The sequence below is a fragment of the Polyodon spathula genome, chromosome 12, assembly GCF_017654505.1.
Source record: "Polyodon spathula isolate WHYD16114869_AA chromosome 12, ASM1765450v1, whole genome shotgun sequence".
Classification (NCBI taxonomy): Eukaryota; Metazoa; Chordata; class Actinopteri; order Acipenseriformes; family Polyodontidae; genus Polyodon; species Polyodon spathula.
This window is the reverse complement of record NC_054545.1, coordinates 3,265,910-3,408,184: the sequence shown is the minus strand read 5'-3', so window position 1 is coordinate 3,408,184 and position 142,275 is coordinate 3,265,910. Positions and strand designations below refer to the sequence as shown.

The 142,275-nt window shown below is 40.5% G+C and overlaps 8 protein-coding genes across 16 annotated transcripts; 5 read left to right on the top strand and 3 right to left on the bottom strand.

Moving 5' to 3' along the window:
• The first annotated feature begins 27,661 nt into the window (after positions 1-27,661).
• On the top strand, positions 27,662-50,219 carry LOC121323875 (placenta growth factor-like). The gene is made up of 7 exons (XM_041265182.1): positions 27,662-28,410; positions 45,298-45,328; positions 46,929-47,125; positions 48,378-48,454; positions 48,589-48,618; positions 48,991-49,050; positions 49,145-50,219. Exons 1-7 carry the CDS (start codon positions 28,345-28,347, stop codon positions 49,164-49,166), a joined length of 483 nt encoding a protein of 160 aa, XP_041121116.1. The 5' UTR covers positions 27,662-28,344; the 3' UTR covers positions 49,167-50,219.
• A 2,500-nt stretch (positions 50,220-52,719) lies between these two features.
• LOC121324604 (CLOCK-interacting pacemaker-like) lies at positions 52,720-56,542 on the top strand. 3 transcript variants are annotated; one of them, XM_041266673.1, is made up of 4 exons: positions 52,720-52,894; positions 53,653-53,838; positions 54,268-54,440; positions 54,627-56,542. In XM_041266673.1, the coding sequence occupies exons 2-4, from the start codon at positions 53,706-53,708 to the stop codon at positions 55,467-55,469; spliced, it is 1,149 nt and encodes a 382-aa protein (XP_041122607.1). In that variant the 5' UTR covers positions 52,720-52,894; positions 53,653-53,705; the 3' UTR covers positions 55,470-56,542. The 3 variants fall into 3 exon arrangements, with proteins under 3 accessions (XP_041122607.1, XP_041122606.1, XP_041122605.1); XM_041266672.1 differs by lacking the exon at positions 52,720-52,894 and adding an exon at positions 52,918-53,450 and having other exon boundaries at positions 54,669-56,542; XM_041266671.1 differs by lacking the exon at positions 52,720-52,894 and adding an exon at positions 52,919-53,450.
• Positions 56,543-60,627: 4,085 nt separating this feature from the next.
• Positions 60,628-63,024, bottom strand: LOC121324045 (palmitoyltransferase ZDHHC22-like). Of its 2 annotated transcripts, none has more exons than XM_041265457.1 (3): positions 62,873-63,024; positions 61,278-61,838; positions 60,628-61,192 (listed from the first exon to the last, which is right to left on the bottom strand). In XM_041265457.1, the coding sequence occupies exons 2-3, from the start codon at positions 61,831-61,833 to the stop codon at positions 60,915-60,917; spliced, it is 834 nt and encodes a 277-aa protein (XP_041121391.1). In that variant the 5' UTR covers positions 61,834-61,838; positions 62,873-63,024; the 3' UTR covers positions 60,628-60,914. The 2 variants fall into 2 exon arrangements, with proteins under 2 accessions (XP_041121391.1, XP_041121392.1); XM_041265458.1 differs by having other exon boundaries at positions 61,278-61,835; positions 62,873-63,023.
• A 2,336-nt stretch (positions 63,025-65,360) lies between these two features.
• LOC121324526 (calcium permeable stress-gated cation channel 1-like) lies at positions 65,361-103,212 on the top strand. Of its 2 annotated transcripts, XM_041266525.1 has the most exons (23): positions 65,361-65,502; positions 82,030-82,279; positions 83,214-83,293; positions 85,182-85,214; positions 86,575-86,668; positions 87,013-87,050; positions 87,623-87,765; positions 88,006-88,057; positions 88,878-89,060; positions 91,909-91,989; positions 92,089-92,209; positions 92,477-92,610; positions 93,503-93,625; positions 94,204-94,357; positions 94,789-94,895; positions 95,842-95,928; positions 96,260-96,325; positions 96,480-96,642; positions 97,036-97,141; positions 98,788-98,955; positions 99,389-99,504; positions 99,728-99,802; positions 100,198-103,212. In XM_041266525.1, the coding sequence occupies exons 2-23, from the start codon at positions 82,073-82,075 to the stop codon at positions 100,405-100,407; spliced, it is 2,541 nt and encodes an 846-aa protein (XP_041122459.1). In that variant the 5' UTR covers positions 65,361-65,502; positions 82,030-82,072; the 3' UTR covers positions 100,408-103,212. The 2 variants fall into 2 exon arrangements, with proteins under 2 accessions (XP_041122459.1, XP_041122460.1); XM_041266526.1 differs by lacking the exon at positions 85,182-85,214 and having other exon boundaries at positions 65,363-65,502.
• Positions 103,213-110,886: 7,674 nt separating this feature from the next.
• Positions 110,887-114,647, bottom strand: LOC121324783 (neuroglobin-like). Its single transcript, XM_041266959.1, has 4 exons — positions 113,890-114,647; positions 112,704-112,812; positions 111,812-111,931; positions 110,887-111,075 (listed from the first exon to the last, which is right to left on the bottom strand). The coding sequence occupies exons 1-4, from the start codon at positions 113,997-113,999 to the stop codon at positions 110,923-110,925; spliced, it is 492 nt and encodes a 163-aa protein (XP_041122893.1). The 5' UTR covers positions 114,000-114,647; the 3' UTR covers positions 110,887-110,922.
• Positions 114,648-116,053: 1,406 nt separating this feature from the next.
• Positions 116,054-121,899, top strand: LOC121324823 (zinc finger protein 410-like). Of its 5 annotated transcripts, none has more exons than XM_041267030.1 (13): positions 116,054-116,160; positions 117,232-117,319; positions 117,434-117,484; positions 117,927-118,059; positions 118,411-118,596; positions 118,916-119,107; positions 119,320-119,479; positions 119,706-119,887; positions 120,231-120,320; positions 120,494-120,613; positions 120,832-120,966; positions 121,412-121,573; positions 121,685-121,899. In XM_041267030.1, exons 3-12 carry the CDS (start codon positions 117,452-117,454, stop codon positions 121,534-121,536), a joined length of 1,356 nt encoding a protein of 451 aa, XP_041122964.1. In that variant the 5' UTR covers positions 116,054-116,160; positions 117,232-117,319; positions 117,434-117,451; the 3' UTR covers positions 121,537-121,573; positions 121,685-121,899. The 5 variants fall into 5 exon arrangements, with proteins under 5 accessions (XP_041122964.1, XP_041122965.1, XP_041122966.1 ...); XM_041267031.1 differs by having other exon boundaries at positions 116,054-116,174; positions 118,934-119,107; XM_041267032.1 differs by having other exon boundaries at positions 116,054-116,174; positions 119,769-119,887.
• LOC121324822 (protein FAM161B-like) lies at positions 121,681-128,693 on the bottom strand. The gene is made up of 9 exons (XM_041267027.1): positions 128,482-128,693; positions 127,366-127,724; positions 126,563-127,119; positions 125,836-126,173; positions 125,200-125,327; positions 124,783-124,950; positions 124,425-124,524; positions 124,103-124,254; positions 121,681-123,902 (listed from the first exon to the last, which is right to left on the bottom strand). Exons 1-9 carry the CDS (start codon positions 128,602-128,604, stop codon positions 123,800-123,802), a joined length of 2,028 nt encoding a protein of 675 aa, XP_041122961.1. The 5' UTR covers positions 128,605-128,693; the 3' UTR covers positions 121,681-123,799.
• A 456-nt stretch (positions 128,694-129,149) lies between these two features.
• On the top strand, positions 129,150-140,943 carry LOC121324831 (ubiquinone biosynthesis monooxygenase COQ6, mitochondrial-like). Its single transcript, XM_041267042.1, has 12 exons — positions 129,150-129,573; positions 130,290-130,424; positions 130,840-130,898; positions 132,455-132,581; positions 133,341-133,471; positions 133,908-134,015; positions 134,859-134,921; positions 136,090-136,197; positions 138,195-138,397; positions 139,512-139,627; positions 139,770-139,936; positions 140,554-140,943. The coding sequence occupies exons 1-12, from the start codon at positions 129,345-129,347 to the stop codon at positions 140,581-140,583; spliced, it is 1,476 nt and encodes a 491-aa protein (XP_041122976.1). The 5' UTR covers positions 129,150-129,344; the 3' UTR covers positions 140,584-140,943.
• The last annotated feature ends 1,332 nt before the right edge of the window (positions 140,944-142,275 follow it).

The following is a 142,275-nucleotide window of genomic DNA, read 5'->3' as shown; positions in this document are numbered from 1 at the left end:
AACCATGGCTACTCTCTGATATGCAGTAACTCAAACACGAGTTGATGAAATGTGATGCCCTTTTACACATGGGTAGAGGGTCTGGAGGTCCAGGAATGATCAGAGTGGAGTTTTATTCTTAACTGATTTGTTATAATGCCCTGGTGCTGCAGCATGAACTCACCCATTGCTCCACTGGATCACACGTGCATTGCAAGGACAAACAGTTTTGATTACTGCTTTGATATCTATGGGTGACAGAACACAGGGGAAGAATGAGCAGAGCGCACTGAATCTGTAACATCAAGAACTTGTTGCTCCAATAACTCACTTTAGCAGGGGAAAGAGAAAATTCCATTATTTTCAGAACATTGCTATGACTTACTCTTCTGCATGCACCAAGTAGGCATGTTTGCAGTGGGAGGAAAGATTTAGCTCAAGTGTTTGCAATTTTAGCTCTGCTACATTGCTACATTTCAGGGTTACAGGATGTAGAAGAGTGCTTAATGTAAGAAGACCCTGAACCTTGGAGAACAAGTCAGTGAGTAAGTGCAGCGCTCCCCTGAAGAATGGCATGGCCACAGTGGAATTCATGAATTCATGCCCGATGGGCAAGCTGCTTTTTCAGTTACCATGCTTTTCTTTCAACCTGCTGAAAAGTCCCGCTGCTTTAAAGAGCTTGAATTTCTTTTTTATATTCAAGGAAATCCCAGACGTGTGCTACTCTCTCTCTCTCTCTCTCTCTCTCTCTCTCTCTCTCTCTCTCTCTCTCTCTCTCTCTCTCTCTCTCTCTCTCTCTCTCCATCTCTCTCTCTCTCTCTCTCTCTCTCTCTCTCTCTCTCTCTCTCTCTCTCTCTCTCCTTCCTGTCTTGTACAAATTAGTTACACAGGAAATTAAAAAAAAATAATATTTAAGGGTAACACTTTAAAAATAATGGCTGCAAATTCACAATGAATTCCTGTTGAATACCACAGGAAGAACACTTGAATATCTTCTGCACTTCCTCTGAGTTCTGAAGGAATTCACTTTGAATTCAGCCCTGTTAATTCATGTGGATTTCATTACCTGTGTTCATTCCATCTTCATTTGTAACATATGATCTTGATCACAAGGCATGCATTCATGCAGTATTGAATGCACCAGCCTTTCACCTCTGGTACCTTGGTGAAGAGTTTGACTTTTTTTAGTCTAATTCCTTGCAGATGGATTTCCACTCCATCCACTTTCCATTAAAAAAAAACACCTACAATAATAATTTATGACAAAAAACAAACAAGCAAAGAAAAATATTATCTGTTGTGTGGGTGCCCGTTGTGTTTGTGATCTTTTGTGGGTGAACAACGACAGAGTAATGCAATTTCATTTAACAAACAAACGTCTATGAAAACCTCCTACTGCACCCAAAATATATCTTTATAAAAAATAAAGCCAGAGGCACATTTTTCATTTTGAGCCACATGAATCATCTGAACCCCACTCCTTAAAGCTGAATGAGGGCTGATTTTGTATGAGAACTGTTATAAGCAGAAACCACAGCTGGATGTGTATTGGTTTAACCTCTGGGAAACAGGTTGCGGTCTCTTCCGAAGGCAAAACTAATCTTAATGTTCCATTCTTTGGCAGCACTGGCTATGCAAGGTTCTCGGAGAGCCTGCCAGGATAAACGAGCAGTTGCATATCATTTTTCAAAGGTTTTCAGTCTGTGTCACTTTGTTAATTTCATTTAAGCTTCAAAGATGATGCACTGAGAATCTGCCCTTTGGCTTGTGATGTTGTCATAAATACATCACGATAGCAAAGGATTATAGCTTTGGCTTCGAGTTTTGACCTCGTTAGAATGGATTTTACACACACAAGAAAGAGAAAGGATGTCACATAGTGTATAGCAAAGACAAATCTGCTTTGCTTCATTATGGATGAAGAAAGGACACACAGACTCTGTTTGCATACTTGTGTGGAGGAATACAGAAGCTGAGCCATTTTTGCTCTGCTTCTGTAATTTGAGTAGATTTCTATTCAAGTTTGGGATCTTAAATATGCATCTTAATGAGATTTGATTATTGAGAAGTGTTTTTTTTTTTCTAGTTTCCAAATAAAATGCTCAGTGCAAATTTGCCTGACTACTTGACAAAAAGTAAGAAATAAAAGTTTTGCTCCAATGGCAGACTGGATGCAAAGCCAGTTTAGTTAAAACTGTCTCAAGAAATTGTGGTTTGGGAGGCAGCCTTTGTCTCTGTTGGGTCAGTAAATATATATATATATATAATATATATATAATATATAATATATATATATAGAATTATACAACATACCATGTGGTATATGTATGCATATATATCTATGGATATATATATATATATATATATATATATATATATATATATATATAACCATATCTAAGTATTACAGTGATGCTTTCACAGGCAAATTGGAATCCAGACATTTTACAAAACATACATCCATGAATGTAACCACATGAATGCACAAAAACTCTGAATCTACTCTGCCTTATAATTAAATAAACCAGAAGAGCCACATTTAACTTGTTGTGTCTGCTAAGAAGAAGGCCCTATAACAGAAAGTTATCTGCAGCCGCACTGCCCTCAGTTGAATCTGTGACGGGGGCTGGAGTCTGGGAGGGTGGGCATGACAGTCCCATTATACAGGCAGCACAACCTGGCTGAAGTACATGCAGTGCAAGCACACTGTGATCACCAATCAGCAATTCTTAGTTCATATTGAAGACCAACAAACTGTAAAGAAGAAACAGCCAAAACCATTTGATCAGATCAGTACTTTTACTGTCACACCGCTCCCCTGTTACAGATAGTGTCTCTCCCACTATCATTGCACAATCAATATTATTGATATATGACTTCCTGTGGATAATGACGTAGCTGATCTCAACTCTTTTGGTTCAACAGTTCATTCTCCTTCCTTCAGCAACACTGGTGCTCTGATTGAAATGAGTGGTGCATTGCGGGAACAGAAAACCCGTCAGCATTGTTGCAGGAGGGAGTGTGATCTGGATACGCTCTCTTGGTGAACGCTCTGGAGTAAGTGTTGAGAAATGTATTCCTCAGTTGATTATGACACATGATGTATGATGGAAAATGTTAAAAAAAAAAAAAAATTGTCAATGTGTTTAAAAATGTGATATGGACAGCACAGGACACAACAATGTTAACACAATTCTTATCATCGCTGCATTAGCACTTAATCTTAATGATTGCAGTCCACCACCTATTGGATATATTAGGGTTACTTTTGCATTCCAGGGATTAAACTAGAGAGCACCATATACTGTACGATACTAAACCATGATGTTTCTACAAGTAATGTGTTTGTAACCTTCTGACCACACACTGATTCAGCATGTTTACAATAACTTCGGTTCATATGTTAGAGGTTTTAATAATACTCTGTGAACGTTTAGTTAAAAACGTATTATGTGCTATCACCAGCTAAATAAACTCAGAATAACTGGCTTCAGGCAATGGATTCATACAGCCGTGTACAGTTCCTTCAATCTTCAGCCAATACAAATATGTTTGTTCTCAGCACTTACTATGGGACATGAGTAAAACCCTCTGACAACAGATTGAAACAGAACAACATGCCTAACTGAAAGAAACCTTTCAGGAAAAGCAATCCTTTAAACAATGTGTTAGCCTTTTGAAAGGTTTGTTTGGATCACAGCAGGTGCAAATAATTATGCCAATATGTTAATTAAACCCGTGTGTAACAAGCATGTGTACATTTAGTAAAAAAAACAAATATATAGTTTTGCTTAGGTACTCTTTTTTTCTGAAACTATGCTTTAGGTAGTATTGTCTCAAACTGGCAACTGAGGAGCAAATTAAACTAGAACACATGAAATATAAATCAAATGTAACTTAATTGATTCTGTGTTGTTTGAGCTTTTTCTGTGAATCCTGATTCCAGAGAAAAAATACATTTGATGCTGTGATCCTTCAGCTGGTGGGGCCATAAAAGTTCAAAAGGTCAACATATAATTCCATTGCATATAGGGGGAATTTGTGGTACTCAAAATGTAGATGGTATATTCCTTCAATCATTATAACGTGCCATCAGTTTAAAACACATTACTGTGTAACTAACGTGAATAACTCAAGTTCTATGAGATTCGGCAATAATACATTTAATTTGAAACCTGTTAACTATTAAAAGTACAAAACCATACAAAGACAGACTATTGTTCCCGATGCAGTTGTTTTAATAGTTGTGTTGCTTTAGAAAACTATTGCAGGGGCTTGCAAGGGCTTACTAGAGTTGAACAAACAGACATGTACAGGAACTTCATTCAGATGCTAGGCAACAAACCGTATGTGATACTGGCTGGGTGAGAAATGAAGTTGTTATTATCATTGAAACCGCTGGAGTCAGGTTGATTTTTCAGGCTTCTGTTTATGTTCATGATGTTTTGTTTTGCTTATTGCTAAACTTGAGCCAAAACAAGTAAAAAATAGTTAAAAAAATTACATAACATCTGTGACGGTTTCCAGCAGCTTGAGTATGGGAATGTCTTTAAATCGTTCGTGGATTTTTATCCTGATCTGCTTCCCTTTTAGCTTAAGGCATTTTCTGTTTGATACAATCAGGGCTTGTTGAAGATACTGCTGAAATCTCCTGGTAATATTCTTTATATACAGTACAATACCGTCATCGTTTGTACATGCAATTGGATTAATTCACCAAAAAAAAACAATATTTCTTTCACCTGGGGCGCTGACATTTTTGCTGTCATAACGAGGCTGTAACCTGAGACTTGAAAACGTGATGCAAAACTAGCATATGCCAATCATTCGTCACCTTAAGAGATAGATGTGTTGAACTGTATGCTGGGGTATGTATTTCCTTGTCAAATTAAATCTGAAGTAAAATCTTTCCCAGGACTGCAATCCCGCAATCCACTGCACAGATAACACATTTCTAAGGAAACAAACAAAAAGTTAAATGATGGGATTCCATAATTATGTAGACAAGCACTAAATGGGGAACATTTTCTGTTGTGTTATGTAATTGACAAGTTGTGTATTCCATGTAACTAATACTTAACAACTTGAAACATGGTAAAGAGGATGATTGGTTTTCTGAGTGTCCACACTGCCCTATTTAAAACTCTTCTGTGCTTCTTCTCACTGCTCTTCACAAGTCTAAACTGTGGACCTGGCTCAGTGGGGTCCCAAGTGCTCATAGACCTAATGGAGTGACTTTAGGAGATGGTATAAGATGTAATTAGTCCTTTCCTGTCACTTTGGAAAGCCCATAAGTACCACTCTCTGGTCTCCTTGGGTTAAGGAGGAATCTAAATGATTTCCTCTGGTGCTTTCTCACCACTGTTATCTGTCAGGTCCTGATAGATAAGAGACGTCTCTGAGGAACCCAGCCAGCATAATTAAGAGTTCTAAAAATCTCACATGCATCCTTATACATGGCAAGCAGTCATTTGTTGCTATTATCTATTAAATCAAAGTGGGGATAAAGCGGGGAGGGACTAAAGTTAGTCAAGAGGAACCAAATACCTGATTATCTCTGAATTAAAGTGGCAGCTTTCACGAGAGGTGGTTGGCCAGGAAGGATTCCAGACTAGTGCAGTTGTTGGAAGGAAAAAATAACAGGAAACAAGCAACAGTTCCTGAAACAATCACGTCAAACCCTACGATCGTGTGACCCCAAAAGCAGAGTGTGGCCAAGACTGGGAAAGCTAATTGCAGCCTGGGACCGAAATGGATGCCTTATGTGGACTACATGCCCCTCACCCTTGAGTTGCATTAGCAGAAGCAGTAGCAAGTCAAATTGAAAGGCAGGGGAAGTAGAACAGAAATGGGAAAATGAAATGCACGGATGAGTTAAGAATAAACTATTGGCTAAAGTGGTATGATGAAAAGGCGTTGTTTGTCTTCTAGAACGCATTCGTGAGCTTAAATTCAATTTACACATATTACATTAATATCAGCAGAGAAGCTTTTTTCAATTGTGAAAGACCAACATCGTGTGTCCAATATAGTTTCTTGAAAGCCACTATTGCCATTTTAGCCATTATTGCCATTTTAGGAAGGACAGCAGCTTGGCAATATTGCCTGGCATTCTTCATAATGCAGGCTATTAAAGAACTTTACAGTATATCTTATTACAACAGTAGGCTATTACATCAATGGAAACCTCAGAGGAGTGAAATAAAATTGCTGTCTTTGACATTTAAGGAACAGCATTGCACACCAGAATTGACTGAGTGAATGGAAATTTCACTGTGATGTAATCTCAATTATATTCAAGGTCAACGCGTCAAGAAACAAGAAACGGTTTGCAGAGATTGTGTATGTATAAGAACATTACCTTAAAAGACTGCTAACACAGTAACCAAAGTGACCACTTTTGTGAGGACTGACTAGACTTCAGTGGCTTATTCAGTACCAGTAATTGTGGTCAGGATGAAATAACTGGTGAAACCTCTAAATTGGGTAGAATAGTGATCAATTATGAGGAAAACAATTGACATTGATGGATGAGCTGGGTATAGGGTTGTCTGTTTAAATAAAAGCAAAGTCTGATTTAGGTTAATAACTCTGGTTTCCTCTTAATGCTCCTCAACCTCTTGTGAACCCAACTTATTACTCTGTTGCAGTACGTATTACTGAAAACACTGTTCAGATTGAACTTTGGACACACAGCCTAGCATATATCACCTCTTCACCTAGTTAGTATGTCCCGGTAGTGTAGAAAAGTTTTAGTTATTGTTGGCTACACTTTCAAAGTTTTTTTTTACTTTAAATCACTGTAACAAAATAAAGATACCAAACCAAAAATAAACCGTTCTTATCTTTAATATAGTGGTTTGTACTGTAAGAAGGCTTCATTTGTTTCTTATTCTGTTTAAAATTGTAATTGTTATTTTTTTTTTTCCAGAAAGTATATGACGTGCATGTGTGATAAACAATAATGCATTGTTTTCTGTGGTATAAATAAGTACTGTATTTAATTCAATGCAGTTTAGTGATGCATGTGCACAGAGATGCATGTGTGAGTATCCACTGTTAAGCTACCTTGGAATTGTGTGCTCATATATGACATATGTATGCTCATTACTTTATTAAGATGTTATTAATATCTTGTCATTTACATATTTTTGAATATTACAGTTTATTAACATGTAACTTTGCCACACAGAATAACATATTAATAAACAGTAAGTAAAAGTACAATGCTCAGTTGCATAGCTCAGGTTTCGTGAGGTCTGCTTCCAGGCACAGCATGTTTTTGTTTGTAATAGTAATCTGCAGAGGCAATGCGAGTACAAGTGCGTACACATGTTAATGGTTTATCTGACAATCAGCTGCAATCTTACTGCCACACATACTGAAAAAGTTATCATTTAACTTCAACCTGTAAATTACCTGCAGAACAATTATAGTCATTACAGTACAATAACTGTTGTATCCCTTATGTGAGGCTGGAAAGTAAGAATTGTACTAACATTGGAAATCACTTCAATAACCTTCCACCACAGTGGGGTATCTTCAGTACTATAACAAAACAAAATACTCCTGGCTTTGGACTGCAAAGCATATTGGAAGACTTGCTGGCCAATTTTTCAGGCTTCACCAAGACCAGTAGGCCAAAGGTGCGTGATGATGTGTTTGTCATCTATCATCTTGATGGTAGCAGTGGATAACAGCACAGCTACTAACCATCTTCCAGATATTAGTAATCTTACAAGATCCTGTCCCACTGGACAGATTACTCCGAGTGCTTAAAATGCACATGCTAATCAGAGCGAACAGATGTTTGTGTACTGCTTCTGGAGCAGTTGAAAACATGATTATTTATTGCATACATGCAAAGAATGTCTTGCAAATACCTACATTGAGGTAAATAGTTTCTGCATCGCTTACAGGACACATTAGGTTTTGTAAGATGAGTTATGTAGGAATGTTAAGACCTACATTGAGGTATGGTGTCTGTGGTTGACCAGAGGTCAGCTCAAGTTGGATGATGGTGGGACAACAACCTCTCAGAGGGGAGATACATCTTCAAAGGAGGTGGTGGTGAACAGTATTCCTGCATCTTTTTGATATTTTTCAGATTGCATCTGGTAATCTACAATGGCATCAGTGCTGTACACAAGTGACAAGGGTGGTGATGGTGCAGGCTTCTTGAACACTGGAGATCACCAGCTACAATCTGAATATAGGAGAAGCTGTTGTCCAGTGTTATGGAACAGTGTTATGTAGAATAGGTCATTTTCTATAAGAATACACCATTAATTCAAGCAATATCTATCCACCACTTTTTTGATCTATGCTCATCATTACTCTTGACCCATGAGTTGGTTTTGAAATGGTCAACTATAATGCATCCTTTTTAATGCCAGCTCTAGGGGTGGTTACCAACGCTGACTTTTTTGCACTCGCACGTGGCATGAGACCACCAGAAGTGAAGGCAGCATCATGAATTTTGTGCCTCATGCAACATTTAGCCCCATTCAACTGGAACTTACTGGGAGTCTCCTTGTATTCCTCAGAAGTCCATTCATCTCTCCTGAAAGATCTCTTCTGGATGGTGCTTCTTTCAATGGGGGAGTTGAACTCTTTTCATGGAAGACCCTCTGTGTTCTGGAACTCTCTGTCTGTAAAGGTAATTAAGACACCATTAGCACATTCCTAAGGGGAATTGCCTGATCCTGAAATTCACCAGCTGTTACTCTGTGTAATCTCTTTACAGTCAGGGTGAAGAACAGAATATTCAGTGTGAATTCCACAGCGAAGACTGTGCCTGGTGTTTACCATGCTCGATTTAAGATTCAAATTTGTTATATTTGAAATGTGTTTTTTTTTTGTTGTTTTTTTGTGATGGGGGGGGGGGGGGGGGGGGATTAAGTCTTAAGGGGGGGGGGGTGGAAATGTGCTAATTTATTGTTTCACAGAACATGTTTGACATTTTTCATGGAAATTGCCAGTTTTCATAACCTGCCAGTGGGATTTATTTCAAATCTTTTTGCCACGCCATAGCCTGTGCTTGTCCGAATGTGAACTTCAGTAAATCATTATCATGAATTGACAAAATGAATCTGTCAAGAGCATTCAAGGAAATAAACATCTGCCTTGTGTGAGAGAATTCCAGTGACTGAAGGGATGGTCAGTGCATGTTTTATTCATGGCAGGTTTTCATTGTAATTATTGTGCCACATGTTAGTTGCTATTTTAAAAACGTTAAAGTGCAGGATTCTGTATGCTGTTAACAATGTCGACGGGTCTGGTGGTGCTCAGTGTCTGTTGTGTGAGTAAACTGTATATTAAGTAATACCAAAATAAATCATGTTTATTTAAAGAAAATAAACCAGTATTTTTTGCAAAACTGTAGTTCTGCCCTTTTAGAATTTGGGTAACACTTTACATTAAGTGTCTCTAATTACTGTGTATGTATACATATTTACAATGTTATTATGCATAGTTACAATGTACTTAGTGTGTAAATCTGTTTGCAAGTAAGTACACAATTATATCAAAAAGGGGTTATGGCTATATCATAAAATACCTCCTTCCAGACTCACAGGGCCTGCTGTACTGTGTAAAACATATTTTTGCACTGCTTAAAAATCCTAACCATCATAATAACATACCAATAACTGCTTTTAAAAAGTACAGCTAAGCTTTCAAGTTAACCTCCTAGATTCCACTCTACGTTTAGCACGGACTAAAATCTAGTGATGAATGTCTGTGTGAGGGATTTAAAGGGAGCTACTGGAAACAGCCAGTAAAATATTTTTACCATTACTCTCAGAAGGACATCTGGAAACAGCCAGTAAAATATTTTTACCATTACTCTCAGAAGGACATCTATGTTGTGCATAACAATGGTTTTACTGAGGATTATATATAGGTAATGTCTTTAGAGATATTCTACAGTTAGCATCTTTATCAGCATAGTATGCAATCCCAGAGTCACGTCTTGTTTAAATTATACAATTTGTCTATATAGCTGTTCATTATCTAACAGACTTACGTGTTGTTAAGCTCTGTATGATTTATTTAAGTATTCAGTGACAAACCACAACCCCCAATTCAGGAAATTGAGCGTTTCTTTTTCTTCTTTTTAAATAAACCATTACTCTGTTAAATTGAAAAAAACACCTCAAACAACAGCACGAAGTGTAGATTGACTGGTCGCTGCTCAGCTAAGGGGAGTTTTTACCATTTTAAATGTTAAATGAATTTGTGTTCATGCTGTGACTATGAATGCTTACAATTACTGTACATATTAATATAGCTTAGTGAATTGTCCTGTGGGTGATCTAAAACAAAATAACATCCATGTGCAAGTACCAGTAACTCAAAATTGTTTATCTTACTAATCTGTCAGACTACACACTGTAAACAATATCACTCAAGCATAAACATTTACATACATGGGAACCCAAAACCAGACTATCCTTACACTGTCGAGCCCCATCTGCTTTCAGCCTTGGTTTGGGATTTGCTCAGTTGTAACTGCACAGGGCATATTAAGAAGTTAGCTCTGTAAAGTAGCTCAGGCTAGATGGCTGAATGGTAAAAAGGAACAAATGGTAAAGTGTACTTCCTTGTAACCCACCAGAACACAGATATTGTAAGTGCCTGGTTTTTACGGGTCTGTGACAATTTATTACCAACAATTCTTCATGAGCAGTTCATCACCAGCGACAATTCATCACGGAGTGTACATTATCATATCACAGCTGTTCAAAACGCTACAGGTGAAAATGACCGGTGCGGCGCTTGTAGGTAGTTCGACATTTCAACGCTTCTAGTGTTAAAATAAAGGTTTGAAAAGCAAATTTGTTATTTTAGTTTTGTTTTTTTTGCTTGTTTGTTTGTTAGTTGGGTGGTCACGAATTAATAAAAGTTAGAACATTATGGGTTTTGTTTATGTAATTTGTAAGTGAATACATACTGTATCTGTTATTTATGATTTGTTATAGCTCTGTTTATTTTTAGCACAGTTTTTATGATATATTGTGGCCTTAATTGGTGAGTTATTGTCCGTGATGAATTGTCACTGGTGAATAATTACTGGTGATGAAAAATTTGTCATGAGAAGTTTGTGATGAAATGTTGGTGATAAAAAGTGTGTGACAAAGGATACCGGTTTTTACAGGACAGAATACAGATACTGTACATGCCTGGTTTTTACAGAACTAAGTGATACGTTGGCATAGACATCCCCATCTTAAACCTACAGCTCTCCCACCCCCTATAAAAGAGAAGAGTCTGGATAGAAAGGCTGTGACCGAAAAGGAGGCTATGAACCTCCACTTAGAAACACTAAAGGGTTTAAGCACCAGAGCTAAAAATTGCTGTAATGTCTTTACTGTCCTGTTACAACCATGAATAATGATAAGTTATCGCCAGGTGCACCTGCTAGTTTAGGAAAATGCATGGGATTACTGCATGGTGTTGCTGCTTGGATAGAGATAGATTGCTGATAGGAACCAGCTGTTCCACAGCAGAGATAACAGTGCACTGCATGATCATGTGTTCCTAGACTGGAGTAGTCTAGATGTGTGGAGTACTCGTGGAATTCTGCAGAGGTTCAATACGAAAGAACAAAAGTAGTAGATCCTCACCATGTGCATATTTTGCAATCTACCTGTAAGGCTGTTGAGGTAGAAGCAGTAGCCTCAGATTAAAACTTAATCAAATGGCTCCCGAGTGGCACATCCAGTAAAAGCACTCATTGTGGAGTGAAGGATATGCCCTACAGCCTGGACATCACCGCTTCAAGTCCAGGATATTCCACTGCCAATTGTGGAAGGGAGCTCCTTGAGGGTGGCGCACAAAGCCACACGGGGGGGGGGGGGCTTAGGTCAGCCAGGATGTCCTCGGCGCACCAGCAACCATGTGGTCTGGTCTGGCACCTGCAGGCTGGCCCAGAGCTGCATTGTCCTTCAACGTTGTAGCTCTGAGGTGGCTGCATGGTGGGCCTGCAGTGTGTAAAAGGTGAGCTAAGCCTAAAAATAACTGGCTATTCCAAATTGGGGAGAAAAATTATAAAAGCAATTGGCGTCTAAATTATGAAAAAAAAAAAAAAACTTAAATGAAATGATCTTTTGGGTTACTAAACAGTTAGAACAAGGAGATGCTTTTTGTTTAAAAGTAATTGCTGAAGTGGTACCTACAATAAATGTTCCTGGTAGTCTCTAATGATAAATATATACCTCCTAGTTTTGCAGAAGTAATTCAGTTTTATGTTAAGATGTTAAATCCCAGAATCACTTCATAAAAGGCGACTCTTGTTAAATAAATATGTTTATATTATTAGCCAAAGTATGAGCGTCAGTAGAGCTGAGTAACCACTTCTATTTCGCTGCGAACAATTTATTATACAAAATAATCGTCGGTTCAGACTCGCAGTCACTCTCGACTCATGGTCAGGTTCGAAGTCCAGATAAGGAGTGGGACAGGATGAGGCACAGTTTGGCTGAGGGTTTGGGCTGCAGGTGCAGTAGAAGAGGAGCAGTGGTTCAGGGGAGCGCTGTCAACAGGGTCAGCTGCTGCAGACCCTCTGCCTGCAGCCAAATAAAAAAGAAAAGCTTAAGGTTCCTTCAGTAGATCAACATCGATGCAAAGCAATAAACTGCACAGAGGGTTTTTGGGAGCCCTTTCTACCTTTAAGTGACCAAAGTTCATTCATCTTAAGTGGGAATCTTTGAAACATGGCGTCTAAGATAACAAACACGTTTGATTTTTCCATGAGAAAGTGGAGATCTTGGCTCTGTTCCGTGTGTGCACAGCTACCTTGCACACCCCTCCCACTTATGGCTCTTGGGTCACATGACTGGGTCCAGGGACAACCACCCTTCCCATGGTGCTCATGTTCCCCTTGTGTGTCCCCTGGGACATGGAGTTCAGCTGCGCAGGAAGAGACATCTGCTTCTCATCTTGCTGGGAAAATGTCCCTGATCCTACAGATTACAGGGCTCCTTCATTTCCAGCAGCCTGGCTCCTTCTGGACTTGACATTCACAGCCATCTCCCTGGAATCTAATTCACTAGTGTGTTTCGTAGTAATCCCAGACTTAAGGGAATAAAACTTTTACTGTGTTGTAACATGCTTCATAAAACAGTTTTAGGAGTGGTTTGGGGTATAATCATCATAAAGCAGCAATCGAATAAATAGAGCTATTCCACAGCGATGAATCTAACACCATGGTGTGGTTTTGTGTGAATTAGAAACACCCTATCAGGATATGTACACAGAATATAAACACATATAGATCAAGAAATAAAACAATACCCCAAAGAGATCATTACCAGTCAGTTTTGGTGTCTGGGTCATATTTATGTCAGGCTTGTTAACAAAGACCCTTTACAATATTTCAAATACACCTTTACAGCAGCTCTGATTATGATGTCATTGAAACTCAAGCCCTATAGCCATGGTTGGGAAATAAACAGCTGAGAAAGCGTTTCAGGGTGGCGGGCTCCTGTGGACCCTACTTAGCAGAAACTCTGTCCTCAGCTAATTCCTGAGTCCCTCTAACCTGGAAACCCCCTGACAAGCATTGCATTGAATGACGCTGCTCTTGTCAAAACCTTCAACCCAAAAACTCACTGGCTATACCTCTACACAGTTGTATATGAAGATGGGCCACCCAGCGGCCAACTTATTCCAACCTGTCCCTTGTGATTCGGTTTCTGTTTGCATTGAATCTCAGTGTATAATTATATGTACATAAGGGGCCTTAAGCATTACGTTTAAGTCTAACACTTAAGGATACAATTATTCCAGTAACTAGACCTAACGTAATTGTTATCTTTTTTTTTTTTCATGTGCTCAATGAGCCAATTAACAGAGAAAGCAAATTCTGCTCTGCCTCACCTGCTTGAAAAATGAAACAGTTAGTCTCAACAAGTTTCTCAGGCTAATAAAAGAATTCAGTGAACGCTCCTGTTGCCATATCTGCAGTCTATCTCACATACCAGGGTCATAACCCCTTTCATTTAAATGATGTCTAATCAGTAGTGGATACAGCTTGTAATTGTGTTGCACTACTGCGGTATAAAATGGAAAGTAAAGTTGTGCACACCCAGTATAAAATTTAACAAGAGCTCCAGAAGTCTTGCTCTGAGCTTTGAACCCAGCAGTGATTTGGCCCAGGCCTCTGTGTTTGGCGCTGATGCAGTATGTGTGGCAGCAAGCTGCTGCTTCTGCTGCTGCCAGCTCATAGACAGCGCTATCCTGTTGCTCACACCTCAGCCAGGACACACTGCTTATCGATAAGTGGGCAGGGCAGGTACCACAGCTGCTTTTCTCACAGTCTGTTCCAGCAGCCATTAAGATAATCAGGGAGTATCCATTACTAAACACAAGAGTCCCCACTAAGGGGCTGCAGGGCGGCTCTCTGCAGGAGGAAAAACAAGCAGCCAAAAACGAAGCAAATCCACGATGACTAATCTGGAATACTCCAAACGGGGCCGGGCACGCCGTTTGGGAATTAACTTTAGAACTAGAAAAACAGATTTAACATTTACCCTGCTGTTAAAGGGTAATAACTTGCAGATGATTCTAATTTGCACCTTGCCCAGTTGGTTCAGGAGGTAAGGATGTCCTACTGCCACAGTAGAGGAATAGAAGTAAATCTCTGGACGGGCTGGTACTGATGGAGGTAGTGCAGCATCTTCAGCTGCGTGGAGTGTAGTACAGTGCTGCCATGCTTTAGTTCTTGCAAGGGCTTCTTTACCAGCAAGAGGAACAGATGCAATACCATTGACATCTGCAGCAGGAGAGTTTTGTTTTTTTTTAACTACCATTGCACTGCATTCTGGTACCTGTAGTCCTGTATCTCATAAGGAATGGAGACAGGGGAAGGGCACCTGAATACATTGGGATGTGAGTTAAAAACACTGCATACCTGCAAGAAACAGAGAAACAACAAACATTAACAATTATGCATATGATGCCTCACTTATGGAACACCCTCCCTCTGTATTAAAATGTCTTTTGAAGGCACTTATCTACTGTATGTAGTTATTCAAATGCTTAAGGAATCACTTATTTAGTGTTACCTAAACATAAGGCAGTACTCATTATATAAAAATACTAAATATACCAATGATATATTAAATATACTGATGGTGCATGATTATTATCATGTAAAATGGTACCAAGATTTATTTATTTTGCTTCTTTATTTTTGTTAGTCAATGTAAAATGGAATATCAGTGGATTCTCAAGCATTAAACTGTTGTTCTGAAATCTCAGTTGTTTGTAGGGATGCTTTTCACATTCCAGATATCAGTGCCTGCATCCAGCTGTCTGCGTACACAGTCTCTCCAGACCCGAGCTGGTTAATTTCTAGCATGTGTTTATCACACTCACTAGCCTGAGTTTTATCTACACTGGTGGTCCTGCACAGCCCTCTTCCCATCTGGGAAGAGTTGTCACTGCCATCTTCTAGAAAGCGAGGGTTAGAGCCCATTTAATACCAGGAAAAACAACAAACAGACAACGGCAGGAGTAATCGAACCCGTCGTCAAGCAAGCGCGCGGTGGCCTGAAGGAGAGTCTGTTAATTTATCTGTTGAAAAATTGGACGTCAGTCATTATGTATTTCATTATTAACCCCTTAACTATTAGACGATCCCCATCCCCGCCCCCCGATGTAATCGGATATCAAGTTAAATTGAGTTAATTGCTGCGATTTTTTTAAACAATTTTGAATTCTGAAAATTTGCCATGATAATTTCCACACTCTTTACCATGCTTTCCCCTTGGCCCTTTATTTCTATGCTCAAGCATACTTATCTCATGCTTGGCTGTGCGTTATTATGCTTTTACTGTACTTTACTACACGTTGCCATGATTTTATTGTATCAATAAACTTTTACCAGGGACTTTCCAGGATTAATTACAGCTCACATCCTGGAGAGAAACCTAACTGTGTCAAGGGCACTTACTCTTGCAGTTGTATTGCATTTTGTGGGCATGCATGGGTCTTGAATGTGTTTAAACAAGCACATTAACCTCTCTTAAATTGTGAGATCCTGAGTTTGACTCCAGCCTAACCCACATGGAACATGAATTTCCCTTTTAATAAAACTCAACGCATAGTTTAAAGATTCTTTATTTAATCTTTACCTGAGTAGTACTCCAAATGCTGTTCATTTTGCACTGCCCAGACAGGAGACCTGTCCTGGATGAAAATCTCCATGCACTGGGTTAACGGTACAGGAATTCAACACACACAGACAGGGTACAGCATGGCCTGATTTATCACCAGTTCTTTACACAGCATGGTTTAACGAAGAGTATTACTTTTGTTTTCCAGGCCCTTTTCCCACAGCCAGGTGCCATAATTAATGATAGGTGATCTATGCCCCTGTGTAATCCTGTAGACTCTGCAAGCAGGCTACTCCGTGTCTGTCTGCTTTTATCGTAGCACATGCTGTAAAAACAGCAGAGCACAAATGACAGGGGAAAGAAAAACAACATGTGCAGCATACAGGCAGACAGGAAGGACAGGGACTGGGGTTTGAGAGCACAGCTGAGTTTACCTAACATGTCCTGCCTGTTGCATTCCTGCTCTAGGGGAATGGGAACATCCCAAACATGTCACTATGTAAGCAAACATTAACATTGGACACATTAACATCCAATGAGCTTTTATTTTAAAACAAGTACAACTTTGAAAGGTTTGACTTTTGTAAGAGAGGAGGATTATAAAGCCGGCGCTGTATTTTTTATTGAAAATTTGCATTGTGATGGCTTCCAAACTGCGTGCCAGCTTCACACATAAACCGATTGCAGCTGGTCCAAAATGCCGCTGCTAGGATCTTTATCCGATGCAAAAAACATGATCACATTACCCCTGTCGTGCCCAGCTGCACTGGCTAAATGTAAAGTTCAGTATTACTTTCAAAATTCTCCTGCTTGCCTACAAGGCCCTTCATCACACAGGTCCAGAGTATCTCTCCAACCTGCTGACCCGCTATGTCCCTGCCCTCAAGCTGAGGTCATCTGACTCTGGCTTGCTTGTTATACCCAAGCAAAAGTGTGCCACACTGGGAGAGCGCTCTTTTAGCTCCATCGCCCCGACTCTCTGGAACTCTCTTCCAGCTCTAATGCATGTAGCTCCCACAGTCGCTCGCTTCAAATCAACTCTCAAGACCCACTTGTTCTCTTTTGCTTTCAATGCTCTTCAAGCCTGATATCTGTTATTAGCTGTTGTCTAAATTGCTATTTCAGGTTTTTCACTCCATCTTATTTGTATGATTCTACATGACACACGCATCCACAGTGTTTAAAATTCACATCCTAGCCTTGTATTTAATGTATTATGTTTGTATTTAATGTACTATGCCCTGTATTTCACTGTATTTAATGTATTATGCGTTGTTTTTTTACTGTATCTTGTAAAGCACTTTGTGTTGGTGGTCCACTATGAAAGGCGCTATATAAAATAAATGTTGATTGATTAATTGATTGATCCGTCTTGACAATGTTAAAAGAACTTCAACACAATTACATTTAAGGTAACTCAATTAGACTAGGTTTTCTTTATTATTTTCAATTCTTTTTTTTAGATGTTGCCAAGCTACTAAACCCTGGATGCATAGGTGTAATTTACAAGGGGGGCACGGGAGACATGCCCCCCTCACTTTTTCAGTGATGGGGAATGTCCCCCTCACATTGCAGGAGTGCTTAAACTTTTATTTCATGATAATGCATTGGTATAATCACTAGTCAGTATAGAAGTAAATGGAAAGAAAAATGGGATCGGATCCAGGATCACTGGAGCCTGATCATGAGATGGTGTTTTACTATGAGGATCTGGATCAAGCTCCACTGATTCGTAATGTTGGTCCAATCCTGGATCTGCACAGATCTTAACTAGGGAAACTCACCAATGGGAAGTGAAGATACGTGGCACGTAGTTTAAAGACCACAGCTGACAAACTGACAGCACAGTAATGCGGTTTGAGGTTTTAGCTACATCAGCATTTTTTAAGCAGATGGAAGCTGAAAATACTTTTAAAAAACACCCTTTTCTTATACCAATACAGTACTAGCATCATTTTGATAGCACGTTTGTAACATATTTTATTATTTCATACAGAATAATCTTCATGCAAGCCCCAGCTACAGACATGGCTCGTCTCCTTCTGGCCTTGTTGGGTGGCTGGCCACTAGGGGTCGCTGTAGCACAATGAGGTGAACTCTATAATCCAGCTGACTTTTCTCACTAACCCTTGTACATAAGCTCATGAACACCCCCCACACCTTCAAACTAAATTGATTTTATTGACAAGTTTTTACTTATTTTAATAAACAAACATCTTAGACTTAAAACCAACTTAATTGTGGGACAACTGTTTGGCCGAGTGAAGGGGTAGCTTCAAGGATGAATGGAGAGGGGGTGTGTGAAAGGATGCAAAATGAAACACAAAGGATGGGACTCACCGGGTTGTATATCTGGTATGTAAGGTGTGTTGGGATTTTCCTGAACTTTACTTTCCAAACTTCATAGAGTGCACTGAAAAGACCAAAGGAGTGCCCCCGCCCCCAGACAAGAGCATCAACTCGACGCAGACTGGATTCAAACCACATCGCATGAATTGCTCTGCACTCCACACAGTACAACCCCCATGTCGGATTCATAACAGCTTTCAAATGGCCAAACTGAACCTCTGTAGTATCAAAACAGTTTCAAATCTGAAACATATTATTACAAATGGAAAGGAAGTCCTTCATAAAATAAGCACAGCATTTAGTGCTGGTAGGCATCAACAGATTCGTGTCTGTTTATTTTGGATGTCACTGATGTGTACTTGTTTTATAAACATTTTAAACCCCTTAACATTAAATCCTTTGGGACTTTTAAACTGATTAGAGTAATACAAGGCTACTTTCAGGATTAGAAAAAATAAACTGCTTTTATGAACTGCCTAGAGGTTTAATAAATCAAAAATGCCAGTGCTGGTTTTCTGAGTGGACAATCTCCTTGTGTTCGACTATGAGTAGAAACTCTCTTCACAGTATAATTTTTTTTTTTTTTTAAAGGAACATTAAACATGCTGAAACATCGGGATGTTGGCTCTGTACGTACTTACATTTTTGTTTGCTTTCTTGGGGGGTTTGTAATTTGAGAGAAAGTTCTCTCTGAGTCTGACACTGTCGCTATTCAAGACAGCCATGTTATTAAATCATTGAAGGCTTGGGCAAAGGCTTTTGTGGGTCATTGATTTGGATTTTGTTTGCTGTTTATTTTTATAGGGAAGCTCAATTGAAAATTAGGCCAGACGTAGTGAATCACTGGTTTGAGTGTGCATGGCCATGTGCAATAGACCTGCCTCTTCAGTAGGTCCGGTGGTTTTAAAAAACACAATTTACTCAGCACTTCGCTCTGGCTGTCCTCAGAAAGAAATTAATAGCTCTGTAGGTCTAGCTTTAAGCCAGACCAAATAGTGAACAATTCTAACACTTGAACAATACTGGCCATGCACGTATTCCTCTTATCATCCTTCTTTCACAGCCCTAGCCGGAGCAACCACAGCTACAAAACGTATTTCTATGTTTTACTCGAACCCTAACCCTAACCCTAAAACCCAACCCCAACCCTAACCCTAACCCTAACCCTAACCCCAAGTGGCAAACCTCTTGTTGTACACAGTTGTGTTTCATTTACAGGGACTAAAACTCAGTGGCTGTGTTTTGTGTGTAGGTTGAGAATTAACAGGAAATAGCTGTTAACTATATATATATATATATATATATATATATATATATATATATATATATATATATATATATATATATATATATATACACACACACTATATCGTACAGCAAGTCAATGTCGAGCAAGTCCCACAATACCTCAAGATTTTCAGTAACTGTGGTTTGATTTCATAGTCACAGCAAATCAAAACAACAGAAGCAACGGGGTGTTCTCATAACTTTGCACCACGACTGTGCTCATAAAACCATTTCTGGCAGCTTGAATGTTTCATAATCTGAAAAAAAACGAATTAATTGCTTCTCCTGTGAGAGTTTTGTGTGTGTAAGCAATCTGTCAGCACGTGCATTTCCTGGTTTGTTGCCCTCAGTGTATAACACGTGTTAGGCTGTCAGGACCCTTCTCAGGTAACTGAAACAACAAGTAGAAAGAGTAAACATTCGAGAACTTTAAACCTGTCAGTGCTGCTGTGGAGGCCCACCAACTTCAGACCACAGGCCACCTCAAACTGACAGGAAGTAAAATCAATCAGTGCTCACTTATTTGTGTAACTGTGGTTGAAAAATTACCAAAAAGAAAAGCACTTCACTACTTCGGGGGCCTTGTTTTCAAAGTGTTTCCTCCATTCTTTAATTAACTCCCGTTTCTTTGACAGGATAACAAAAAAAAAAAAAAAAAAAAACATGTTAATGTCACAAAATTAGATACAAAACGCAACTTAAGAGAACTTGAAATGTATTATTACTTAGTTGTTTGTTTTTAGTTTTGTAAAATTAAGAGTTAATTTAAGACCGGAGTAAACTCTTTGAAAATATGGCCCTTGCTTACTAATTGCTAATTAATAAAAGGGCACTTACAGTATACACCAGTGAAAACATTATGCCAATTCCCATAGAAAGTGAAATGTACCCCAGACACCTTAAACATCCATCTCTTATTGTTCCTCTTGCTTGACAAGCCTGAAAACACAGCTGACTCATTCTGATCTGGCCACAACCAGAAACGCAGGGATTATTGTTATAAACAGCCATTTAACTTCATTTATCTTCGTATATCACTGTAACAGATCCAGATGAATCATTAATTAAACAAAAAAGCATTCCAATCTGATGTATTCTTTTTTTTTGTAAAAATGAAAAGCTGACCACGGTTTCCCTTTACTCACAAACTTACCAGAATCTCAGATAATCTTCACGGGACAAATTCTAAAGAAACAAGGACTTTATTCATGTGCCCTAACATCAGTTAAAGCACGCAGAGCTAACAATAAGTCTAAGAGGCATGCAAAGAAGAAGATGAACGTCAAGGCAAGAAAATGGGGGGGGGGGGGGGGGGGGCAGTGATAAGGCAAGGAAGCAATGCTATTTAAAGGCTATCACTCCTTTAACGGTCTTCTGTAATTACTATGTACAGTAATTACAAAATGTGTTAGCAACTTCCTAAAATGTGAATTTTGTGATTAAGCAGCTGCAAACTTACTATGCAGCAATCTGTTTAAATGGAGTGCAGTTAGATGCAATTTGAGACGCTTAACGGTAAAGTGTAACTCAAAAATGAGATCACATTTTTTTTTTTTTTTGGAATGAACTAATTGAGAAAACTAAATATACATGCAGAAAAATAAAACACACAACAGACATCGCTTGGCTATACTTCCAAAACCACTGGCAGTTTTGAGAATCCATGCTCAGAAAGGACACAGGTGTGAGATATTCAGACACACATCCCCACACCTGCCAGTTCCTGTTGACTGACTCCTGCGTTCCACAGTAGTATAAATACTCAGAAAGAAATTGTATGAACATGTGTGTGGGGGGGAGCAAGACAAAAGGATTTGACGCCATCAGATTAAAAAAAACAAGATTCAACCATCGTCACCAACCTTTTTTAAATAGTCAAAGGGCATCTAGTCAGACCAGGAGAATTTCCCCCTTTTCATTTTGTTTCGGATTCCATCAGGAAAGCAAGTCAAAACAATAACAGGAACTGGAGCCTCAGGGATAAAGAATGTCGGACCCCACATAAGAAAGTGTCCAGGTGGGCAGCCAGAAGCAAGAGCCCAAGAGAGTGAGACAGAGAACGGATAGTCAAAACACACATCACCCATAGGTTTGAGGTGAGGAGTCATGTCGCCTGTCTTCATACAACTACAAGGAGGACTGCCGAAATGGACAGGGAAGTCAGATACAACATCGAAAAAGACCACAGCTCCATGCTGTAGTTAAGGTCACTGGCACAGCGGAGAAAACAACACTGTCAAAAGCGTCTTAATGTTCTGCTTTGCCAGTCCCAGTGCTTGAAATATTAATATGCACAGAATTATGCTTAGATAGGGTCAGGGTGGATAAAATGGGTGAAACCTTCAATATCCACAATTCTATTTTACCAACACTTCTGTTATCCAAACAATAACTATCTATGATGTGTTTTTTTAATCAATATTAACATTCACTACATGAAAACAAGCATTTTAGAAAATATGTAGGGACCCAGTAATTAAGACAGCTTTAATGGGAGAAGCTGTGACAACATTTAACGTTTTTTTTTTTCTCAGTGACGTTCCTGAGAAGAAAAGGTTTTGGCATCACACTGTGAAGTCATCTGACAGGCCCAAAAATACACCTCTATGATCATCGACCACCATTCTGAAAACCTTGACAGAACTCGCCACAAAGCAAGCATTAGTGCCTGGCAACTAGCAGAATGAATGCTGGAAGATGACATCATGGTTTCTTCTCACTGACTGGTTGAAGTCTTTTTCATCTCCTTTTCTGATGGGAAGTGTGTCATTATGGCTGGCAAAGTTGTATACCATCATTAGGCTGCACTATTTCAGAACGCACCATGCCTTTGCTCACACATATCACGCTGATGCAAGCAAAACCTAGCTAAATGTGTCAATTATATGGAACTCTCCCATTAGAATCACAAATGAGAGAGAACCTATTAGTGGGCAGGCACTTCCCAGAGCTATTGTGATTATCTTGATGTGCTGAAGCAGTGGCTGGGCTTGCATGGGCCATGTCAGATCTGGCTGCTCCTGCTGCCTAACACTGATGAATGGGTGCCATTAATGCTATTCAGCTGTTTACCTTATTCCCAGTAATCTTGGAAAATAAGGAAAGTCACTGGGTGGAAAATGTGATTGTTTTTGGCAGCTTGGTGCTGATAGCTACCCATTAGCCACACTTATATGGTTGATATACAAATACGCACAGGAATCAGTTCTTCATTTTTAGCCCTCTGAACTTTTCCACTACATGTTTTTTTTGACCATGCTACCTATCTGGAAGCAACAATGGTCTTCTGAAGACCTTATTAACACCCGCATTCCTCGGAAAACTACTCTTATGAGACAGCTTTGTCATTGACTTTCTTTTTCATGTATCTGAAGAGCCGGGGCAGTAGGGTGATGCATCATTTCAATTGTAGAGTTGAACAGAACTTTGCCATGGTAAATATTAGTTTACATGGTCAGTTTTCAGTTTTCCCATTATGTGTCTGTGGTTATGCTATGCTTTTACACAGTCTACCACGGTCCGCCATGGATATGAATCTGCATTACCATGTTTTAATTTTGTTTTACACAAACACTAAGCTATGCTTTTAGCCTGGCATAAACCAACAAATGTCAACTTATCAAAGGCCATTAACCAGTTACTATGCATTCATATTTCTGAGAATATCACATGATAAGTTTGGAACACCTTCTCTTGCAGAATCTTGGATCTAGGATTCGGAGGAGCTGGGTGTATGTTGCAAGTAATAGAATCTGATTCAAAGAGGGTAAACTTTCCAGATGAGCAGTGATACTTACCTGAAAAACAACTGATGCATTTACCTCAGCACTAGAAAAAAAAAACACATTGAAATCAGTCACCATGGCGATCTAAAACAACAGCCTAAGTGATTTAGACATAGCTTTGCCTCTGTTACCCAGCATAATACAATGGCACCATTCCACTCAATTTATTGCACTGAAAGAACATCTAGTACTCAGACAGAATGAACTGCATGCATACAGTGCTCTGATGCTGTGCCAAGTCATTTGCACTAATTCCGATTTTATTATTCTGTGGACACTATCTGCATAAATGAAAGTTTTGATTGACGTAAAATATATTCTGCAATGTTTTTGCAAGGATTGTGTTAATGTCACTGCAGTCATATCATATAATTGCCTAGCATTGGGTATGCGGTATGTTTTTAAATATGACATAGACGTAGGGTATGTAAGTAGGGAGAAGAAGTCCCATTGCACCCTCAGTCTGAACATCGGGGCTGTTGATGCCAGTGGCAGCTGATGACTGCTTTGTGTTCCTCCAGGTTCACTTACCTTGTCAGTAGGTGTTTGCACTGAAAACAAACGAATGACCTAATTGCTTCATATCAGACATATATGCACCTTTAAAAACAGGCACATATCACTCAGCCACTGGGAAAGGAACCCTAACAGAGCCCTGTGCAGGGTGTGTGGGTTTCTGAATAAGCAATCCCTGTGCTTGTGTTGTCATTGGGATTAACTGCTGTTGGTTTAGCTCTTTCTGACATTTGGTTTTATTTTACTGTAGTTTTGCTAGCATTTGCAAAAAAAAAAAAAATTGCTACTGATTTTATATAGTTTGAAAATGCATTAGAACACTTCAAGATATGTCATGTATATCCCTGGGTGTGAGAATTGCCATTTACTGTCAGTAATCGGTGTTATAGAAACAATAAGCACCAGCGTGTAAACATCTTAGACTCCTAATTTGATTTTTTTAAAATTGTAGTTTGATTTCATAGGCACAACCACTCAAAACAACAGAAGCAATGGGATGTTCTAATTGCGCACTACTGTAGTTCCCCTCACTTAGATGATAAAACACACCCTTAACAAAAGCAGATTTGCTCTTCAGCATTTGATTTGAGTGTCAGACATATTAAGCTGCACTCAATTTTAATTTTGGTTCCCTTTCTTTTTTATTATTTTTCAGTCGACTACATTCACAGGCAATAGGGATCTTGTTTTGTAAAGAATCTTAATGCTCACTTCATTTGTATTTACCTCAGGAAATATAACACACACACACTGAAATCACTGAGCCTCAGTATTCACTGCAAGGTAAACATTTCCGTATTGCATAAGTAAATATCTGTGGTGTTAAAAAGCTGGTGCCTCTTCATTAGCCAGCATGTGCAAGTGCAGCCAGTGTCTGGGTCTGTAAAGTGAGGAATGATAAATAAACTTTCCCACCGAGTTCGTTGATAGAGTTGAGTTTATGTGTTGCACACAGCATGTGCAGCCCTTCATTTCCTCAGCACGTTTTCAGACTCATTAAGTAGTTTCTTTTTCTTGTTGTTCTATGGGGTGAAAGAGGGGGGTGGGGTAACACTGAGAGAAACCTTGATCCTTGTATTATCGCACCAGAGTGTGAGTTTGTGAGGCCAACTTCCAGCAGCACAGAATTTAAAAAAATAGGAGCGTACGTTCCAATTGGTGTTCTTGTTCTACTGGTTCCAGAACTCTACCTGAATTATACATTCTAATTTGAAACCATGTGTGTTACAGAGGGATTCAAACAGTATTTCGGCTGACACTTTAATTTGCATCAGCTGGCGGGTGGGTTTGAAATCTTTCGAAACAAGAGTTCCACAGAGCAGGATTTGAAATGCAGTACTCAGGGTTTTCAGCACTTGGCATTTTCCTTGTCACACGTGTAGGAGGTGAAACAGTTCAGCATAAATTCAAGGCTAGGGGTTCATTTTGACAGTCGGCTCAAGCTTATCCCTGCAAAGAGCAGCCGAGAAAATCAAAGCAAAGCTCAGCATAACACCTACTTCCAATTACTCGTGACCCAGAGTGAATCCTCGGGCAGGGGGTGGGGTGGGGAGGTGCCTGTTGGCAGAGATGTTTATAAACACCCCCATCCTAAGTGCAGTCTCTGCAGAATGGATGACTTCAGTATCATTTGACACCAAAGAAAGAATGTGGAAGATGTTAGGGAGGAATGCTCTACTCGCATTCCTGTTCTACTGCAAACTGAAAGTGGCCTGCGTCAGATAAACTCAGCGGTGGCTTTGCTTAACTGACGCTGGGACCTCTGCAACACAAGCTGCTTTATGCAACTCGATTGTGAAAGGCTTCCATCACTTTGATTCCTCAACGGGTATTTCACTCCAAATGTAGGGTTAAACAGGGTATTCATACTGTGTCTTGCTTGTCCACGAATGAGAGCCATATTACTGTAAGTGAGTAAGGCAAGAGCAGTTCTAAGCGTTGGGGTCTTTATTCTCTATGACTAGTGGTAGAGGTCTTGTGTGGGGCCTGTTTCACTGTGGCAATGACGTTCCACAACAGCTGCGCAAAGTGGCCAGCTGACCTAGATAATTGATAAGGAGTTGGTTTTGCTTATTTATTCTTACCCTGATCCTCTTCAGGCACCTCCTCAAGACACACCTGTTCAGACAGCATCTGTAAACCTCACAACTCTCCACTATACTGGACTATATGGCATCCAATTGTACCAGAGCTTGCATCAGCTTGTACCTCGACTGAACTGCTCCATACCTTGCTGTATTCTACTACTGCTCTCAATTATAACTACTTCTTATATCTTGTACTTGACTTTACTCTTATAGGTATCCGTGTTCACGTGTTTTGTAATTGCTCTTATTGAAATCATTCTCATCATTTCATCATGCTTATTACATGCTCATACTGGACTCGGATAAGCAAATAGTTTTAACATAATTTATAACTGCTCTTAGTGGAACCCACTCTTACATGCAGTATTTTACTGTATTCTCTGTTTGAATTTGATTTTATTGTGCTTTACAACTGCTCTTATCTGTAATGTGATACTCTGTAATGTGATATTCTGAAATGCAATACTTCACAATGTGTTATTTTATAATGTGATACTTTGTACTGTGATATTTTGTAGCATTTGTAAGTTGCCCTGGATAAGGGCATCTACCAAGAAAGAAAGAAATTAACAATAATAATAATAATAATAATAATAATAATAATAATAATAATAATAATAATCGAACAAGCCACCAACACCCTTGACTGCAGCAGAATCGAGAGGTGTCATGAGAATGCTGCATGTTGGAAGAGGACAGGTGTGCCGCTCATCAGCCCGCTTTCCACAGCGTTACCAACAGCGTGACAGACATTCCTGTGACCAGATAGATTACCGGGTTTTGGCAGCAGCGCTAGCGCATGTGCGACTGCCAGTGATCCCGGCTGCCAGCGAGGGCCTTTTCAAAAGCCCTGGCTGATGCCTGAACGTGCTGTTTAAAGTGACAGGGCGATATTGTATGAGGCTTGCACTCTCTGAGCTGAACTGACGTAATTCATTCAGCTCAAAGTATGCATTGCACCGGAAAACCTCAACGTGCATGAGCGGAGGGATTGAAAACAAAAAGATTTACATATAGCTACAAACGCCTTTTAATATGACATGTGTCTGTATTCCCTTGTGGTTGAAGTGAATATAAATACTGCAGTACTGTATATCACATCACGCGTAATTAACTGCCCTGCTAACATTATTTCCCCACTATATTATTAATCGTATCTGGGTAGCAAGATTTTTGTAACAATTTATAACCTTGTGTTACCTTAGACCCGATTCTGATCAACTGCTTTTTTGACAACAGTTGCAAACTAATGTAAAACAAGTGACAATCACGCGTAACGTTTAGCAGATTAAGCTAATGTAGTATAATGCACAGCATATCGTTGTATGCGCTCAGGTGTACACTATGTACACTGTACACTATTGCCCTCTAGAAGCAAGGACCAGACTAGAATACTTACTATACCTGACTCGAGACTTGGGTGGCAGAAGATCTTCGGGTATCTTGGGGGGGTGGGGGGGGGGGGGGGGGGGGGGGGGGGGGTTTACTCAAATTTAAGAAATAGTGAAATTAGTGGCATGCAACAGCGCCGAGAAATTACAGAGCCGTGAACGCAGGGAAGGATAAGCAGGAGGGAATATCCAAATGAATTAGACAGTGGACCCCGCCAAACACCACGGAGCTTTTGCTGTTATATTGCATTTGCTCTTTTATTTTCTCCAAGGACATGCTTTTTTTTTAAAGAAAAAATTGCAATATCAATCAATTTTTAAGAAGCCGTACAGTAAGAAGTAACAGATTACAATAAATCGGTTACTTTTTTTTTTTGTTGTTTTTTTTTTTTGCAGTGTGTCATCGAAGGATCGACATTAAACGTTGAAATATTCAGTTTTTTTTTTTTTTTTTTAGAAAGGATATTTCACAAAAAAAACTATTGAGAGATGTAAAGGATTTAAAAGGAGAGGTTAAAGCAAGTCGTTTTTTAAAGGGGAATAAAAACAGATTTGTGGGTGCGGTGTGTTTGTATTATTATTTAAATTTGACTGGACGTGATCTGAATCATTTTTTTACAGCAGACTGGGAGCTTCATGTTGGACGTGACGATGTGCTCATTGCTTTCCTACCACAAGTTTACTGAATGGAGATATAGGAAAAACTGACTTGCACAGCAAACTCGCTCTGTTGTATTTAAATGTGTCGAGTCTGCAGCGGCTAACCTCACAACTACAGTTGGTAGATTTCAAGCGATTCGATCACCTTTCCTCGGATGAGAAACTCGCAATGAGAATTTTTACGAACATCATCCAGTTGATAGCTGCTCTCCTTATTCAATTCTCACCTGCTCAGGTAAAGAAACTCTGTTCTTTCTTTGTTTATTGACATTCACTGTTAAAATGATGGCTCTGTCAGGTTATGTGTTTTATGCAATGTTGTTAAATTGACAGTATTTCTTTGTGTGAGTCTGATTGATGTTCGCATTTGGTTATATACTCTACTTCTGTATAAACCAAACTGACAGGCGCTCGTTTCACTGACAAGCTGCTTCTCTTGCAGACAGTGTCGTGTCTCGTCACCAGTTTTTTGAAGCACTAACGTGGCCGACCTCGCGTTTGAAATTCGGCAACCCCAAACAATGCTTTTTTTTTTTTTTTAATGAATGGCTTACTCAGTACAACGTAAAGGCAAAGATTATATTTCACATTTTGTGGTATACATGGTCTTATTTTATTTGAATAAACTGTGTAAATAATAATATTTGGTCTGTTTTTATAATATTTTGTCTACAAGCCGACCATTTATATTGAGCAATTGGTAATAGTCGTTGTCTGATATGACTCTTTTCGTGAATATAAAAAGATACATGTTGACTGGTTATGGAAAATACATAGTGTACGTCTTTTAACACATACTGTACATAACGAATGATCTCCTAGGTAATATATAGTCTTATTATTTAGACGTACGTACTGTTAAAACACCACGTCTGTTCAGATATTACGGTAACGCACAGTATTGTATTCTATTAGTGTCACATTTAGAATTACGAACGGCGCTAATCTGTAAAAGCGCCCTTGAGTTGCACAGTTGCACCTCTCCACAGACTGTTACACTGCAGCCAGCAGTGGAACGGCTTCTGTCCTGATTCATCAGGTGGAACGTACAGTTTTGCATTACTTTGCATTTTAATCGAAACCAGTTATATAGCGCGCAGTGCTCATGCCATGCAAAGGCACGTCGCTCTTCCTCTTTACTGTAGTTATCTCACTATACATGCTGTAAAACCAAGGCACACTTGATCTGGTTTCATAATACATTTATAGAGTGCTGATATGTCTGTAAAATGGGAGATTGTCGCCCCGTTGTTCGGAAACCTGGCTAATAATTTCAGATCGTTCGGTTTATGTGATAATAAGTCCCTGCAATATTCGATGCTTCATATCCTACCTGCTCAGTATCAGCTGTCTTTTTATATGCTATTTGCCAGTCATTGTGAGTGACCTCATTTTGGTTTTCCAAAATTCTGGAATGTCGTCATTTTTAATCTGCCAGATATCTTTCACCCACAACTGTCAAGAGCGCATTTTCCACTTTTTATGCAGCCAACCACTGTGATCAGTAATATTGGTTTTGGATCAGATGCATAGTACAGACGTTGATGAGCTTATTGTGTATAGTATTTAGTTTGAGGGGAGTACGTTGTTGCACTAGCTTCTGAGCCTGGCAAAGAATACAAAGAAATCCACTGTTCTGTTTGCTGGTATTGTTAACTTTAAGCCCTTGCTTATTTATATGAAAGGAGTTGGCAATGCAGGAGAGACTCTTAATATTATTCTCATGTTCCAGCCAGTGCAGCACTAACACTAGTAAGGAAGTACCATCAGAGCAGGTCTAGGCAGTTCACGCCCTGCCATTAACACTAAACGAGATGTACACACAGGCAAAGTTAGTATCTTACGCAGATACATAGAGAATAGCTTTCCCCAGCCCTTATTCATGTGAGCTAACAAATCCTGGGAAGCTACCTCATGCACAATGCAGGATTCATGCATAATGCAAGGATGCAGGGATACAGTATTCTGGAAGTTCTAAAGGATGGTCAAAGTTTTGTTGCCTTAATAATATAGAACAAAGGGTGGATCTTTGGGCACAATTCCCAGTCAGTTCATGATTTTCAGAATAAGCACAATGTGGTTCGCTTGTCCCTGTAATCGGTGCTTTTGATCCCAATCTTATGTACACATAATCCCAACTGCAACAAGTTTGCATTAGCTGATAGGACAATCCTGTTTGAATGTGTATCCCTTTGCATCCGTGGTTATTCAGAGAGATAAGTACAGTAACGGATGTGTTACTGCAGTGTTTGACACTGCAGACCACCCACTCAGGCCAGCACACTGGGGGCCAATTGAGATGGCTTTGGCATTAAAAGGTTCACTTTAAAGACCCACCTCTGCCCCCCTCAGTGACCGCCGCAGTTAAGGAAAGCTCCCCATAGGAATAACAGCTGTTGGGAGTTGAATAACACAGGACTGGCCATGTTTGGATACGCTATGCATGGCCACAAGAAGCTATAGTGGTGGGTTGATGCAGCTTGTCAAAGGTCGTCATGAAGGGTTGCTACCTGGTGGGATTTCAATCCTGTTAAATAGGTTCAAGGACCAGGCTGAAGAATGGATGCATGTTTGCAGCTGCTTTCATTATGAAAGGAAACAAGCATTACATATGTGCAACCAGCTGGCTCTTTGATAACTTATCCAACCAACAGATGTGGCTTCATAAGTTTGCAAATGCTGTATGAGTCATTTTCCAACTTCCAGGACTGCTGTTGTGTCTGGAATCCTGGTAGGATGCTATTGGCGTAGTGTCAGTAATAAAATGACATATTGGAACAGCTTGAGAATAGCATTGTTTTGTGATCCAGTAAAAACTGTAGAGGATTGGCTTTTTTAACACACTGTTATTGTACGCTGTTTCCACCGCCACTTCCCGTTGTTCCAGTGTAAATCAAAATTTGACAGTGGATGTAAATCCACTGTCAAAACCACACTGTTGCAAGAATAGTAAAGGGGGGACATCGTTAGATTATCATTGTTAGATTTCTTTCCAGCTGTTCAGTATCACTCTAGTTTGTTTTGTTTTTTTCCCAAGGATTTTGTTGACCTGAGTTTATGACAAGCTCTTTCATTTGAGAGTCCCCAATAACAATCTTTCCCCACAGGTATACTGTCTAGCAGGCCTGTCATGGTACATCTGTTTGGCCTTGATCTGATAAAAACAGCGTGACCAGTTCAGGGTTCCAGGGAGCCGCTGTCTGTCATTTCTCTGGTTATTAGTCAAATGATAGGAAGCACCTGTTTGTCTGCTCTGGAACAACACCAGTATCAATGCTGGCCGACTTCCATTTGAAAACAATGGCGTCTTTCCGAGTCACACGTAAATCTAAGAAGCCCAGGACTCGCCGAGTGACAGGTGCGTCTTCTCTTTAAAAGGCATTGCAAAAGCAAGCTGTGTCTCCTTCATTCATTTACTCATTCCTTCAGCTGGCATTCTTTGTTTCCTCCCTTTCTTTTCTTTTACTGTCCTTGATGCCTTAGTTACTTATAAAAGTACAGTAAACTGGAGAAGCCCTGTGGAAAGCTATGTGGTGGGTGATAATGCTTTTCCAGCGTTGGCTGACTCTATATTCTCAGTTATACTTGACTGCCTATGCTCATCTGTTTAGGTGTAACAATTTATTTGAGACAGATACAGAATGCTGACACAATTTCAATTTTGCAGGTTCTTTATAACACCTAAACATGAATACTGAGGTAAAGCAGAAAAGCAATTCTGCAAAATATATATTTTTTGGCTTTGCAATGCTGTTGGTGGTTCATCTTTAACTTGCATTGCTACTAGAATACGCAATCCTGAATATTAAGACAGGTAGACAGATGTCTTGCAGACATGCCTCAATCCTGTCCTGGATGGATTCACTGTCTTACAGGGTGCGGGAGCAGTTCATTCTCCATGCTCATCCAATCATTTGCCTCAAAGCTGCAATGTTCCAGTTTTGCCACAGGGTTGGGATCCCTTCAGCTGATGGCAGTGTGTGTACTTCCATACAGACACGTATGTGGAGTGCAAATAGAGTACTGGTCGTGGTGCTAATGTGGTGAAGCTGTGATTCAAGTACAGGTGCTTCCTTTAGGTTCAGCCATTCAGAAAACAAAACTTTAAAGTAACCTTCTGCAACTTCCACATGCTATTATCCCTTACTACTAGGAGTGACCTATTTATAATTAATGGCATTACTGTGCCTTGGACCAAAGCAGCCAGTTCCTGCAGGTGAACGCCACTGATGCCAAAGTGTTTTTCAATTGAGGATATCTAGGAAACTGGAGGACTGGTTTGAGTCAAGAACAATTGAATTAATACCCTGTACTAAAACACACACACACAAACACACACACACACAGACACACACACACACACACACACACACACACACACACACACACACACACACACACACACACACACACACACACACACACACATACAAAGGTGAATTTGATTTTCTTTTTTCCTTCATCTCTAACCATTATTAATTTCAAATAAACTCTGTTTACATCCTCACTGATAAGCCTGTATTTAGAAGATGTTTTACTGTAAATAATAATAATAATAATAATAATAATAATAATAATAATAATAATAATAATCAGATTAAAGGTTATTGATATGGTTACTGTAATTGCCTAGGGCTGCATTACCTAACTGCTGTGTGTATCTGTCTCCATTAGAGACTGATCCAGATATAGCTCTTCTCAGAGCTCATGCAAGTGAGTGCGTGTGACTACCCAGAGTAACAGGTGTTAATCTTGTGCAATTCTCCCCTATAAATATTGGGAAAGAAGATAACCATCATGACATGCCTACCAATCCCATGTCATGCAATTAACACATTACCGACTAACTCGCAAAGCTTCTGTTTATACTGACTTTCATTTACATTTCCCTTACTGACGAGATTCCAGTAACTGCAATGCAACACAGAGAAAATTGCTCGCGAACAACATTTTTCTTTTCCTTATTGAAAAGAAGAAGTAGCATTACATTGTGTATGGATGTTGTTGTGTAGTTTTAATCGTGTACAGTAGTGGTATATTTTAAAAAGACACCCTAGAGTTACCCCTGATATTTTCTTGTTATAATAAGTTATTGTGTATATTCTGTGGATATTGGTCATGAATGATGACCTACTCTTCTATGATACAGACCCTGCTATTGGAATATTTATTCCTTGGGGAGTGTTACACTGACACTGTTTAATATTATGACTGTGGCGGCAGATAAGATATTAAAAAGCACAGAAACCTCAGTTGCAAATCTGAGACTGTCTCGCTCTAACACTGATTAAATAGACAGCAATGCCATTGCTTTTATATTGCACATTTAACATTGAAGGTTTCTTTACTTTGCCTGAATCCAATATCTTTGTGTGTGTCTGCGTGTGTGCGCAAGTGTGTGTGTGTGTGTGTGTGTGTGTGTGTGTGTGTGCGATTTTTAGGAATGGCAAATTAACAAGTGAGGCAAAGGCCTAAAAACAGAATGCAGATGCCAAGCTCAGAATGTAAATGACGCGGCACATCCTAAGCTCCAGCCTGTGCAGCTCTGAAGGAAGGCTGTAATGCTCCTCTGGGAGAGCAGCCTGTGTAGCTCTGAAGGAAGGCTGTAATACTCACTCCTCTGGGAGAGCAGCCTGTGCAGCTATGAAGGAAGGCTGTAATACTCGCTCCTCTGGGAGAGCAGCCTGTGCACCTCTGAAGGAAGGCTGTAATACTCACTCCTCTGGGAGAGCAGCCTGTGCAGCTCTGAAGGAAGGCTGTAATACTCGCTCTTCTGGGAGAGCAGCCTGTGCAGCTCTGAAGGAAGGCTGTAATACTCGCTCCTCTGGGAGAGGGTGCAATTGCAATCAGGAAATAGGAATTTTTCTTTCCCGCACGGAGGTGCGGTGTTCAGGGCTGCAGTCTGAAAACCTTTAATCTCCCATCTGTTGGTAATTTACTGTGGTTTACACAGGGAGTATAGCATTTACTGTAATAGGGCCGACAATTACTCAGACCTTATCGCAGGATTTCTTTGAGCATGGAGGGAAATGAGCTGGAAGAACGCAAATGGCACTTAATGAATTGGGTTAAAGACTGATACCTTTCAGTACTCTTTTTTTTTTTTTGTATTTTTCAGGATATTCATTAAGAAAAGCAATTATTAAACATTTAATTCCCCAATTCCGGAAATCGTTTAGTTCCACAAACTCATTAGTGGCCACAGACCTTTTATGAGGATAAACAGATTTGCATGTTCTTCTAGGGAGAAGCATTGCTGCTGACAAAAAAAAAATTGTGCTAAACTTGTTTTGTAGAACCATACCAAACAACACAGGAATAAAATCCACCATCAAGCTCTCTGCTTGCAATGCAAAGGAACTGATCACAAGCTGCAATAATAGGGGGTACTCAAAGGCAATTAATTACTTTTGACTGGGGGGGGGGTTGGGTGGATGATTAAAACATTGAAAAGACTTTTATTATTTATTAAAGTTAGCATGTATTTCTTGTTTCTTTGCAACATATTAAATAAAAAAAAATATTCATAAATTCATTTTAGCTATATATTTTTTTTTAAAGCTTGCAACAACTTGGGTTAGAACCATCCAAATATACGAAAGAAGGAACCCCAGACTGACACTAGCACTGCTGCAGGTGACCCCCTCCAACCCTGTCACCCTCTCCCCATGTGGAGCTGTCAGGCTGGGCTGTGCTCCAGCACACCACAAAAGGGGTGCTGTCAGTTTCTGGCAGTGGAGTGAGGAGATGCTTCACTCCAGAGGCCCATGAGAATCTAGGCTGTCCTGCCGGCCAGGCTGAGTGATGTCATCATCTGGCAACGATCACACTTCGTCCAGCCGTTCTCATGCTAATGCTGTCGTTTTCTCAAGTTTTAATTAGGACCCCCAGTTTAATAATGGATGGACAGCCTCTGTCTGATTTCCTAAAGTGGAACAATGCGGTACGTAGACAGTCACTGTTGTTGTGTCACACTGCGGTACGCAGACAGTCACTGTTGTTGTGTCACACTGCGGTACGCAGACAGTCACTGTTGTTGTGTCACACTGCGGTACGCAGACAGTCACTGTTGTTGTGTCACACTGCGGTACACAGACAGTCACTGTTGTTGTGTCACACTGCGGTACGCAGACAGTCACTGTTGTTGTGTCACACTGCGGTACGCAGACAGTCACTGTTGTTGTTGTGTCACACTGCGGTACACAGACAGTCACTGTTGTTGTGTCACACTGCGGTACACAGACAGTCACTGTTGTTGTGTCACACTGCGGTACGCAGACAGTCACTGTTGTTGTGTCACACTGCGGTACGCAGACAGTCACTGTTGTTGTGTCACACTGCGGTACACAGACAGTCACTGTTGTTGTGTCACACTGCGGTACGCAGACAGTCACTGTTGTTGTGTCACACTGCGGTACGCAGACAGTCACTGTTGTTGTGTCACACTGCGGTACGCAGACAGTCACTGTTGTTGTGTCACACTGCGGTACACAGACAGTCACTGTTGTTGTGTCACACTGCGGTACACAGACAGTCACTGTTGTTGTGTCACACTGCGGTACGCAGACAGTCACTGTTGTTGTGTCACACTGCGGTACGCAGACAGTCACTGTTGTTGTGTCACACTGCGGTACGCAGACAGTCACTGTTGTTGTGTCACACTGCGGTACGCAGACAGTCACTGTTGTTGTGTCACTGTTGTTGTGTCACACTGCGGTACACAGACAGTCACTGTTGTTGTGTCACACTGCGGTACACAGACAGTCACTGTTGTTGTGTCACACTGCGGTACGCAGACAGTCACTGTTGTTGTGTCACACTGCGGTACGCAGACAGTCACTGTTGTTGTGTCACACTGCGGTACACAGACAGTCACTGTTGTTGTGTCACACTGCGGTACACAGACAGTCACTGTTGTTGTGTCACACTGCGGTACACAGACAGTCACTGTTGTTGTGTCACACTGCGGTACGCAGACAGTCACTGTTGTTGTGTCACACTGCGGTACACAGACAGTCACTGTTGTTGTGTCACACTGCGGTACACAGACAGTCACTGTTGTTGTGTCACACTGCGGTACGCAGACAGTCACTGTTGTTGTGTCACACTGCGGTACACAGACAGTCACTGTTGTTGTGTCACACTGCGGTACGCAGACAGTCACTGTTGTTGTGTCACACTGCGGTACGCAGACAGTCACTGTTGTTGTGTCACACTGCGGTACGCAGACAGTCACTGTTGTTGTGTCACACTGCGGTACGCAGACAGTCACTGTTGTTGTGTCACACTGCGGTACGCAGACAGTCACTGTTGTTGTGTCACACTGCGGTACACAGACAGTCACTGTTGTTGTGTCACACTGCGGTACGCAGACAGTCACTGTTGTTGTGTCACACTGCGGTACGCAGACAGTCACTGTTGTTGTGTCACACTGCGGTACGCAGACAGTCACTGTTGTTGTGTCACACTGCGGTACACAGACAGTCACTGTTGTTGTGTCACACTGCGGTACACAGACAGTCACTGTTGTTGTGTCACACTGCGGTACGCAGACAGTCACTGTTGTTGTGTCACACTGCGGTACGCAGACAGTCACTGTTGTTGTGTCACACTGCGGTACACAGACAGTCACTGTTGTTGTGTCACACTGCGGTACGCAGACAGTCACTGTTGTTGTGTCACACTGGAGTGTGTAGTGGAGGCTGATTAATATTCATCACATACTTTCACATGACACCCATGAGAATCTGCACAAGTGAGAATAGCTTAAAAAAATATATTGGTTTGTTAGAGAGTTTCTTTTTTGGTATTTACTTGGTAATAAGATGAAAAATAGGTTGGGTGAAAACATGACACATATCAGTGTTGAGGTAATCCAAAGACCACGATATGATAAATAAATCAAGGAAACCCTGGAATCACACTGTTGCAGCAAATACAAAATAAATAAAAAAATCTGTGCCCAAAAAGGAATTCACGTAATCTAGTATCCTGTTTTACATGACTGACAGCAGGAGAAACTAAATACAGAGAGTGGCTCGCAGGAGATCAATACTAGCATATGATTTAGCAGTGAACACTGATGTCCAATGCATCCTGGGATCAAACACATCAGGATAAGAACAGCTTTGCTTTGGTAAGAGTCTGATTTAGCAGATTACCTCTTCATGCACTGTATTAGCTCTCTGTCTCTGGCATTGGTACTGTAAGTATAATGTGAAACAATACCTTGATAGTAACAGATGGTTATGGATAGTGAGGAAAGTCAAAGACATTGAATGTTATTTTATATGAGTGGTAACTTTCCATCTGGGAATCCAATGGCATTTCATTGTAGTCTGCCCCACCTTATAAGGGTATGTTTTTTCTCAGCTATTGCATGTTTTGTTAAGGGTATGAGTGACCCTCCCTGCTGGGGCAGCAAGGACTTCATGAAGATACAATAACAAATGAGCCTGACAGAGAATGGCTAGTTTTAATCCCAAAACCAAGGGGTGTAAAACAAGAAAACGCAAAGCAGAGCCGAGTTTTTGAGGGCTGGCGACAATTTGTTGACAGAGTATCTGTCAGTCAGGAAACTGCTTTATTTCAAAATTGGATTTTTAATCTAAAGTTTGGCATTCATCTCCTGGTCTGAAACGGGTCTGAGAACTGTAAACCAAAAACCGATCTTTCAAAATCAGAACTTGCCATTTTAGATTTGTGCTGGACAGTGTATTATTGTTCATGACGTGGATGGACGTGAAAACTCTGGCAGCTGAAATCCTTTTTACCATCCCAGGCAGTTTAAAGTTCTCCTCTCAGTATAATCGTAAATCTTGAAAAACTACTCACTTCTAAATCTTTTGTAGTCATTTTTGTATTACTTTATTATAAATACATGTTAATTTGGATTCATATGTTGTTTTTTTCTGACTTTATGTGAACGAAAAGACACACATTTGCCCGTTTTCCCATTGGAAATAGTGATATTTTGAAATATCACTGTCCTGGTCACAAAAGCAACGTTTGTGGGGAATAATAGCCATTTTCTATACTTTTGAGGCATAAGCAATTAGGAAATAACACTTACTACCCAGGAACAAAAACAAAAAAAAAATTTGTTACACGGTGTAACGAGAGCTCAGAGCAATACAAGAACATTGATTCATCTGATTTTCTACTTGACGGTCTCTGTACAGATTCTGGAGCAGAGATAAAGAAACCTAGGTGCCATTTTTGATCCAGACCTCTCCTTTGAATCACACATTAAAAATGTTACAAAAATATCCTTTTTTCATTTGAGAAACATAGCTAGACTGAGAGGTATGCTTTCCAAGCAGAATGCGGAGAGATTGCTGCATGCTTTTATATCCAAGGATTGATTATTGTAACAGCCTTTTTGCTGGTATTAGTAACAATGTTATATTTCAGCTGCAACTTGTACAGAATGCTGCTGCAAGAGTTTTAACTGGGAGTAAGAAACAAGATCATATCACCCCTGTGCTGGTGTCTTTGCATTGGCTCCTTATTCAATTTAGGATAGATTTTAAGGTGCTGTTATTAACCTATAAGGCTCTAAATGGCTTAGCTCCACCCTATTTAAAGGATCTTTTAAAACCATACGTTCCTAATCGTCCACTTCGATCACAGTATGCCAGGCTACTTTGCATACCAAGTATTCAGAAACAAAACTCAGGTGGTAGATGCTTCAGCTACATTGCACCGAAATTATGGAACGACTTGCCTAGTACTATAAAGGAAGCTCCTTCTGCCTATGCTTTTAAATCTTGTTTAAAAACACACTTGTATAGCTTGGCTTACACAAGTTTTTAAAGTAGCATTCTCTCGCTTCTGCATTCTTATTTGATTTGATTTGATTTATTTATTTATTTTGTATGTGTATTTTATTGCTGATTATATATTGTAATATGGCAGGGATGGGGTTAATAGCTCCCCTGCCTAAAAACATGTGCAAATGCACATTGGGTTAATTTAAGTATATCTGTTAATTGCTTAATTATTAGTTATCCCATGCACCTGGTGTTTATTGTAAATTAGAGCCAGGTGCAGGGTGTTTAAGGGAAGCAGCCAGTTTGTTTGGGGCTGCTGTGTGTGAAAAGCCTGCTTGAAGGTCTGCTCAAGCGTAGAGAAAAAAATGACTGGGTGAAACCCCCTTTTTGTGTGTTTTGTTGTGTTCTGTTTTTTTAACAGGTAAACAGCTTAGCTGTCCTGTTCATAGTTTAGGTTCCTGTTCTTGTGTTAGTCAGTGCTCGTAAGAGCTAGGTGCTTGTTTTGTGTTTGTTGATTTTGTTTGGTGTTCATTAAAAAGTGCGTGTCAGCGCTTTGAACCCTGAAGTCTGTGTGTCTGGGTCTATGTTGGAAGGGGCAAGTGAACGACCACAAGTGCCAGCCAATTTACAATATATATTTCTATGTGTGTTTTATTACTGATTTTATATATATATATATATATATATATATAATATATATATATATATATTTGTATGTGTTTTTTATCATGTAAAGCGCTTTGCGGCGACCTCTGTTAAAAGAGATATACAAAAATAAAGATTGATTGATTGATTGATATATGCTAAACCATTGCAGTTTAGAAGACAGTCTTATTTTGCTTATCTGCTTCACCATTGTAGACATGATGATGGTCCAAGAACTTACAATCCATGTTAGCAAGTGGAGTTACTGAGCGTTCTATTTGAAAGACCGCTGAGTGTAAACTTAATATATTCCTTTTTGAGAACAAAGACAGGCCAGACATCTTTTATGTGCAGGGCTCCTGAATTCTGTAATCAGTTACCGCGTGACATTCGAAATGCAGCTTCACTGGGTAAAGTCAGACAAATTATTCACAATTACTTTTTGGTTTAAATTATAAGCAATCGCTGATTAGAGAGAAAGGTGCGTGAGAAAGTATGTTTGTCTACTTTGTTTCCTGGATCCCCCTTGAAAACAAGCTGGATGTGCCAATTTCATCCGGGTTTCCTGGTGTGCATGTGTAAGCTTTACATACATAAAAGAAATATAGGTTAAGGTAGCTGTAGTAGCTTGGTGACCACCTATAAGTTCTAGTGAATCTGCATTTGTCTTATAAGACTTTAGATCTCTGTAAAACCAGTTCATATGCAAATGCAAAAAGAAAATCCCATTCTCTGTTTATTTATTTGTTGTATATTGGCACTTTCTCCACTGTACGAGCATTAAGAGTTAACTAGCACCAGATTACATCATTCGGACTAGTTTGTGCTCCCAGTGAACAGAGTCTTTGCTGGAGTTGTGTTGAGGTACCCAGGTATTCCAAACCCTTGATAATTTTGTGGTAAATGCCACGTTCTTCCAGAAGACACAGAAAATGCTGGTTGTTGCCGTCCCGAGGGCTCTCTGGAAAAACAAGAAAGCAGGGTGCCCTCAGACGTCAGCAGAGCTTTGTGTGCTTTGTTGCTGAAGCTGACCTCCATCTCTTTCAGGAACTAGAGAGACAGTCTTTGCATTGAAATCAAAGGAAATCAACTGGTTTGAAGACTGAAAAAGAGGACATTTTATTCCAGGCTCTGTAGCATCAGTTTGTATGAAAATAATACTATGTAACTTGTAAGGTGGAGGTCCCAGGACAGGACAGGATGTAGAGTTTCTCATTGGGGTATCATTTTAGCCGTAGTTGTTCATACTGAAAGACTGACAGAGTACTGACCTCTTAATATTCCAGATTTGATGACAAAACATAATGTACCAGTGCTAAAGAAGGTGATATCAAACTATGGGCCATATCCAGTAAAATATACAAATAAGTTAGTATAAGATAAACATGAATCGATTTACATTTTAAATGTCTTATCTCTTCATACCCTATCCAGCCCTAGCGGTCACTTAACTTTGCTTTGTGTCTGCACACCATTCATAAGAAATAAAGGGATTGGATGATGGATTTTTATCTTCACCCTAACAGAAAATTGGAGGAAATGAACAGCAATTTTCCAAATACTTGTGTGCTATTCATTGTTCTGCATACAGACTTTGTATTCATTACAATTGTTGTATATTGGAAGCTGGTGTGGAACCCATTTTAATTAAACTGACTAAGCACATTTTTACTCCCAGGCTGCAGCCAGCCCGTTTTTGACTCTCACACTGATCCTGAATGAACCAAAGATCCTCTAGCCAACGTAGTCAGTGAGCCCTGTAAAGACGTACTGTACATTACATTATGCTGGGTCACAGTGCTTGTGAGTGTTGCAGAAAGTGTGGTCAAATTGCACAATCCAATATCACAGTCTGCCATAACAAACCCGCAGTGGTTAACCACTATTTCCCACCCACTGTATGTTGAATGCTGTGTGGAAAGTAAAAAAGTGCCTATGCACCAAATTCCCTAATTCCCCTCTGACCTTCAGAGTTTACACATGAAGCCAGATAAACAAACACGTTGTAAATCGTTTATATCCAGGGTCTGTGTTTTCAGAGCTTACACCACAGGTTGGGTTTTCTTTCCTACTTGCTGGTTGTCGGCACTTTGATTTATTTACACAAAGAAATGTAGCGTGCTCATTAGTACTTAGCTGCCTTGGTGACCTCTGGGACTAGCACAGCATTAATAACTGTGTTTATTCTAAAGCTAGTCAGATAAAAGCAGCCATGCAAAATACCCTCTCGGACAGATATGAGTACAGTTCATATGTTATCAGACATTAGTCATCATAATGTAGCATTGTACTGACGTTTCATTCCAGTGACGCGTCATGTTATTAGAAAATACAGACTGTTTATCTGTCTTAGGGTTCCCTGTTTACACAGCTATGTAAGCTTGGTTTATTAGAAGGGGTTGTGGTGCATAGATCTACGAGGGAACCTTCAACAAAACAGGCCCCCTGGAGCGTGTACAGAACCCACAGACCTTACCAGGCTCACCGCTGACGGCTCTTTCAAAACGGGACGCGCTGTTAATCTGCTCCTCCCCTGCTCTGGAAGCCATTCTAACTGCATTGCAGACATACCCAGAGCCACCACCAGTATCTGTGAAATTAAAGGAATCAGCTTGGAGGTGTGCTCCTCTGTGAATGTGTTTTGGATGGGTATCTTAAGCTTGATCTGTTTCTGTTCTCCTAATCTATACTGGTGTCAGACCAGAAACAACGCATTCTGTGGCATGGACATTCTCTTAGACGGCAGAGCTGCCAGTAGTTATGAGCGACAGCGCTGGATTCAGTCAACGAGTTGTTTTTGTTCTCTTATAGATTGATTTCGTATTGATTTACTGGGATATATGCAAGTACACACAAAGCTGTGCCTGGTACTGTAGTGTGCAACACATGCAGTAGTGCAAGTCTGTCCTGTATTTTCAAAGCTTTTCAAAGTCAGTTGTACAGTCTGTAGGGATTCCTGAAAGTCTCTACACAATAAAACCAGTTGTTTTATGAGCCTTTGTGTGTATATGAAAGCTTAACTCTGCATGGGAGACTGGTGGGAATATGTTCTTGTTGGCGAGGTCACGCTGGTAGAGACATTAAGGCAGGGAAGTAGGGGGGTGGAGTGGTTGGGAGACTGGTGGGAATATGTTCTTGTGGGCAAGGTCACGCTGGTAGAGACAGTAAGGCAGGGAAGTAGGGGGGTGGAGTGGTTGGGAGACTGGTGGGAATATGTTCTTGTGGGCAAGGTCACGCTGGTAGAGACAGTAAGGCAGGGAAGTAGGGGGGTGGAGTGGTTGGGAGACTGGTGGGAATATGTTCTTGTTGGCGAGGTCACGCTGGTAGAGACAGTAATGCAGGGGAGTAGGGGGGTGGAGTGGTTGTGACGTTTGTGATTGCTTGGCAGCCAGTGAAAACTTTAGCCTTTTTCCACTGTTTGGTTTCAAACAAAAATTCCCTTGAGAAAGGTATGGAACAATCCCAAAACATTAACAAACTGTCTCTTAAGAACAAAAGAGCAAAGGTAGAGATTAAAACAATAAAGCAATTTTGAACGTCGAACAGCCAATCTGAGTAGTCCCTCTGCTCAGTGAAAGAACCCACTTCATGTCATGCTTAGTTCCACTCCTCCTGAGCAGCTCGGAGCAGCTCAGTGAAAGAACCCACTTCACGTCATGCTTAGTTCCGCTCCTCCTGAGCAGCTCGGAGCAGCTCAGTGAAAGAATCCACTTCACATCATGCTTAGTTCCGCTCCTCCTGAGCAGCTCGGAGCAGCTCAGTGAAAGAATCTACTTCATGTCATGCTTAGTTGCGCTCCTCCTGAGTGAGCGGAGCAATTCTCACTCTGAGCCGCTCAGTTACTTAACGCACCCAGTACTGTATGTCACAAATAATCTGAAATGTTCTCCCACTGTTATCAGATCAAGAGAACCAGTGGGATGGCTTTCCTTTGGTGTAGCTGTGCAAGCAAGGCTGTTTGGATGAACTGCCTTCACCCAGCCAGTGATTCAATCCAGACTGAATGCTGGTGTGTGTGGATTTAAAGCTGCCTCTCTTTTCACCCCTACACCCATTGTGCTTAATCCGATGAGGCTTGGTGCCGATGTCTTCTCTATATTCCCTATCTCACATTCCCTTCAGTCCTGCCTTCAGTCTGACCTGGAGGGTCGTCCCTCTTCTTCATACCATTTGCTTGTGTTTTTTTCTGCCTGCAAAGGTGTCCACTGGCTAATGTGCTGACTTGTTTGGTGCTTTTTGTGCTATTGAGTAATTAGGGCTAAAATGAGTGCACCAAAATTTCACTTGTGACTGAACCCACAGAGACGACAGACTAGTGCATCAAGCCCAGGCAACACATAGATTCGTTTTCTGTTTCAATATACTATCACTGTGCACTTCAGCATGCAAAAACATGTATTGTATATATCCTCTCGGAGGCGAGACAGACAGAAGTAGGTTGAGGATGCATTGTGTAGAGAGTGGAAATAGCACAGTGGGAACAGCAGATTCATGTCAAATAAAATCATGTCAAAGTGCAATCCAAACACTTGGAGAGCAGCCCCTAGCTTGTGAAAGCACTGGCTTGAGATAGTAGTGAGAGCCATGGTGCCCTTAACGAAGACTGGAGATCCTTTACCCTGTTATCTTAATGCACTGCTGAGTCAGCCTCTCTTAACATTTCTACCTGATGTATGAACTCAGATAAGCTTTCTTCACGCTGGTGGTCTCTTCTTCGCATGTTGTTCAGCACTTGCTGTTTGTTATCTTCCCACGCTCCCCGTTTATCTGCTGTGCGGTCTGATCTACCTCTTGAGCCTCTTTGAGATGTAAAGGGCTGTGCCAGCCAGCTAATCTGACTGGAATTCACCAGGCTGCCCTGGAAAAGATCAGGGAAGGAGGGAGATAGCAACCAGACAATGACTACACGTCACCCTTTATGAAAGGGAACATTTTAAATGCTTTCAACTGAATTTTAGTCTTGGTTATTCCCAGAATGATTTAGTATGCCACAGTCACGGCGAACAGACATGCAACCTTTCTGCTCGTTGGAAATCCTGTAAGAGTTACTTTTACTTACTTACTTTTCAGCAGCAGGGTTACCATAGGACTCCTTCAAGTCCAAGTATACACTTCCCTGCCCTTTTAAATGTCCTTACCAATATTATACACTTTACTTAAAGTTAAATCGTAATCTGGGTCTTATTAGAAGCCTCTTTCATTTGAACAATATTCCAATCATTTTAATCAAGGATTACTCATGGGCCAAGAAAGCCAAGTGTGGGCAATAAACACAAGTGCAATGAAATATAGTGTAAAGTGGCAGCTTTTTATGGAAGTTCTGGGAAGAGGAAATTTGCACTACCTTCATGCCAATTAGTTCCTCAAGTTTATAGAGATCATGTGTGTTTCCTTTCTATTTTATTGTTTATAATGCTGCAGTGGGAGATTGCAAAGGAAAAGAACATAAAAATATATACAATAACAGCTTTTTAACCTAAACGGGGGTGGGGGTGGGGAGGCTTGTTAAATAAAATATTTGTGAACCCTCGTGAACCTGGCTGATGTGAAGGGATGCAGTCCAAATCTAACTGCTATCAAAGTGTTTTATGCTTTAGTGCCACTAGAGGGCGCGTATCACTATGGGCTTCCAGCAAAATAAAGTGGTTATAATTTACTGTTGTTTTTTTTTTTTTTGTTTGTTTGTTTTGTTTTTCTTGTCACAGACTTCTTCTGGAGCAAACGGTACTTCTGAAGGTAAGTTCATTTCAAATATATTACATACATTAATTGCATTATTTGTGATAGGAGTGCAGGTCTGTATCTGTTTACAGCGGGTAAATATTCCAAACAAAACGGAATCAGAAGGCATTGTTTCAGAATGTTTAAGCCTGTCCACATTGGCCTTTTAGTGGCGTGCATGATAGAGACGCTTCTTCAAACAGCGTTGCACAATATAATGATAGGCAGGATCAGTTACACTATGGAAAATGTGTAGCAATTTGGCCCAAACACATACTGTAAATGTTCACTCCCACAGCAAGAAAGCAAAGGGTGTAGCATACAGTGCTTGTATTGAAAGAAATGTACAGTATCTATCCCAAGAGCACTTAATTTAACACTGCCTACAAATAAACCCACCATTTAAAAAAAAACCCTTATCGAAGTTTACGGTGGTATACCATGGTAAATGTAAAGACAAGTGTAGTAAAGCGAATCACAGGCGTCTATAGTAAACATTGTAAAATAATAATATTTAACAATGGTAAATCCAAGCAAAACTGTAAAATGACCTTGCAAATGTACTGTGATCATTTTTATGAGTGGAAATAGTACTTTGTTGTTAATGCTACTTTAGATTAAGAATAGAGCCGTTTCCATTATTCTTTTTTTTTTTTAATATTAATGAAATGCTACAAAACACGATATTAATATTTTATTGAGAGGCATGCCAGCACGCTATTAGAATGCTGTTGCATGCCTTTCAGTAAAAGCAATACTAATAAAAAAGAAAGTGTTTGAAGTGTCAAAGCTGGAGGTCAGGATTGATTGGATTCTGGGTCTCAAGCCGAGTGTATGAAATGAAGAATATAAATACTGTACAGTGAAGCTTAATGTAAAAAAATGAAAAAAAAAAAAAAAAAAAAAACCAGCCCTCGCAGACTGCAAAGACTTCACGAATAAGCAAAACATACCGCGTTTGTAAAGACATTCAAAAACTTCCTTCCTGGCCCGACCGCTGCTGTCTAAAACTCACTCTGTACGTCTTTTATACTTCATCCAGTGTGGCGTCACGAGGATTTGAGGCTTAGGGGGGTCACTGCCCCCCTGTTGTTGAGCTCCGTTCTCTTAAAACCACTACCAAAGTTTCACCTTCGTCGCAGCCCCACTAGCCTGACTGTTGTCCAGTTCTGTGTACGCAAACCTAGAGTATCACTCCATCCCGCCACAGTGTTTTCAGACTCATTGTGGATCTTCAATTCCAGCGGTTTGGGTTATGCTGATGTTAACAAAAGAGTTATTACGGGGGGGGGGGCTATACTACGCAAAAACACCGTGGTAAACTTATAAGGGTAGCTAATAGACTAGCTATCGGTCGATATGCTTGTGTTTCAATATCTGAAGTGCTGTGGTTTAGGGTGACCCTATCAGTATGTTCACTGGGAGAGGTTGGGACAGGTCAGGCTTTTCAACTCACATCGCAGTGCAATCTGGCATGTTTTACCTATCTCAGTTCCATTTCACAGAAGGACTATGCTTACCAGCATGCATTTGGGGTGTGAGTCAGTTAAAAGCCTGAGTTGTGCCAGCGTACCTGGAGTCCTGTGGTAACCCCGCTGCTGTGTGTGTGTTGCAGTGATGCTCTTTGGGGAGGTGTGGCGCAGGAGTTTCTGCCGCACGGTTGAGAAGCTGGTGGAGGTGGTGCAGGAGTACCCAGCTGAAGTGGAGCACATCTTCAGCCCTGCCTGCGTGCCGCTGTGGCGCTGTGCCGGGTGCTGCGGGGACGAGAACTTGGAGTGTGTGCCCACAAATACCTACAACGTCACCATGCAAGTAAGGCACAACCGCGCGGACTGTAGTGGCAGGTCACGCTGCGTTTGTCTGGGGTACATCAAACTGTTTTCAAAGATGTCTTAGGGTTTTTTTCTGCTCTTCAAATTAACACGAATCCTAAAACCCTGATGTCACTATTAAAATCAGGTGGATTTACTTGATGTTAACAGGTGGGAATGCAGTATCGCTGCCATTTGGATTATAGAAAGCCCATTTAGACACATTGTATCACACTGTAGTTAGCACAGGACCCAAGCAGGTTTTAGACCAGGGGTGTCCAATCCCAGTCCTGAAAGGCAGTTCCACTCCAGGTTTTACAGGTTAAATGAGATCATTAACTACTTAGGGGTCTGGATGGAGGTTTAATTGGTTCAATTAAACAATTTGGAACAGGGCTGGCACAAAGAACAGGAGTGGAAGGGGCAACTTTGGTCATCCCTGTTTTATACATATGAACACTTCAATATTTTAAACCTTTGATGAGGATATACCTACATTAGACTTATACTGTACTGCACTATAAGTCGACTATACAGTGTATCCCCCTGCTAGTGTTAACATCTGGCACATATTTATGAGTGTAAAAGCACAATGTAATATTAGATATAAACTTTCCAAACAATAGCACTTCTATGTGTAGGAAACTTTAATTAAACTTCTGGGGGGCGGGGGGGGGGTACGGAATCTGTATTAACAAAGTCAGATTCGCTCTGCACAGTCCTCAACCTATTTTCCCAGAATTAAAAAGATGTTTAACATTCCTCTGGAACAAAGACTCTGCAGATGCTGATAGCAGTATGACATGTGAGGTTCTGCACAGGTTACAATGCAGGGAATCCTAGCGCAGAATGCAGTTCTGTTTTAATGATCTAGTAGAGCATGCTGCAGTAAAATATGTAGTGTTTGTCTTATTTAATAATAATGTTGCATAAATAAAATGCACACCCCGAACACTGTGCTAGGGAACACTGTGTAATCCTGTGGTCTAATCTGGGGTTTATTAAGAGGTGAACACTCTGTTGCATTTGATCCTGTCACGCTAAAGGATCTCCACTGTCAAGGAAGAGTGCAGTGATACAATGTGTGAGATCCTGGTGATGAGGGTGCAGAAACATTACCTGACCTTGAAATGAGGCTTCAGTCAGCCCCGTCCATATCACGGGCTGCTTGGTGGGACACATCTATATAAGAATTCAAATGGGGTGAAGTAAATTGCGCTGAGGAATTCTGATTTCTCTTTCTTTCTTATCAGCTCTTGAAAATCAAGCCAGCTGAGCGACGGGAGTATGTTGAAATGACATTTATTGAGCATCAGAGATGTGAATGTAGGTAAGAAATGATTGTTTTCCTATTCCTTTGTGGTTAATAATAATAATAATAATAATAATAATAATAATAATAATCCCTGTAGTCTAATAGCCATCTAATATTTTAACTGGTACATACTTTGTTCTTGTTCCCAGACCCAGAAAGGACACCTTTAAAAATGAAAGGTAAATAGATTTCCTTTCTGTTTTTCATCCATTAGTTCTTTATATTGTGGGATTTTCACAAATGGGAATTAATAAGACCCTGACAACTAGGATGAAACGTACACAGGCCTAACTTGTTGTGATACATCCTGGGAACCACAGATGAGTTTCATCTCACCTTCCCCCATACTGTGCATGCTGCTCACATGGTCGTGTCACACTTGATTGCATAAGCCATATCTTGGGAGCCACTTATCCGATTTTGATGAAACCGCGCGCGGATATTTGTTATGCGATGCTGTTAGAAATGTTCTAGTACTGGCTGCTTTGGTGTGCTATTTGAATGTGTGGTGAGGGATTTGTCTGGTACTAACACGCCTTGTTCAATTACAGGAGAAAATCAAAGAAGGGGAGGAGAAGAAAAGAAAAACAGAGAACAAAAGACTGCGACACGTAAGTGTACAGTCACTGCACAGCAACTCCATTCATATCTGTTCTAATAACAGAGAAATACAATGTTCATTCTAATGTGCTCTCCCCCCCATAGGTGTCAACCTCCTCGCAGGTAACTGAAGTGCCACAAGAGGGACACAAAGCATCTTTTCTCCAGTATTTATTTTCCAGTCAGTAATGATGTTGGCAATCTTCTCAGCACTTTTAAGAAATGGTGTATTCCTCGTTGGGTCCTGAGCTGCAGGAACGCTATAGCGGATGAAGGACTGAATAACTTCTCACAAGCAGATAAGTTTAAGAAGTTCCGCCAAGACCCCTCCCCCGCTGCAACGGACCCCCATGGACTTGCCCGGGAAGATGTGCTACACATCGCTAGAGAACGAGCTCGGATGTTATAAAAAGAATATTTGAGATGTCTGAAAACGTTCTCTTTCTAAACAAAATATTTATTGCTAACATGTAGAGTCCAGTAATGTAAAATCAATATGATAAGCAATAGGCAAGGAGCCTATGCACAGACATTTTCATTCTTCAGACTGGACATTAACTGAGAGCCTTTCTACATCTTTCTACTCACCTTGATCAGTTCTCCTCCGGTTCTTTCCAAGCAAGTTTTCGATTCCCCAACCCTGGTGAAAACGGCAAAAGTCGATTCTTTTTTTATGTTTTGTAATATATAAAAAAAACTCACACCTAGATAGAGAATTTATGATTTTGTGCATTATTTTTTTAATGAAAAGACACAGTATCCTTTTACTTATTTTAATTTGAAATGCTTTACAAATATGTACACCTGTACTTACTAGGAACTTGATTGTTATAAAAAAAACAAGTGAATACAATACAACGCCCCTCAGCTTCTGCTGGATACTTACTGTACAGTTAGAGCTTAATGTTCCCGGTTGTAACTCTTGCATGGGATTTATATACATCGCCTGGTGTTTCTCTGTCATTTCCCATCAAATTGATAAACCAGCTGCAAAGCTGTACTGTAGAGAAGTGCAAATCTTGTTCATGAGTGAGCAGGATCTCTAGGGTCAACAGTGTGAGCTCAGTTTGGTTTGTAATACAAATAAGACATCAATCTGTATTGCTAAGCAGAGATGGTAATAAGACTCCTATTGCATAGCAGCTTCACCCATTCCAGGTTTTAATACAAGTTTGATTAGCCACAGTGTATGGGTAACAAGTTCAGGTGTGTCTTATTAAACAGATAGTAAAACCAGGAATGGCTCAAACTGCTATGCAATGAGAGTATCATTTCCATCCCTGCTAAGGGTTAATTTATACCAAAACTTTATAGTAGCAGTGTCCCAAATCAAGTTAAAAATAGAACTAAGCTTGATCAAGATGACAAACTCACTCTTAAAATTACAAGGGGGTGGCGCCATCTAGTGGTACTCCATTGAAGCTGGGGACCTGCAATCAGCCAGGCTCTGTCAAATAAAACAGACCAGTTGTTGTTTTTTTTTTATTTTACATATAAAACCCTGTATTCAGGTAAGGGTTGGGAGCAGTGACAGGTCTGGATCTTTCTAGGTAGCTATACATTTTCAATCTAGGTAGTTCTGGAATGGTTCCCGTGTGTCAAATGAAAAGATGCATCTCTGCTCTTTTAAGTCTAAGCAACGGTAACTGTATTTATTAAGTTCTTAGGGTTTTTTCATTAAATCTTCTACTTCCTTTAAACAAAACTGTAAATGAATGTTGTTGGGTTTTTTTTGGCTACAGGCAATCCCAGAATATTTTCAATATTTTTACTTCATGGAGGTAACTTTTGTATTGTTTAACAAACGACTGATATGAATTTTTGCCCAGCATGATACAGTATGACGACACAATGTTGATGCTTGGTATCCACGACAACCCTTGTCAAGACTTGGATTGCATGTGTACAGTGTTTGTTTGTTTTGTTTTATGTACTGCATTTTAATTTGCAGATATTGGATTGGACAGATTTCAGTTTTTAGCAAGTAAGAAAATGATTCCTGGTCTGTAAGGGGTCCAGTCTTATCATCTGTAGTCTGTCTCCAAAGCTGCTTTATCACTGGCTGGTTATGGTCTAAAGGCATGACTGATCGACCAGCAGCATTCATTTACTTCTGCTGCCTTACAATACAGAATCCCAGCATTGCTAACACTGGCAGGGTTTGCATATCGAGGGAGAATTTCTCAAGGAGGGGTAGCTATTATAAAACTGATTTTACATCAGTTGCAGCTTAGACAAGTTCTACTTTGAAACAGTGGGACAGAAATCAAAGGGAAGAGCTCAGTGAAGCTTATTGTGTGGTTGTGAATTAGGTTGTGAAACCAGCCTTAACGATGCCGCAGAGTTAATGAGTTCTTAGTCTCCTGAAATATTATTATGCAAAGGAAGTATTGCAAGGCATCTTCAGTCTGAAGTCATGAAATATTTATGCTAACATATAAATCATGCCAATGAATCACACAAAATGTCTTTTTTAACTATTGTAACTTGTTAAACATATATTAGTTAGTCACACCTAGAATTGTAATTTATATTTTAAATTTTAGGGATTTTTTATTGAAGAAAAAGCAGTGTGTGTGGACCAATAAAGCTACTGGACTGCACTTTATACAACTAAAACACTAAAACAATGTGGTTGAAACTGCAGTGAGCTGCATATTCATAGGGACGGGAAATCATTAGACATTGTAACATCTTTTTACAATTTTTTTTGGACGAATTGCACAGGAGATTGAAATGTTTTGCAGGAAGTATTTACAGGCAGGTAAACTTTGACAGCTTGTGACATTCTGACCTGTGGAAGAATAACTATTGTAAATAACTGACAACCTGGAAAGGCTGTGTCTATAATGTAAATTGTATATAAATGCATTACTGTTAATAAAAATACAATATATTTAATCTGTTTTGAGGGGTTTTGAGTCATTCTGAATTGAGCAGATCTAATGCTACCGTCACATCATTGTCATATTGGCCAGATTGATATGTGTGACAAAGTACACATTTTACAAATCCAGGAAGGGTGCAGAATAAAAGTGACACCTGCGCAGGTATCCTACAGGGCAAACAGAAGCAACATTAGGGAGACAGCAACGTGTACTGCAGCGGGTACAGGTAGAGGCAGAGGTGCTTTCTGACAAACCAAAGGATACCCTCCATTCCAGAACATTCCCATTTCACAACTCACCCTCAATACACACAGCTAGTGATGTGGCAGTATTTTTGAAATGTAGTGTTCTAGCTGGTACTTGCATTAAATGCTTAGGAAAGCGCGTTGTTATTGTAGGATATGAGTCTCTCAATGAAACAGCTGTTTACAGTGCAGCAAAGGGAATATCCGGACACTTTTGGCCGGGAACCAATTGGCAACGAAAGTGCAGACTGTAGGGATTTCTGGAGCCAAGCAAGCAATAACTTCGAGGGAGCGCGTCCTTGGAACACATATTGCCGAGGGGGTATTTGCTTTGAATTACTGTCTTACCCTTTCTTTTATCACTGACGCTGGTTAAAACTGAGACCAGAAAATCCTAGGACGAGTGAGGCTGGGTACAGTGCATGTTATCAATCATGCTGCACGTACCTCGGGTTTTTAGATGGCAATATAGTAACCAATCGGAGCGCTAAAAAGCAACAAAAGGGCGGGCTTACCCTGCTGGCTGGATACGTCCGTCTGGTTTCTACGGCAACTTCTGGTCGTCCGCGTCGTAAACCGACAGAAGAATGTCGTAAGTTGAAGGCGTCTGTCATGTGTTTTTCTTGTTTTGGAAGACGCGTTTAGAGGGGTAGCATCGTGTCCTCAGCAAGCATATCGAAGAGACATCGACAGCTTTCACTGGGCAGCGCGAATACAAACAGGTATGCGCGTCGGTGATCTTTTATGGTCATAGGCCACGATTATTAGCCGTCGAGCCGTCCATCGTATATATACACACACACACAGACACGCACAGATAGCACTACAGTGGATTAGGTTTCATTTATTTTGTTGCTGTTTTAAATCCGAGTGACAGTGTGCATGTGGTGTTTGTTTAGTATTTTTGCAGTAGAAGTTAGTCCAGCCACATTGCCCTTGGTACGAACATTGTCGTAGGCAGGCATGGTGAAGGCAAGATCAGAATAGCCAGTCGCCTCAAGTGAACTGGTCGAACTGCTTTTTTAATAATACCCCAAAACTAATCGCTTTTGCTTATTATATTCAAGCAGTTAAACATTGTCACAGTGGAGCATGACCAATCATAATTTTAAATGAAATTGGCATTATGTTCTGCGTAAATGTCCCGGTTATAATAATGTTAAAGCTTGCTTTAGTTTCTCGCAGTGCAGTGATGTCAAGGTCACATGAATCTGCTTGACGTCACATGGACATCGATCAAACACGTGTGCGGTACAGCGTTGAAATGCACTTTTAAAAGTAAGAGATGTCATAATGAAAAATTCACAAAACGTTTATAACGTGAAAAGAATTACAAATACACATTTTACATTTGAATATACAGATTTGAATTTTTAATAACATTCAGGAACGTTGTTTTCAACCCAAATTGCGTACATTTAGAGAATGATGAATATTGGAGGAAATTAACCATGAATGATGCTTTCTTTTGTCACCCTAGGCGTCACGCTGGGAGAAATTTATATTCATCTAAAGAAATCCATAGAAATAGCAATGAGCAGTACTTGTAAAGGTGTAGGTCACAAGAGACCCAGTGTAAGATTGCACAGCGAGGTTATGAGCAAGCGGAGGCATCTGCAACCCAGTAATGCGAAGAGGGATTGTGACAAGGATTCTGGATTTTCAGGTCTGTATTCAGCAGTTAAATCTTTTTAATAAAGGCAATTGTGATGTTACCCCCTGTTGTTATTGCAGAGCCCCTCATCCAGATGTGATTAACTTGGTACGAACAAGCCTAACCTTGGCACCTTCACGAAGGGGGCAGGATGTAGGTCTTGGAACACTGACTAATTACTGAGTTCTCTCTGCTGCTTGGGATTTAAGGGTTACATCTTCAGAACCAGTTTCCTGAATTTGAAAATGTACATACTCATTATCAGGTATTCTGTAGGCCTGTACTAGCATGCTGTGATCGTAGCTCTTGTATATCACAGTTGTCTTAAGTGAGTCAGCGTACTGTAGAATGTAAAAATATGTTTTGGGTTTTTTGTCTGTGAATACCTGCGCCATTTATTGTTTATTTATGGTTTTTTTTTTTTTTTTTTTTTAATCACAGATTCCGGTTCAGGGTATGTAAGTGCTGTAGAGAACACAGATTGCAAGGATGGGCCTAAAGCCTTGTCCCAGAGCATGGGATCCATGCCACAGCCAGCACAAGTGGCTGTGCTAGGAGGTGCTTTCCCTGGACTCTCCCCTGTGATTGTCATGAACAATGTTCTGCTTAAACAGGTAAATAACACTGGGGGCAGCTCGCTGTTTATTGAACCCTTTCTAAATGGCACAATTCTTAATATATAAGACTTGTTTGAAACTAAGATTTTGCAGTTGATCATTGTGTGTTACTAGTTTTAAATAGACATGCTATGTTTTCATGTTAAATGTCATTCATCTTGAGTGTTTGTTTTCATCATACAGCCAAATAATACCGTTCCCCAAAATAAACCTTGGGCTTTCCAGCCCCAGGTTGTGTTTCTCCAGCCTGTTGTCTCAAATGCCACCACCCGACAAGAACTCATCAAGGAGAAGAAACAAAGTTCAGGAAACTGCCTGCCTATCTTGAAATCTTATCCCAAAATAGCCCCGCACCCGGGAGAGAGCTGTACGGAGAAGAGCAGTTCCAGCTTTGCTTGTGAGGACCAGGCAGCAACAACCAAACACAGGCATAGCAGGGAAAAAATACAGACGGGCTGGGAAAGCACAGCAAGCACAGCATCATGTAGCCAGTCCTCCACTTTGAGCACAGGCTCAAGCACTCTGCAAAGTCAAGCAGATGCCCCCAGCAGCTCGTTAGAAAGTGGATCAGAACCGGTTCTGAACTCTCAAGAACAACTGTCCACTGTATGCCCTCCAGCCCCACCATGCCCCTCACCTGCACTAATACCAAATTGTCCGTCCTCTGCTTTGCCTGCTAGTGATCATCTGGATTCAAAGAGCCAACGGGACGGTTCGGTCGGCAATCAGTGTGACAAGAAAAGCAAGAGGAAGCGCTTCTGCAACACCTACAACATCCTCTGTAAGTCAGGGCTGCTGGGTATCGCGCTGAGGACAAAGGAGTTGATTAGACAGAATCGAAAAATGCAGAGCGAGTTAGATCGCCTGAAAGAACAAACCAACCTTTTTGTTGAAGCAATCAAAAGCGGTCATCCACAGGTCTGGTCCAAGCTCCAACTGAGCATGTTCGCGAGTGGCACCCCTGCATGCGTTACCAAAGAAAGCAACTCTGGCAAAACCAATCAAAGTGATTTAGCTCTGGACTGAGTGAGAGGGAGCACTCCCTCTGCACTACATCCTGCAGATTGCTTATTGACACTGCGTGTCCTGTTAACCTTCCATTTGCTTTACATTTTATTCTGTGGGGAAATGCACCTTAAACCATGATCTCTGCATGTGGTATTGCAATTGGAAAGTTCTTGCAGCTATTTTATAATGAAGGTACATCTTTTTGTAGCAGTTTATGATCGTTTGAGGGAGCTGTTTGAAGAGAGTTATTAGTTTCTGTTTTGTTTTAATGTGCATTGTGGTATACTGTTGTTTCTCGGTGGGAGGTGGGTTAGCACGATAGATCCTTTAATTTCAATACTTGTCGGTATGTCTAAGTCTATTGAAAAGGGCCACCACTATTCTTCAATTTGTTCAAACCTGCAATTCCTTTTCTTGCGGATCACAGTATATTTGAATGGTCATATTTCTTCTGATGCAGGATGTTTATTTAATTTATTTATTTGGTTTATACACGTGCAAAATTATAAACACATTTGCTTTGTCTTGGTTTTAAGAAGTGCATCATACAACATACTGCATGTCTTAAACTGTCAAACGGAAACTGTACGGCAGCTATTGAAGTAAAATACTTTCATATGTCTGGAATGTATCGTCCATCGCTATATATGAATTGAAAGTCTCACTTTATTTTGCATGAATCACTGCTTTGTGTGTTTGTGAGAATTAATTAAGTCAGTTGTAGTCAGATCTGAGCACTCTTTCCAGTTTGTTTTGCTGTATCACATGTGCCACCTGGTGCCTGTGGTGACTTGCTGAAGTTTAAGGCTTGGTTCATACTTCTGTCACAGATGACTAGGCTATACGTCAGAAGCAGGCAGCTGTAAAAGCTGTGCCTCGTCACTCTTCTGTCACAGATGACTAGGCTATACGTCAGGAGCAGGCAGCTGTAAAAGCTGTGCCTCTTCACTCTTCTGTCACAGATGAATAGGCTATACGTCAGGAGCAGGCAGCTGTAAAAGCTGTGCCTCTTCACTCTTCTGTCACAGATGACTAGGCTATACGTCAGGAGCAGGCAGCTGTAAAAGCTGTGCCTCTTCACTCTTCTGTCACAGATGACAGGCTATACGTCAGGCAGGCAGCTGTAAAAGCTGTGCCTCTTCACTCTTCTGTCACAGATGACTAGGCTATATGTCAGGAGCAGGCAGCTGTAAAAGCTGTGCCTCTTCACTCTTCTGTCACAGATGAATAGGCTATACGTCAGGAGCAGGCAGCTGTAAAAGCTGTGCCTCTTCACTCTGCTGTCACAGATGACTAGGCTATACGTCAGGAGCAGGCAGCTGTAAAAGCTGTGCCTCTTCACTCTGCTGTCACAGATGACTAGGCTATACGTCAGGAGCAGGCAGCTGTAAAAGCTGTGCCTCTTCACTCTTCTGTCACAGATGAATAGGCTATACGTCAGGAGCAGGCAGCTGTAAAAGCTGTGCCTCTTCACTCTGCTGTCACAGATGACTAGGCTATACGTCAGAAGCAGGCAGCTGTAAAAGCTGTGCCTCTTCACTCTTCTGTCACAGATGAATAGGCTATACGTCAGGAGCAGGCAGCTGTAAAAGCTGTGCCTCTTCACTCTTCTGTCACAGATGAATAGGCTATACGTCAGGAGCAGGCAGTTGTAAAAGCTGTGCCGCTTCACTCCGACCATGCAACAAGTGTTGACGTTTTTCAACGTTATCCAACCCTATACTGATTTCGGGTCGCAGACTCATAAGAAAAGGCTGTGCTACTTTCCAAAAAATTCTGACCTGTCCTGAAGTATGAATCAGCCTTAAGCAGGAAAAGCTCCCAACTCCATCGCACAACCCTGTGAACTGCCAGACTTCTCCTCACTTTGGGAATAAGTTTACATCACCAGTTTAAAAACATCACATTTTTCTGTACTCTTGCTATTGTGGCAATTTATCATTTCCTATCTTTCATCTTTCACAAAATACCTTGTGGAGCTCAGAATCCAGTGTATCATCATACACTGTCCTGTGTCTTATGGAAATTCTTAGATTACAGTGACTACCTCGCAAACCTGTTTTTCTTTTTTAATTGTTATGAGGCATAATGTTAACAGCCCAGCTCTTTTCCTTGGACTTGAGCAATATTGTTCATGTGAGCCACGATATCTTATTTTTGTTGCATAATTTTTTGGTTCACTCCTGTTTGTATTAAAATCAACTGCATGCATTTTTACGTAATTTGACGTAGTGAGGTGAATGGTGGGTATATGTATCATGTTATGACAGGCACTGAGTGATGTACAGTCAGGTGAACGATCTGTCTGTCTCATGTTATGACAGGCACTGAGTGATGTACAGTGAGGTGAATGATCTGTCTATGTCTCATGTTATGACAGGCACTGAGTGATGTACAGTCAGGTGAATGATCTGTCTATGTATCATGTTATGACAGGCACTGAGTGATGTACAGTCAGGTGAACGATCTGTGTCTCATGTTATGACGGGCACTGAGTGATGTACAGTGAGGTGAATGATCTGTCTATGTATCATGTTATGACAGGCACTGAGTGATGTACAGTCAGGTGAATGATCTGTCTATGTCTCATGTTATGACAGGCACTGAGTGATGTACAGTCAGGTGAATGATCTATCTATGTCTCATGTTATGACAGGCACTGAGTGATGTTGCTTTTCTAAAGCTCTTGTATGCACTCTGGGTCAGGCTTAGCTAGGGTGACGCACACAGTAAGAGATGAGCTCAGCTTGGTCCCAGGGAATGTTTACATCCCATATTCAGCACCTTCATCCCGAGAGGAACAAAACATAGTTGTAGCTCGCATGATGCCATGAACGTGGTTATTGTTGAGTGACACTGCTGTCTTGTTTCTCTGCCTGATTTTAAATTGGTACATTATTAGACTGCACTAATGCCAATATAGTGAAGGATAGTGTGTACCAGTTTGTTTTGTCTTTTGGGCTTTGGCACCAATAGTAATTTGGTAGCACTGTGTTTGACATCCAAAAGCAATATTGATTTTAGATTAATTTAATATTGAAGCTGAATTTTTTTTTTATATTTGTATACTGTCTTTTGAGGCATTTCCCTTCAACCCTCATTGGGAGTTTTAAAATCTATGCAACTGTGAGGTATACAATTGGAGTATGCTACAAAATGTACAGTACTACACTAACCTTTTTTTTTTTTAACTTTTTTGTACTTTTGAGTTTTTTTTACTGGATTGTGTTTGCATTGAACATCTTTGCTTAATAAACAAATGTTTGTTTTTCTAAAAGAAGTTGCTTTGTTATTTTATTATATTTTTTTTGGTATGTTGGTGCTTACTCACAGATCTACACAAATGCCCATTCATGTGACTGTTGTACTGAAGTCTGTCGTGTATGTACGGTATGAAACCAAAACCAGTGCCCCTTCTCTTAATTTACAAACAACTCCCCAATAAACATCATGAAAGCAGTCTTTTATTAAAATAGCTGTAATAAAGATCACAATAGTTTGAAGACAAAGTACATTACAGACAAGTATCACTTTTTTTTTTTTTTTTTTAAGATACATTTGTTTCTAGTGCAGCATGTATGTATAATCTTGATATGCTTTACACTGCCTGACATATAAAATACATACCTGATCTGACGAATCAAAAATTACAATAGGGCTTCGCTTTACATACAAAAATACATTGTTTCAAAGCTTATTTAACTAATTTCTAAAAGCAAAATGTTATACCTTGTAGACTTAATATTGCATTTCATAGTTGTGTGCTGTTCTGATCACTTAATTATCTGATCAAAACAGATGTTTGTTTGAGTTTTAAGATTGATACCATGTAGCTTAAATCTGGGTGTCAAAACTGAAAACGCAACCAGGTTTGATACTGTAACAGCAAAACCCTGTTCCAAATCACACTGCAGATTGCTTTTTTTATTTGATGTTCTTTACATTATTATTTACACACAATTTTTTTTCCTAAGAAATAAAGTAAAAAAAAAAAATTAACTGCATTATTCAGAAGCTGATTACTAAAAAACAAAAAAAAGCTCACATTTTCCCTAATTTTATGACCACAATAAGCTATATAACAAAACAGATTCTGCTGAGATTACACAATGCTATGAATTGAAAACATCCATATTCTGTATGAAAATGTTTTGAATACTGTTAACGTGTGGTTCAGCCCTAACACTATACAAGTCAAGCGATAAAATAGCACTGAAACTGCTGGAATGCTAGCTCCAAGTTCTGGAATGATACAAAAAACCTTTTGCTGAAACTGATGTTGCACTGTGAGAGAATCATACAATCCCAAACAATGTATTCCTATCACCTTGTCTAATTAGACTGTATAAATGCATAATTTGAAGGAAGAAAACTGAAAGAAGGATGCAATCCAATCAGATCATTTTGTGATTTTCTTTTAGCAGCAGAAGCCACTTGAGCCGTTACAGATTCCCTTTGAATATACAACAGCCTTACAGGGACAATGCTTTGGGTTTTATTTTGCCAACAAAAGCCTATTTGTCACACCACAACACTAATTCACCTAATTGCATGTTTTGAGGACAGCATTTATGCTGTGAAAGCAAAGTGAAACATTTTTTTCAACTAATAGTCAGTATTACAAAAAAATACATATTATAGTGGCACTGCCAGTTGGTTCTTCCAAGCTGGTGCTACCTTGCCCATAAAAGCAATTGAGAGTTGCACTGCAGAGATGTGCAAATTCACCTTTATCTTTAAACCACACATACAGATACATACAAGCTTTAGTTTCAAAGGCTTCATATAGAAAGTGATAGAAAAATTCCATTCCCATTTGCACTCAAAGGGTAAGCTGGAGATTATAAGGTATTTCTATGGAGTCTTTCTAGGGTGTGTGCTACACATCTACATTACAAAGATACCAAAACACAGCACTTGCCTGCTTTCAAATGGAAATGCTTTTCTTTCCCTGCTCCTGCACTTCGTAGCCCTTCCGACTTCAACTGAATATCCCAGGAAAAGACAAAATCCCTGAAATCTTTTAGAGGAAATAGTTTAAAAACACCACTGTCTGGGTCACAATCTTGCTATACTCAACAGCTAAGGCCAAAAGTTTAGCATCACCTAGGATTTTAAGATTAAGACATTGTTTAAAAACAAAAACATAATTTAGATACTTTATTTAACATCATGTAATCAAAGAAAATACAAATTATATTGCAAAAGCCTACCGGAAGCCATAATAGTAGCACAGTATTTCAAGTTATATTTCGAAATGTCAGTTTTCATTAGGTTAGGTACAAAGCGGTACGAATTCAGCATGTTTCATTTGACTTTATGAAGCGAAATGAGTTCATGGGTGGTGCGAAACTTTTGGCCAGAGCTCTACGTGATTCTGACTTATGTTGGAGCCACAATTGTGCCGGAAAACGAGAACTGTTGTAAATAAATAAAATGCTTGCATACATGGCAGTGGCGTGTTCAGCAGTCTTTTTGATCAGCAGCGTGGTCCTGCAGCCGCCCCACGGTCTGCACGGGGAGGAAGAGCCCCAGAACCCACTGCCTCCCGAACACATCGCTCAGATTGCTCCTCCAGGGGCTGTGTGTCTGAACCACCTGCCCCTTCCTCAGCTGGCACCAGGTCTGCCCCCGGGCCACGAGCAGGATCTGCTGACAGCAAAACCCTGCGCAGGTCAGACCGATCCCCAGCCAGACGTACAGCATGAGGACAATGAAGAACTGCAGCCCTGGGATTGCACCTGCAAGGCAAAAACAAATCGCATTAATACACTGGTCATTTCAGACTTCATTTGAGTGATCGGCATAAGCAGTAGCAGCACCCACCCAGGAAGAAGTAGCCAATAGAGAGAGGCAGAAGGGTGAGGAAAGTGAGAGGGTTCTCAAAGGAGATGGAGTACTCCACAGTGAGATAGGCCACCCCCAGCACCAAAGAGTAAAGGCAAGTGGTGGAGGTGTAGACGCAGAACATAATGAAGTAGCGCATGTTCCTGTTCCCAATGCAGTTGCCAGTGAAGAAGCAGTGGTGGTCCCGCCTCAGGATCACTTTCTTGCAGAGCTTACAGAAGTGGCGGCCGTTGAGCAGGTAGTGGGCGTCCACGTGGTCGGAGCAGCGCGGAGAGCAGACCAGCGGCCCGGCGTCCTGCACGCTGGCGGCAGGGAAGCGGATCGTCATGACGTAGTTGCCCAGAGCATTGAGGATGAGGAAGAGGAAGAAGGCGCCGTGGAGCAAGGTGGAGGAGTTGATCCGGGCGTCAGCGTTCTCGAAGATGGCCGGAATGAAGAAGTAAAACTGCAGGGCAAAGGTCACCGTGGTGGCTGTGAAGAAGTAGGCAGGAGCGATGGAGTTGAGGAGCCGGAGTTTGAGCATCTTGAAATACATTCCTGCTAGAAATATACAACCAATCAGCGGCAGCATCTTTGATTACATGACATCCAATCAAATAACTCAATTAGGCTCATATAGTTACAAAAAATAAAAAATCAATGTGATGCAACACTTTTGGTCATAGCTGTAGATCTGTAAGTGTTGAAAGCATGGTAATTAGGAATATAAAATATTCAGCTAAGCTAGTCTGAAAGACCTAGGCTTCTTGTTTTTTGTTGTTTTTTGTTTTTTTTAATTTCATAAACAAATTAAGCAGTATTTATTTTAAATAACAACAACAATGAATGTAATGGCATGTTCAGTGAATGTAATCGCATGTTCAGTGACTGTAATCGCATGTTCGGTGAATGTAATCGCATGTTCGGTGACTGTAATCGCATGTTCAGTGAATGTAATCGCATGTTCAGTGAATGTAATCGCATGTTCAGTGAATGTAATCGCATGTTCAGTGAATGTAATCGCATGTTCAGTGAATGTAATCGCATGTTCAGTGACTGTAATCGCATGTTCAGTGAATGTAATCGCATGTTCAGTGAATGTAATCGCATGTTCCTGCCTTTTTTCTCAAGATTATATACATCTGCAATGGCGCTTGTGGACGGCTTTTAAAAGGTCATGTCAAATTCATAATTCAACACTAAAAAACGTCGTAGTCGTTCAAAAATGTTTCGTTTTAACCGTATTATTTAGTTATTCTTAGTAATATTTAAAATATTAAAAACCTTAATTATAGCACAATTAAAGATTGGAAGACCGAATAAGCAATTTGTGAGACATGGGTGAACTTTCAATAGCCCCCTGGTCGTGGACAGAATGATGTGTTAATAATAGAGGGCTATTTTAATACTTGCTATGATGCTGGCTTTGTGTTGTGTAACAGTAGGATTATTTACACGTAACACACGGTCACTGATCACAAACACCGCCACGTTCGGTTCGGTACTCAATTTTCTACGCGTCTGGTCTCAACCTTACAATAACAGAACGTACAAGGACAATACGTTTAACCCAAAGGTTCTGTATGGAACTGTACCTGCCGTCGGCTTCCCTAGAGCTGCTCCTTCAGCACCCAGACCGCATCCTCCCCTCCACACTGACAACCGATAATAAAAAAGCAGGTTACGACATGAGATACCAAGACGATAGTGGCGCTTGCCAAATGCTACAGCTGCCCTAGAATAGCTGGATGTTCCACCGCCATCTATCGGTGTGTGGATGCGGATCAATTCTTTGTTTCATGTGTGTTATTTCCCAGATGGAAAGAAACAGCGAACACCGAGTAGCAGCAAGGTCTTCAAAGGCTGCGTGAATAGCCCAACAAATCGTGTTCCGTTTTATAGTGAAATACCATTCCTAGTATAGAAGAAACACGACTCCGAGGTCTTCTACACTAATAATATTAATAATAATAATAATAATAATAATAATAATAATAATAATAATATGCATCTTTATTTTTATATAGCGCCTTTCATAGTCTAATGAATAGTTTTGCATTCTGTGCACATCGCACATTGTGGAATATGGTAGATAAACAGACATGAGGTATTTTACTTGCAAAATGAACCTGTGTAGCACGGAAGCAAAACGAAAACGCAAATTGGAAAACCAGATCGTTATTATAACATACTAAACTCATGCACAAACAAAACCAGAAACCGAGATTATTTACACTAGGGCTGTGTGTAAACAGTGAATTATTACTAGTAATTACTTATTACTATCCAAACCCTAACCCTAACCGTAACCCTAGCCCTATCGCTAACCCAAACCCAAAACCTAACCCTAGCCCTATCCTAACCCAAACCCTAGCCCTATCGCTAACCCAAACCCAAACCCAAGCCCTAGCCATATCGCTAACCCAAACCCAAACCCTAGCCCTAGCCCTATCGCTAACCCAAACCCAAACCCAAGCCCTAGCCATATCGCTAACTCAAACCCTAACCGCCCTAGCCCTCCAAACCCTAACCCTAGCCATATCGCTAACCCAAACCCAAACCCAAGCCCTAGCCATATCGCTAACTCAAACCCAAACCCAAACCCTAGCCATATCGCTAACTCAAACCCAAACCCCATATCGCTAACTCAAACCCAAACCCAAGCCCTAGCCATATCGCTAACTCAAACCCAAACCCTCGCCCTAGCCATATCGCTAACCCAAACCCAAACCCAAACCCTAACCTTCACCCTAACACCAGGGGTGTAAATAAGAGACATTGCTTGATTTGCAAAGCTGTGCTGTGAATAGCACTTACAGAAATATGAGCTTGCGATCACCAGAGAGTAAATAAATACAATTTGCAAATAGCACTTACAGAAATATGAGCTTGCGATCACAGAGAGAAAAAATAAATAAAATCGAGCTATTTCGGCATCTTTTAGAGCAGGGCTACTGAACCCTGATCCTGGAGGGCCGATGTCCCTCCTGGTTTTTGTTCTAACAGTACACTAAATTGATTAATTGGACCAATTAAGCTTCCAATAAGCACTTAGTTGGTCCAATTAAGTAATTTAAGATACAGTTGGAACAGAAACCTGGACGGACAGCGGCCCTCCAGGACCAGGGTTGAGTAGCCCTATTTTAGAGACACTGCTTTCTGCTGTAACAATTTTCCACCAGCAGGTGTCACTATTATTTTTTTGTTTGTTTGTTTTTTAAGACCGTGCAGACTTAAAATCTGCTAAGCTTTGTTAAACCTAGATAATGTTATACTTAAATTAACATTGTGACATGTCATTCAACCGTTAATGTATTATGTTAAGTGCTTCCCCATGCAAAGTTAATTGAAATGCTGTTTTGTATTGTATTTTGTTGTGTCGTTTTATAAGGCCAAGTGCTCCTGATCGATGGATGACATTCTACAGTAGGAGTCTCCAACCCTGGTCCTGGAGAGCTACTGTGGCTGCTGGTTTTCGTTTCATCCAATCTCTCTGTTACTTAATTGAACCAAGTATTGGCTTAATTAGTCAAGATTAACAGGTGTTCCAGATCTTTAGCCACTGATGATGTAAAGACACCTAGAAAACCTGCTGGATAGCGGCTCTCCAGGACCAGGGGTGGAGACCCCTGTTCTACAATCTAAATCAGGGCTTCTCAAACTCGGTCCTGGGGACCCCCTGTGGCTGCTGGTTTTCATTCCAACCGAGCTCTCAATTACTTAACTAGACTCTTAATTGAAGTGATAATTTGCTTTATTAGACCTTTTTACTTGTTTTCAGCTCTTAAACAGTTGCAATTCAACTTACTTATAAAATGTTACAGCTTATTGGAAATATGCATTATTATTATTATTCTTATTATTCATTACTTTATGTATGCATTTAATTAACTGAGTCGATACGTTGTTAGTAGATTCATTGCATTACGATTGTCCGGTTTATAGCTATAGCGAGTTGGTACTCTTTTGGCTGCAGCTGCATTTAAAAAAAGTCACAGAAACATATGACACAGCATATTACTTCTGTTCAGTTAATAGAATAGACGCCACTTCCTGTCTCTACAGGGAATGCTGGACTGCGGGACGAGACATGCGTTCACGATGAAGGTGTTTAGTTTACAGACGGTCCCTGAGCAGGTGGGCGTTTCTGTTTGTTGCTCTTCCAGAAAAGACAGTGGGATCTGAATCCGAGAGCAGCAATCACTGCTGGGGAGAACTGCAGCAGGTGAGCTATTTCAATCTGATAGTGCTGTCAGCTTCGATACCTGTACCCGGGTCGCTGTGAAATAGGCTTATAGAATACATACCCGACTCGAAGGCGCGGGTAGCGTTGTGTTGAAGTTATAGATACAGCGGGTGGGTTTGAAGTGCCGCAGCTGTTGTATCGATACTGCTGCAGAGAGAATCTCTGGAACAAGAACAGGTGCACGACTGAAGAGAAGCGAGTGTACTGTAGAAATTAAAAAAAAAAAAAAAAAAAAAACACAATTACCGAGTACTTAGATTAAAAATGTGCAGATTGTGGAAACTGTACAGTAGATTATACCCTAACTGCTTTTATTAAGAAGTGGCTCCGCCCATTGTAAGGGGTCCAATTATAAATGAATGAAACGTGTTATTATTATTATTATTATTATTATTATTATTATTATTATTATTATTATTATTATTATTATTTTAACCGACAAGTTATTATAATGCACATTATATGTGGTGTATATATATATATATATATTATATAGATATATATATATAATATATATATATATATAGATAGATAGATAGATAGATAGATAGATAGATAGATAGATATATTGTTATACACGTTTTACAGATCAACACTTGGCTTTTGCAGTACTGTGACTGCAGCGCTGCGCTCATCTGCCTACGCGGCATCCCCACTTTGCTGAAAGATGCGCACTGTTCATAATTTAGTTATGTTCATATCCAGTTCCTGGCAAACATGACACGACAGTGCCTGTTGGTCAGCGTGTTTGTAAGCAGCAGGTTTAGTACATGAAGATATAGAAACGTATTGTGTTTGCTTAAGGGAAGCTACAACGACGCTTTTATTCATTCCATAATTGGTGCATTACATTAGATGGAGAGGCAAAACACCACGAGGTTCCTCTGCAAGAGTAGCTGATTCAGACTGTCCCAACGCAGCTGTGAATAAAGAGCCGGGATTCTAGTGAGGGAGACGACTGGAAACACATTGGCAAGAGATTGGGCAAGGTCGCGGGGGCGCAAAACGCGCTGGCATTGCTGCACTCTGCGTTATAATAAGTACCTACTTCAGAAATGTAATAACAGTAAGAATATGTGTAGTTTCCTGTGTAATTATCTGTTATGATTACACTGGGATCCGTCATTTTGCTGTTTGAGTCAAACCCCAAAAGACCCTATAAAAGTGGTTAGCTAGGTTTAGTTTCTGTAAGGTTTGACAGTTTCAGCAGTGTGTGTGTGTGTGTGTGTGTGTGTGTGTGTGTGTGTGTGTGTGTGTGTGTGTGTGTATATATATATATATATATATATATATATATATATATATATATATATATATATATATATATACTGATTCCAGTCTACTCAATAGGGGCCTCGCCTGCAGTGTGCTGAAGTTTGAAAGATTGGTATCTTTCTGATATCTGCAGTAGAGAATGTTTTCTGCACAGCAGGTTGATTCTGCCTTGGAGCTGAAGGGTGTGGGACGCTGTTATTTCTTGACAAACATGTTTTGTGGATTCAGCATTCCAGTACAGTATGCTTCGGAGTATGTTAAATTATTTGGAAAGTAATCTGGAAAGGGAAAGGCACGTACTTTCATTATATTCCGCATTGTATCGGAGGGTGATGTTTACACCCAGTGTTGATTAGCAATGCAATATGGGCTTCAACAGTCTCCAGTGAGATTGTCTTTGTGTTTCCCGTGGCTTATGGTGTGCCAGCATTGCAATTCAACACTCTACACAAGCTATGTAAGCAACAGCATGTGTGAGTGTACCAGCCCTGTATATTACAGTATTCAAATCTACTGCCAAGCAGTGTCTTAAAATAACAGGATCCTTGGCTTGTGATCATGAACAGCTCTAGTGATTCTGATCTTGCAGCAAGCGTCCTGTGGAATTGCTTAGCATTGCTGGAGGCAGGATCAAGGCTGAAAGTAAGATCCTATATACCTCCAGGTGTGGCGCTGTTTGGTTTTGCCAAAGGGATTTAGTGATTGTGTGGAATGTCTTTGAAAAGTATAGTCCATAATCAAGACTCAGTCATACTAATGTACTGTACAGTATGTCATTTTAATAATAGTTGACGAGCGTGTAAAAGCTCTAATGGTATTTTCATGTATGGTTTATCTGCAAGAGCTTTCAGCTTTGAAATTGTTTGAAAAGTCATTAAAGCTTATATAATTTCAAATGTGTTTGCACATATCAAATTCTGTGAAATATTCAGCAAGAAGCAAGGGAACAAGAATTCAAAGGACATTTTACAAGCAGAACCTACACGTGCATATTCTAGAACCGTTTATAGAGCTGTTTTGCCACTTGTCGTGGAACTGTACTCGTGACTCCTAGGTTCTTTATATTTTACTGCATGAGCTAACCTGGCTGCCTCAGTGCCCCTGAGAGCGGCTGCAGAGAACACAGTTTCAGCACCACTGACCTGACATTCTGGAACAGCACCCATGCGCACAGCGGCGATGTTCCATGTCGGACTGCCTGCCTGCTGAAAGAAGAGGGATTCATTAAGGAGCTCTCAAAGATTCTGATAATGGCTCGTCCTGTCACGCACGTACATTTTTCTATCCAAATTCAATCTGTCAATCTGCACACAACTTCAAGGCCGATTCATACAGGTTACTTTGCAGCGGGCTCTATTTCAGGAGCATTCATTTTTAATTACTGTGCAGCTCTGCGATAGCTTGTAGAGTGGTATTGTGTTGCCTTGAGCTGAAATCAATCTCAGTTTTAAGTGACAGCATTTTCAAATATTCATCATTAAGAGCTGTTACAGTTAATCGCAGTTTCGTCAGGGTTGAATTTGAGCTAAGAGGCATAGAATACACAACAGAAGAAATGTTTCCAGTGAAGCTGAAATACAATGCACACTTCATATCCTCATGAGCATATGAGTGCTTTAATACCCTTCACATCTGCAGTCACCAGTTTAATGGCCAGTAAACCCAGTCCGTAATAAATGGTGATCACCTCTCTGTCGGGTATTATTGCTCAAATGCGAAAGTTTTTCGTTGTCTGTTTCTGAAGATTTGTTTATGATGTGCCGATCCCTGTTTTGTGTTTCATAACCAGGGATCAAAACCTCTGCTGGCAAAAAAAAATAAGAAAAAAATATGAACAAAATATTTCAGCCAGGATTTCTGCATCTACGCATTGCAGATGGGCTGTCTTAGATAAGCACTTCAGTGAAATGATAATCAAATGAAATAAAAAGGTATTTCCTCCTGTAATATGAGAATTGGCTCATCCTGATGCCTTTATGATGATACCACTCAATCCACTCCTTTCAGTGCATCACTTACTATATGTGAAGAAACAGGCTGGAATTGGAGCCAGAGATCCCACAATGACAAAGCATGTGTGAGCGCACATGATTGACACTCTTGAATTATCTGAGAATATGCCACTGCACTGCCGGAAACCTCCTGCTACATTCAATACAGGTATCCACTTCTGACACACTTGTATAAAATGTAGAACATGGTGCACTGTATGTAACAATAGCAACACTACAGGCATTGCTCAGTACTGTGTTCGGTCTCACACAAAGTGATGAGAGAGGAGGCATTATATGGTAGAGTAGCAGAGAGAAAGGGGCCAGGGGAATTGTGAAGCATTTCATTTGAAATGACAGTGTAACTGAAGGTAACCTTAATTTAGCGGACAGGCCATGCAAACTGCAGGGGGTGCGTTGCTGGTGGGTGTATTGAGACTACGATTGGTTTGGACAGGGCGAGAGGAGTTTACTGGTTACTGTTGTTCTCCAACTCCAATGCGCACTAATGACTCCTAATGTGTCTAAACCTGTAGGGGAACCTATTGTAGAAAATTACTGATTTGAAATATTTTCATTAACAAATGAGACTAGGTTAAAAGAAAAGACCAGCCTATAAAACAACGTTTAAATGTTTTATGTGGAGGATTCCAGAGGGAGCGTCTCATTGGCCGTGGCGCTCCAGCGGATTAGGGATTCAAAACCGGAAGGGACTGTTTCTCCTCATCGTGCTACAGCGGACTCTGCTGGCCAGGCGCCTCGTGATTTGCTGTGGTGAGGGGAAAAAATAATTGGACATTCTAAATTGGAGAGAAAATCAGGGGTAAAATAATTGGGCATTTGCATAGTTGTTGCAGAGTAATTCTGCTTTTATAATGATCAAGCAAGCTGCATGAATTGAATACCCATGCAGTACAACCTCTGAGAAATGTTCCTTTTCCTGTGCTTGCAACTGTCAGGAACATAATAAAAATCAGTGATATACCATGCAGAGACTTACCAAGAGGAGTACAACATCTCTTAAACCAATAAACAGAATGCTTTCAGCATTGGCATGCATTTTAATTAAATAAAGCAGCTGTTAAGTGCACTTTGGTAGGTTTGATTTGTGATCACTGGAACCAAAACAATCCCAAAAGCATTTCCCTTCCAGTACTACCATGCAAACTAAGTGAAGGGAAAAGCTGGTGAGAACAAGGAAACATACTCGCTGTAACCTGGATGTCCCGACCTCAGTGGTTAAAGTGCACTTAAAATAGTTTCTTGGCTAATTGAAAAGATATTGATGTTTGCAACTGTATCCGTGTGTGATTTAACCCCCTAGGATGTCTGGCAAAAGCAAATAGAAATTGTGTGGTAGATCTGTATGTCAGTAGGCTTCTTTCTCGAATTGCCCAGGACTGAGTCGTTGGTTTTAGTTTTGCCAAGGTCCTGCCAGCCAGCCAGCTTTGGGTATTTGGGGTAACGAGTGTCTCATCGTCACAGGGGCATTGCATTTGCCCCACTAATAGGGGAACAAATGGTCAAAGTTTTCAACCAACTTGAACTTGCAATGTAACTGAAAAGCTGGTCTAGCTGTTAATTCTGTGATTGCAATTGAAGTTTCTGGAAGCTAGCTGTTGAAATGTCAGTTTGGCTTGTTTCAAAGAAGGGTTGATTTTGAGCTGGTTTCCAGGCATTTATCACCCTGACAGAGGGTTTTGTGCTGTACTGCATAAGGTCAGGGGTGAGACTGAGGTCTGGTAACACAGCACTGCTAGACACTCGTCCACAGCAGTTTCCTCCTGCTCTGCTCATCTTAGTGTGAGTTTGTCAGATGAGGCACAGATCAGAATACAGGCTTGCTATTGTACTTAATTTGAGAACTTCAGAATTGCAGACTGCCCTACAGCAAATACTGGGACATATTCATTTCCGTAACTTTCCAATTCTCCCATCTCCAACCTTGCTGGAAATAGATACTATACAGGAAGCATTGGGAACTTATATAAATGCCTCCATTTCTTTTGCATGCAAACAGTTCTTGAACTGTGACTGTTCCATGCTGTTATGAGCAGATCGATGAGTCTGCATGAGACTATGTTCCTTCTGCTGTCACCGATAAACTCCATTACATAATCTTTCACCCAGGCTACATATAGTAATTCGCAGTGTGTAATATATGCAGTAGCATATCCAACTTGATTGTATCTACAATAAATATGCTGACAGTTCAATGTATGATCTGAGACAATCATTTGTAGAAACAGGTGGGGTGTTTAAATATTGATTGACAGCCCTTTTCAACCTGACTGCCATTTATTTACATTTTGATTGAATAAACTGTTAAAAGAAAAGTTTCTAGTTTCCGGCTTTGGAATTAAGAGTATCCAATAGAAACTCTAGATACTAACACTGTTCTGTATTCTGATAAAGCCCTGTAATATGAAGTATACTTTTATAAGAGTGCAGTTTTTTGGTGCATGATGACCACTAAAGCTGTGAATATCCTACAATAAAATTGTTTAATGGAACCAATTAAAATTGCGTCCAGACCCTGAAGTAGTTAATTATGTCATTTTACCTGTTAAACCTAGAGACAAAAGTCCCTCCAAGACTGTGATTAGACACCCCTGCTATAAACCTGATGCAAGAGTTTAATATCATTTAGGATTTAATGAGAGATTACCATTGAGACCCTGTGCAAGAGCACTTATTGTAAAGAAAATGCTGTTTTAAATTAAGGTCATTCAAAAGAGATCAAGTTGTCAAGAAGGTTATTCTCAATCAAACTACTTTTGAGAGATCAGTGGCTCGGAACGTCTGCTAGAGTTGTTTTAGAGGCCATAGCGTACGTGGTTGCAGGTTTTTTTTATAGATTTAACAGGGTTGCAATGTCTTCTTGGCAGCCTGTAATGTCAAGGTTAATGTGGGTTCTTGAATTGCTATTGTTAGGCTTTTCGGTATTTCAAACCTATGAAGGCTAACATGACAGGGACGTTCATAGCCTCTTATCCTGTGCACATCAGCCTGTGTTCAACACCAAGAACAGCATCACTTTTGGAGGGAAAACAAAGATTGTGTTTCTGCAGTTGGGATACCAGATCCCAGCCATTATGAGCAATAGCTGTAGGAAACACCCCTTCGGGAATGAGAAGCGCCCTTTTTGAAGGATTCAGGAGCTGAAGAGAGCAGAGAGGTTGAGGAGTAGTTGAGCGCTCTGTCATTCTCTGACTCTCAGGGAGCTGCACTCATTCCCTGATGAGTGAGTCTCCCTGCTGCTACCAGTGCATTATAAAACCTTTATCTTTGTGCCACAGCAAAGGTTTCTTTTAACCTTTCACTGCATCCAGTTTACATGTCAAATTGTGTTGCCGGCATGGCAAAGTAAGGATATCCTTAACGCTGCTCCCGAGACTTCAGTGGCTAGTATCATAAAACGCCTGTACATGTTACCAACTGGTTTCACTGACTGAAGTTAGGCTGCTGAAGGCACTAGCCAAAAGGTGTATCTGCTTAAACTTGTTTCTTAAAGATGTTGCTTTTATAATGTCTGGTCCAGCTTGTGTTTATAAATCTACCCCAAACCCAGATCCAAACCCTTCCCCTTCCCAATGTCCACCTGCTTACTATTGATTGACTGTGTGCCATATTTGGAATATAGAGGAACGAGAGGGACTTGTTATTATGTGACACATAACTTGGGGAAGGCATGAGGTGCAATGCTCACACAACTAATCTTGTTAGTCCTTTTGAATGATATCCAGGTCTCAGAAGCTGTTCTCGAAACAAACCATTTTAATGTATCGTGCAGTACAATTGTTTCCTGTTAGCAAAACGTTCCCGCTGAGGAAGCTAAGTATGCTAACAGGGTTTTGGTCATTTTGACAAAGGCTCTCATATCAAGCTTAAAACATGTGGTGTTTATATTGCTTACTGTATTGTATAGTGTGCATTTTTAATTCTCTATTTTATTTCGGTACTTAAAATTAACAGGAAATCCTTACAAAGCAGACAATAAATGAATTGCACCTGTGGTTGCTTTAGATTGTGGTTGTAGGGGAGTAATATAGGGGAGCCTTTTGTCTCTGACAGTGAAAAGCTTGAAGACCAAGTGATCAAAGACCTCCTGCCACACAGTCTCCACCTGCTATGCTTTGTCAAAGAAGAGGTCCATGTTTCTCTGCTGGAAAAAGATCACTATAAAGAACAGAAAAGAAAGAATCTTGACAGCCGCACACAGCAGTTACCACTGTCCTGATAAAATGGATCTACACATTCTCTCAAACCCACTGCTGCAGCCACTCCTTAGCGTTGAAGCTGCTGAATATAATCACAAACTCCCCTGTGTTTGCTAGCGAATGTGCCAGGAGAAGTTGGTAGCTCTGATGAACCTAATTTCACACAGAGTACAAACAGGCTTTCCAGAATCAACAAACCCTGGCAATGGGCAAATGGGCGTCGCCGTCTTCCCTGCAGTGATCACATGACCATTGTTTTTTTATGTACAGTGAGAGCGACGGGAAGTGTTGTGTAACGCGCTGCCTTTAGAGTCTGTCCCCCTGTCGGTTTGATTAGTTGAGGTTTATATAAACCTTACATGCTCATGTTGATAACAGCCTAAGCTGTAACGACTGGAAGGTGTCCTGTATAACCTTGTACGGTACATTGCAGGAGCGTGGACCTGTTTGGAGACACAGAATGGTGTAGTGAATGGAAGCTTGTGTCCCTGAGAATAAAGAAGTGTCCTGTACGAGTGCATTGTGTAGGGCAATATATTTAGCATCACTTCTTTTGCAGGTGCCTGGAATCTTTGGATAAATATCCAAAGCCTGTGTTAGTACTGAAGTACTTTTAAGTTTTCTAACTTTATTCGCATTAAGATGTTTGATGTGCCCTTCCTTGAAGGTGTCATGTGTAGTTACTGCAGCTTGCAAATGATGTCTGCACTCTTCAGTCAGATTAGTTGGTGAGAGATAACATTTGTCACTAGACCATGAAACTTCACCTGCATCGTGAAACTTCACCTGCATCAGTGCACCATTAGCTGTCTCAGTTTGCTTCGGTTTGTGCTGCCAGCTGAAAATCCATGTTAATCACAAACAGTAAACATGTGTAGGTGGAGATCTCGTTGTGTAACATTGTCTGAGAAAACTTGAACACGGCACATTATAATCTAGCAAACTCTGTTGTCTGCTGCTGTGCTAATAACATTTTACAGAAACAAATAAAGCTTCTCATTTTCAACCTGGAAAGCATACCTACACTGCACTCATAACCCCTTCATAAAGGCTGCATAACCCTGTATCTCCTAACAAAATACCACAACTGAAAGTGCATTGCTTCAGCCACCAGTACTTTACTGTAATTGTTCAGGTCTGTTTAATAATATTATTTTGCAGCATTTTATGAAATAATACATGTTCTGTCTACCCTAACCCTGTCAACACACAACCCTAACCCTAACCCTAACTCGCAATTTTACTCTAAACATTCACTTAATCCTTAATTAGATTGCAGAATTTCCCCCGGTCGCACATCCCAATAATATTATTATTCTGTATTCAGCAGATCTGTTTCAAAGTGTGGACGTCGTTCCCGGTTCAAATAAAGCATTACTGGAAACTTCTTGAATAGGACCATCAATAGATCTTCTCCTCTGATCCCAGGCGCTCACATTTTTACTGGCGTACCAGGGCCATAAACTGACAATGAGAGTTGACTTTTAAACCATTCAGTGCGGAGGCTAATTCCCATTGACTGGTAAACTGAGGGAAGGACAGCTTTTCTTGCTATGAAATCAACACGTTAATGAATGAATTGAATACCTGCTGATAAATACTTCTTCAAGGCGATTCCGAGTATGACCATGAGTATGAGTTTCTGCACACACCTAATAGCTATAGTGCCATTGTCCCAAGCCTGTCACAAAAAACACATTATAAATAAATAGCTCTCAGTCAATACCATTACCACTCTGTGCATACAGTACCTTACCTAAACAATAGCCAGCTCAGCCGTAATTACTGAAGAATCATATAACAGAAAAAAAACAAGAACCCCCTTCTCAAAGGCTATGAGTTTACAGATATGAGAGGGGATGCTCGGATTGCATAGGGACTCTGCTAATTGTACTGTTACTGTACTCAAAGGAGGGCATCGGGACCGAATTTTATAAGGTTATTTAGATTAAACTCATTAAAACAGGAGAGCAGTTTATTACTGATGTGGTTTCTGCAGGTCCCGATACACTGTGTGCCGCCACAGAAGATTAATAAGCTTTAATGAAAGTGTTGATTAACATTCTTCAATAATACAGCATTGCAACGATATCCGATTTATTCTGGGGAAGGAGACTCTAAAAAGGAAATGTTTTCTGTGTAAACGGCGCACCAGCGTTAATGTGACAGAGCCAGTAAAGGGTTATAAATCTATGTGTGTAGAGAGGCTTTTGGGTTTCAGCTCAGGCAAGGTTAATGTGATACTGCTGACTCATGGGATGGGCTGCTGCAGTGCTGTAAGACAGCCCTGGTCGTTGATTCTAAAGGGAAGGATCAGCAGGCTAACGAGGTGGAGTGAGTCCATTCACAGCACTGGGAACAGTGGATAGCAGGGCTTATCAGGACGGAGAATGGAAATGTAGACCCCCGAACAGGACAAGTAATTACATATTGAGCTCCTTTGCTCCGAGGGGTTCTGAAAGAGGCAAACTCATCACTATCAGTCACGGATTCCAGTTTGTATTTAACAAGGTGTGCGGTTTAATTTGCCACAAACACTTTTTAAAAAAAATTTTAAAAGCATTGCACTTTTCATAAGAGGAAAAACCCATTTGACAAATGAGGCCAGGCACTTAAACACCAGCTCTGGAACAGTAAGCGCTGAAAGCTGGTTATTTTTCTGTGGAAGTCAGCGAGTCAGGGAGGGAGATGTCAAGGAGTGGATTCTCTCATCAGCAGAGCGTGACAGCTTTTCAGTTTCCTCCTTGAAAACTTAAACTGGCTCTTATTAAACAGGCAGTAAAACCAGGAATATAATACTAGTATGCAATGGGAGTCTTATTTCTATCCCTGAACAGGTAACGTTTACAACGATTTTTAGACTCTGAACATTCTTTTTCTAGAACTGTGACATCATCATTTCTAACTTTCTAACTGACCTGTCGTCCTCTCCAGTCTCTGGGGGACCATGAATACCAGACACTGCACTGGTATTTTCTTAAGATTAGGTTTCACTCAGTGGTAATAATGTATCCACTATACCACATGCAAGGGTTTGCAAACCTTATGCAAAGAAAGCTTGCAGGGCAGCAAATACATAGAACATGCTTTGCTTACAGTGGTTGTTTACCTAAGTCACTACAAAGGCTTAGTCAACATGGCTTTTAATCCTTTTCATTAACTGTGGCGTGACCCACCTATTATCTGATCCAAAGAACATATGAAATCAACACCTGGGAAGAGAAGTCATGAAAAAAGCAACAGACAGTGTATGCTTGTTGCAGTAATGATGTACTTTGTCAGGTGAGGTGAGATGATCATACCATTCCCAAAAGCTTTGAGCTCCATGTCCAAAAGTCATTTATTTACTTTCACAAAACTAGTGCCAAGCAATTAGGCAACATCTTTCAAGTTCTCTTAAGCACGGTCAACTTAATGTTGAATTACCTCCTTTACAAAACAGAAGTTCATTAAAGAGCAAAGTGCATTGACAATATACCTGTTATTCTTTTACAGTCTAAATGGAGACTATAACAACAGTGCAGCACAAAATGAAAGGTACAGTAATACCAAGGTCTCTTTCACTTCAATTCATACGTTCATGCTATATCAGGATACCATCTGTGTGGCTCAAAAACACAAATAAATAAATCCTTTTCCTGAGTGGTTGCAGATTGGGGGGGGGGGGGTTGGTTAAGTCACTTTGCAGGCCTTCCCCCACCTGCTCAACCTCACAAAATCACATAGACCTGGTGGATATGTTGACGTGTTTTTATGATCTGTATCCATGAACTGCGTTCTCAGCTGCAGGCAGATGCTGAAGTATACTATGGCCTGTCGTTGCCAGTGGCAACAATAATACTGTAGCAGAAGGACTTGTTTCAGCGTGGCAATATAGAAAATGATCCCGTTTACACCCAGCATTAAGCTGATGAATTATTAATATAAATAGCAGACAGAAAGGGCGAACAGGACAGGGTGGATTAGCAAGATGTTGGCAGTCCTTGACATTTTAAAATGGTTTATTTCATAAGCCTGGGAGTCATATTCATACTCCTGTGTTTAAAAAGCAGCTGTTGCTTTTGTCCTTTTTTGGTTCAACCGTAGAGCTGCTGATAAGTGGGAAATGTACCTTCTAAAAGAGCTCGTCAATAAGCCAGGTGGATTTACCTGTCGGAGCGACAGATAGACACTTCGATAGATTTCTTTTAAGTCTAAATTGAAAACCATTCTTTTTTGAATGTGCTTAATTGGTTGTAGCTGGAGTGTATGGTATATAGGAACTCTTCTTGTGCATTGTATATATGAACTGTCCTAGTGCATTGTATATATGAACTGTCCTAGTGCATTGTATATATGAACTGTCCTAGTGCATTGTATATATGAACTGTCCTAGTGCGTTGTATATATGAACTGTCCTAGTGCGTTGTATATATGAACTGTCCTAGTGCGTTGTATATATGAACTGTCCTAGTGCGTTGTATATAGGAACTCTCCTAGTGCATTGTATATATGAACTCTCCTGGTGCGTTGTATATAGGAACTCTCCTAGTGCATTGTATATATGAACTCTCCTGGTGCGTTGTATATATGAACTCTCCTGGTGCGTTGTATATATGAACTCTCCTGGTGCGTTGTATATATGAACTCTCCTAGTGCGTTGTATATATGAACTCTCCTAGTGCGTTGTATATAGGAACTCTCCTAGTGCGTTGTATATAGGAACTCTCCTAGTGCGTTGTATATAGGAACTCTCCTAGTGCGTTGTATATAGGAACTCTCCTAGTGCGTTGTATATATGAACTCTCCTAGTGCGTTGTATATAGGAACTCTCCTAGTGCATTGTATATAGGAACTCTTCTTGTGCATTGTATATATGAACTGTCCTAGTGCATTGTATATATGAACTGTCCTGGTGCGTTGTATATAGGAACTCTCCTGGTGCGTTGTATATATGAACTCTCCTAGTGCATTGTATATAGGAACTCTCCTAGTGCGTTGTATATAGGAACTCTCCTAGTGCGTTGTATATATGAACTCTCCTAGTGCGCTGTATATATGAACTCTCCTAGTTTTGTTTTTAACTTTGTACAGCACTCTGGGATGCCGTGGTGTGAAAGGCACTATATAAAAATACATTTATATTGAATTGTATTGTAGTAGCATCTGAAGACATTGGCCAATCTATCCAGCTGATTACATTTGATATAAAAGATTTCACTACGCCAGCTTTCCTGGTATGGCTTGGGACGGAGTTCAAAGGCAGGGAGCAGAGCAATTAAAGGCCCAGTAAAACACTTGGTGGTATAATATGCTGCAGTACTGAAACAGACTTTGTAGATCTTTTTTTGAGAAACGATTCGACTTCACTGAGTATCACTACAGGCGTTACTGTTGTGTGTTGGATGTGGTTTGGATAGCTGGAGTGAACCTGGTGAAAGCTGTGCTCAGGACGCAGCTGGATCACAGTTTGTTTCCTTTGCTGTAAAAATTGGATTTATGTCTGAACTGGCATTTGCTGCAGCATCGCTGCTGTCCCATTCAAAGATATTATTCATTGTAAAGCATCCTTTTAGGATGTAAGCCTCTAATTATATATATATATATATATATATATATATATATATACACATACATATATCACCACTGCTCCTATACAGTATAATCCAATCAATGTAACATTGTCACCTTTACAAATACACGACCCTTATGTAAAGGTTCAGTCTAAATCTGAAGTGCTTGCGTTTCGTCTGGTCTGTGTTATTAATAGAGATGTTGGAAGACATTGCTGCTGGTAAGGTTACAATATAAAAACAATCCTACAGGTTACTGCATTTGACTGTTGTCTTATTTGCTGTGTTTACAAGCTTTATCAAACCATACAGCCTACAGCCCACAGTATATGTGTACTTGTCAGGTTTAGCGAGCATCAAATGCTATCATTTTTCAACATGGGGATGCATTAACAAAATATTGAGGTTAATATGTTTTGTGTTTTAAAAATGATTACACATCTATATGTTTGTCTCTTACAAATCTAAAAAAGATGGCCAAAATATTCAACTTTTGGAGAAGAATTAACTATAAATAAAGAATCTTTGCTTACAAAATAAAATACTTTTTATAAACACAGACGCCATGCTTCCCCTTAGCTGTCTCGACAATCTAATTTTACCGTTTGCTTCCAAATAGACAACATATGAGCAGAAATTCTACAAAAAAAAGCTGTCCGATTGACCACTGAGCACCCTGGATCCAGTAAACGCAGTGCAGAAACTGCTGTTGTGTTCACTGAGAGTGGCCTTGGACATGCCCTCACTGAAGAGCACATTTTTATTGCACTGTGCTGGAGAGAATTCACTGATCCAGCAGACAAATCATTCAGCAAGACATGGAGAGCTGTGGAAACAATAGACTTCCAATGAGTTCAGGGACTCTCAGCCCTGTGCCAGCACGCACGCCCTCCACAAAGCACCACAGCAGCTGAAATCTACATTTTGAATTTGCTCTGAGCCCAATGAACATGCTGGACTGAGGGGGTGGAGGGGAACTGGCTTTCAGTGTGTTCCGCTTCATTATTTCTTTAACTGCGCTGATTTCACAGTCAGGCTGTGCCCTCTATAAGTGTCACGTTATGACTGAGTATCGTTGCCCCCCTCTGATCATAATTGCACCCCCAAGCTGTGCTAGCCTGCCCGACTCTCCCCGTGTTATTAATATAGTAGGAACTGTAACACAGGCTGGATTGCCGGATCATTGATCCTGAACTCGTTATCCCTCCTAATCCTGAACGCTCAATCACTACCGTACTGAAAGCACACAAACGTTGCCTTACAGAAGTGCTCTCCTATTATTACCTGTATGTGTTTATGTAACTCCTGACACAGAGTTTACAAAGTGTGTTTTCAGGGAGAGGCAGGCTGCACATTATACAGTGATCTTTCTGTTCAGTGACTTGCTGTATGACCTTGCAGCAGCTTGTCGTCTGGTGATTTATTGATGTTTGTGTAACACAGCTTTGCTTGTGTGTTTTCTGTTGCATATTAGGTTTGTGAGGATGGAGTTTGTCATTTTAGTATATTAGCATATCAGTGATATCAATGCTGTAAAGCTTTTTGATGCTTCTGAGGGAAAAAAAATAAATTAAATAAATGCCTGATTGATTCCAGAAAGATTGACCAGTACTGATTTAACCTGCTGAAAGCTGGCACTGCTGGTTTTCAGATTATCATGCTGGTTCAAGAGAGGGGTGAGAGTCTTGGCTTGTGTCCGTCCGTCTATCCGTCCGTCATTGCACCCAGAGCAATCACCAGTACACTGAAACTTCATGATTTAATATGAGGTGAAATAATGAAAATAAGAAATAATTAATATTTTTAAAGCTGTTTTGAGTAGTACATACCACAGGAACAATTTCAACAGCAACAGCAGATAGTGGATTATTATTTCTGTAATTGTGTCTAGCAGGAATGGGTTCTTGTTAACAAGCGTTTTACTCCAGTCCCATAGCAGCGAACTCATTTTACATTCAGCCCATTGTGTGTATTTGTAATGCTTATTTGGATATAGAGACACACCAGGGCGTTCCTGGGGATAAGCGGCTGATAGGAGACTCTGGATATGAAGTTAAAGGGTTAACTCATTTTCTAAATGTATTTTCTTTCACTAAGTAAAGTTTGCTGAAATAGATGTTTTATTTTATCGAATGTGCCCACGGATCAATATAATATATCTTCACTGCGCCAGCAATCCATCTTGAGCTGTGACATAGTTATATTGAAATGCTCACAATGACAGAGCGCATCCCCAGAGAGGGCACACAGCTGCCAAGTTACTGTAATGCTGGCCATTTAGCAATTTGCCCAATTTAAAATAAACTTTCTAAAGTATTTGCAGCAGTGTTGCTGTTTTGATGTGTATTGATTGATTTGCTGAGCTAATCTCAAGACAAGCATATTTCCAGTTATTCCCCTTATTGCCGGTGTCAAATTTCCGATACTCAGATGGTCCTGGGCGCTGTGTTGAACATGAAATGTATATCTAGTAAGATGGGGTGACCTTGCGTGATGAATTCAGCCCCAGTGATGGGGGACAGGACAGTATTTTAGTTCTGCTGCTGTAATTGATTTATTACTTTGTACTGCTTCTGGGGAAATCCAATCTCCAGTAGATTCCATGTTGTGGTTTTGTGTTGCCATGGTTGTATGTGTGGAAGCCTTTATCAGGGTTATTATATGGGGGTAAATGGTTTCACAATTACTAGCGCAGGAGTGTGTCCAGAAACGTTGTGATGTAAAACTTCCACTAGTAACACTGTCCTCGGCTAGCTGGAGCAGCTCTTGTGTTTTAAAGAGGTAGCTGCAGTGAGCATGAATCTGCTTTTTTAATGGAGCAATGCAGAAAAGGCACATGTCTTTTTCATTTTAGTTCCTTTTAAATCAAGTTTTATAATGGTGTGATTTTATTCTCTATGTGTATTTAATGGGTGTCTGCTTTCTGCAACTGCAACTGCCACAGGAGCAACCCTGTTAGCAGAGATCCTGGGATCAGTTCAGTGCAAGTAAAAGTCAGGAAAAAACCGTCCCATAGCCGGTCAAGATCTCATCGACCTTTCCATCTACTGACCTGGAGGTGAGCAAGTAGGTCCAAATATCTGTGGATCGGCAAAAAAATCAAACCCGTGCTCTTCTGTGTGTGCTATTTGGAATTGCACTTGCAAACCAAATTAAAATAAATCAGGTTTGTCTGTGTGGATTGTCTGTGTGTGTTTAGGTGGCCAGAAAACACTGCAGTGAAGGGAGCGGATGGAGGACCACATTGAGAGTTCCAGAGCAGTGGTGTTTATCAGTATTGAAAGGATTATAATTGCACCATCATTTTAATAAACCACAATGATTTGGAAATTCAGTCCTTGTCCATTAACCCTTTCATGCATGGCTATCTCATATGGGGATGGATACAAAAAGGTCGCTTCTAGTCTTTATATGAGGACAAAGAAGTTGCCCAAGTGAACAGTAACCAATACTGAAATTGCTTTCCAGAGTGATGCTCATATGACCCGGCTCGGACGGAGAAGGAGGACAAATGGAAGGCTCTTACTTCTCTGCTGTCCCGGCTTCTGGGAATGAGCGCGACACAAGCCTGGACTTCCTGAGTTTCCTGGACACCCTGGGGACGGACAATGGGACGGTGGAGCGGTGTTACAGCACCCGGGCCCACAGCTCCGTCCTGCAGGGCCTGCCATTCGGGGGCGTGCCCACTGTCCTCGCCATCAACTTTGTCCTCTGGCTGGTGAGGGGATCTCATTGAAGTCTATAAAATCATGAATGGTCTAGTTTGTTAACCCAAGACTCTGCTTCAGATTTAGCACAGAGAGTAGAACAAGAGGCATGACTGGAAGCTGAGTAAAAGTAATTTTAGAAGGAAAGGTACACAGAGAGTTATAAATGCATGGAATAGCCAACCAGGCGATGCAGTAGGATCTGAAACACTGGGAACATTTAAAAAGAGACTTGATTCTTTTAAATGAGATCCTCCCCTCGAGTCGGGGTCAATGTGGTGCTAACAAGGGACCAGCCTTGATGGGCAGAATGGCCTTGTCTTGTTCCCAAACCTGTTATGTTCTAAAAGCTTTTCCTATCTTGGGCAGGATAGAAATATATCCTTATTGTTAAGGTGCATATTGATAGAGACAGACAAACACAACCTCAGTATGCAGATCGTTCAGAAATCAATCGCACACTTGTATTCATCCCACACACTGGTTATTTTTTTTCTAAATACTTCTTGCCTAAAAATAGATTTGAACAAATTGCCTCCTATTGATCGAGCTGGAAGGCACTTTCATTTCTTTGAAGCTTGTCTGTATGTGTCTATGTGTTTGCTTTGTCTGAGCTGAAGGCCAGGCCAAATGGGTTTAGCTTTTAAAATAATGCAGAGGTTCAAAGCAGTTGAAAGGATGTCTTTAAAAATGTACTGAATGGTGGTTTAGCTTGAAGGTGGACTAACCAAGGCTACATTGTTTTGCTGTTGATTTTGGTTTCCAGACCTAACTTTCACATTGATTCCTATTTAAGCCCCCAGAGAAAGGGGGGCTTCAGGAGAGGTGAGACATGATGTGGTGGGCGAGAGCTGCATACCTCTGTGCATCATGTGAGCAGACAGTTAATCTGTGGTGTGTAAAGAGCAGGAGTGGCTGACTGAACCCTTGCATTGTGTTCTGCAGGTGCTGCTCCTAGTGTTCTCGTGCCTGCGGAAAGCAGCATGGGATTATGGACGGTTGGCATTGATAATGGACAATGACAGGTAAAGAACGGAGCTATGTGTACAGTGTTATATGTATATATATATATATATATATATATATATATATATATATATATATATATATATATATATATATATATATATATATATACACACACACACACGTGTGTGTGTGGACAGTCCTGGAAGAATTCCCTATCCAGGATTATTCTACTGGTGTGTCAGTGGATCTAGTCGTGAAATCTATATTAAGTTAACAAGACCTTCACACCAGACTTGGGATAAATATAGTTATAAATATGGCTTGTGAAAAGTAACTATTTGAAAATATTTAAATATGAGTAAAGTAGTTGAAATACAATGAAATACATAAATATGTAACTATGACATACAGCAGCCTAATTATTACCCTGCATTCTAAGGAGGGTAAGCCTTGTTCTTGTTAACCACTCAGTTATCTTTTTTGGAAACTGCTCAGTTTCAATTAGATTTAATTTGAATTAATTTAAATATTTTATTTCAGTGGGTAAATATTTGACAATAATGAAATATCTTTAACCTCTGGTTCAATGGCCTGTTATTGAAGTTATTGAATTGAACGTGTTTAACATTTTCCTTGTTAGAAATCCTCCTCAACCATCATGTGGTAATTGCAACTTATTTATTCGAGCATCTATATTAAATATTTCAACTATTTGAAATAGTTGGTCTTTACAAATAAAATATCAAATGCAACTATATTTGTCCCAGGTCGTCTTCTCACTGTGTCTAACAGGAATTGAAAGCAATAGCATCATCCCTCGGTAAAGTAAGAGCAACAGCACCACCTTCTGGATAGAACATTAACTACAAGCAAATTCAATAATGTTTAGCTTTGAAGTAATGGTTCATGATAGATTTAAGAAGCCTGGTTTTCTGCAGCGTTAGATTCCCCTTTTAGTTTGAAATTGTTTTCAGTCTATAATTTGTGGTCTACCATCGGATCTGAATACCGGATTACAGAATGTTTTTTTTTTTTGTTCTTACTTGGTTTGAATATAGTGCTCTTGTACTTCTTTAACAACCCTAAAGCAAGGATGGTATCAGACTCCCATTGCATAGCAGTTGGATCCATTCATGCTTTTTAATAAGACGCACCTGAGCTTGTTGCTGTACCTATACACTGGGGCTAACCAAGCTGGTAGTAAAACCTGGAGTGGGCTAAACTGCTCTGCAATACGAGTCGTATTTCCATCCCAGGAAAGGCAAAAGGCACATCCTTATTTGACAAAAGCAAATACAATGCTTCATTGTGAGAAAGTACCGGCATACCAGTTGGTATTCCACACAATCATTGAATTACTTTCATTAAAGGCTTTCGTAAAGGTCTTGTTGCAGAAGCCATTGTGTGATGACTTTTTGAAAACCCATTTACTGCTATTGTGACATTTTAAATACTGAATGGACAGAGATACTTCTGTAGCCCCACAGAGAGTGATAGTAAGTCATCTCTTTATATGACTGGTCTCTATAGAGAGCTGGGGAATGGAATTGGGAAGTTCAGTCCATGTTTTGGTTTTACCCGAGACAGTATTTTCGTGTGACAGCACATGCATTTCTGTTAGTGTTTGAATAAATATATGTATCAATAATACATATATTTCTTTGTGTATGTATGTGTGTGTGTATGTATATGTGTGTGTGTGTGTGTGTGTGAGTATATAAAATTTCTTAGTGATTTGTAGTTCAGTGTATTTACTTTGGCTGTTCCACAACAATCCACTAGGAGGTGCCATGTTAACCAAGTTTCTCACTTTACTTAAAATGAGTCTCAGTTGTATGTTTATAATAAACACAATACATTGTAACATTACTTGATACAAATGCTTTGATTTTGTAATTAACAAATTCACCCCATTTCTGTTTTTTTTTTTCCATTCCTCACTAGATATGTAGCCTGGCACCGCTGGAACTCTTACGAGTAATCAGCCTTTTTATTTTGGGGTTGGCGGTACATTTGGGAAATCAGGATAAAAATCTGATCAGCTGGCAAACAGGTTCCATCCTGCTGTGGCTGGGGAAGTCGGTTCTGTCACAGTCTAACACCATGAGAAGTGTGAAATTTGCCTGGGAGCAAACTGAGTCCGTATTCTCTGACCATGTCATGTTTATTTGTTTTTACTGTTAGTCCCACTTAGTCCAAATGCTATTCTCACCCTGTACATTGTACACGGATTGGAATGCTTCCTGTGTGTTAATAGTAGTCCTGTTTAATCACGATCCCTGTTGATCATATTGCCCACACATTCCCTGTAAGCTACTGAACAGTAAAGGTCCCACGCTGATGTCTTCAGCTTTGCTGTTTGCCACTAAAGGACTTATTTGCTTTGAAGATATTGATAGTATTGCAAGTGGTCTCAGCTCAGTCCTCAGAGTAGTGCTGTTCAAAGGGGATGACACCCAGAGCAGAGAATGAAGGCGTTGACTGTGCAGCGTCCATACTGCACACACGCAAGCAGTGAGATTCCTCCCGTTCCTCTGGATGTGACCTGTTTGCACGACGGTGTGGAGATTTGGAGCTGTAGCAGCACTCTGTGCAGCAGGGGTTCAGTGCAGCTTGTTTCTGCATGGCTGGGTGCTGACACTCCCAGTTCCCCTTGCATTCACATTGTGTTTTCAGTGGGATGAACTGGAAAGAGATGCACTTTAATAATTCAATTGCTGTGATTTAAAAGCGCGCTTTTCAGTAATCCATCCAATTCTTGGATCGCTGCTCTGTTTCCCTTTACCAAAGAGCTTATACTAGTATTGTCAGGGGGTATTCCAGCCACTAACACCCTCCGTTTGTCCCTTATTTGTTGGTGTGCACTGTGGGTTAATCATTGCTGAGCATACTGATTTCTACTGAAGAAAAGTTTACCAACTTTCACAAGATTTTCTTTCTATTAACATAAGCAAATAATGGCACCCATATACCTTTTTCTAACTTTGCCTAATAATGATATTATTATTAATTTTTTTGGTTGGATAACACAGTGATGGGAAAGAAGCATGCAGAATGCCAGACCTGTAGATAATCAAGGTGGACCCTGAGGAATCCCTTTCTGTACAGTTTTGTACAAGCTTTAACCAATCCAAGTACATTGGGGGTTCTAGCACCTGGATGAAATGGAGGTCTTGCAACAGCATGGCAATGGGAGGGATGTAAGAGGTGACGGGTCACATGAAGGCACATCCTGGGATAGTCAATCAGTGTTTCAGAATGGTATGGGGCTCTTCTTGCATTTCTGGTAGGATGGGGACTCTCACACCAAACTAAAGCTCTTCTAATTGCCCCTCAGCCTCACATCTCTGTTCTATGGAGAGCCGAGCGAGAAGGAGAAATCGCCTCCCCCCTCTGAATCCAGTCCCTCTGACATGGAGACTAAAGATGTGGTGAGTCTGACCAGTGAACAGCAGCCCGTTGCTTACGAAGACCAATGATAACAGACTGCAAACGGCGTGTCACGCTGCTCGCAGCTCCCGATAAAGGCTAACCTCGGCTTTTGTGTTCATTTATTATTACAGGGAGTAACGCTGATGTCACAGGAAATAATAAAAGAATTGCAAGATATAAAATAAAACTGACTAGACGTATTAAAGAGTTGCTAATAAAGAATTATTACTTGTGGGTTACAGCAATTGTCAGAGGGATGTTATCCAGAAGGGGCTGTCCTGTTTTAATTCGCTTTATTTATTCATTTACTGTTTCTTCCATTTGTTTCTGTCTTTATTTTCAGGGCTTCTGTTCTTGGCTTTCATCGATCTATCACATGAGGTCAGTGCAGGGTGTGGTTTTCACAGATTAAGAATTTATCATTCCTCAGTATACGCGCAGCATAGCTCAGGCAGTGGGAATAGTAACTGATAGCGTAGCAAACTGGTGAAGAGTGAGTTATCTCTGCTTTCAAAACAAGATCGCATTGAGTATGCTAATGAGCCAGCCTTGATCTGCATTATTCGTGTTTATACATGTTTACTGTTTGGTCTTGTCTTGTTGATTTGATTGTGAAGTGCTTTGAGATGGCTCGCCATGAAAGGCGCTATATCAAAATGATTTCATTGATTTGATTGATTACAAATATATACAGTGACACAGCAGTAAGTTCTCTATCAATAGTTCTCAAATAAATCATAGCAAGTAAACATAAATATTCAGCTGCACTATTTCTCATCTGGAGAAAGCGATCTAGACAGGTCAGACTGTAATTATTACTAATTCGTGCATCAGCTGTCAGAACTGCTCTGTGCTGGAAGTCTAGGGTGCCTTGCTGTCTTTGCTGTTTTCTTTGTTGAACTCTGTACAAGGCTTCCACGTGTACCCGTGCATTTCCTTTTGGTTTGTTTCAGAGACGAAGAGATTCAGAGTAAATGCGGAATAGATGCCACTATCTACCTCTCGTTCCAGCGGCACATCCTGGTCCTCATGGTTATTGTCTGTGCCCTCTCCATCGCCGTCATCCTGCCTGTAAACTTCTCCGGGAACCTGCTGGGTGAGTGACACATACTAGGAAGCCTCGAATAACTGAGTCACACAGGTGTGTATTGTTCACTTCCATGTGTCTTGCTGTGCTGATGGTGGAAAAAAACCACGGTAGGCCAGTCTCAAGCAAAGCACAGACAGCCTCTCGTCTTTCATCACCCAGTCAGTTTCAGATACAGTCTATGAAGACAGACGGTTGTATTGTTAAACAGTAACCGTGGGCTTTGTTTGTTTGTTTGTTTCATTGCAGGAGACAGCCCTCAGCATTTTGGAAGGACGACTATAGCTAATGTTCCTGCACAGTATGTCCAAACCTCTTTCAGCGTTCAATAAATAAATACATTCAGTGTTTGATGGGAAAAGTGATCTTTATGCCAAGGGGGAGACCTCTCTCTGTTTTAAATTGAATAGTTCTATTAGCTGGAGAAGTGCATTGCTATGGAAACTATTTCCTGAGGGTTCTGTAAAATCGGTGCTCCTATTTGAGCTTGGCTTGTAAAACTGGAAACCAGGGTTTCAATGGTGAAACTTGAATACATCACAGCCTGTATTGCAAGCCAGTGAGCTCATCGTTAAAGAACAGGGGTGGCAGTGTTGACCCTATAAAAATAAGTTATTTTATTATTGCATTGTTGTTGCACCCACTCATGTTACAATAGCTACATATAAAATAGCGTGCAAATGTATTAGATCACCCCATTGCTTCTGTTTTGATTTGTTGTGCACATGAAGTCAAACCACTGTAAAATTTGTAGAAGATTGTCAAAATAGGCAAATTAGTGATTTGTCTAATTGAATTGAAGGCTTTAATAGACCACACTTGCAAGTCATTTAAAATAGTAAGAGAAAACACAGAGCCACAAAAGATCAAATGCATGAGGCTTTTTAGAAGTTGTTTAAGATGCCGAATTAAAGCACAAAGTGGTCTATTGCTTCTGTATTGGGGATTACTGACTCATTCTCTGCAGGTAGGGATATAAATGACAAATCTTGATAGAACCCTAGTGTAAGAAGTACTATGTGCAGAAGTTCTGAATAGCAATGTGATTGAATCGAGCATGAAATATTAAGTGGTTCTGCACACTCCTCATCAGTGCCTCTCCTGGTCCTTCTCTCTCACAGGGATCGCTTCCTGTGGCTGCACAGTGTTTTTGCGCTGCTGTATTTTATTATCACCGTGCTCTGCATGGCGCACCACTCAGTGCAGCTGGAGTACAAAGAGGATGAGAAGGTGGCGAGAACGCTGATGATCACGTCAATTCCCAAGGAGATCTCCGACACGGGGCTCATCGTGAAGCACTTCCAGTGAGTGCAGTGTGCTTTGCTACAGTGCCCCACAGTGTGGCTCTCGCTGCTCTCTTCTGTTAGATATGCTGCGTCGGTCAACTCTAAAAGGGTTACTTTTATAGTTTTAGCCTTTCATAGTTCTTCTTTTGTTCTATTTTATTTTTATTTTTTATTGATGTTATTGTTATATTATCATTTTTACTGCTTCTTGATGCTGCATGCTTTCTGTTTTAACCAACATGTGAAACGCTTTCACTTGCTCTGTAATGAAAGGTGCTACATAAAACAACAGAGACATAGGGCCTTATTTTCAAAGCGTTTCCTCCATTCTTAAATTAACTCCTATATATTTTTTTGAAAGGAGAAAAAAACACATAAATGTTACAAAATGAAACCCCAAGCACACTGCGAGTGCTGAAGAGAGCTTGAAATGCGTAACTTAGTAGTTCAGTTTTAGTTTTGTAAAACTAACAGGCGTTTTACCATCTTTCAAAAAAATGGGAGTTAATTTAAAGACTGGAGTAAAGACTTTGAAAATATGGTTCATTTACAGTGGCTTGCGAAAGTATTGACCCCCCTTGGCATTTTTACTATTTTGTAGCCTTACAACCTGGAATTAAAATTGATTTTTTTGGGGGTTTATATCATTTGATTTACACAACATGCCTACCACTTTGAAGATGCAAAATATTTTTTATTGTGAAACAAACAAGAAATAAGACAAAAAAAACAGAAAACTTGAGCGTGCATAAGTATCCCCCCCCCCCCCCCCCAAAGTCAATACTTTGTAGAGCCACCTTTTGCAGCAATTACAGCTGCAAGTCTCTTGGGGTATGTATCTATAAGCTTGGCACATCTAGCCACTGGGATTTTTGCCCATTCTTCAAGGCAAACCTGCTCCAGCTCCTTCAAGTTGGATGGGTTCTGCTGGTGTACAGCAGTCTTTAAGTCATACCACAGATTCTCAATTGGATTGAGGTCTGGGCTTTGACTAGGCCATTCCAAGACATTTAAGTGTTTCCCCTTAAACCACTCGAGTGTTGCTTTAGCAGTATGCTTAGGATCATTGTCCTGCTGGAAGGTGAACCTCCGTCCCAGTCTCAAATCTCTGGAAGACTGAAACAGGTTTCCCTTAAGAATCTCCCTGTATTTAGCGCCATCCATCATTTCTTCAATTCTGACCAGTTTCCCAGTCCCTCCCAATGAATTTGGCAAACATCAAACATGTTTTGCTTATTTTTTTCTTTAAGCAATGGCTTTTTTCTGGCCACTCTTCCGTAAAGCCCAGCTCTGTGGAGTGTACGGCTTAAAGTGTTCCTATGGACAGATACTCCAATCTCCTCTGTGGAGCTTTGCAGCTCCTTCAGGGTTATCTTTGGTCTCTTTGTTGCCTCTCTGATTAATGCCCTCCTTGCCTGGTCTGTGAGTTTTGGTTGGCGGCCCTCTCTTGCCAGGTTTGTTGTGGTGCCATATTCTTTCCATTTTTTAATAATGGCTGTAATGGTGCTCCGTGGGATGTTCAAAGTTTCGGATATTTTTTTATAACCCAACCCTGATCTGTACCTCTCCACAACTTTGTCCCTGACCTGTTTGGAGAGCTCCTTGGTCTTCATGGTGCCACTTGCTTGGTGGTGCCCCTTGCTTAGTGGTGTTGCAGACTCTGGGGCCTTTCAGAACAGGTGTATATATACTGAGATCATGTGACAGATCATGTGACACTTAGATTGCACACAGGTGGACTTTATTTAACTAATTATGTGACTTCTGAAGGTAATTGGTTGCACCAGATCTTATTTAGAGGCTTAATAGCAAAGGGGGTGAATACATATGCACGCACCACTTTTCCCATTTTTTTGAATTTTTTTAAACAAGTTATTTTTTTCATTTCACTTCACCAATTTGGACTATTTTGTGTATGTCCATTACATGAAATCCAAATAAAAATCCATTTTAATTCCAGGTTGTAAGGCAGCAAAATAGGAAAAATGCCAAGGGGGGTCAATACTTTCGCAAGCCACTGTATCTGTAGTGGTGTTTACTGCCTGTCAAACGTCTTCAAACTAAACTGAATTAAAACATTCAGAAGCTGTTTCCTTAAATGAGAAAAGCGACATTTGGCTTCTTGACAGAAGTAAAACCGTGACCACCCTCCACAAGCCTTGCAGGCTTTAGGAAAGCTGCTGCAGTGAGGCGTGGAAACCTCTGCTGCAGAGTTTAAACAGGATCTCAGCACAGAGTTTAACATGAGATCTCAGCACAGAGTTTAACATGGAATTCAGCACAGAGTTTAACATGAGTTCTCAGCACAGAGTTTAACATGAGATCTCAGCACAGAGTTTAACATGGAACTCAACACAGAGTTTAACATGAGATCTCAGCACAGAGTTTAACATGGAACTCAACACAGAGTTTAACGTGGATCTCAGCACAGAGTTTAACATGGATCTCAGCACAGAGTTTAACATGGATCTCAGCACAGAGTTTAACATGGATCTCAGCACAGAGTTTAACATGAGATCTCAGCACAGAGTTTAACATGGAACTCAACACAGAGTTTAAAATGAGATCTCAACACAGAGTTTAACATGGAACTCAACACAGAGTTTAACATCGCTGTCAACACAGAGTTCAAGATCGCTCTCAACACAGAGTATAAAATGGATATCTCAGTGTAGCTCTGGCATTGAGATTCTTTTAGCTCTCCTCTGTTTTTCATTTATTTCTAAATTACACATGGTTTATAATAACCACCTGTCATAAAGACACATTTTCATAAAAGCAGGCGGACATTAAGGGCAATGCCTTGTCCGGTGGAAGCCGTTGTTACTTTGCAGTAAAATCCTTCATTGTCGTTGTTCGTTTTCAGCGAAGCTTACCCAAGCTGCACAGTGAACGATGTGCAGTTCTGTTATGATGTTCGGAAGCTGATGAAGCTTGATGCTGAAAGGTAAATGAAAGGCTTTCAAATAAAGTTTGAAATATTGTCCCAAGTCTCCTGTTTTGCTGCTCTCCTTGCTAAAGGTTTTGCGGGGGTTGTGTGTTTCAGGCGCAAGGCGATGAAGGGACGGCTGTACTTCACAGGGAAGGCTCAGAAAGAAGGGAAGGTTATGATCAAAAGCCACCCCTGCGCTCAGATCTTCTGCTGTGACGCCTGTGGGTTTGAACAGGTATCTGGGGATCTGCTCGTGTTTACAGCCCTGAACTGCAGCTGCAGTGCAGCAGTTTGCGTCCCTCCTTGTGTAGCCATGAAGCTGTGTTTCTCCAAGGGATGGGCAGGATGTTTGCATCGTTGTCACAGTTTGACATTTCACCACTTGGCTGCACTGTGTGCCAAGTACAAAAAATACAACTGAATCCCACTGTAAGTGAATACTGATAAATGATAAGATGTACTGCAGTGAAGAATCCATGTGTTCCGTGTACCTGTTCCTCAGGTGGATGCAGAGCAGTATTACAGCGAGCTGGAAGAAAAGCTTACTGATGAGTTCAATGCTGAGAAGAACCGCATTGCCCTTAAAAGACTGGACATGGCCTTCATCACCTTTCAGGACGAGAGGATGACTGCAGTGTGAGTGTTTGCATTGGCAGGGGGCATAGCTCCCCCATCCCCTCGCTGTTCTTTACAATGCTTACCTGTGCTTCATCATGCTTTCACTGTGCTGTTGCTGTGCTTTTACAATTGGAAACGTTTATTAAATGTTCCTACGGTATACAAAAGCACAGTGTGTAAAAGAGCATGGTTAAAGCACAGGCAGGTATGGAAAATACATAGCACTGCACAAACCTGGGAGAGGCTGGGCAAGCAGCATACTCATGAAGAACATTTCCACGGGTGAGCGTGCTTGAGGGAGTCAGGTCTGACAGGTAGCTGGTCCTGTTTGTCTTGTAACGGCTCCTAAACTCAGAACAGGCTTATGCATCCACTTGGGGGTTATTACAAACCTTTTGTTCCAGTGAGCTCACTCTTAGATGGAGAGAGTGGAATTTTAAGTGGCTGCATCCTTATTAGGTTTGCAGTGTGCATGGGAAATTAAATAATGCAGTTTAACAATTCTCAAAAGCCTACTTGGGTTTTTTTTCCATCTTTTGTCAGACTTATCATGGTCCTGGTATCATGGTCTGGTACAGCTACACAAATACTCACCCTGCATCCATAATATACATATTAGGCATCCATGTGCAGCTCACTTTAAAGGGGCACAGAAATATGAATAGTTAAAAATCATGTGTACATGCTAATAGTCGTGTATTAGCACGGTTGGTATCCAGATTTTGACATTCTGCCTTAAGAGCTGCAAGTAAGCAGGCTGTAGTTAATCCTCATGCCTTTGATCTCGCTTGCTCGGACAGACAGGAGCTGAGGCCAGTCTGAGTGCTTGCGCTATGTGTGCATGCAAGCTGTTAATGAGTCTCTTTGTGAATGTCTGAGTGCTGCAGTCTCTCCCTGTCTCTGATTTCAGCATTGTAAAGGATTACGGCCGGACTCCGTGTCGCAGGAAGTTGCAGCAGTCCAGCATAACCACCGTTGTCAAGTCCCACCAGTGGGGGGTACAGTATGCTCCAGCACCCACTGACATCATTTGGTAAGCAGACAGTGGTTTCAAGTCCAAGGGGGGGGGGCGGTAATTCAAGAAAACGGGAAACAGCCTTTTATTAAAACATTGAACATGTTCAGTGGAATCATTCAAGCAGCTCCTGTTCTTTAACGGGGTAGGGTTTATATCCAGTGTACATAAGAGCTGTAGCACTAGCACTGGGATTACATTGGGTTATATCATCGCTATTGTAACCTGCATGCATTATCAAAACCACACACAGCTATATGAGTGTTTCGTTATTTTGTGTGATATAATGCATTTCCTTTTTTATCCAAAATAATTGCGCCAATCAAACAAACTACAGGCCCTGTTTAGAATGCCAAAATAAGTTACCGGTATATAATTAAAAAAAGACCTCCTCTATCAGGTATACGTAAGAACAGGACACTAATTTTGTTTTTATATTCTGGAAAATGGGACTTTCAGGTCCCGTCAGCGCTTTAAGAATTCTAAATGGCGCTATGATAAGGTGGGACTGAAAGGGTTAAACATCAAACTGGGCTTTTTAAAAATGCCAGTTCATTTGCAGTTTAGTGACTGGGCCCTACGCTTGCTTCTCGTAGGGAGAATCTGTCCGTGCAAGGCTCCAGGTGGTGGGTGCGCTGTGTCCTCCTCAACGTCTGCCTCTTCATCCTGCTCTTCTTCCTCACCACTCCGGCCATCATCGTCAACACCATGGACAAGTTCAACGTGACCCGGCCCGTCGAGAGCCTCAGGGTGGGTCTTCTGTTTGCTTCGTTCTCATTACCGGTAAAGAAAGTAGAAAACAACACCGTCGTCATCATCACCTGACAATCGTCTCTGGACTCCAATCTCACCTTCCACAGGTGCAATTAAGTGTAGTTCTCCCGAGCAATCCACTCAACAATCCAGCTGGTAAATTGAATCTGGGGGGGGGGGGGGGTTCTGTTTAAATTAGTAACCGAGAAAAACCTTTGCTCAGTTTTAACTTCATCAGTCAATAATTCAGTATTTCGAGTGACCAACAGATGGCACTAGCAGTAAATGTTAAACATTGATGATAGAGGCAGACCTTCTATTTATTGAAGTGAGGACTTGTGTAAAACTCAAACCCAACCTGTTTTTGTGCCTCGCCTCATTGATCCGTGGTGTCCTCTCACTTTCGAAGTGCTTTCCCCTGTTCACAGAACCCACTTGTGACCCAGTTCTTTCCAACACTGCTGCTGTGGGCGTTCTCGGTCTTCCTCCCGTTCATCGTTTACTACTCTGCCTTCTTCGAATCTCACTGGACCAGGTAACAGAACCCAGGGGAGCCCATTTCACTTCCCTTGCATTGTACAATTCTCAGGCTTGTCCAGGCATGGAGCTCTACCACCTGCGTCGTCTTGACAACACCCTGAGCTTAAGAGCTCGCTCAGAAAACCTGACATCACTTCATATGAGTTTTAGTGTCATTTTTAATACTATTTTTGACTCGTATTTATGGAATCCATCTAGACAGTTGTAACAACTAATCAATAAAAATTAATGTAATAAAGCTTTGTGAATAGAGCCCTCTTGCTGTTGGGGCAAGATACCATGACATCTGTAGTGTACAAAGAAAGGAACTGATCATCACAGCCTTTATAAAAACAGTGCTTTAGATCAAAAAGCTTGATGCCTGGTACTTACAGAAATGCAGCCCTTCACACAGTAATGAATCCTTATTCCTGTCTGTTCTACTTACAGTGCAAATGTTCAGCGGCAAACTAGATTCCTGCAGTGAATTGCCACTCGAGTCATGTTGTCATAGCGATCAGTATGCTTTCCATTCAAGACTGAAGTGAAATTAGAGCTTCAGGGCTTTATATCCCCAGGACAGAAGAAACAGTGTCATTTAGTCTGCTTTGTACGGCTAGCCCTTTGCAGAGGGAAGACATTCATAACTTTTTAAACCCAGTGTTGGGTCAGGAGCTGTGCCATAACAAGGTGTTTCTAATTGAGTCATAAGGAGCTGGGATTATCACTATAGGATTTTCACTGTTCAGTGTTTCAAGCCAGCCAGCATTGCAATGTGTTGCTGCAAGCTGAGAGATTGTTTGTCAAACACAAGCAGTAAAACACATTCTGTGGTTCCATGATTGTATAGTGAATCCTATTCAGCTGCAGAGTACATAAGCTGCCTCATTTACTGAATGTGTTCTTGCTTACTAATGATGTCTGTAAACACAATGCCAGTAACACTATTTTGTTTTTTATAGGTCAAGCGAGAATCAGCTAACAATGCATAAGTGCTATTTCTTCTTGGTATTTATGGTGATCATCTTGCCTTCGCTTGGTCTCTCCAGGTAAAGTAATTTATATAGTCTTTGTACCTAGCAGTCACATCTTGTCTCTAGAATATCATAACAGAAATCCACTCAGTAATGATTTGCTATGCCAACCGGTTATAGTGAACGCAGTTGCGAGTTCCAATCTTGTATGTGTAATATCGTTATAGTGATTTGCTTTTCCTATTTCATGGTTACACATTTACACTGTGCACATGTATTCAGATCACTGGAGCGTGGGTCCTTTAGAGGCAGTCTTGCTGATTAGTTATTGGGGTGACACTATATCTGAGACTAATGTCAAGAAGGTCTCAGTTTCCATGACATTTTTTTGCTTGTCTTTTTGTAGTTTGGATTTGTTTTTTCGATGGCTCTTTGACATTCACTTTCTAGATGAAGCTGACATAAAATTTCAGTAAGTATTTCTTTTCTCGTTTTAAACACCTGCTTCGCTGTGCAGTATGCGATTATCTGATCACGATCTTCCACAGCTATTGCAAGGTGAAATGTAGACAGTGAGTTTCATGCATTCTAAGCTTTTGAACTGTTTTGTGAATCCCGCCCTGCAGGTGTGTGTTCCTGCCTGATAACGGTGCTTTCTTTGTGAACTATGTGATCACATCGAGTCTGATTGGCACAGCCATGGAGCTGCTGAGAATCCCGGGGCTTGTTGTGTACGCTACTCGGCTGTGTTTCGCCAAGTCTGAAGCTGAGCGCATTCATGTGAAAAGGGTAGGTCCTGCTCTTTGAAAATGAACATCATGGAGGTTCCATCGGTTTAGGAAATGTAGCCCAAGGCTGTCTAAAATGAATGTACAAAGTAAGCTCCAAATAAACTACAACCTAACCCATGTTGTTATTGCCAGTCTTGAAATATTGAAAATAGTTTTGGACAGATAATAAATTGAGGTCATCATGCATTTGCGTCTTCCATATAAAGACTAGAAGAGAGATGTTGGGTGTTTGTCTTTTTTATTAATCCCCGTATGAGGTTGCCGTATATGAAAGGGTTAACATTACTTCACCAAGAAATCGCGTTCACTTTGATTTTTCTTTCGTCTTTTGTTCTTGGTGGTGATCTACAGTATAAACAGTCTCTAACCCTAACACTGCTTCTTCTCTCAGAACCAAGCCTATGAGTTTCAGTTTGGCTTGGAGTACGCCTGGACGATGTGCATTTTCGCAGTAAGCATGACCTACAGCATCACCTGCCCCATCATCGTTCCTTTTGGTGAGGCTTTACTCTTCTTGTTTCATAACTGGTAGATCAGAAACAAGGGCATGTTCTTTATCACAAGAAGCTGGGCTTCCCTAGATAAGAAGTCAGAAACAAGGGCATGTTCTTTATCACGAGTAGTTGGGCTCCCTTAGCTAAGAAAGCTGCTTCTTCTACCCAGCTGGTGCTGTTTTCTCAGGCGTATCTGTCTCAACATGGTTGAATACAAGAACATTTTCAAAGGGTTTAGAACGTTACAGCATGCATGGTTATCACAGCTCTAAAAGCAGAGGAATGGCTCATTGTTTACAAAGGTGTAGAAAGCTTCTCTGTTAATTCTGTTTTGTATTCTTTCCTCTGGGAACTGTAAGGGTTGTTTTCCATGTGCCAGTGTTTGAATTCTCAGTATTTGAGGTTTGTGTTGATGTTGCACTGCACACTAATCCAACCAACACTGCTTCAAAACATTATGCAAGCCCATCTTTAAATAGAGGAGCTGTTCATCTAGCCTGTTACTGTTGCTCATTTTCCCGACGCGCTGCACTACCAAAACCATGACGCAGTGTTAAAGACTGTTCTCCAGAAAAGTCAGAAAAAAAACAACGTGCTTTCAGTTGGTCCAGGCTTGACTTAACAAATAATAGTGACATCTTTTTTTCTGTCTAATTTCTATGAATAAATAAAAACGGCCAGTGTGCTGTCTTAATGCATTGCCAGCCGTGTTTATTCCTAAATGCTATTTGCTGTTGTTTTGTTTTGCTGATTGACACAACTTTCAACAGCATGAGGCGCTCATCAGTGTCCCTTACATAAGAGCAAGACAACGTAACAGGGCTATTGCTGCTGCCTGGTCTGGCTTGTTTACCTCACATCTATAAACTGTCTATGAAGACTCCAGAAATCGTCCTTTTGACATGCTCTCCCCATTCCCCTGATTCTCTTGCACCTGGCAGAACGCGCTGACACAGACAGAGGAAAAGATTCAGACAGTCCCATGGTAATTTCAGTCAGCGTCTTGTCATCCTGTCAGAACAACCTTGGTATTAATGTCATGGAGAGTCGTGGAGAAGGTTACTATGAATCACCTTAATTGCACAGCAATGTGCAGACAGGCGCCCAGGCCGGGCTGCTCCTTCCCCACCCTGACATTTCCAATCACTTGATCTTCCTGCTTGATGGCTTCTCGGATAGCCCTGCAGACATTGATTACTCTGGAGAAGTCTTGGGGTTTTGTGTAAATCTGCTGCTGGCTGATTGGAAGTGTGGCGAGCCACTAGACATCCAGGGGAACCTTACACCGCTTCCCTTCTGTCAGTTTTTATTACCAGAGTAAAAAAAAAAAAAGAACTTGGCAGGTAATGTTTCTGTGTGTGGTTACTGATAAGGGAAGACAATGACAAGGCTGCATCAGCTTTGGTACTCTGCACATTTCAAAGTTAACTTTATGCAGCTGCAGGTGATATTTTCACAAAACAAATGAGGATTGTTGCTCCTGTACCAGCTTACCAACGTTGCAGAGGTGGTAACTTCCTGTTACTCGGCACCCCCTCGTCTTTGTAAATCCAGAAGAAGAGAAAAACCTAAACAGCAATACCTGTCAAAAAATAAGATGTATCATTTCTGTCTCCTTTCTCTTTAACAAAATTCATGTTTCCCCCTAGGACTCCTCTACATGATCCTGAAGCACCTGGTGGATCGCTACAACATCTACTATGCTTACATCCCAACAAAGCTAAACCAGCGCATTCACTCTGCAGCCATCAGCCAGGTCATCATAGCTCCAATCCTCTGCATGTTCTGGCTGCTGTTCTTCTCGGTGCTCAGATTAGGTAGGTTTGGCTTCATATTGATTTGCACTGTCAAGTGCATGGGCACATGCAGAGCGCAGGTGTTTTCACGCCACTAGCTAGTTCATGAGATTCTATAGCACTGCTATTCACCTCCACAAGTGACACTTCTCTCCCACTAGGGATGGGTGTCCCTCTTAAAGGTGTGGAGTGGAAGAAGACAATTGTGCATGGGTCATGGGAGCCTAGTTTTGCTGAGGTTCTGGCCTCTGAAGCCTGTATCTTCAGGTTTACCCTCCAGAGTTGTTCCATCTATTGGGAATATTGTCCAATTTAGATTAAAGTAGGTGGAAAGCACTCCACTTTTTGTTAAGAAGCATGTATGTTCCAATCGTAGTAAGTATAACTGTCGTGGTTCAAATCTCTCATGTTTTATTGTAATGTAAAAACCATTGCCCTGTTCCTTTCTTTGCAGGACCAGTTCGTCCCATCACACTGTTCACCTTTGTGGCTCTGCTGTTTTGTATCGCCGTCTCTCTCTTTGGGTTCTGTTTGAAGAGACTCCATCCAAAGAAACCCACAAGCTACCAGGTAAGGGAGGTATGGCAAGAAAGATAACATGTAGAGAGACCTGCCAGTCCTAACAAACCAATTCAGCATTCTCTAAAGGAGGACGTTTTAACAGAAGTCTAATTTATACGTCATATAGAAATATACGGCTGATGTCTTTCCAGAGCCATCTGTTTTGGCAGCTTATTAACTCAATTCTGTAGCGTTCCCTCCTGGACTGAATTGCTATTTGTGTTTGTTTCAGATGTCAGATCAGCAGACCGAAGGGGTTTTCAACGACAACGAAAGAAGCAGCGTGTCCTCAACCCCAAACTCAAACGTACGTGAACCGAAACTGGCTTCTGAATTCCTTTCTTTTAATTTCACTTCTCTTTCCTCTGTTTGAATTTGAACAAACTTGAACTGCTGTTTTGAAAGAAACGTATTTTTAGGACATTGTCTTCATTGAACCTTTTGTCTTGTGAACAGGAACAGTAGTTTAAAATGAAGTTGTTGTGAAAATCTTGTTTTAGTTTTTCTAAATGGACTGGGTTGGTAGAATCCCACTACTATCACCACTTTTGAAGTAATATGTCAGAGTGATTCATTTCATCATTCCTGGTGTCCATTTCGGAAGTTCAGTGTTTCCTAGATGACCACGCAACCCTTTTCCACTGTAAGGCATTCCTACATCAATAAGTTTAATCTGCGCATGTGTTTCTCCTCCCTGTAAAGGTTTTTGTAGCTTCAGTGCTTCAGGAGCCTGAGCTGGGACTCACACCCATGCCATCGCCGGCACACCAGAGCTACGGCACCATGGAGAACAGGATCGAGACGCCCAGCAACGAAGAGGAGACCCGTCCAGAGGCCTTTGAATCGGAACTTGAGAACCGGAAGTACTTCTCCAGCGGACCCCTGGTCGACAGCGATATTGGGTACCATTAAAAGGGATCTCCACAAGGATCCAGAGTTCATATCGCTAAAGAAGAATTGTGCTGCATTTACCCACAGCTTAGAGGAAAGCCTTCACCTGGTTTCAGCCTCTACGTCCTTGCTATTGTCACCAGTGTTGCAACAGAAGCAGAAGCAGCTTGCATGACACAGTCCCTCTCTCCCGTATGTCCAGCACACCGCTTGTGATGTGCTTCAATGTGTAAAGGTCACAGACAAAAGGATGCAGGTGTTAATTATCAGTTTTGGAGAATAACTAATATGCTGCTTACAGCAGCTGTTCTGTAGGACCAAAGCAATGCTACTTAGCTATTCTGTAATTTCCCGTTGGGTATTTCTGGTTCATTTACAGTCAGACCAGACTGGCATTGCATTTGAAGTGATATTTTCTGTTATGGCTTGGCATTGATCTGTATTATTTACAGCTTACCAAATCGTTTTTTGTAGACAGGCTGATGTGTGTTTTGTCACAGGCGAGCCTCAGTCAATTGGACAGGCTTGGCAAACACTGTTTGTAATAGAGGACACCAGTCGGGCGTGTCGGGCCTTGGCATTGCTCGATTGGGAAGGCCACTCAAGATCCACTGCTCCTCCAACCAGAACTGACCACCATCTGCCTTCTCCGGACACCGTCTTCTAAAACGGACAGCCCATTGCACGTGGAAATCATTTTGATCCTTTTATTCATAGTGTTCCGGCCTTCAGGCTGAAGTGAGAAAAAAAAAAAAAAAACTCCATGCAGATTTGATAGAGGACAGCAGTTAAATATTCACTACCGTTTTGTGCAGGCAGTGGTGGAGAATTCCTATCTCTCACCTCTAAAGAAACTAATTAAGATTACAGGGCTAAACTTGATTCAGTTAGAGATTAGCTCCTTTGTAAAAAACTTGACAGATAAACTAGAGAACAGTGTAATACATGCAGAGCTAAAAATGGGACCTTTGATTACTGTCTATCTTGATTACTGTCTGTCTTGCTTCAAGGTGATTTTTTTTTCATAATATAATGCAGCTTATATACAGTGATACCTTTTAAGCGCTTACTAACATGCAACCTCGATGCAGATAAAGTGTAACCCTAAATGCATGTTATATGAGTGTAAAGCATGGGGTTCTTTGGTTCGGTTTTATGGCAAGGCTTGAAACAGTGATTGCTCTAGACAGGACTAGAAAGAGGGAGTGCTGTAGATATCTATCTATGGAGGTGTCCCTGTACATAGGCTTTTACATATACTAGGTTTACATGCTTTTCAATGTCAAGGTGTATAATTGCCTGTACTTTGCTGTCGAAACAGGCACAGAGTATGTTGCTGTCCTTGTTTAAAACTCCATAGTGTACCTATCTTTTTCCTCTCATCTGTCATGTATACTGAATGCTGCCACTTTTTCCTGTAGCATTTTGTGATCTCTTTATAGTACAAGAGTGGAGGTCTTCCTTCTCATTCGAATGTATACGAAAAAAGAAAAGGTGTTGTGTAATAATGTTTCCTGTACGCTGTTGCTGTGCCTTGGAATAATCTCCTTTACTGACAGTCCAGCATGGCCTGGGACAGGCTGCATGGATTGAAACTCGGAATGAGGAATATGTGGGTAAAAAAATGGCGCACAGTTTTATGATCCACATGTTCTATGACAGCATTCGATCAAACCTCCCAGTTATAAAACTCCTAGTGCCAATCGGGTTCTGAGTAGAGCGGTCTCCATCCCACAGCTAGATGCCCTCTAAAACCTGTAACTCGCTTTAAATACACGTCCAAAACCTGAAAACAATGTTAACCCTTTACTGCCCTGGGTATGTTCCCACACCTGTGTTGTGAATGCCTATTTTCTCAATGCCAAATATATTGGACACTGGGCAGCAATGGTTACAAGTGTCCTCATGCACAGAAAAGACATGTGTTCAGTTTTCTAAAAGCATTAATATCCTTATATGCAGTAACTGTCCCTCCAATCTGTTATATAGCAGGTAATGACTTCTGCGTCCAACGTTAATGCTTAGTTGGGAGCTTCCTCTGCATTTCTGCTCTCAGTGGGATGTGCTGGGGTCATAGGCTCATACGGCATGTCTGGTTAAATATTGACATAAAACAGGGGATTGGTGCAGGTCGTGAAGTAGCTTAGTTGGTTTGTTTCTGTTTTTATTAATGAATGTATTCCAAAATATGCCATCGTAAACTCTGTACTACTAATATTCATAGTGCACCTGTTACTACACCACGAAATAACCTCAAACTTGAGCAGCTGGTTTCACAGAGCCTGACTCACACTAGTCTTGGATTACCTTACCTAAGATAACATTAGGCAGTCCAAGATTAGTGCAAATCGGGGTCTGTGAAACCAGCCATGAAAGGGGGCCGCTAAAATAAAGTGTGATTGTCTTTTACAAATTCACAGAAGACTGCCCCAGTTTCATTTTAAAGAAGATGTATTGCTATGTTCAACAGAATGCAGTCTGTTATTTTCCTGCTGGCTACAGTGTGTTTTTTACAGAATGTATACGCAGCTTTAAAATAAGTTTGAGTTGAATTGACCTATTTTGAGCTGAAATGTGGCCTTGGCTCACTCCGCAGTATCCTTCGGGCCAAACATTAAACTAGAACTTTTAAACTAAACCATATTGGATTTCAATTAGAGTTTAATGTGGCACTTTTTCTAATGGTTTAAAACATTTGTTGTCATTATAACCTAAATATGGCTTTTACAAAGAGTAGAGCGGGATGTGTATATGATCTTTTAATGAGTGGGTTGGTTTTAAGAGTCTCTAAGAAATTCTGTATATTTCATTAAAACATTAACAGTTTGTGTGCTGTGTGTCTTTAGTGTTTCTGTTTTTTTCCTGTGTTTTCTAGGACTCTTTACATTCAGTGAGAGGCATTACAAACACATATTGAATCATGACATGACTGCCGTTTACATTCTGCTTCAGCGGCAGTTGTGTGAGGGACGAGCGGTGAAGCATTGCACTAGGATGTGTCATAAGATGCTGTTCTTTTCTACAAGCTGTTGATGTAAGCATGGTGACTTGTGTTTTCAATCCACTGACATGCATTGCTAATCTGCAATGACAAACCTCTGTCTGCTTGAAACATGACGCTTTGCAACACAACACAACTGCAGGTTCTCATGTTCCAACGCTGTACAAAGCATGTGCTGAGTTTACTGCAGGATTAATAACCTCAACCAAACACACACAGCAGCTTTGGAATGCATCTGGAAGAGTTGAGGTTCGTGGCAAGGTTTGATTCATTTTAAAAATGTTGTGTTCATTATTTGAGGTTTTAATAATTGCTTCAGAAGATGTTTTCCATTTTGCACATGGCAGCCTGTTTTTCTGGGTAGTAATTTCTTAAACGAATGCAGATGCAGCTTTTCTCCCCATGACTTTATTATCCTCCTCTTGTGAAACTGTGTTTTCGCATACTAAGAGCCTGACTCTGGTCTCAGTGCATATTGAATGCCTCATTTACTTACGAACCCTCTCCCTCTCTGCCTGGAAGGATGGTGAAGATTCAAGCAACATTATTGAGTGCAATAACCCTAACTAATTTATTGATAATACAAAACAAAGCTTGAAAGTCATGCACATATCCAATGTTGAAGTGCCTTGTTAATCATAGCGGTCATTATGCAAAATAAAAGCCAGTTGATTATGAAGAAGGATATCCTAGTGACTTTTAATAAACTGATGATCATAGGAGTGTTACAATTGGGGGAAAAAAGTGTGTCTCTCTTCTCAGTGAATAGTAATGCTTAGGTAAACCATAATGTCTTCTTAAATGAAGAACAATGAAAATTGTACTTTGTTTCCTCCCCCTTTTTTTTGGGGGGGGGGGGTTATTTTTTCAAAATAAGAAAAATTGTTCTCTAGACTGTATTCCACCAAAACCAGGATTCTGCAGGCGTTGCAGTTGGACTGTGACAGATGAAACCCAGCCCACCCATGAAGCTAGACACTGCCATTGGACTGTATCTGATGAAACCCCGTCCACCCGTGAAGCCAGGCGCTGCCATTGGACTGTATCCGATGAAACCCTGCCCATCTGCGAAGCCAGGCACTGTATTGGGCTGGTCTCACAGGATTCTCAGTGGATCTTTTTAAGCTGTCTAAACAAACTGCTATTCTGAATTGTTTGGAAGCTGCCAATGTAAACAGTCTGTTCAAGTTACTAAGGGTATAACGACAGTGTCTTTCATCCAGCCTCTGGGACAAAGATATAATGCCTTTTGGTTAGGTTTACAAAAACGCTGAAATGTGCTTTTTGTAAAACCGTGAAAGCAGCTCACATTTTCCTCAAGTGCCATTATGACCTTTTAGGCTACTCTGCACTGTGAAAGGTACATTTCATCAGCACCACTTCTTAGCTCAGCTTGAACTGTTGAACAATGTAAAGACATTGGTTGTTTTAAACAATATTAAGCTTTGTGGATGTGCAGTTTAATGCTGTGCTGCCTGCTTTTCCCAGTCCAAGTTATTAAACGAGTGCATAATGATACATGTAAAGATTCTACTGGGCCACCCCTGGAAATCACTGTAATAAGCATATTTCTGAAGGCTTTGGAAGCCCATCCATTGATTAGGTAAGTATTTCTCAAGAGCTGCCAAAAGATAGGCCTTGATAGCTAACAACTCGTTTTTTTATAAAGAACTACTCAATATTTAGTAATTATATGACTCAACAAATTAGTGACTACTGTATACACTGACTACAAGGCCTGGTTAAGGCTTGTTAATGCTTGTCATAGATGCTTCTGTCTGTAAAATGGGCCCCATTTCTTAAGCTTTTGCATTACACTTCCCCGGTGACAGGAAAACAAGCTACGTTTTTAAATACCTACTAAGAGAATTTAGGGGAGACAAAATAAGTGAAATGAACATTTTTCGTACAGTACAGTTCTAATGAAGTTTGGAAAATAGGCCCTATACCTCTATCAAACCAATACCTGTAGGTACATAGCTAGTTCTCAGAGAACCACTGACACACCACCCTTCCGACAATGATATCGGTGATGACGCAAGAGGACGAGAAATAATAGCCAGGTGATGTGACAGGAAGAGAGGGCTCATTAAAAAATTGAGCTGAAATGAATTCAGGGAAGGAAACGATGACATTTAAAGGTTCTGCCCTTTTAAAGGTCTTAGCATTTTGTGGGTGGTGTGCTGCATTATCTTAGGCCTTCATTGGTTGAACTATCAGCATTCTTTTTTAATTTTAATTTGTTGGGGTTTTCTATTGCAATATTTAATTGGTTGTGCAGTAAAAAAAAAAAATATATATCATAATATATATCATTTTGAGTTCATTATATATAAAAAAAAAAAAAGTAAATGACAACAACAGTGGTAGAACAGTGTTCATTTTCCCTCCTGAAAAGTGAATACATTCTGTCACAGTTTGACTGTGCTTGATTTCAAATGTAAAATGAATTGCTGGGTGATTTATTATTCCTCCCTGCCCCCAGTAACCTCCTAAAGGGTTAGGCAGCACAACATAAGCATTCAGTAGAACACAATCTTAGCTCTACTGTCAATTAATATGTTGTCACGGTAACCCTAAATCCCAAAACACGTCATGTTCTTCTAAAAATAATTATTGCATCCCGCAGGGCCTAATGCATTTCAAACTAATATCTTCGTATTCATGCTGAGAAATGAAGCAGGCTTTTGAGCTGGGGGTTTCAGGGAGCTTGAGAGAGAGGCCAGTGCACAGCTCAACACGCTCATGCTGATTTCCACAGTTGCTCTGGAAGCCAGTATAATCACTCCTCATCAGCAAGGCTGTACACACCAAACTGATTTTCTCTTGCAAAGGTTTTCTTTTCAACTGTGCAACTTCAACCCTGCAGCAGGGATATGCAGCTTTTATATATGAAATAATACGTGCCAGGGGGCCTTCATTTACACAGAATACGAACAGACTTGTGTCGCAGAATTAATAACTAAAGAACAGCTGACGATAAACGCGCTACTGTTTTTGATTCTAACAAACTGATCGCTTTCTAAGCTGCAGCTGCAAGGTCTTTAGTGTGAAGTATCCTTCTAAGGTTTTTAGCATAAAGACTAGTTAATGAGCAAAAGCATGCTGTAACGTTCTACACCGCGTATCCATGACAACATCTCTCTTCACCAAGACCTTGACTATTAGAAACACAAGTGCACACAGCAGCTGCCCTTAGCACTACCTCAAAAGGAAAGTGGAATCCTTTTAAAAAGGAGAGAGGCTGAAAAAAAAATACCTGAAAAGGATTGCCAGGGGAATAAAATGCAGCTTCTAGACACAGATCTAGCAAAGGTAAACCATTTTTACAATTCAATACTGTGGCGAACCTCCCCCTGCACACCTCACTCCACAATCCAGCTCGCTTTTCTATAGCGCTCTCCATGCAGAACATCCCAAGCCACTTGACCATAAAAACTTCTGAAATAAAAGAAGAATCCACTGGCCAACCAATCCAGCTCAAGAACAAGCTACCGCAAACATGTATGTTTACCCTCACCCCTCCTAATTTTAAACGACTTCCAGGAACTGCCAGTTCAGAATTTGCTGATCTCAAGGTGAGACTAGGAGCAGAAGTTACCAACATTTCCTATAAATATAAAGACCCAAAACCATGAAGGGCCTTTATAAGTAGTAAGCAGAATGTAACTGCAAAATGGTAATTAAGGCATGACATTTTAGGAGAGCATCTGTAAATCTGATTTTAGATCAATCACTGTATAGTGTTATTTCTAAATAAAATACATTGCTCTGTATTACATAAATAATTCTCCTCCCTCTCCCTGTCAGGTGGCAATTAGTTTCCTTCTTTGGTAAATGCAATTGAAATGATCACCTCACAGATCTCTCCCATGGGTCTCCTGAGTGCTGCAAGTGAAATGATCACCTCACAGATCTCTCCCATGGGTCTCCTGAGTGCTGCAAGTGAAATGATCACCTCACAGATCTCTCCCATGGGTCTCCTGAGTGCTGCAATTGAAATGATCACCTCACAGATCTCTCCCATGGGTCTCCTGAGTGCTGCAAGTGAAATGATCACCTCACAGATCTCTCCCATGGGTCTCCTGAGTGCTGCAAGTGAAATGATCACCTCACAGATCTCTCCCATGGGTCTCTTGAGTGCTGCAAGTGAAATGATCACCTCACAGATCTCTCCCATGGGTCTCCTGAGTGCTGCAAGTGAAATGATCACCTCACAGATCTCTCCCATGGGTCTCCTGAGTGCTGCAAGTGAAATGATCACCTCACAGATCTCTCCCATGGGTCTCCTGAGTGCTGTCATGTAAAGCAATTTGGAGAGTGCTGAAAGCAACAGCTTCATTTTCAAAAGTTTCACAATCAGAAACCAGTCCCCAGGGAACAAGTTGCAAAAGCACAATGACTTTGCTCACAAATGTCAGAATCCTCCTTTAGATGATTGATTTTTTTGAGTTCACAAACTGCATACGTGCGCAAGACATGAAATGATATTTATTTGCGAAGAAACAAGTGGGTTTAGAACACTACAGAACATTTAAAAATGCAACAGGTTTCTTTACCAAACTGAACATATTTAGAAGCAGGAGCTAATAATTTAAAGGTTTTTAAATAGCATATGCTTTTGGTACAAAAATGTTCAGATGAAGAAAGATGTGTGTTCAAAACAGATGAGGTAGACATTAAGACAAGGCAGAAAGTTGAACACTTCTCTATCACAATGGAGAGTTTTGCATCCTGTCGACTGGGCATGCTTAGGAAAGTGCCGAGAGCAGTGGGATTGGCTTTATCAAGGGTTTGAGCACACTGCTAAACCACAGACTGTAAACACAAACACAAATACAAGACCAAAAGCTAGATATCCAGGCAGCAAAAAGATATATCATTACACCGAATGAGTGAGCTGTAAAACACGTGGGCTGATGGCTCTCGGAAGGGAGATGTTATTGGAAACATTTTACAGGAAGTGTCTCTAATTAATGTGTATTTACAAAGTAGTTGCTTAGCAAATACATGTGTACTTATACATAATTACAATGTTATTATACATAATTACAATGCACTTAATGTGTAAATCTGTTTGCACCATATATGGACATACAGAATTGTATCAGAAATGGGATAGGGTTATACTGTGTAAAAAGATTGACACATCAAGTATTTTGTCACTATGCCTAATAACATTGTAACAATGTGTAAGCACACATGTATTTAGTAAGTAACCACTGTGTAAACACACAGTTTTAGGGACACTTCATGCAAAGTGTAGTGATATTGTGAGCTGTATGACAGATACATTCACGGTACTCAGAAAAGGGAAGGCGTGGTCTATAGCTACAATCCCACTGCTGTTTTCTTTGGATAAGCATGCTCAAGACAAAGACTTACATCACCCTTTCAAAGACAACAACAAGTGCAGTATACAACACTTTATAAAACATTAAGCCACATTAGCATAGGTGCAGATAGTTACAAAAAATACCTTGGCATCATTTTTGTATCGCTGAATCTGTGCAGTACAAAGATTTCGTCTACAATTCACATGAGACTAATTTACACAACCAAACACTCAGGAAAGATCATTACAGGGGTTGGTATTCGTTTTTCGTAGCTGCTGGTAATTGAAGAAAAACAAATAGCTGGCTGTTCAGCTTGGTGTGCTTTGCACAGTAAAGTACAGCAGCATACCAGTATCAATATGATAAAAACCAAGTCAAGAAAGCATTGGATCTGAGAATGGATTGAAAGAGCAATGACTGTCGAATGTGTCAAATCATTCAGGAGAAGTAAACATTTTACCAACCTAGTACAGGCATACAGACCATCTGCAAAAAACGGTTGCTGAAAATCTGTAGAGATTTCTTCTGACAGCAACTCATTAAAATGCACAGCATGATCTCGCAATGGATGAAGTAATGCTAATCTTTAGCTTTCACCCCTAAGCACTGGTTGTAAATCACCACAAGCTGAGATACAGCAGCACTGTCCTACAATTCAATACAAGTGTATGGATGGGCTGCTGTTTCATAAATCCAGCTCAGGATAGGGACTGATGTTTAGGATATACATGCCTGTTCAAAAGGGTGCAATGCAATTGTAAGGTTAGTGATATTCTGAGCTAATTCAGCTCAGCATTGAGGAACCTGTATAGAGAAACAGGAACAGCTTATAAATCTATATGAAATGTGCACCAAGTGGAGCATGTTGCATGGCCGTATTAGGACTGTTAGACTCAACCATTGTCGGAGCATCTTTAAAAACAATAGACTCTACTCTAAAGCTCTGGTCAACAGTTTTGCATCACGTAGAATTTTAGGATTGAGACACAATTAATTAAAAAAAAAATAAAATAACATTGTGTACATTAGTTTCTACCGGAAGCCATAACTGTAGTACAGTACAGTATTTCATGTTAGGCATCAGAATGTCACATTTTTCAATTTTTACTTTTGATGTTTCGCTATTATGCAATTCAATATGTTAAATATAACGTTATTAATTCGACACTATGAACCAAAATTAGTTAATTGTACAGGGTGACACAAAACTGTTGTCCACAGCTGTAGGGTGGAGAAAGGCAGGAATCTGGGTGTTATGCTATACACTAAATGTAGTGCTTTTAACGCAAGTGGTTAATTAAACAAAACTAAATCTTTAACAAGAGAATAATCAGAATTGTGCTGGAGAAAATGCAGCACACTGCACAGAGAAGGGGTTACTGTGTAATTGTTCCACACAGCTCTGCATTGTGCCATCATTAACACGAGACAACCATACAGATACTGGAGCTGCACCCTCATGCAAGCTGAGGTACAGAGGAAAAAAGGAATGGCATGCTATTACCAATTCTCTACGCACAACAAACTGAGATACGCATTTTCAATCCTCAGTGTTCAAAAATGAGGTTGTCGAATACAGACTACTCTAAATAATAAAAAAAAGACAAGAGTAAAAAAGCTTTAAGTTGCAATTCTTTTTTTTTTTTTATAACAGTCTGGTGTAACCTAGTCTAATTTTGAACTCTGTATGGGCTGTGCAACAACAGTTCACAATTCCTGGTCATATTTCTGTATCTGCAGCTCTAACATTAAATTCTTAAGCTGTTAAAAGCTATTTATATAAAGTGTACGCTGCAATCCCAGCCCCATCAACTGGGATTGCTGGTCTGTTAAGGAACAGCATAAAAGTTTGTTCACCTAGCATTGGCCAAGCTACGAGATACAGGCTGGACTCTTATATACAAACAAACTAAAACCATAATGAAGGCTTCCCAGCAGCACTCCCTCGTCAAAATGTGGCGGCTCTGACTATGAGCGCCACGCATATCCTTTCCCTGCAGCATTACCTTTTGCTCAGAAAATAATTAAACAAAGTTAAACAATTCCTAATATTTCTCTCTCATGCACAGCCAATGCAAGAGCCCTGATAACACAGCGAGCCGAGGACAGCGACATAAACAACCCCCCCCCCCCCCCCCCCCCCCCCGGGACACAGAGCTCAATGTGTACATGGAAAGCAGCGGTCCAGCTCTCCTCCCTTCAGCCGCTCTTATTCTCTCCGTTTTCTGTCCAGCCGCTGCTCATTGTCTCCACCACGATGGCATAGAGGGTAACCCAGGCGTCTCGGAGCTCCGTGCTGTACCCTGGTCCCAGACTGCGTTCCAGCATGTACAGCAGGGACTCCCCAACAGCCTTGACAGAAAAGGGCACTGTATTAAAGCCAGACACTTCAGCAGAATAATCCTGAATAGTGGTTTATTCTTATTAGAGGACGCAATAAGTGGCACATGTTTTTCATTTTACTAAAATCAATGCATTAGTGGCTGTAAAAACCACCTGAGTAGCCAGGAACTAAACAAGCCAGCTGCAAACCCCTTTCTAAGCATTCACCATGGTAAATGTACATTTGCTAATCTTTAGCTTTCACCCCTAAGCACTGGTTGTAAATCACCACAAGCTGAGATACAGCAGCACTGTCCTACAATTCAATACAAGTGTATGGATGGGCTGCTGTTTCATAAATCCAGCTCAGGATAGGGACTGATGTTTAGGAGATACATGCCTGTTCAAAAGGGTGCAGTGCAATTGTAAGGTTAGTGATATTCTGAGCTAATTCAGCTCAGCATTGAAGAACCTGTACAGAGAAACAGGAACAGCTTATAAATCTATATGAAACCAACAGTTTTGCATCACCTAGAATTTTAGGATTGAGACATAATTTAAAAAAAAAAAAAAAAAAACTAGATGAACATAATTTAATTTTTTTATTTAACATCATGTAATCAAAGTCTACCAGAAGTATCACTGGCCATTAACCTTAGGGTGAGGGTTTAATGGTAATAAACACAGTTAAAATATGCCCCACCCTTGCCCCAATAGTGACTTACTAAACCATTGTTAATATTGTAGAACATAATGAATTACTTACATTGAATGACTGGGTTTTCACCCCGACAGCTTGGTGCTTCCGGCCCAAGTTCACAAGGTATTCGGCCAGGGACTGCAAGTCGTCAAGATGACTAACCGCAGCATCTATCACCAGCATCACCTGCAACAAACACAAAAGGAGACTTTTACTGGAGTTGAAACTTCTGCAACAACTGAGCCTCCTTAATTCCTCCTCAGACAACAACCACACTACCAAGAGCTCTGAAATACAGGACACGTCAGCTGGTTATCAGGCTGATAAGAGCAGGGTTTAAAACTGATTCAAGCACTGCAACAGCCATAGTGGCACTGTCTATGGAGCCATATTCATTTAAAGGTATTGCCTGAGCAGGTAGGGAGTCGTAATAATGAGATGGGTTCATGCACCTAATTCATCTGTAAACTTCTCATGTATATTAGACTAAATACCACAAACCCTAAAGGTTGTTTAAGCTGGCAGATCACATTAGTTAAAAAGGGTGTTCTCATCTCACTGGGGTCTTTTCATGATATGCAGTTCAGTTCTGTCTTATGAAGGTGACACTGAACCTGTGTACCCCAGGTCAACATCAAATAGAAAGAGAAGATTGAGAAGAGACAGTCAGGGCCCTGCCGCTGAGTAATTTGTTTCCGTTTTGCATTAAAAAAATGAATCCCAGAAAGCGGGTGGATTTATCGATCAGCGCTTAAACAGGATCTCCTTTGAAGCTTGGGTTACTGGCACTCTATTAAACTGCAAATACATTTTGCTCTGGGGCTCATTTTCAAAGCATTTTTAAAGTTATAGAAAACATGCTGGTTTGCGAGTGAGATACATGCTTTAAAAGCACCACGGGCCCACACTGTGGATTCAGTACCTTGTAAATTGTGTAAGTAATGATGCTATTCCAAACCTTACTGATGTGATCAATGAATTCCGGGCTGGAGAGGCACTCCTGCGCACTAGTGAAGGCAGTGTTGTAGTGAAAGAGCTTCAACAGCTCTGGGTCCAGCTCAAACAATCTGTCAGTGAAAGAGCAGACACAAAGCACATCAGCGCTTTCGCTGGTCAGGATGGCTTTCCTTCAGTGATGTCTTTGTGGTTGTGATGGATTGGAAACATGTTTAATTCCACTCAGCTGCCTCCCTGCTGTACTCCACATGTACCTAAGCAGCACCTCAGGGAGACAGCAATCTCCTTTTTCATCTCATTTAATTCCATACTAATGAGAACTCTGATCATTCACCCTGCCAGGCCAAACATTTATTAAAACCCAAGATAAAAACATTTTTAAAAGGGCACTACATCAATTTGGATGCAATGTAAATTACAATGAGAATATGTATCCTATAGAGAGAAAGAGAGGTGTTACACACACACACACACCACACACACACACACACATATATATATATATAGCCTTGTCATTTTCCACAGTGTCATTTTCCACAGTGCTTATTTATTGCATGCAATTCTAGGTAAGGGTTAAGAGTATCATGGCAACTTACATTACATCAAACAGTTTAGCTGCTATTGTGGAACACGCAGTGCCCCCATGAACACCAAATCAGAAGACTGCTCTGAAGTCAATTTTCTTTTTTAGCACCTGGACTTGTGCACAGAGGAGGCCAGGATTACCTGACTAATCTCAGCGTCTCCCTACTTCTCACATGTAGCTGCTTTCCTTACCAAATGATCTTCAACACCAATTCTGTGGCACTACAATGGCAATGCAACAGGACACTGGCAGCGCATTGCCAGTTACCATTATATGTTATTGGTAGATGGACACCACATATTTTGACAGATATCACATTGAGATACTTTAACCTCATATTGTTGCATGCTTTTTTATATTTCAGAAACAACAGTGGCATGCCTTTTATTTGGAGTCTGTGCTATCTTTCTATACAGTCTGCTGGGTTAAGTTTCAACATTTCAAAAGTCCTGGTCTGCTTCACTCACACTGAAGTAATATCAGGTATGTGCTCTTGACTGATTCTTAAGAGATTCCCCTTAGTCCCACCATTTATAGCACTGACTCAGATTCTACACAGAGAAATAACAGCCATTAAAAAGAGAAGCAGAAGGCACTGCACCTGGCAAACATGACGGTCCCGTGTGGGAGTTTGTTCTTCCCCAGTCTCTCCCAGCTGTCCCTGACGAGACCCTTGTCATTCGCTGTCAGCCTCTTTTCTCCCCGCTCCATCTTCAGCTCTTTTTTATTTCAACAGTTCACTTTGCCTTAGTTCAGTTTTCTTTTAATTGCTACTGAATCTGAGATGGCCTCACAACTCCGACACTAATAATATTCCAGCAGCAATCTTCATTGAAATCGTCTCCCTGACCTCTGAAAAAAAGGCAAGCTATCTGATACTATGGTTCACGACAGCATGCCCTGTCAGCATGATACATGTAAGCAGAAGGCTATTTCAGTTCCCTGGTGTGCCTTTGTTGTTGCTGGTTTTCTGGTCTGTTTTTTTTCTGTTTTTGCTAATGTTAACAGATCCTCTGAGGGCTGCTTCTGCTGCCTGTCCCCCTATGGCTCTGCTCCCATCCTTAGAAAGCGCGGAGAACGCAGCCCCAGTGGTGTCTGCCGGGCTGACTGTCTGCCTCTACTTCCCCTCTGTCTTTGTTCCTTCTTCAAAAGCAGATTCTCTTCCCCGAAGGATCTCCCTGTCTGTAGCTCCTCCTGCAGGTGACACAGCGGTGACCGTAGACACCCAGGCAGTCCCTCCCACTCTGCACATACCAGGAGAGGCATCATTCCCAGTGCTGACAGGAGGGGAGAGAAAGAAAAAACCTGATCCGATACATCCCCCTGATGCTTGTGTTTGAATCCACTTGTCAACATAGCCTCCCACAGTGACGGCTGCTTATAGTCATCTGTATGCTGCAGCAATACTGCAATACATTGGGTACAGTTGATTTGCAGCAGTGCTGGAGAGCACAGTATCTATAGAGTATTAATTAAGTGGGATGTATACCTACTTCATTATTACTGTTTTATATACTGTATTACAAAGCTAACGTGTCTGAACTATCTTGTCTTGAACTGTGAATTGTGGGCCACGGATTCCTGCTGTGGGCAACAGTGCTTATTAAAATCATCTTTAAACAAGAGCAGGACATTTTGGTGCCAGTTTGAAGTTTTATTCTATAAGAATATACTGGTGCCACTCCTTTGAATAATAAGTTGCGTCTGCACTAGAATAGTATCAGAATAATTGTGGCTAAACAAGATTTACTGATATGTTTAAAAACAGGTGAGATCAATTAAGTGATTTGTAATATCACTTTATAAAAGTTTATAAAGGGTATTACCCCTTATATTGGTCTATGCAAGTAAAAGTATAGCGACATGTAAAAGAAGACTGTGAAAACATTGTAAACTAGCATAGACAAGCATTGTAAACCCAACAGAGGGGCACAGCAAAGCATATTCAACCTGAATTCAGCTATGTGTACATCACAAAGGGGGAGACTTAATACCAAATACAACACCTCAGGATAGGTGCTCCCAGCATCTCACCTAGAGGAACTGCCATGTGGAGTCAGACAAGGGTTCTCAGGATAGGTGCTCCCAGCATCTCACCTATAGGAACCGCCATGTGGAGTCAGACAAGGGTTCTCAGCACAGGTGCTCCCAGCATCTCACCTAGAGGAACCGCCATGTGGAGTCAGACAAGGGTTCTCAGCACAGGTGCTCCCAGCATCTCACCTAGAGGAACCGCCATGTGGAGTCAGACAAGGGTTCTCAGGATAGGTGCTCCCAGCATCTCACCTAGAGGAACTGCCATGTGGAGTCAGACAAGGGTTCTCAGGATAGGTGCTCCCAGCATCTCACCTAGAGGAACCGCCATGTGGAGTCAGACAAGGGTTCTCAGCACAGGTGCTCCCAGCATCTCACCTAGAGGAACCGCCATGTGGAGTCAGACAAGGGTTCTCAGCACAGGTGCTCCCAGCATCTCACCTAGAGGAAGACAACATACAACTGTTACCTCTTACTGTTAACCAGAAATAGAAGCTATAATACAGGTTCTATTGTCTTACCTTATCACACTTACATTTTTGCAACCAGGTTATGTGCAACCACAGTTTAGCTCTTTTCAATTAAGGTTTCAATGTATAACAGAGTTATGAGACTAGTTTCGTTTTTTACCGTCCCCATAGCCTAGCCCTGGAGTTTTGAAAAACGCGTTAAAACAAACGTAACGCAAGACGAAAATTTTTGTCCCAATTGCTGCGCCATAGAGAGGAAATTATTTGGACGTACATTTTTGTAAACAGAGAAGGAAAGAGTAGTTATAATACAAATGGAAATAAACTTCAGAAAACTGGCTGCCAATCACGTTAGGGGTGAATTGAAGGTATAGAAGTGTCTGTAAGTACATTTCATTGCGTGGTGTGTTAAAGTCAAACAAATGAACTCACTGTCGATATCATGTTGGCATAACAACGGAGGTGCATGACGTGGGGTGGGTTTGAAATTCGTTTTTACATCATATACATTAAATATAATAATCCATTTAGTTTATTATTTTCATATAGAAAATGTATGCGTTACATAATTACAATTTTGACTCTTTTCTGGCCATTTATTGACTTTGTTAACTACACGTGAATCATTGTTGATTATTGAAATGCCGGTGCAATGGTAATTTACATTTATACACAGTTCTGATACTAGCTGTTTTAGAAGGAGTTTAAATTAACATGTCCCTGTGTGTATGAATATAGACAATTCAAATGTGCAAGATCTCAAATTACCTTAAGTCGCCGAACCTCAAGCCCCGGTGGTGATAATTATCACCGTGTTTTTGGGACAGACTAGGTGCAGACTCGACTGGGGTGGGTAAGTCATTGACAATGTGGTAAAATAATAATAAAAAATAAATAAATAATGGTCGTTACTATTTTATAAAAAGTTAACCCTATGACAATACGTTGTACTTTTCATCTTGAAGTCGGAACTTCGCACAGAATGCACGGGTTTATATTGTGTTTGCAAAATTGTTGCATGCTTTGTTTAAGACCCGTATTTACGGTCCTACACAGGGTCTTGCCATAGTGCGTATTAGCTGCGTAAATATTGCTCCCATTTTATTTATAAATGCTAATGAGGTTGTTAAACACTTCAGTTATTTATTTCCCCGTGTTTTAATTTTTTTAACCTAATCTCAAATTGTGTATTTTAAAATAATTATTGCACCCCCACTTTCACTACATACTGATTAGTTGTTATTGGAGTGTAGTACCTTCAAACAGGAAGTCTTCATGTAGTGGGCTTCTCTGTTCTGATGGCCGCCCCTTCATGTGAACATTTGATTGTGAATCATTTGAAATGATCAGAAATGGTTAGTATTTTTTCTTTAAATGACTGGGTGTGGGACACACGGGCTTTCCTCTCACATATCAATACTGTATTACCTGCCTTTTAGTTATGAAAATTAAAAGCTGAAACTGATCAGATGAATGCTGGGAGCAACAGTCAGTGACCATCCTGAAAAAACTTACTTGTAACCCAAGGTAGGTACTTTAAATCACTAACAATATTCGGTATCAGATGTACAGTATTGTAACTTTTGTAGAAACTTAGGCTAACTTGCTGAATATGCAAGATGCATGTCTGTTTATCTTCAGGTCTCAAAGGTTGAATCCATGCTCTCAGATGAACTGGACTCCAAACCTGAGGTATGTTTTATAGTATCTGTCGAGAAACGCTCCTTTCTCACCTGTGCTGCCTGGTAAACAAATGTCACTGGCCCAGAGAAACCATACTATTAATTATTTTTTTGTGAGTCACTGTAATTCCCCACTGGGGATATATTAGAGGCAAGCATCTGTATGTACATTCAGTCACGGAAACCTGCATTTACAACTTAGAGTGTAAATATGGGCGTAGAAAAGTAAGGAAATAAGACTCCTATTGCAAAGCAGTTTCATCCATCCCAGGTTTTATTACAAGCCTGTTTACCCACAGTGTGTAGCAAGCTTAGGTTTGTCACTTTAAACTCATAGTAAAACCAATCAAACTACTATGCATTAGGGGCCTTATTCCATCCCTGGTAGATGCTATCTATATGACTTTTTTTTTTTGTATGTGCACCACTGTATAACTGTTCTGTCTTCATAGCTGCTGGTTGAGTTTGTTCAGAACGCATCAATCCCTTTGGGGCAAGGGCTGGAAGAGACTGACCCCAAGGGGACATGTTTACCCCTGCTTCCATACTCCGAAAACTCAGTATGTAGCCAGCTACAGTTAGCAGGTAAATTATACTGTCTATTTGCAGCTGCACTCTTCCCTCTTATAAAGCAACTTCTCATCATTAAAAGTCCCTAACAAATAGCAGAATATTATGACCAAACTACTGTATGTTACTAAAAATGTATTGATGCACCTAAGTGTAGGGGTGAGCATTGCTCAACACCCAGTTAAGCATCAGCAACACAATCTGATCCTCCTTTACGTCACGCAGTTTGCAGTTCTGTCATGTTTTGAATACCCAGTCCTAGTGCATTCAGCAGTAGCTTGATGGTGCTTATCACTAGAATCATAAATATGTAAAAACTCATTCTAGTAAGGATGCTAATGTTTTACATTTTTTTATTATTTCCAGGTACTGGTCTAAGCCATCAAGCTTCTCCAGCCTTATCTGATTATGAAAATGAGAGAGAGTCACTAATGGTGCAGCTGCAGCCTCACAGATCTGTGAATATCTCCCCCACTCCCAGCTCGCCTTCAATCTTACATGATCTACAGCAAACGGACAGCACATCCTTCATACTTCTGAACCTAGCCAAAGGTATCGTTGGTCACACTGCTTATTAGGAAATATGTTTTGATATGTAATATAACTCCATTCTGCATAACTCCCAGCACACTTTTCTAATAAACACTGACCTCACTACCAGCTATTAGTGTCCTTGTCAAGGCCAATATCTTAGACTGCAGTATTAACTAAAGACAGCAGATGGCAGTAGAGATGACTCCTGCAGGGGGAAGCTTTGAAAAGAACAAATCCACATTTTCAATATGAATTCCTTGCTTTTAGAGAGTTAGACTTTAATTATCGTCAGTAATGTAGAGAGCGTTGGTTTGAATAAAGACCGTCTCTAATGTAGGGCTGGCCGCCTCTGCAGAGCCCTTGGTGTTTGTACAGGATGAAGTCTATGATCCCGAGAATGAGTTTTCTGCCAGCGAGAACCCAGATGGCAGCACACCCTGGTATCTCCGAGTCCAGGAGCTGGCACACGACAGTCTGATAGCTGCTACACGGGCACAGCTAGCAAAGGATGCCAAAGCAAGCAACAGTGGTAACTATTTTATACCTGAGATTTTAAAAACATGAACTCTTCAGGCTTAAGTTATACCCGTCTTTAGTGCTCTTTGGTGAAATAGGACGTCTATAACAGCTTTAATATGCAAGGTTATTATTATCTTCAAGATTAGCAGACAGCTGTGTTTCTTGCTTCACTTGGTCTCAAACATGGCATAACAGCATTCTGTTTTGGTGTCACGCTGGTAGGCGACCACTTGCATTGTTACCAATCTGAGGTACCAAAGAAAGAGGTGAACCCCTCAGGGGAGCACCCCCAGAATGAAAAGAGCCTGAAGTGCACATTTGAAGGGTGTCGGAGGACTTTCACCTGGCCAGCTCACCTCAAATACCATTTAAAAACACACAAGTAAGTAGTGACTTGAACAGCTATTTTTAATCTGTAAACGAGAGTTTTAAGCCGCCTTTTCTGTAATTTAATAGTGTTAATTTAGTATATAAACAAGGCAAGGACAAGTTTTGAAATACCAATCCATAGCTGCTGTTAGTGATCTGAATTTGAAATTGTGCAGAGGTATGAGTACATGTATGGCATACCCTGCCCTAAATTCAGGGCTTCGTTGTCTCACTGACAGGAACGATCGGACGTTCACGTGTCGTGCTGAAGGCTGTGGTAAGAGTTTCTATGTGTTGCAAAGACTGCAGGTCCATATGAGGACACACAATGGAGAGAAACCCTTTATCTGCAATGAGAAAGACTGCGGGAAGAGATTTACAACAGCTGGAAACTTGAAGAACCATAAAAGAACACATACCGGTGAGTGGGGATTTATTGTGAGGGGCCAGCTAATAAAGTACTGTTGAAGAAAGATGTTTTAAGTGTGCTGTATATGGCTTTATGAACAGTGGGTCTTTTCTCACTGTTGAGTCAGTGCATGCTGTTATATTAGGCTTTTTTGGGTTTTTTTTTTTTCAATATTGATCTTTCAGTATAGTCCATTTGCACCCCATAAGATCTTTGGTTGGAACCACTACAAGCTCTTCTAAAGAATGCTACCCCTGTACTTCATTGAAGGGTCTCTCCATAGTTTTTTTTTAATTGGCATAAGAATGTGGTTTTGAGAGTTTTTAATTTCAAAATGTTAAATGTTTCTTTTCAGGAGAAAAGCCCTTCTTGTGTGAAGCAGAAGGTTGTGGGCGCACCTTTGCTGAGTACTCCAGTCTGCGGAAACACATGCTTGTGCATTCAGGTAAAACAGCCCATTTTAGCATCTCTGTGTGACACATTAGATTATGCTACCAGAGATGCTTTATCTTTATTTTACAATGCAGTAGTCACACGCATTGTATTTGTAAGGAATGCTGGTCAATATTTCCGTCTTTCAAGTATCTTCTATGAGAAGTGTGCTGTGCTGTGTTTCAGGAGAGAAGCCACACCTGTGCACCTTCTGTGGGAAAACCTTTTCCCAGAGTGGCAGCAGAAACGTTCACATGAGGAAGCGTCACAATGCTGCTGCTCCTGCCAGTGACAGGGGAGAGGCTGGTAAAGAAAGCAGCAATTTTATATTGGTTTCATATATGTTTAGGAAAGGTGCTGTACGATTTTTCATAGACAAAGCACAGTAAGATAAACCTACTGCACCCGTCTGTGCTTCTTATTTTTGACATGGAGAGAATAGCTGAAAGATTACCTAGCCTCTCTTTGATATAACAACAGTTATAGTCTCATTATTGTTACTTTTTCTTTACCTTCTCTCTCAGGGGATGCTCTGACACACAGCAGCTTGCTGGAGGACCAGGGGATAGTGAGTGAGAATGTGGTTTCCATGGCAACACAATGCTGTTTAGAAGTGGAAAGGATCAATCTGCATCACACCATGCTCAGAGCCGTGGAAGGTAAGTTACAAAATGCAGTCTTAACTGTGGTATCTTGTAATAGTTGGACCGAAGACTGTAAAGAAACCTTCTCTGGTATTACAAATCTTCGTCCTTTTCAACTGTTAATCAAATGAGCCATTTGAGATGCTGACTTCTTATTTTCAGTGTTATGGAACGTGTCTTCACAAAGTGTTTTCTTTGACTCTCTAAATCAAGTTCAATTACAGGTGCTGGCCTATTTCACTGACTTCATATTACGCTGTGTCCAAATCCATGAAACCTGGTCTTGTGACTTCAAGTGCCAAAAGAAAAAACTGACACTGACACCATAGGCAATGTCATATTTATTCTGCTGCGGGCGGCCGAACCCCGTTAACTATCTGCACTATTTAGTTTACCCTTCACACGTGTATGATTTCTATAAATTCACTTCATTTTCTTGTTCTTTATGCCATGTCCATAGACTCCTCCGTGGCAAATAACATTCCTTCTGCATCCATGGTCGTCCTATCACAACCACATGACCTAGTTTCCATGGCTACAGGAGGACATACCTATGGGGAGGAAGTTGTGGCTTTATTGCAATAAAAACTTTTTTTTTTTTTTTTTTTTTTTAATGTTAAAGGTAAGAGAATAATTGCTGTACTTCCTAACTTTATTTAAATTATTTCACCATTACTGTTACTACTGAATTTCTCAATAGGCTGTGGCAGTTAATATGTTTCTGTTTTCAAAGCATCTGAGAAGACATTAAGAGAACCTGGCTGCCTCCTGCATATCTTTTCCATTGGTCTGGACAACTGAAATCCCCAAAGATGGAAGCACTGGGCTGAATCAGAAGACAAAAAATGAGTCCGCTCTTAAATTCTTCCATAGCTACCTGTTAGCCAGGAGGAGTTTACGTGAGGAAAGTAAATGCTGCATAATGTTACAGGCTACAAATAATAAAAAATAAAAAAAGAGTATGTCCATTCTTATGTTTTAGTTATTACCTTTCCAGGATGTTATTTTAATTGTCATTTGAATTTTATTCAAGCCTCTTAAGGCATTTGTAAAAGGAAACATTGACTTCTTTATGGGGACTTCATTTGTTTGGGAACAGAAAAGCTGGTTTCTGAATTATGCTGTTGCTTGTGGATGTGTTTGCTTGGTTTCTAAAGAAATAAAAATGTACAAAAGCGCTAAACTGCAGTTTTCCGGGTGTGTGTTTGCGATTTCTGACGCTGGCCAGCCTTGACCACATTTGGTAAAGTGGCGTTGCTGTCATGGCAAACACAGCCCCTGGAAAACTGCAGTTCACTGCATTTTTATTCCTAACAAACAGACAAATGCAAAACAGCATACAAAACAAAACCACACCCCATCTACGGCTATCTGTGCATAGACAGGGCAAGAAGCGCAACCTGCTGCTGTCGGTCCTTCTGCTAAACTAACTCTCCACCTTCACCCCAACAAACATTTCTCTGTTCTTTTTAAATGGTGTGATGACTTCTCTGGATTGCTACTGTAATTGACTGATTGATCAGCCAGCCAGGAACTGCATGCCTGGCATTCTCGGGCTGATCAATCAGACAATCAACCTCCTGAGAGACAGACACCACAGCGAACCAGTTGCCTCATTTAAAACCACGCCACTGTGCAAAGGGTGGCCATCTTGGCTCCAGGCTGTTCCCTTTTTCTTCAGCCAAGGTGGGCTGCCAGCCACGGAAACATTTTAATGTGCAGGGCCACTGCCCTGTCACACCAAGGCTTCTACGTCAGTGAAATTAAATTGCTATGTTGCAGTCTATGTATAGAGATCCATAATCGGTTATGTAGAGATCAAAATGCATATGTAAGTGAGATCATGAAAAAAAGAAAGCTTTAAATGTACGTTATTCTTCAATGCAATCACAATGCTCTAAGCTGTGACCACACTTATCTGTAATATTCTACACCATAATGATGGGGCACACCAGGCCATATCTATTTAGCTTCCTGTTTATCCAATCTTTACAGTAATTGCAGGCAGATTTAGTCTACACCAGTGTCTGCCAAGACCCTTGACTTATCCACTGCCAACAGCATGGATGTCAATGAAAGATGTTAATTTAGTCCACTCCTTCAAAGGCAGGTCACCAGTGCACCACTTTGTCAGCAATAGCCCCGAATGTGGTTACAGAAACTGACATGGCAGAGACGCCAAAATTACATTTTCAGTTTTAATCCAACACGACCAGTATGGATTTATAAGAATAATTCAAGTCATTCCATAATAGGTGAGTCAATAAGGACTTTCTTTGGCCAACAACTAATCAAATTATCATCTGTGTTTTATATCGAGGGCATTTTCAACTCAGCTGTTTTTTGTTTCCCATAGAAAAAGCATGATTGCCTAGCCACATTTCAAATACAGTGCTACACAAACAGCTTTTTAAGGCTATTGATAAGCATGAAACTTTTTCTTTTCTAAGAATGGCATATTGCAAAATATAAATTGACATAAAGCCATGTGCCAAAAGTAGTGCTCATTAAAACAAATGATTTACACACAGTACTGATGCAGCATTATTAATACAAATTTGTTTCAATTCAGATGCAAACACTTACTTCAAAATATTAAATTATAAATATTTCAGGTAGCTCACACACCTATTTGAAAAAAATAAAAGTAAAGTCAACCATAACAACAAATTAAACTTTTTGTCATAAATCAGAATTCACGCACATTGTCCAGCATGGTTCCATTTTTAAAATTAAGACAAATTCTATGTAGCATATGTATATACTGTCTATAAACAATAGCAGCTTTGTAATATACAAACATTTCTGTATATAAACAAAGAACTATACAAAGTGCTCATGGCTGTAATTATAGTTGTATCATTTCTTCCTCATTGGTTTTCTCTGCCTCTTCATTCTCTGGCTCTTCTTTTGTTTGGTTTTCCGCTGAATTTATCACACTGTCAGACGTACTTCAGAGAGACCAAATTTGCAGTTAATCATACAGTATTTATAAACGTAGTAGCATGCATTCATTAAGATATACCTGTGTTTAGCTGCAGTGAAGTTGTAGGGTAGGGAAAACCTGATGCAGCTATTTCTGACACCTGACCTTATGTATATAGAGAAGTAAATGTACTGTGTGCATGGGAGATGTCATGAAAGGGGATACCTGTATTGGGTCTTGCTATCACTGCTCTGATCTTCTTCACCATCAGATACACACAGTGGCGTTCCCCCAGCATTCCTCACAAAGTCTTCATTCAGCCCCACCTGCTTCAGTGTGTCTCGGTACCGACGCTCTGCCTCAGTCTTTGCATTTCTCTAAAATAAAGAGAATACAGTCTTGATTATAAGCACATTTACTTTTTATTCCTGTAGTGCAGTTACTAAACCTTCATCAGCACATTTCAAACAAACTACCTGTATTTGGCTTGACCATTTCAAACAGATTTCAGACTGAGTTCCAGCCATGCTATTTGTTTTCTCTGTACCTTGGTGACCTGTTCAAACAGGTAGGGCCTATCATGTATTCTGTTCTTCATCTCCTCCAGCTCTTTCTTATACTCCCTCATCCTGTGCTGGTCAGTCTGCCTGCATCACAAAGAGCTGACTCAGGTCAAAGGGTCGTGCAAAGCAGCGTACAGAACAGCTAAATGCCACACACACACACACACACACCCCTGCCTTACAAAACTTAAGGTCAAGGCAAAACATGTTGTGAATAATATTATTTTCCAAATTAGAAACCTTTGAACTTGTTCTTGTTATCCTCCTGTACTAATCTTTTTATTATGTTAACTTAAGACCACTTGGTTAAATTCAGTCATTTGACACTGCTTTCAACCTCACCTGTGTTGCTTTAATTTTTCCTTGTACACATCCTTTAGACTCCTATGTGTATCCATTGCTTTCGCCCGTGTAGTTACTGCTTTATTCATTGCTTCTGATTTCAATCTGTGCTGCTTCATCCATTTAGCACTCTCCTGTTCCTTGTTGTCCTTCTGTTCCAGTGAGCTTCTGAGGAACAGATCTTTAAAGGGTCAGGGCTATTGTAAAATATTTTATTGCTTTTAAAAACTTGATTTATACCACACCAGTATCCTTTAATAGATTTCTGTGAAGATGCATGACATTACAATTATCGTTTATTTATGTCATTAATATAGAACTGAAAATGCAGAAGTATATATATATTTTTCATATGCTGTATGGGCCTGAAAGACACAACACAGCCCTGCACACTGTACCCTGTAATACCCTGGCTACCTGATAGCAGCTTGGCGTTTCCTTGCAGCGTCTGTGATGTAGGTGGGGAGAGTGTCAGTTGAAAGGGAGAGAATCCCATTGAAGGACTGACTTCTCTTTAAGTGTGTCTTGATCACAGGACGTGACTCCTAAAGTTGAATTTTAAAACAGAATAATTGGAAAGAATGACAGTGTTTTAGACTAACTTGTCCAGAAGTAGGTATCCCCTACTAGCTTTAACAGTAGCTTCAACAGTGTTAAGAATTAAATTAATCTTTTGTTGTGATCTTAATACAGAGAGGTGTTTTGCAAATGTAATTTTACAATACATTCACTGGAACAGAATTCTATGGGGAAAATAGTGTTGCCACCATAGAGCCCATTCATCTTGCTCAATCCACGTCAACAATGTCTTGCATACATGAGATGACATAATATGCAGTCTGCAATTCTGCCATTCCCATGCTACAATATGGCACCTGCTGGCGACAGAATGTTTTTAACCCAGAATCTGTTTCCAAACCAGTTTTCTCTTGAAATAAAACGGTTCAAAACTGTCTCTCGCATAAGCATGTCACTAGTTTTGCCCCCTGGCATTTTGTCATCAATGATATATGTGGTACTGCATGTACACCATGAATAAGGAAGGTGGCTTACTTGCTGTGCATTCTCAGTGGATCTGCTCTGTCTTGGTGGCAGATTGGAAGTGCGAAGCTGGAATGGTTTACATTTAGTCGACTCTATCTGTTCTTTCCTTCGCATGGCCTCCTTCTGGAATGCTCTGTATAATCTCTCGAAGTTGGGAACCTCTGGATTTGTTCGTGGCTGAAATGTGGGTTCCTTATCCAGATATCCCAGGGTCTTCTTTTTAGTTTTCAGAGCGCTGCTCTTATCCAGTTCCCTCTTCTGCGGCTGTACTTGAATGGGTGCTGAAGATGATTTAAGCAAATCTGTTGCCCTCATCTGAATTCTGATCTTCCTGTACAGTTCATCCTCTGTTTAAGGGGAAAATAAATACATAGTGATACAGTAATAGTTTAACTGTTTGTTGTACCTCCTCTAGTGATAGAACTGATTATTGTACTTGTGTTTGTTCTAGTCACCACTGCCATCTACTGTGCATTACAGGCACTTTATCAACACCACACACATTGAGGGTCAGGATTATGGCAAGTACAGTTTCTCATCCCATGGCAGAAACTCAGCTGAGTTTAGTTAAATGGGAAATTGGACATACTGTTTCAATTTGACTGATATCTAGGGCTAAAAATAAAAATGTATATACACTAGGATCTTAAACATTAAAAAGATTATTAAATCAATGAGATCACCCAATCTAGTTATTACCAGTGACTGGTCAGTTTGTCATTCAGAGTTTTATTACCTTTTAAATGGTCACTGACTGTTGGATCCTGGACTGATTTGGGGATTTTGTTTTTCACTTTGGGTTTAATGTTTCCGCTCAGTGTGCTCGGGGGGGCTGTTCTCAGCATCTGTCTTGTTTGCTCCTTCTTTTTTTCTTCTCTCTCTGCAAAGCTGAATGGCTTCTGTATGGAGAGCAGGATTTCCTTCCTCCTGTCCAGGTTAAGCCTCCTCTGCTCCTCCCTGCTGTCATTGATCTCATCAAACAGGGGCAGGTAAACATGTGCTGGGATGGGCATTGCTCTGAACTGTTTCTGACACTCAGCCTCCTCTGCCTCCCTCTTCTCCACCAGTTGTTTCTTCAGATCCAGGGACATTCTGGATTTCGGAAGCCGAGTTTTCTTTTGCGCTTCCCGGAGGGTCATGTTGAAGGGCTGCGGGATTGTCACACATGACGCCTGGGCTGAAGAAGTGCTCATAGGTCTCCGTGTCTCTTTAAATGGAGAAGATTCTCTGTCAGCTTGGCTATCTCTTGAGCTCAGCTCACTCAGAGAGGAAGATTTCCTCAGGCTTCCATTCCTAGGGAAAAATTCAACACATAAAACAGAGTAAAGAACAAGCATTGGTTTATTCCATATTGAAATTCTGGTAAAAGATCTGCCTCCAATATTAGATGATGCTTAGCTGGAACATCAGAAAATCTGGTATTGAATTACCATTGACATGTACAGTACAACTTACACTACAATATATTCACACCTTAATCTTCTAAACTGAATGGTTAGAATAAAACTAGTTCTTTTTTGTATGAAAAATACATTTTACCTAGAAGCTGACAACTTGCTTGGATTGGCTTTGAGGTGCTGTCTCCCACTGGAGGAGAAGAACTGCTCCAAATCCTTATTTAAAGCTGTCTTCCTCACATTCCCTGCAGTCTCCACAGACAGCATGGAGTCCTCCAGTATCCTTTGCTCCAGACGTCCCTGAAAGAGCTTGCTTGTCTCCATCAGCTTCTCCTGGTGTGCTTCCTTTAAGCTCTGGAGCCTCTGGTAGAACTGCTGGTCTGATAGAGCACTGCCATCCTCCTGCTGAAGAAATTCTAGCAGCCCACCTCGGTCAATTTGGTTCACCCTGGAATCGGACGCCTCTCCTTCAGATTCTGACGAGTCTTTGGGAGGAAATCCCTGAAATAATAAACATGTATTTCGGTTATTGTTTTTAGAATGCATGCAGTAGTCAATCGGTCACTCTATAATTCTGCAAAAAAGTCAACAAGGTGTTGTGTGACTCTGAAAATCCTGAAGACTATTCAGAGATGAACGATATCCACATTATCAGTTAATGATATGGAAGTATTCAATATGCATCACAGTTGTTGAGTACTGTATACCTTCATGGCATTAACTGCTAATTGGACATTGTGCATCTAGTCTACAGGGCCCTTTATGATCAAAGTGATGGTGTTATTTCTGGAGAAGTTTAATGTCCATCATCTGCATGCTTTCTGCAAACTGGCATATTCACTTGTAAATAAATGAAGAATGAATACATGTTTATTTAACATTTCAAAAAAATCTGGTTACATATTTAATATTTACATATTCATATCAACAGTATTTAACATTATGTATGCAAACTTTAACAAAACAACAACAAAGCTATTTATTTATAGAGTACAAAAAAGTCAAAAAAAAAAAAATTTTAAGCAGAAAAGAAACAAGCTACTCAAAAGTCTGCAGCTCAAAATGTCACTGGCAGACGACTCGCGTCAGAGCTGTGTTGCCATAGCAACATCAAACAAGCTGAATAGGCCCGGAGAAAATTAAAAACTCCACAAGAAAAAAAACATTCTATTAAAAAAATTAGCTTTCTTACGTGTTAGAACAGTGCAGCGGTACTAACCTGACAAATTATATAAGCTAAAATAGAAGTTTAAATCACCTGATGCTGATAGCTTGAAAGATCGTCTTCCAAAACATCTCCGTTTTTCCTGTCCGACTTGATCTCTTGAGAAAACGTTACTTTTGATCTGCTGAAAAGTGGCGTGCAATGGGAAACGGGCATTGTTAAACAGCTATCACATTCACGAATTAATCCTTAATATTATTCTTTCGTTTCCCCTAAATTGAAAGCGCGTTCACCATCCATTGATCTCATAGCTGAATGTCCCGCCTATTGGATTCTCTTATTGGCAGGACAGTGTTTTACTGCACGCTGTGATTCGTTTTGAGGAATGTCAGATTCACTGACTCTGCCTCGATTTCAAAGCACGATTGTTGCAGAAATTACAGGTGCTGTGCTTCACTCTGGAGGAAGCATGCATGCATTGTATTTATTGTTCAGCCCAAACGCATTGGTTTCAAATGTACTTTAACCACGCACCGAACGCTACAGAATGCTTCTGAAGCTGGCTCAGGTGTGATTATGTCCACCTGAACTGTCGTGTTCGGGTTCAGATTCGTTATTGTTAAATTTCGACACGGTCATCACCTTAGTATTTCTGGTTAATGAACATAACTTTATTTGTTTTTAAAGAGACTGTCCCTTTAAACTAATAACCTTGCTGCAGCCGTCTTCCTGATTGGCTGGTGTTGACCAGGAAGTGTTTCTAAAAGTTCTGTTTGACCTTTGTGTATAGCAACACAATATAGGGAAGAAATGCGACAATACCCGCTGTAGGACATACGCGAAAAACTGTTCTGTGAAAAAAAAAGAAAAAACAACTAATCGACGCAATTTACTATCAAGATTAACTACTGCAACAGTGGTGCAAATTGATATTATAAAAAAATAGTTTTCGCATCATGTACTTTCTGATCGGAGTCAGGTCGCTTCTGTGTGGTGGAGGGAGGAGGTGTGTTGCTGTGCCCTGTTTCGGGGGGTTTAGGACATTGCAAAGGGGGTTCAGCAGCTCGGGGAACGAAGAGGACACCAGCGAGGGCACAGCTGGGGCGAGCAGTGATGGTGACAGTGTTTATGATGTCATTGTTTCAGGAGGGGGGATGGTGGGCACAGCCATGGCATGTTCTTTGGGTAAGTTACAGATATAATAGCGACGTGTTGCTAGCTGCTTCGCTATATCTTTGCAGTACCGCTGGTTTTAAATACTTTAACCGCGGTGTTTGTTTTATTTTTTTAAACTCTGAGATTACAAAACTATGAATAAGCAAGAAACTGCATGAGGTTTCATGTATTTCCAGTAAAGGAAGGCTTGGCTGTAATTACTTTTACTATAAGCTACACACGCAATATGCACTGGGGCTCCACTCACGTTTAAACTGACAGTGCGTATATACTGAAAAAAAAAACAGCAGAATTACTGAAAACAAATACAAACCACTCAAATAACACACATTATAGATTTGGTGGTTGGGGAATGCATCCTGAATTGTTCTGAAAATGTTTAAATAGATTGAAATATACACTTCCTGTACACTGTGTTTCGTGCCTTTTTTTAAAATAAAAAATTAACAGAAGCATGTAAAATGTGAAGTGTTATAAATTTAGAGGGCAACTAAATCAGGGGGAAAAAATCACTGTAACATTGAAACACATTATTCATGAATCGTCATGCACTTAAGCTAGTGGAGTATCGTCATTTTAAAGCTAAATAGAGGTTTTCCATGGCAAATCAGCAGATGTATGATATACGTATACACAATGCAGCTTGCTATGAAACTTTCATTTTGGGGGATTGTAGTATGAAGTTATTGGGGAGCATCTATTGGTTAGTTTTTCCTCTTTCACAGGTTTTGATCCAAATTTGCAAGGAAAGAAGATCCTCTTGTTAGAAGCTGGTAACAAGAAAGAGTTTGATGAAGTGCCAGAAAGTTTCAGCACCAGAGTCAGCTCTATCAACCCTGGATCTGCGACTGTTCTCAGCGGTGTGTACAGCTACAGGACTGCCCAAGAGAACACTGCACTGACTGTGCAAAGATGATACTGTCTGCACAATTATATTACACATGCATTTTCTGTGTGTGTGTGTGTGTGTATATATTATATATATGAGAAAATTATCCATGTAGTTTATGGCTAATATTTTATTTTTTTGCACAAATAAGAATAATGTTGTTCAGTTTGATCTGTTGCCTCTAGTTAAAAGTAGTTATATACTAAATTGTTAAATGAGTTTTACTGCAGTTACAATTCCCTCAAATGGCAGTATACTGGAGTTACAATGCCGCTAAAGTGCAGCTAAACTCGCATTGATACTGAACCTGTAGTAATCTGTGCTGCTGTTGCAGAGACCAGGATTCCAGTGTAAATGCTGTTTAATATGTACATGATTATTTGTAGGTATTGGTGCCTGGGATCACATTCTTAACATGAGATGCAAGCCTTTCAATAGGATGCAGGTAAGACCTCGTTAGTTTTAAAATTCAGGGAGCTGATTTTCTGATCACATTCTTAAAACTTTCATTCCAGGTGGACTATTTCTTGGTTACAAGGGGCATTGTGTTTTTTTTTTTTTTTGTATGGTTTTGAAACACTGCTTTTGGTTTTAGGAAAAGCAGTCCGGTTTTGTGAAATAGAGAACCATTGCTCAGTGCATACAGTGTGCCCACACTGCATCAATCTGAAATGAAAACCTGGTGGGTTTTTAAATAGGTTTGCAAGACTAGCTGGGAAAGATCAGATCTGCATGCCCTACAGATTGATGACAAAATTTGTCAACATAAAACCCAAACTCTACACTTGAATCAATGTGTTTGTACAGCGCATATTCCACCACTATAAAGGTATAGGGTATGTACCTTACTGGCTTCAATTGGAAAGTGCCAGGAGTGCGATATTTAATAAGGAATAACGTTAACCTGAATCATATTTAGTTTTCATTCTGTATGTGTAATCATAACCTGCTGTATCATTTTCCGAAGGACGTAAAACTTCTGCTATGAAAGAGTGACTGGTTTGTGGTTGATCTGAACATTCTGTACGTTCCGTGGTATGTATTTATAACCGCATCAGAGGCTGAGTGCCCGTTTGGATATCAGCTCTGGAGCAAGATGCATTAAAACTGTAGCGGTAGTTTGGACTATTACAGACCAGGCACATTCTCTGATCTGTCTGTAAAAACTCAAGTGTTTAAATCTGGATTCGATGTGAAGAAAAAAAAGAAACAAATAAAAGGTCTAAAATAAGAGTCTCCCATCTCTTCCCCCCACCCCTTTCTGCTAGCTATAAATCCATGTGAAAAAAAAGATTACAGTGAAGTGGACTGCCGACGTCAGCAGCAAAGTGCCCGTGGTTTACAGCTGTGGCAGTAATGTGGCCTTCACATTAAGATGTGGCCTTTTTGTACCAAATAAGAAACGCTGTGGTCGCTGTTGGGGTTAGGGATGTCATGGTAATATGAGGTATCATGATATACCTCTCCCATAACTTACATCGGTTAGTTTAATGATGGCATGCTGTGATGCTCTGGCAGGACATTTTAAACTTTGGGGCACTGCAGTAACCATAGAGTAATCACCCCAGTTCACTGTGCCAGTTAACCTCAACATTGTGAGATTGTAAATGAAGCATGTTTCCAGAATGTTCTATCAGCATTACCAGAGTCTGTTTTTACACATCCCTGCGATTAAAATAAACAAAACCGGTAACATTTATCATATTTCGATGTATAGAAAAAATTTAATTATTTTTAGAGGGTAGCCAGTGGCAGGAACAGTTGGGTCTGAAAATGAGTTTCAGTGAAAACAGGTCATTTGGCAGTTGAGTCTCCTGTTTTATAAAGGCCCGTTTTTTCCACAGCTGTCAGGCCTTTCTTTGAAAACGTGACGTTGGTTAGGGTCAGATTACTAGCAAGCCAAAGCCATTTTGATAATGAAACGCCTGTCATGAGATTGACGTTAATGGCTTGCCATTCTTTATAGTTCCAGATACTAAACCTCTGATGCTTTTTGCCCAGGTCTGGGATGCCTGTTCCGACGCGATGATCACTTTTGATAAGGAGAACCTGGAAGATGAAATGGGTTACGTTGTAGAGAACGATGTTGTCCTTGCTGCCTTGACAAAACAGCTCGATGAAGTTTCAGGTAGGTGCGGTGCGCTGGGGTGCTTTCAGGGGCTTCTAGGTAAATCATAAGAAAGACAGCCAAGCCTGACAACATGTAGGACTCGGTACTGTGGTTTGGGGTCACCACTGTTTTGCTGTTGTGTGCACAGCCTCTCATTTCCAAGGGCCAAGCCAATGTATTGCACTTCTGTTCAATAGCAAGGCGACCACCGACCGACGTTATGCTATCACATGCTTGTTAAGTTTCTTTAAATAAAAGATCTCAATAACTTCTCTGGGGTAGTGCATCAAAACATTGGTGTTGTATTACTGTTATGATTACTGTGTGATTGTTTTTTTTTCCAGTCCATAATTCTGGTGTGTACATAATCTTAATATAGTATACAACATAATTTGATATTTTTGAGTGAAGCAACAAAACAAAAGAAAGAACTTTACACTGTGGACTAAACTGTTTTGACAGGCAGCCTGCAGTGGATTCAGTGTACTCAACCGGTCATGCTAAACACTTCTGGCATGGTGCATGGAAAGTGGAGTAAACCATGCAATGCTGTCAGGAATGCATGTCAAAGGGTAACTGGTAGCTAAGCGCTATTAGTGTTGCCAGGTGTGGTTACCCAAGCCTGTTTCAAAATTGTCAATCTCTGTTAGTTGATAAAATTAGTGGTACTTCTGTTGTTGTGTGCAGTTGTGCGTCCGAGCCCTTCTCAATGTGTGGAGTGATTTCGGAGCATGTGTCAGTGCGCACGCTGTAACAGGCAATGTTCTGTGTTCACAGATCAAGTGAAGGTTCAGTACAGAAGCAGAGCGGTGAGGTACACCTGGCCTCTCCCCTACCAGACAGCTGAGTCTAATCCCTGGGTGCAGGTGGAGCTGGCAAGCGGGCAGCAACTGCAAACCAAACTGCTGGTCAGCATTAGAACAACAGTGAATCCATTCCAATTCAAACCAGGGGTGTATTTAATATCATCTGTGTCGTTAAGTATAGGCACATGAGCTGCATGTCCAGTGGTAACACTGGTTACTGCATCCACATAGCGCACCAATATGTGATTGGGATCATTTTCCTGATAATATCATATTGTTGTAAGTACACCTATTAAAAATGGAACAAAAGTAGTGTATATGTGTATATATTTAAATATATACATACACAAAATATGGTACCCCACATTACAGCATGCAAGTTTCTAAAAGCTGAAAGAACCTGTGATTTTTGGGACTCCTGTCCAACTTCTAAAATAACAAACAAAATGTAGGTTGCTATAACAGATTATATTCATTTTAATTTTTAAAATTATATTTTGTTGGTGTTTTTTTTTTTTGTTTTTGTTTTTTTGCAAAGATTGGGGCTGATGGACCCAACTCCATGGTACGGAAAGCAGCCGGAATGCAGACGGTCCAGTGGAATTACGAGCAGAGCGCCGTGGTCGCGGTGCTTCACCTGTCTGAGGTACATTCCTACAGACCAAAGCCTTTGCCCATTCATGTGCCTGAAGTACCCCGATTGTATGCAGTGTTTTGCTTGTGTTGCACAACACAATTATAAAGAAGTTTATAAACACGTGACAGAGCACACTTCAAAATATATATGAGTAATAACAGTGTGGCAACATCTGGATTTTTAATGGCATGAAAGAGCTGCCCTGTTCTTCCCTGGAGAGAATTTACCCAGGACACATAAAGGGTGAAACTGGTGTTGTGTCTCGGAGAACAATGTCACTGCTGACAGCTAACAGTGCCACACTCGATGCTGGTAGGTGGAGTAAGTCCAGGTTTTTCGTGGGCAGTGTGTTACGATTTGAACCACGAGCACCAGTTTGTTTTTCGGTGGTAACCCAGAGGTTGGTTTGATACGTTCGAGGTAACCATTCATAGTTTGTAATTAAGTGTAGCCATGTGCACTGTATTATGAGGAGAGCGTATATGCGATTGTTAATCTCCTGCAAACTCCTAATATCTCAGTTCTGTTTGGCATTCTGACTTTCGGGTCTGTGGACATTCCAAAAATCAAACATGGCATTGTCTCTGACCTGTCGGCTAGGATGGGTGCCACATTGTGATCGTGTGACTTTGTTTCAGGAAGCTTTTGGCTTCATGCTGTGCACATCTTGTTCACATTTGACTCTTCTGTCCGAGATGCCGCTCCCATGGTGTCTGCCACCTTTGTCACACGTCGCTTTTATTATTATTTTGTTATTGTTGTTGTTATTAATTCCTCCCCTATTTCCGTGCCTCGGTTGTAGTGATATTTTTGTAATATGTTTTATTTTTTTTCCTGTTAATTTATTTGTAGCCTACAGAAAACAACGTTGCTTGGCAAAGGTTCCTGCCCACTGGACCAATTGCATTGCTTCCAGTAAGACAATTTAGTATTATTATTATTAGTAGTATTAGTATTATTATTAGTAGTATTAGTAGTAGTAGTATTATTATTATTATTATTAGTAGTAGTAGTAGTATTATTAGTATTATTATTATTATTATTATTAGTATTATTATAGTATTAGTAGTATTAGTAGTAGTAGTATTAGTAGTAGTAGTAGTATTAGTAGTAGTGTAGTATCATATCATATAATATTATATCATATAATATAGTAGTAATGTCTAAGTATTATTATTATAATATGTAGTATTACATAGTAGTAGTATTAGTAGTATAGTAGTATCAAGTATTAGTATTAGTAGTAGTAGTAGTAGTATTATTAGTAGTATTAGTAGTAGTAGTAGTAGTAGTATTATTAGTAGTAGTAGTAGTAGTAGTATTAGTATTAGTATTATTATTATTAGTAGTAGTAGTAGTAGTAGTAGTAGTAGTAGTAGTAGTAGTAGTAGTAGTATTAGTAGTAGTAGTATAGTAGTAGTAGTAGTAGTAGTAGTAGTAGTAGTAGTATTATTATTATTATTATTATTAGTAGTAGTAGTAGTAGTAGTAGTAGTATTAGTAGTAGTAGTAGTATTATTATTATTAGTAGTAGTAGTAGTAGTAGTAGTAGTAGTAGTAGTAGTTAGTATTAGTATATTATTTAATATTATTATTATTATTTGTTAGTAGTAGTAGTATTAGTATTAGTAGTAGTAGTATTATGATTATTAGTGCTTGTACTGCATTAGGCAGCTTGTTTTAACTAAGCTCCCATTAGTTCAAGATTTTCAAATTTCAAAGCATTTACTATAAGATTCACCACTCCCAATTATTAGTGTGATCCCTTGAAGAACAATATTTAATATGGATGCATTTTAACAAGGTTTTCCACGAGCTCCATAGTAATAATTTGTCAGAGCACGTATTAATATGTGTAAATATTTGTACCGGTTTCTATGGAGCAGAGAGTATCATTAAAGTTGTCAGCAATGATCTGTGCAAGTGTCTAGCTTTGATCCCTCTCCATCTGTAAAATGTATCACAGTGGAAGGCTGTGGTGTCTATTAAACCAGGTTTCTACGCAACAGCGGGTCATTAAGACTGAAAGATTTGCCTGTGGAATTGTTTCATGTCTTTCTTTTCTTTCCCCTGTCTGTGAAAGTTATCAGACAGCGCAAGCTCGCTGGTGTGGTCCACCACCCATCAGCACGCGAAGGACCTGCTCGCTCTGGACGATGAGAGCTTCGTTGACGCAATCAACTCTGCATTTGTGAGTTTAAGTCTATACCGTCGACTCCTAGTGGGTGAGCCATTGTGGTGATTTAATAAGTGTTGCGGGTGTCTTGAATTCAAATGATTTAAAGCGTTCATATTACAGTTCTGGCAGCAGGGTTGAGATACGAACTTCTGCTAGAGACCGAGTTCACAAGAGCTTTGTGGTTTTCAGTCACATGAAGTGGAAGCCTTGAGTCGCCTCATTTGGGCAAATTGAATCCACTTATTTTTATACCATTTTTAACATGCTCCAAAGTTTTAATATCCTGTCTCATATCCCTTTATATGTGATCTGTAGATTTCCCTATTGCTGTTCCTGCTTCGGTCGTTCTTTGTCATATTAAGAACAGTCCCGGTAAAAACTGCCTCCCGATAGACTCCTTGAAGTGCAGTTTCTGAAGTGTGTTGAAGAAGCTTGTCATTGTTGAGGAATTTTTTGTTCTGTTCTGTTTTTTTTTTTTTTTCAAATCAGTCAGTAAAGCAGAAAAGATCATAGATAATCATACAGAACACGCATTGTTTATGAAACGGGTAAGAAATTAAATAGAAGGAAAATGTAGATAATTATCCCTTTAACTTGGCTTGTATAAACTTGGCTGAATTTGCGATCACTGGAGGGTGCATAGCGTGCACGAGTGGATATTGTACTGCACGAGTAGACAACAGCTAAATGGGAGCTAATGAAAGAACTCCATCCATCTGGCCTGTTGTGCCCTTCCGTTTGGTTAAACAGGTGTCAAGTTTGCAGATTTGAAAGAGACACCTTTTTTTTTTTTTTTTTAAACTATAATGTATTACACCAGGTTAAACAAATCACTGTTTGCAAGCCTTGGTCATTTCACCTGCAACAGCTTCTTTCCTGTCAATAACCAACCAGCTGATTCACCTGTTGACTGACATGCTTTCACAAGCTATGACCCAGAAGGCACTGGAAACCAGCGCTCTCACCTACTGTAGTGCCAGATGCCCTGTTTTAAAAATGAAAATGAATGCTTGCTGGGTGTTTTATTTTGTATTATTATTATTATTATTATTTATATATTATTATTATTATTGTTGTTGTTGTTGGCTGCATTCAATTTAAGATCGGTAACAATGCTGCTTTCTTTCTCGGTCTGTTACTTTAACCTTGTTGCTGCGGAATGTTTTAATATGTTTTATTTGATCCAAAGTGTACCATGTTGTGCTCTGGTAGGGTAACAGGACCTGGAATCCCAATCAGTGAATGGCAGAGAGATTCCGCTGCTCGTATAATTTAGCACTGGTGGTTTTCCTCTAGCTTAAAATACGAGCTGCATGTGTGACAGGCTGATCTAAAAGCAGCTGGGGAATGAGAAAGTGGGTTCGTAAATATATGCTGTGGTTCACGCTGCCCTCCATTTGGCAGCTAAGCCGTATGGGTTTGAACTAAATGGAAATAATTCACACGTGTTTTTTTTATAGGTCAATTTCTTGCCTTTTGCTGACAAACCAGGGTATCCATAGAAACCTTGTGAATTGTCAGAAAGAAAAATAAATAATAATCATCCCTGTACTGTGTGTGCTTGTATTTATTAACAGGAATTGACATACAGTAGTGTGTACATTTATTAGATAAACCTCCAGATTTATCATTTTATATTCTTTTATATACCTACCTGCATGAAAACCCCTTGGTCTGAGAATTTCAATTTTCAATCATTACTCTGTGATATGTAAACAGTACACTTGTGTGAAAATGTTAGACCACTTTGTGCTTTAATTAGGCATGTTAAACAGTAAAGTCTCCTGCATTTTACCATGTGTGGCTCTGTGTTCCTTTCTCTTACTGTTTTAAATAAATTGCATGTGTGACCTATTGAGGTCCTCAATTAGACAATCACTAACTTGCCTATTTTTACAGTTTTAGTGGTTTGCTTTCATATGCACAACAACAGAAGCATTATGGGGTGTTGTAATGAATGTGCACACTGCTGTGCAGTGATTGACTGAAAGCTTTTCTCTTTTTCACAGTGGAGCAATGAGAACCACTCGGAGCTGATTGACACAGCGGGCGCCATGTTCAGATCTGCCTTGTCCCTGCTCATGCCCTCCGGTACCTCGCCACGCCAGCTGCCTCCTAGCATCTCTCGTATTGGCCCCAAAAGCAAAGCCATGTTCCCCCTGGGACTGGGGCATGCCTCCGAGTACATTAGGCACCGAGTGGCTCTCATTGGGTAGGCAGTACTACTAAATCCAGGAGCTCACTCTGTCATCCTATCATTTGGAAACTCTGTCATTGCGGTAGTGTTCTCAAACTCTGTTGCTGAAGCAGGCAGTATGAGCAAGGATTGCTCGGTGTGTGCAAATGATTCTGGAAAATGTGTTTCTTGGAGTTTCTGTACCGAAACTTGGGGGGGGGGGGCGGGGGTGAGCCTAGAGCCTAGGGCTATGCATTGTCAGAGAAGAATATCCACATTAATTTTGAGGAGGAAATTAAAAAGAGGGGGTCGGATAGCTCATGGCAGAGTTCTGTTGTGTGGAAAGACTCTCTAGGCATATTTAAAGAGAAGTGCAAGATTTATAATCAGTTCCTGTTTATTTTTATTGGCCTGTTTTGGGATTATTGTGGCAGCCCTGAGAACAGTGTGTATGCAGATCTAAAACTGAACTGCACCACATGCTGCTGTTGGCTTTTCATTCACATGAAAGAACACCAATAAAAACAGCCATACATTTATATTACAGTCTCATTTTCAGTGAGGTTCATGTTCATCACAACTGATACCAGTTATTGCACCATGGAATTGCAATATAAAAAAGTAAAATGACTCGAAATGCACTCGTAGGCATGCTGCACACGAGCAGGTTAATCCAGGCGTTTCAACCAAAATGCAGCTCACATGTAAGAAAAACTGTAACAGACTATCCAGAACAGTAACAGACTACCCAACAGTTTCATTTAAGGACCCATAAGGTGTTTGTTATCTATCAAGTAATAATAATAATGGTTTATTTGTTAATTGCACACGTGCCTGTTCTATTTTTTTCGTAGTTATTTGAAGTCATTTAAAGGGTGTAAAAATACAGAAGTATGTCATTTTACACAGGGTGCTAATGAGAGCAGTGAAATACTTTGTGAACATTACGAGAATAGAATTTTAAAAGAGGAAAGTATTTGGAAACCTGTGCAGATGTATTTTTAGACTATTTTTTATTTTCTTAGTGAGAGTGTTTGCATGTGACAACAGATCCCCACATGTACTGTGGTTGTGCGCACAAGGATATTCATGATGCAGTCAGGTGACAGGTAGCTTGCGTATTCACAAAGTTGCCTGGGTCTTTATGCAGGGACGCTGCCCACAGGGTACACCCTTTGGCTGGCCAGGGAGTGAACCTCGGCTTTGGGGATGTAGCATGCCTCACTCGACACTTGAGCCAAGCAGCCTTTGACGGAAGAGACCTGGGTGAGTAGACGAGTTCAAAGTGAGCTCAGTCTGGGCTCGTAGGAGTTGCATTTCAGCTTGATCCTTTTATGTTAAAGCCAAGTCGATCTCGTGAGGACGTGATGTCCGGCTTTCTGACTCCTGTTTTTTTTTTCTTCCCTAGGAGCCACGCGTCACCTGCTGGAATACGAGACCGAGCGCCAGAGACACAACCTGCCCATGATGGCTGCCATTGACATCCTGAAGCGACTCTACTCCACAAAGATGGCTCCCTTTGTCCTCCTCAGAACACTCGGACTGCAAGCCACCAGTGCTGTTCCTCCTTTAAAAGTAAGTTGCGGTTGTGTGTGATTACGTGGTTTCTTTCAAAGCCCTTGACTCCCAGAAAAATGTATGTAATTTGCCAGACCACCATAGGGTTATGAACTGTGGTGTTTCTAACTTTGAGGATGAATTCCCGAAAGTGACTTGTGTGAACTGGAAGGCAGAATGCTGCCCCCCCCCCCCCCAGAGGTATGGCAGGGACGTTGGGTGAAATTTCCACCATAGATACACCCCATGCATGTTTTTGTAGTTTTTGTACAATTTTATCTTGCCTTTTTATTTTTTTGGTGTAAAATTGTTTTCGTTCCAAACTGTATGCCCTAGAAGCCCTATTATAATCTAGATCAGTGCTTAAAGATTTTGAGAACCTGTGTGCCCCAAATTCATCTATTTTTTTTATATAGTTTCTGACTCGGTCTGTCTACAATATGGTCTGTACTACACTGGGAGTTATATGAAAGGTCTCTGATGTTTGTGTGAACTCCGTTTTAAGGTAACTAGGTTGACAGACTTTTAACAGCACTAGCAGGATGACTCTTGAACAGTTTAAGGAAAAACATTATTAACCTCTGCATCTTGCTTATCCAGTTGAGATTAATAATGCACTTTGCTTGTCCATTCAGGAACAGATCATGGCCTTTGCCAGTAAGTGAAAGCTCTCAAGTCTTCGGTCAGCATGCAGGCACTGCAGTGGTTCAGAAGAAGTCCAGGGCTGCTGAATGTTTGCTGTTACTGTTAGTGAAACACATTGTGGGCTGTGCACATTTGAATGTACTGCTTGTAAATTAATAAAGTTATATTTTGAGATGTGTGGTTTTTATAGCTGCTTTTATAAGCATGTGTTCATTTGAAGAATTGTTGGACTGGCTCAGAGTAGATGTGATATTTTCATCCAGATGGTGGTTTTTTCTTATTATCTGGATGGTTATTTTATTATTGTTAATATTACAGTTGTGAGCTATTTTTTGTTTATTACCATAATCTCAGCCCATCAATAAATATGACTGAAACTACATGAGTAGCCCAGCTTGCCTTCTATTCATGTTTTCCAGTTGCCAGGACAGAATTTTGTATATTTTAGTTGTCACACTAAATTCTTGTCTGTGGACTGAATTCAATGTATTTTCTATGTGTAGCCAGAACACATACCATTTTCAGCTCTTATTTATTACCTTTTAGACATTGCCTGGTACCATAACCAGCTTCCCTAGAAAGGGCTTATAAAGTCGCTCAATAGAACCAGCAAATCTGTAGTATTGCAAGAAGAGCAACTCTCAGCAACCAACACATGATCATCATCATTGTCATGCAAGTGCTACTGTAGAGAAGTAAAACCATGAAGTTTAATGATGCAAAAAAGGAAGGCAGCATAAATTTGACCTGGGCTTCTCAAACTCGGTCCTGGGGTCCCCCTGTGGCTGCTGGTTTTCATTCCAACTGAGCTCTCAATTACTTAACTAGACCCCTAATTTTACCAATCATTGGCTTAATTAGACCTTTTTACTTGTTTTCAGCTCTTAAACAGTTGCAGTTCAAGTTACTTATCAAATGTTACAGCTAACTTGAAATATGCAACTGTTCAAGAGCTGAAAACAAGTAAAAAGGTCTAATTAAGCAAATTATCAGTTCAACTAAGGGTCTAGTTAAGTAACTGAGAACTCGGTTGGATTGACAACCAGCAGCCACAGGTTGTCCCCAGGACCAAGTCTGAGAAGCCCTGGCATAAAGGAAACAATGCTGAACTACTTTCTTGGTACGTGTTGACAGAAGGTAGTTAAGACTACGGTATTAGATGGATTCTCTTTAACACACACAGAAAACTGTCAATCACAAGGAAAGAAACACCACCAGCGCAATAAAATGAAAATATCAGGTTTGGCAAAGAGAGCAGCGGGAACATTGCAAGTGAAAGAGAGCAGCGGGAACATTGCAAGTGAAAGAGAGTAGCGAGAACATTGCAAGTGAAAGAGAGTAGCGAGAACATTGCAAGTGAAAGAGAGCAGCGGGAACATTGCAAGTGAAAGAGAGCAGCGGGAAAATTGCAAGTGCCTCCATCTTGTGCAGGGGAGTATTGGGTGTGAAGCTGGGTAACAGGCAGGGCCAATGGATGTGGCTGGGAGTGTCTGCATAACAGTGAGAGAACCAGAGCTGGAAAAGAGACTGTGAGGAGCAAAGGAAGGCATTGGGAGTGGGGAAGAAATATTGGGGCATAAGAGAACACCCAGCAACACGGTTAATACTGCAGCTTGACTAAATTATGTAAATGTTTACTGGGAAATGACACAACTTGCCACAAGACCATTCTCGAGGAAATCTCACAACTAAAGGTAAGCTTTGCAAATACT

What these genes read in the sequence shown, in the direction of transcription:
- LOC121323875 (XM_041265182.1), top strand. Translation starts at nt 28,345, where the DNA reads ATGAGAATTTTTACGAACATCATCCAGTTGATAGCTGCTCTCCTTATT. An exon ending in AGCAAACGGTACTTCTGAAG is followed by an intron (nt 45,329 to 46,928) that starts GTAAGTTCATTT and finishes TGTGTGTTGCAG; the next exon opens with TGATGCTCTTTGGGGAGGTG. An exon ending in GACACCTTTAAAAATGAAAG is followed by an intron (nt 48,619 to 48,990) that starts GTAAATAGATTT and finishes GTTCAATTACAG; the next exon opens with GAGAAAATCAAAGAAGGGGA.
- LOC121324604 (XM_041266671.1), top strand. Translation starts at nt 53,378, where the DNA reads ATGAATCTGCTTGACGTCACATGGACATCGATCAAACACGTGTGCGGT. An exon ending in GTTGAAATGCACTTTTAAAA is followed by an intron (nt 53,451 to 53,652) that starts GTAAGAGATGTC and finishes TTGTCACCCTAG; the next exon opens with GCGTCACGCTGGGAGAAATT. An exon ending in CAAGGATTCTGGATTTTCAG is followed by an intron (nt 53,839 to 54,267) that starts GTCTGTATTCAG and finishes TTTTAATCACAG; the next exon opens with ATTCCGGTTCAGGGTATGTA.
- LOC121324045 (XM_041265457.1), bottom strand. Translation starts at nt 61,833, where the DNA reads ATGTATTTCAAGATGCTCAAACTCCGGCTCCTCAACTCCATCGCTCCT. An exon ending in TATTGGCTACTTCTTCCTGG is followed by an intron (nt 61,193 to 61,277) that starts GTGGGTGCTGCT and finishes TTTGCCTTGCAG; the next exon opens with GTGCAATCCCAGGGCTGCAG.
- LOC121324526 (XM_041266525.1), top strand. Translation starts at nt 82,073, where the DNA reads ATGGAAGGCTCTTACTTCTCTGCTGTCCCGGCTTCTGGGAATGAGCGC. An exon ending in TTGATAATGGACAATGACAG is followed by an intron (nt 83,294 to 85,181) that starts GTAAAGAACGGA and finishes ATTCCTCACTAG; the next exon opens with ATATGTAGCCTGGCACCGCT. An exon ending in CCTCAACCCCAAACTCAAAC is followed by an intron (nt 99,803 to 100,197) that starts GTACGTGAACCG and finishes CTCCCTGTAAAG; the next exon opens with GTTTTTGTAGCTTCAGTGCT.
- LOC121324783 (XM_041266959.1), bottom strand. Translation starts at nt 113,999, where the DNA reads ATGGAGCGGGGAGAAAAGAGGCTGACAGCGAATGACAAGGGTCTCGTC. An exon ending in GGGACCGTCATGTTTGCCAG is followed by an intron (nt 112,813 to 113,889) that starts GTGCAGTGCCTT and finishes TTTCACTGACAG; the next exon opens with ATTGTTTGAGCTGGACCCAG. An exon ending in TGAAAACCCAGTCATTCAAT is followed by an intron (nt 111,076 to 111,811) that starts GTAAGTAATTCA and finishes TTTTCTGTCAAG; the next exon opens with GCTGTTGGGGAGTCCCTGCT.
- LOC121324823 (XM_041267030.1), top strand. Translation starts at nt 117,452, where the DNA reads ATGCTCTCAGATGAACTGGACTCCAAACCTGAG. An exon ending in ACACATGCTTGTGCATTCAG is followed by an intron (nt 120,321 to 120,493) that starts GTAAAACAGCCC and finishes GCTGTGTTTCAG; the next exon opens with GAGAGAAGCCACACCTGTGC. An exon ending in CATGCTCAGAGCCGTGGAAG is followed by an intron (nt 120,967 to 121,411) that starts GTAAGTTACAAA and finishes CCATGTCCATAG; the next exon opens with ACTCCTCCGTGGCAAATAAC.
- LOC121324822 (XM_041267027.1), bottom strand. Translation starts at nt 128,604, where the DNA reads ATGCCCGTTTCCCATTGCACGCCACTTTTCAGCAGATCAAAAGTAACG. An exon ending in AGTCAGTGACCATTTAAAAG is followed by an intron (nt 126,174 to 126,562) that starts GTAATAAAACTC and finishes CCCCTTAAACAG; the next exon opens with AGGATGAACTGTACAGGAAG. An exon ending in TGTTTGAACAGGTCACCAAG is followed by an intron (nt 124,255 to 124,424) that starts GTACAGAGAAAA and finishes TCTTTATTTTAG; the next exon opens with AGAAATGCAAAGACTGAGGC.
- LOC121324831 (XM_041267042.1), top strand. Translation starts at nt 129,345, where the DNA reads ATGTACTTTCTGATCGGAGTCAGGTCGCTTCTGTGTGGTGGAGGGAGG. An exon ending in AGCCATGGCATGTTCTTTGG is followed by an intron (nt 129,574 to 130,289) that starts GTAAGTTACAGA and finishes CCTCTTTCACAG; the next exon opens with GTTTTGATCCAAATTTGCAA. An exon ending in ACGCAATCAACTCTGCATTT is followed by an intron (nt 136,198 to 138,194) that starts GTGAGTTTAAGT and finishes TCTTTTTCACAG; the next exon opens with TGGAGCAATGAGAACCACTC.